The following is a 121,896-nucleotide window of genomic DNA, read 5'->3' on the forward strand; positions in this document are numbered from 1 at the left end:
TGATCCCATTCCTCCATGTCAGGCTTTAAGACCCCTTAGAGAAAGAACTGCTAAAGGGTAATCCTTACATCTGTGCTCAGTAGAAGTTGGAACTGTGATTTCCTGAAGGGCAGAGGGTTGTGTCTGCTCTACTTTGCATTCTTTCCCAGTACCTAGATTGATTGGGCTGGCTACACACACTAAGTGCTCGATGGTAGTGTCATTTCATTTAGTGGGACAAGAAGTTATCTAAGTGCTTCTTGAAATCAGTCATGTTTCCAGTCTTTTCTCTCATCTCTTTTCCTCTGCAGAGATCTCATGGGTTCTGAACCAGCTTTGGTGATCAGCCCATGACTCCCACATCCCACCTTTTGCCTGGCTTGCTTCAATTCTGTTTCCAACAACCTCACCCTCAAAAAGCTTAAAACCACATTCATCGGTGCTATCCTAATCAAAACTTTGTTGGTCACAGAAGCAGAAACTCACTCAAGTTAGTTCAGGTAGAAAGCACTATTTATTGAAAGGCTGCATGGGGACAACCATACAAGTGAAGGGATGGGGGGAAGCAGGAGGGCTTGAAGGACAGCTTGCTTGACTTGTGTGACCAAGGAGAGCCCCATAGAATAAAAGCATTTGAAATGAGGTCTGGCTGTGTTTGAAAGGTGAACATAGTGTGAGAGGTATTTTCCAGTAGATGAAACACCTTAGATATAAAGGCAGGAAGTTAGGAATGTGCTAGTTATTCTCAAATATTACTTGGCATTTTGGTTATTTGTGAATCCAACTCTTCTTCCCAACTGCATTCTGAATATGAATGTAGTATTATATTTCTTGAGAACAAAATAATAATAAAAAGATCACCACCACCATCATCATCATCACCACCATGAGAACTATTTATTTAACATTTATGTACTAGGTACAGTGCTAAGTGGTTTTCCATATATTTTTTTTTCCTAATCCTCAAAATGTCTTTGAAATGATATAGCTGAGGAATTTGAGGCTCAGGGAAGGTATGTTCTTTAACTTAACCAAAGTGATTACTTAAAAGACACAGGGGAAAGACTGGAATCCAATCCCGGTCTGCCTGTTCCCAAAGTTCCTTACTCCTGAAGCTGAAGGCTTCTTTTTTTTTTTTTTAATTATTTTTTAATGTTTATTTATTTTTTGAGAGACAGAGCATGAGTGGGGGAGGGGCAGAAAGACAGGGAGACACAGAATCTGAAGCAGATTCCAGGCTCTGATGTCAGCAGAGATGGCCGATGTGGGGCCTGAACTCATGAACCGCAAGATCATGACCTGAGCCGAAGTTGGATGCTCAACCGACTGAGCCACCCAGGCACCCCAAAAACTGAAGGCCTCTTAAGAACACGGTTTTGGGGTGCCTGGGTGACTCAGTCGGTTAAGCATCTGACTTCAGCTCAGGTCATGATCTCAGGATTCGTGAGTTTGAGCCCCTGTGTCGGGCTCTGTGCTCACAGCTCAGAGCCTGGAGCCTTCTTCAGATTCTGTGTCTCCCTCTCTCTGCCCCTCCCCCATTCATGCTCTGTCTCTCTGTCTCTGTCTCTCTCTCTCAAAATTAAACTTAAAAAAAAAAAAAAAGAACATTGTTTCAACTCCTGACTTGTTTGTTGAATGAAAAAGGCTCCATGTGATTGATATTGGAAATTTACCCCCCACCCCTTCCAAATCATCTATAACTATTAAACTGTTTGTGCAGGCCTAACCTAAAGATCTTTGGTGATGACTTTGTCCATCACGAAGTTTTATGGCTCTTTGAAAAAGATGGAAAATCATTATTTCTTCTGACAAGTCCTTCTTCAAATGGGATCTTAATCCTCAAACCTTGTAGGAATATTGACACTGGAACAAAGTCATTGCTCAGTCCCAGTTAGCACTGTGAATCTTTGGGCAAACTGCTTTCTTTAAACTTGTTTCCTTGGTTAGCTTTCTCCATAGAGAACTTGGTTACAGAGAACTTATGGGAAGGGCTTTCTAACTGATACTGATCAGTAAGCTTCAAGAGGCCAGGAGGAAATGACGGGCTTAAGTGGCTCCTGGCGACCCTCCCTGAGCCAAATGCACTTTCTTTCTTTTCTTTTTCTTTTTTTCCCTAATGTTTATTTATTTATTTTTGAGAGAGAGAGAGAGCACAAGGTAGGGAGAGAGAGGGAGACACAGAATCCGAAGCAGGCTCCAGGCTCTTGAGCTGTCAGCACAGAGCCTGCCATGGGGCTCGAACTCACAAACTGTGAGATCATGACCTGAGCCAAAGTTGGCTGCTTAACCAACTAAGCCACCCGGGTGCCCCAACTGCACTTTCAAGATATCTTTAACAGTGGCTTTTCAATCCCAGGTCCCTTTCCAGAGAAAAAGATTACCTTGTGCATTTGTTATGCTCTCTTTGAGATGGAATCTTTGGACCAGCAAGGGAAACCCTCTCATCTCTAATCTGTGAATCATGATCCCCTTATACTATTGAAATCACTCACAGTCTGTAAAAGAGGAAGTGTGCCTGTGGAGAAGGATCCTGGCCCAGGAAGTAGTATGAATCATTCCAATGTGGTATACGAGGCACCACCCACTGTTGGCATCAAATCCCAACCCTGCTCTGCCCTTGGCATCCCCTCCCACTGCCTACTCTGGTGATTTGTCTAACACACACTCTCATAAACATAGCTCCAAGTTGGTTGCTAAGAGTAACTGTTTGCATCTTGATTACTCTTTGTAGTTAACGCGTCATTTTGAATCATTTATCGATCCACCCATCTTTTCATTCATTCAGTAAAAACGTACTTGGCAATAATAATAATATTATAGGCCCACCATGGAACAAGCATTGTGCCAGACATAGAGATTATAGTGATAATCAAAAGAATCATATGGTCATGGTCACTGCCATCATGGTGTTGGTAGTCCAGGACAGTGTTTTTTGTTTGTTTAAACACAATTCAGTGAAATTCAATTGAATTGTTACGTAAAAGGTATTTCTTACTGAGGATTATGGCCAAAAACATGGAAACACATTGGTTTAGTGGAGGTTATTCCTCTAACTATCCTTCTCACAGCCACTGGAGAATTCATGGAGTCTCATGCAGAAGAGAGAAAATATTATTACTATTCTTGCTTGTAATAATATTCATCAGGCATTATACCTTGCAAGGGAAGCAAAAGTTATCAAACACTTCTGTCCTTGCCTTCAATCCTTTTGGGGCTCTCCATCACCCACAGGATGAAGGCTCAACACCTTAGCCTAATACAGCAGCCACTTCTGGATGATCCGGTTTCTATCTCTCTGGCTCCCTTTTCCATTGTTCATACCACTTCCCTTCATCCTCTTCAAATGCCCTCCTTAACCCAGCTGCCTGGAAACACCTCCTCACCTTTGAACACTCAGGTTAGGTGTAACTTCCTCTGTGCCTTTGCCCTGTTCCTTCAGGCAAAACCGACAGCTTCTTGTTTGGTCTTTCACTGTCACTTTCTTATTCCCCTTTTTCTTCTGATTATGGCACCCCCTTTTCTTTGAAGCCCCCCTCCCCCATGTGGTGCTGATGACAGGCAGGACTCATAGGATGGGCTCATGACGCTGGCCTAGAACCTCATATTCTGAATATTGCAATTGGTTCAAGGATGGTATATAACCCAAGCAAGGCCAGTTACAGTCTGTGAGCCCTTTGTGTTGAGATAGTTCAAGTTGGGTCTCTAAATAGTCATGAATATACAACGTCTAACTTTATAGCACCCTTACTTGTCTAAAGCCTATCTCCTTCTACCATACCATAAATTCCTTCAAGGCAAAGACTGTTCTTTGACTTAAAAAAATTTGTATGTGTATGAATTTGTGTGTTCATAAAAGTAGGAAAAGTAGGAAATCAGTGGGTGATTTGCTGTAGAAAAATTTAAAAACACACAAAAACGTTGCTAAGCCCTTGTAATCCTTCCTCTTCTATTTTAACAATTTTTATAGCGCAGATACACACAAAACTCACATTTTACACAAATAGAATATAAATGAACATATGACTTTATAACTCATTTTTTTTCACTTAAGTGATATATTGTGAAAACTTTTCCATGTAAATTAGCTATTTTTCCTCGTGATTTTTCTTGGCCATTTATTATTCCTAGTCAGATGGAAAATGTGTCATGGCCTATTCATCAAAACTTAGGTGCTTTCTATTTCTCACTATTATAAAAAAAAAATGCAGTGTCTGTTTTATGCCAAAGATGACACTGCAAAGAACAGTCTTTTCAAGAAATGTTGCTGGTCAATGAGATAACCATACAGCAGGTGTATTAGTTATCTATTGCTGTTTAACAGCAATAACAGTTTAACCACTAACTTGCATTTTAATGCAATGTACACATGTTATCTCAAAGTGTCTGTAGACAAGAGTTTAGACAAGGCTTAACCAGGCCCTCTGCTTAAGGGTCTCACAAAAAGTTGCAATCAAGGTGTTGGCTAAGGCTGCAGTATTATCAGAAGTTCAACTGGGGAAGGATCTGCAAATCAAATTCATGTGGTTATTGGCAGAATTCAATTCCTTCCAGGCTACCAAACTGAGGACCTCAATTTTCTGCTGTTAGCTTGAGGCCACCCACACTTCCTTACTGCATGCCTCTCTTCATGGAGTAGCTCAGAGAGTAGTTGGGTGTTACAATTTTAAGTAACATAATCATGTACACAAAATCACATATATCCTGTCACCTTTGCTATATTTTATCAGTTAGAAGCAATTCACAGGTCTCACCCAGACTCATGAGGAAGAGGTTACGCAAGAACATAAGCACCAGTATGGGAATCATGGGGACTGCCCTAGACTCAACCTCAGTGAGTTTCCCAAACTTTCTTGATACATGGCACCTTTAATGTCCCAGAAATTTTCTTTTCGTGGCACCTTTAGGCCAAAAGAAATACCTAACAATTTTTTTTGTTAAGTAGTTAGATCCAAACAAGTTAGTAAGTACTTATATCCTAGCAATTTAGTAATCATTTGAAAGATAGTACATATAATTTGAAAGAAAAAATAATATTTTATTTTATTTTTAAGCAACCACAATATTTACTAATGTATTTATGCTCCTGTGGGCCCTACAGGTCTTAATGGGCCTTGGAATCAGACTGAACACCATTATTCACATCTCCTGATTTCAAGAGGTATTTACTTTTATCACGGCAACTTCAAAACACCCAGCTTTGCAAAAATATGTCATGGAAGGGAATGTAGTACGATTTAATGTTGAAACCGAACTACTTCAAGTTAATAGTTTGGTATCCAACAGATGTCACTGTGCTTCTCTCAAAAAATGCAAAATATCTCATGGCACCCCTGTGAATTCACTATAGCTCCCAAAGGTGACTTGGTATGGCCATATGGAAAAATTTCCTTGACCTTTACGTTATAAACAAAATCAATTTCTAATAGATTACAGATCTAAAGGTAAAACGAAAACGTAAAGCTTTCAGGGGAAGAACATTTTTCTGATCCTGGGGTACTGCACAATTTCTTGAATAGTATTTAAAAAGTACTAAACATAAAAAATTGACAAATTCAACAATATTAATATATGAATTTCTTTTTTTAAAAATATTTTTAATGTTTACTTACGTTTGAAAGAGGGGCAGAGCATGAGCAAGGGAAGGGCAGAGAGAAAGGGAGACACAGAATCTGAAGCAGGCTCCAGGCTCTGAACTGTCAGCCCAGAGCCCGACGAGGGGCTCAAACCCACGAACTGTGAGACCATGACCCGAGCCAAAGTCAGACACTTAACCAACTGAGCCACCCAGGCTTCCTAATACAAGAATTTCTTTTCATCAAGTGAGTGAAAAGGCACTTTATAAGGTGGAATAAGGTATCTGTATACATATATCTGGCTAATAGCTTGTAACCAGGATGTTTAAAGAATGCCTACAAACCAATAAAAAAAAAAGACTACTCAGTAGAAAAACAGGAAATAGACTTGAACACACTCTTCAGAAAAGAGGATATCCAATGACCAATAATCGTATGAAGAAGTTTTCAACCTCATTAATCATCAGGGAAATGAAAATTGAAATCACAGCTCGATACTGACACACCCACCAGATGGCTAAAATTTTTAAAAGTGTTATCAAGGATGTGAACAAACCAGAACTCTCTTATAAAGCTGGTGGGGTGTAAACAGGTACAATCGTATTGTTAAACTGTTTAGCACTATCTACTAAGGTGGATCATTCTTGGGTATATACCCCAAGGAAATGCAGATATTTATTAACCAAAATATGTTCACAACAGCACTGTTTATAATAGTCTGAGACTGGAAACTACCCAAATGTCTATAAATAGCAGAATAGATAAATAACTAGTGGCACCTTCCCATAATGGAGTACTATATAGAATAAGCAACTTATAACTACATAAATAATGTGTAATCTCACAAAAGAAGCCATTCCAATTGTCCCCCACCTTTCCCTACTCCCACAAGGTAAACCACATACTGTGTGATTCCATTTATATAAAATACAAAAAAGGTAAAATTAGTCTATACTGTTAGAAGTCAGACTAAAAGTTCCCCTTGGTGGGAAGGGGATCTGAGAGCAGAAAGGGGCAAAAGAGGGCTTCTGGAGTGCTGGTCATGTCTTTTCTTTCTTTCTTTTTCTTTCTTTCTTTCTTTCTCTCTCTCTCTCTCTCTCTCTCTCTCTCTTCTTTCTTTCTTGTTTTATTTATTTATTTATTTATTTATTTATTTATAAATATAATTTATTGTCAAATTGGCTTCCATAAAAAATACGGAAGCTTCACGAATGTGCGTGTCATCCTTGCGCAGGGGCTGTGCTGACCTTCTCTGTGTTGTTCCAATTTTAGTATATGTGCTGCCCAAGTAAGCACCATATCTTCCTTCTTGATCTGGGTACCAATCATCTGTGTTTCGGTTGTGAAAATAGTTGAGTGGTATCCTTATTATCTGTGCATTCAATACATGCATGTATGTTGTACATCAATCTAAAGTTGAAAAAATGTTTCAGTGAACATCCTTGTAGTGATGTTTTTGCAGATATCTCTGTTTCTTTCTCTTTTGACCGAATTCCTAGATGTGGGATTGCTAAATGAAATGGTATGAACATTTTTACAGCTTACAATACATCTTGTCACCTTGTCAGGGACTGCTTTTATTTATCTTGTCTTCCTGTGCCTAGCACCAAGCCACTGACTAATTGACGTGACCAAATGAATAAATGACGGACTTCTTTCAATTCCTTGAATGAAGCAGACTTTTTCAAGACTAAGAGCAGTTCCTATTTGCTCTTCCCAGAAATCTCTTCTCCCTGTTCGTCATACTGCTGACTGTCAGCTTAAAAGACATTCAAATAAGAGGCTTCCCTAACCATGCTGTCTAAAGTAGTCCTCCATTCTTATTCTGTCTTAGCTCCTCTTGTTTACCAATCTCAATGCATAATTATTATATCTGATTTATTTGTGTATTGCTTGCTTATTGCCATTCTCCCACTGGACTCTAAGTACCACGAAGATAGGAATGACGTATGTCTTGTCCACTATTTTAACCCCAGCACCTACCTAGCATAGTGCCTAGGATGGAGAAGGCCTTTATGTTAGGCATTTTTGGCCACAAGGGACAAACTCCTAACTCAGATGGACTTAACCAAAAAAGAAGAGGAAGAAGAAGAAGAAGAAGAAGAAGAAGAAGAAGAAGAAGAAGAAAATTTTTTGGTTCATGTAATTGAGAAATTCAAGGGGTATAAATAAACAATTTCAGACATGCCTGGATCCACAGGTTCAAATAATATTATTAGGCCAGGTTGTTTCCTTACATAGTAGTAAAAGAACTCCTCACCAGCCCCAAACGTACATTGCCAACCATCCCTGAAGAAAAGGAAGAAACTTTCTGATAGGCCTGTCAAGAGTCTTGGGGAGGATTGTCCAGCTCAGGGACACATACCCACCACTGAGCCAAGCTCAGTGGGTATGGGGGCAGAGTTCTATACCCAGGCCTTGGTTCCTTGACTGTCTCTGAGGGGCTGGATGGGTGGGAGCGGAGTCTCTGTCCCATCCAAACCACAAGTGCTGATGTGGAGAGGTGTAAGACCACCGGGGGCTAACTTAGTTGCCTAACTCCCAGTCCAACTTACCACTTGATTAGCTGCAGGGACTCAGCTCTCTCAGTGGGTGTATGCAGCCATTAACTGAAACCAGGCAGCTGAGACCTAGAAGTAATTGAGCTATTTTCCAGCTAAGTGGGGCCAGCTAAAATTAAGTGCTTCCTTGAACTTTGATTGCCATTTTTAATTAGGCAGTATATTGGCATTCCCTGAATGCCTTCTCCCTTTCCAATTTATTTGGGATTTAGGTGGAGGTCTGCCCTCTGTAACAAAACATAGGGGTAGAATTTGTATATAACATTTTCTTTCTTCCCAGTCCTTATTCTAAACTGAGTCTGTTTATACGGTTTTCTTGATCGGCTTAAATCTCACACCCCCACCCTTAGGGTTTATTCACCTCCTTCACCTGTTTCAGTTGGATCAGCCTAAAGTTGACTGAGCTAAGTGACAAATAGGGATTTTCTCATTGGTATGCAGAGGTACATCAGATACATAAACTCACTGGCAGTCTTTAGTATTCACTGCCTTGCAGACTCATCACTTTAGATTTCCAATTTGGCTCCTTTTTCAGGGTTTGTCCATGACCTTGAAGAAGTCAATTCCCTCTTTCTGGACCTTGGTAGCTCTAGCTATAAAATGAAATAATTACCTCGTCTGCTGAATAAGATGATTTCTGAAGATGATCTCTGATCCCGGAATTACCTTTCCCTGCCTCTCCTTTGTAATCTGGTGATGAGAAGGTTACCGTTAAATGTGAGGTGGCTTCGGGATCAGCCACATGATTTGTGGATTCCCATACAAAATGAAAATGTAGGTCCCCCTTTTCCAAAAAGTATCAAGAATTTCAAGATAGCAACAGCAGAGCATTTAGCCAAGTATGGGGTCCTTCTGAGAGTGGGATCCTGTGCAACTGCCTGGGTAGCACTTCCGTGAAGCCAGCCATGGATGCCGGAATTAATTAGATAGGATTAACCAGCCATGCTGATGCCCCTCCTCAAAATTCTGCATTATATGTCCACTGTCTTTTGCAAGGATAGAAAAATCAAATAAAATAAATGAGTGATGTGGGCTGGGGGTGGTGGTGACTGTGACAAAACGGAGAGAACAAATATTCTCCCTAAAAGGAGCAGCTAATATTGTCCGCCAATTGTCATGATGGGAGAATTTAGGCTTATTACTGTCCAATCTTTTAATGTTTGAAAAGAAGCCGGGGTCAGGATAAAAAACCAAAAAACCAAAACAAACAAACAAACAAACAAATCAAACCTCCTGATTTTTCTTAAATGTTTATTTTTGAGAGAGAGAGAGAGAGAGAGAGAGAGAGAGAAAGCATGAGCAGGGGAGAGACAGAGAGACACACACACACAGAATCCAAAGCAGATACAGCACAGAGCCGAATGTGGGGCTCGAACCCACAAACCGTGAGATCATGACCTGAGCCAAGACCAAGACTGGGATGCTCAAACAACTGAGCCACCCAGCCGCCCCCTGATTTTTTTTTTAATGTTGGTAACTGTTGAGAAAAATTATCTAAAATTTGGAAATGAGGCAAAAGGATAATTGCAATTTCTTTTAATGGCATCTGAGAGCAGTGGTTCTGAAAATGTGCTTTCCAATCAACAGCATTAGTATCACAAGGCATTAGCATACACACGCTTATATATAAGTAGCATGAATAAAAGCAATGATGCAAAGGACAGGAGGGAGAAATTGAGATTATTTTGTTCTTATAAGGTACTCACAGTACCCTTGAAGTGGTATAGTGTTATTTGAAAGTGGACTTGGATTAGCTGTGGTATATTACAAACTTTTTTAAAGTTTAAAAAAGGGAAGTATAATCCATATGCTGAGAGAAAATGGAGTCATAGAAGATGTTCGAATAAAACCACAAAAGGCAGAAAAAGAGTGGAAGACAAAAACAAGAACAAACAAGGACAAGTAGAAAACAATAACAAATATAATAGATATTTATCCAACTATATCAATAATCATGTGGAATGTCAATAGTCTAAATGCACCAATTAAAAAAAGAGAGAGAGAGAGATTGTCAGGGCGGATAAAAAAAAGACCCAATTACATGTTGTGTACAAGAAACTCACTTTAAATATAAAGACAGTTATACATGAAAAGTTAATGGATGAAGAAAAATATACCATACTAACAATGTTCAAATGAAAGCAAGAGCAGCTATATTAAATTCAGAGAGAGAGTAGATATCAAAGCAAGGAAAGTTACTGGGGATAAAGTAGGGCATTACATAATGATAAAGGGGTCAATATTTCAAGAAGACATAACAATCCTTAATATGTCTGTACCTAACAACAGAGCATCAAACTATGTAAGGCAAAAACTAATAGAATTGCAAAGAGAAATAGATGAAACCACCATTATAGTTGGAGACTTCAACACCCCTCTATCACAAAGGGACAGATTCAACAGGCAGAAAATCAGTAAGGATATAGTTGAACTCAACAACACCATCAATCAACTGGATATAATTGACATCTATAGACTAGTTGATCCAACAATAACAGAAAACATATTTTCCTCAAGATCACATAGAACATTCTTCACTATAGGCCATATTCAGAGCCATAAAACAGACCTTAACAAGTTAAAAAGAATAGAAATTATACCATGTCAGCTCTCAGACCATAACAGAATTAAACCAGAAAGCAATAACAAAAGGATAAATGGAAAATTTCAAAATACATGAAGATTAAATAATACACTTGTAAATAAGACATGGGTCAAAGAAGAAATCTCAAGAATAATTTGATACTATTTTGGGTTAAATAAAAATGAAAACCAGCTCATGAAATTTATGAGGTATAGTGAATGTAGTGCATAAATGGAAATTTATTGAATGTGTATATTAGAAGGAAGAAAATTAAAAAATAGTAATTTAAGCATCCACCTTATGAAACTAGAAAAAGATGAGTAAATTAAATACAAAGTAAGCAGAGGAAAATAAATAATAAAAATTAGAGCAGAAATCTATGAAAATGAAAACAAGAAATCAATACACAAAGTCAATTAAGCCAAAACTGGTTGTTTGAAAAGATCAGTAAGTCAGTAAGCCTCTAGCCAGGTTAACTATGAAAAGAATACCGAAGACACAGATTACTAATATCTGAAGCAAACGAAGGGAGGGGCAGCTGGGTGGGTCAGCTGGTTAAGCATCCAACTCTTAATCTCAGCTCAGGTCTTAATCTCAGGATCGTGAGTTCAAGCTCCACATTGGGTTTTCCACTGGGCATGAAGCCTACTGAAAAAGAAAGATTTTAAAATAAGAAAAAGAAAAGAAAAGAAAAGAAATGAAAGAGGGTACATCAGCACAGATGCTATGGACATTAAAAGGCTAATAAAAGAATACTATGAACAACTCTATACCCACACATTTGATAACCTAGATGAAATGGACCAATTCCTTGAAAGACCCAATTTGCCAAAACTGACACAAAAACAAATAGGCAAAGTGAATAGGCCTATATCCATTAAAAAAAATTGAATCAATAATTAATAACCTTCCAAAACAGAAAGCACCAGACACAGATGGATTCACTGGTAAATTCTACCAAACATTTAAGGATGAAATTATACCAATTCTCTACAATCTGTTTCAGAAGATAGAAGCAGAAGAAATACTTCCTAACTCATTATACGAGGCCAGCATTACTCTTATATCAAAACCAGGTAAAGATATTATAAGAAAAGAAAACTACAGATCAAAATCTCTCATGAAAATTGATGCAAAAATTCTCAATAAAATATTAGCAAATTGAATCCAGCAATGCACAAAGAGAATTATATACAATGACCAAGTGGGGTCTCTCTCAAGTATGCAAGACTGGTTTAACACTCAAAAATCGATTAATATAATCTGTCACATCAACAGATTAAAAAAGAAAAATCACATGATCATATCAATAGATACAGAAAAAGCTTTTGACAAAATCCAACACCCATTCATTATAAAAACTCTCAGTAAACTAGGAATTTCCTTAACTTGATAAAGGAAAAAAACTAGAGCTAATATAATATCATAATATAATAATATCATGTCATATCATATCATATCATATCATATCATATCATATCATATCATACTTAATGGTGAGAAACTTAAACCTTTTCCACTAAGATGAGGTACAAAGAAAGGATGCACCTTCTCACCACTCTTTTGCAACATCACACAGGAAATTCTAGCTAATGCAATTAAGGAAAGAAAATAAAATATGTACAGATTTGGAAGGGAGAAATAAAATTGTTTTCCTTTGCAGATGTCATAACCATCTATGTAAAAAAATCTGAAAGGCAGACCAAAAAAGCTCCTGGAACTAGGAATTTTAGCAAGGTTACAAGATATACAATGTTAATATACAAAAGTCAATCACTTTCCTATATACTAGCAATGAACAAATGGAATTTGAAATTAAAAATTCAACATCATTTATATTAGCACCCCCCAAAATGAAATATTTAGGCATACGTTTAACAAAATATGTACAAGATATAGATGAGAAAAACTATAACCTTTGATGAATGAAATAAAAGAAGAACTAAATAAATGGAGAGAGATCCCATGTTCATGGATAGGAAGATTTAAAGAAGATGGGGCGCCTGGGTGGCGCAGTCGGTTAAGCGTCCGACTTCAGCCAGGTCACGATCTCGCGGTCCGTGAGTTCGAGCCCCGCGTCAGGCTCCGGGCTGATGGCTCGGAGCCTGGAGCCTGTTTCCGATTCTGTGTCTCCCTCTCTCTCTGCCCCTCCCCCGTTCATGCTCTGTCTCTCTCTGTCCCAAAAATAAATAAACATTGAAAAAAAATTCTTTTAAAGAAGAACTAAATAAATGGAGAGAGATCCCATGTTCATGGATAGGAAGATTTACTATTGTCAAGATGTGAGTTCTTCCCTTGGAATGCCTGGGTGGCTCAGTTGGTTAAATGTCCAACTCTTGATTTCAGCTCAAGTCATGATCTCACAGTTGGGAGATCGAGCCCCATGTTAAGCCCCACATTGGGTTCTGCACTGGGCAAGGAACCTGCTTAGGATTCTCTCTCTTTTTCTCCCTCTGCCCCTCCTGTAATCACATGGGCTCTCGAAAGAAAGAAAAGAAAGAAAGAAAGAAAGAAAGAAAGAAAGAAAGAAAGAAAGTCTGTTCTTCCCAATTTAATCTATAGATTTAATGCAATCCTTATCAAAATATCAAAATCTCAGCAAATTATATTATGGATATCAACAAAGTCACTCTAAAGTTTACATAAAGATCGCTTCTCGGCCTTTTGGCTAAGATTAAGTGTAAAGTTTACATAAAGAGGCAAAAGACCCAGCATGACCAACACAATATTGAAGGAGAACAAAGTTGGACAACTTTAAGACTTACTATAAAGCTACACTAATCAAGACAGTGTGGTATTGGCAAAAGAATAGACAAATAGATCAATGGAACAGAATTAAGTTCCCAGAAATAGACTCACATAAATATAGTCAATTAATCTTTGACAAAGGAGCAAAATGCTGTACAATTGAGCAAAGATTTTTCCTTTCCACAAGTGGCACTGGAACAACTGGACAACCACATACCAAAAAAAAAAAAAAAGGAATTTAGACAAAGGCCTTACATTCTTCACATAAATTAGCTAAAAATGGGTCACGGACTATGTAAATGTAAAACTAGAAAACTCCTGGAGGGTAATATAGAAGAAAACCTATATGACCTTGGGAATGTGGCAACTTTTTAGATACAACACTAAAGGCACGATCCATGAATAAGATAATTGGTAAGGTCGACTTATCAAAATTAAAAAAAACTTTTGCTCTGTGAAAGACAATGTCATTGGAATGGAAAGATAAGGCCACAGACTGGGAGAAAATGTTTGCAAAAGACACATTTGGTAAAGGACTGTTCTCCAAAGTACACAGAGAACACATAAAATTCAACAAAAAGAAAGCAAACAGCCTGATTAAAAAATGGGCCAAAAATTTTAAGATACCTAACCAAAAAAGATATATAGATGGCTAATAAATATATGAAAATACTTTTGACATCATATTTTATTAGAAAATGGCAAATTAAGGGGCGCCTGGGTGGCGCAGTCGGTTAAGCGTCCGACTTCAGCCAGGTCACGATCTCGCGGTCCGTGAGTTTGAGCCCCGCGTCAGGCTCTGGGCTGATGGCTCGGAGCCTGGAGCCTGTTTCCGATTCTGTGTCTCCCTCTCTCTCTGCCCCTCCCCCGTTCATGCTCTGTCTCTCTCTGTCCCAAAAATAAATAAACATTGAAAAAAAAAATTTAAAAAAAAAAAAAAAGAAAATGGCAAATTAAAATGAGATAGCACTACACACCTATTAGAATGGCTAAGATCCAAAACACTGACAACACCAAATGCTGGCAACAGTGTGGAGCAGCAGGAACTCTCATTCATTGCTGGTGAGAATGCAAAATGGTACAACTACTTTGGAAGACAGTTTGGCAGTTTCTTACAAACTACACATACCTTTTAATTTATTTTTATTTTTATTTTAAAAACTAAACATAATCTTAACATACAGTCTACCACTCATGCTCCTGGATATTAACTCAAATGAATTCAAAACTTATGTCTGTCCACACAAAAACCTGCACATGGTATATATAGCATATTTATTCATAATTGCCCAAACTGGGAAGCAACCAAGATGTCCTTCAGATAAAGAAACTGCCGTAAACCAAAACAACACAATAGTATTCAGTGATAAAAAGAAAGGAGCTATCAAGCTATGTAAAGACATGGAGGAACCTTAACTGGATATATGCCCAGTGAAAGAAGCCAATCTGAAAAGGCTACATATCATATGATTTCAAATATTTGACACTCCAGAAAAGACAAAACTATGGAGACAGTAAAAAGATCAGTGATTGGAAGTTTGGGGTTTGGGGTGAGAGATGAATAGGCAGATCACAGAGGATTTTTAAGGCAGTGAAACTATTCGGTATGGTATTTATAATGGTGGATACATATAGTTACACATTTGCTAAAACCCGTAGAGTGTATAACACTAACAGTGAACCTTAATGTAAACTATGAACTTTGGGTGATAATGATATATCAGGGTAGGCTCATAACATCAACCATAACAAACATATTACTCTGGGGGGGGTTGGGGGGGATGTCAATAGTGGGGCAGGTGGTGCGTGTGTGGGGAAGGGGAGTAGTGAATTCGTTATGCTTTCTGTTCAATTTTATTGCGAACCTAAAGCTTCGCTAAAAAATAAAGTTTGTTAATTTAAAACGATGTACTTCCTTTAGGGTCAATTAGGAGCAAGCAAGTATCAAAGCCTCTTTCCTAGCTGTTCTGCCAGCTGCGGAGGCAACACCTGTGTTTCCGAGGATGGCCTGAATTCAGCCCAATTTCCAGAGTGACAAGGAGGAGATGAGGAAAAAAAGGTGATTTGGCCAGGACTTTGAAGCTGGGATGCCCTGTGAACTTGGGGCATGGTAGATCCCACAGCCACCTCAGGCAACTTCACCTCTTCAAGCCTCAGTTTGCTTATCTGTAATAATATTAGAGTAGCATAGTGGTTACAGACCTTTATGGTTTCAGTGGCTCTGAAGTTCCTCATACTTCAGTTGTGAATTCAAGCTTTGTCTCCAACCTAGCAGCTTCATGAACACGCTTCCATCACCACCTTCAGTCTCAGTTGCCTCCTCTGTAGGAATATCAGTAGTACCTACGGTAGAGAGTCCTAAGGATAAAATGTGATAATGCACTGGTTACACTGTATGCCTTGTGTAACCAATTATGACTATTATTATTAGGTGAACCATATTACATTGCCAAAGTTTGACCCTTTCTGATCTACAAAATCAACAATTCTGTATGCTTTAACCTTATATCTTTTATGGAACTATTATGGGCACTGAATGAGATAATACAGGCACTGTACTTGCTACCATCACATGATAGTGATTATTATTGTTATCCACAATTCTGGGGACAGTACCTGGTGTTGAGAATTCAAAGGCCCAAGACACATCAAGAAACTTGATCATTCTCTGTAACTGTCATTTCATTTACTTGTCAGTTCCTATTCCCATCTCTCTTTTTCCTCACCTCCCCCTACCCTAATTGTTACAGTAGAGACCTTGTCTTAGAAATCTTTGTATTTGTAGGGGCACCTGGGTGGCTCAGTTAGTTGAGCGTCTGACTCTTGGGTTCAGCTCAGGTCATGATACCAGGATCATGGGATCAAGCCCCATGTTGGGCTCTCTCTTTCTAAAATAATAAAAAAAAATTGTTTTAAAAGAGAATCTTTGTGTTTTTAGATTCTAGCAAATGCTAGATACATAATTAACTGCTCAAGAAATGCTGTTGAATGAGTGATTCCAAGAGCTTTATGGGTTTCCCAGGGGTTGGAGGGATTTGCTTCTCCTGTGGATTACTAAGAGAAAAAAAGGAACTAAAGACTAAAATCTTGAACATAACCAAAGAACTTGAGTAAAAGACCCATTTAGGCTTTAATTGCTTCTGTCAAAATGGATCCAATAATCCTAATCTGGTCCCCTCACAGAGTACTTGAAATGCAAAAGTGTTGTTGGGAAACAACACAAATATTAAAATGGCTAAAATCAAAAGAACTGATAATACTAAGTCCTGCCAAGGATGTGGACAAATTGGAACTCTCATGTATTGCTGGGAGGAATGCAACACCGTACAACCACTTTTAAAAGTACTTTTTTGTAGTTTCTTATGAAGTGAAACATATTTAACCACAAGACCTAGAAATTTCACTCCTAATTATTAACCCTAGAGAAATGAAAACATAGGTTCACATAAAACTTGAATATTTATAGTGACTTCATTCATAATTGTCAAAAACTGGAAACACCCAATGTCATTCAACAGGTGAATGGATAAACTAACTGTGGTATATCCACACAATGTAATATTACTGAACAATAAAAAGGTGGGAACTATTGATACATGCAACAACGTGGATGAATCTTAAATACATTATGCTGAATGAAAGAAGCCAGACTCAAAAAGCTAAATTCTGTATGGTTCCATTTATGTGGCATTCTGGAAAAGGTAATGCTAAAAGGACAGAAAGCCAATCAATGATTGCTAGTAGTTGGGAGTGATAGGAAGCAGGAGTGAAGTTTTGGGGGCGATCCTAATTGCAGAAGTGGTTGTTCAAACTGTATGCATTTATCAAAATTCATAGTCATGTACACTAAAAAAAATGGAGACTATTAATTATGTAAATTATACCCAAACTGGACTTTAAAAAAAGAGCTAGTTGCTGGAAAAATGGTTTACAAAGCAAAGTTGTCACTGGGCCAACATTATTCCCATAGTAAGGGCCAGTGAAGAAAATTCTCCTAAGAGCAACTTGGAAGTGTGCTGAGCCAGAATGAAATAATAACAATTAATTATTTAATTTATAATTTATCTAATTAAACATTTATGATACCTTCTAAATGCTGGTGGGACAAAAGAAGAAAAAGGTATACCTCCTATTCACAAAAGGCTCACAATGTAGTGGGAGTGGGGTAAGAAAAAGAAAATTACAGTATAACAGGATCATTATCTTTGATAATTAAAGAATCGGTATATAATTAGACTCTTCACACATCACACAATTAAAAGCACAAGCTAAGCATTATACACTCCTCACCCCTGTACTTAATAGCAGTAGAATGAGGATAATAAAAACTAGCACTTATTGACTGCTTACTACGTGAGAGGTGTTATTCTAAGCAACAATTTAAGCCTCACAAAAGCCCTGTGATCTAGGAACCATCATTATCACTGTCCTTTATAGATAAGGCAACAAAGTCATAGGAAAGTTTATTTTCCCATGGTCACACAGTTGTAAAGGGTAGCACAGGGATTTAAACCCTGGTATGATGGTCACCTCCTAAACATGACAGTATACTGTGGCTACAGAGAAACAGTGACCTGGGTCACTTGGACTCCCAAAATTTGGAACCGGTTGCTCTAACTCTGCCTCAGTTTCCCTAACATTGGAGGGGAGAATCAAGCATGCAAAACTCTCTGTGTAAGACACCAGGGTAAACCACTATTCCTCTTGTGATCCTTTCCTGTGTTTACCATTTAACCCGTCCACCTCCATTACTAAAATAATATGTAATTATAAAAAATGGAAGAAGCAAAAAAAAAAAAAAAAGATAAAATGCAAAAAACAAACAAATAAACCTTCATCCACCCATAGTCTCACCACCTAGAGGCAAATACTCTAGCATTTTGGCACATTTCCTTTTAGTCTTTTTAAGAAATGTCTTTTATTTACATAGCTGAGATAAAACTTAAATGTAATTTTGGACCCTGCTTTTTTTCACTTAAAATCAGAGCATAAACTCTTTGTAAACGCTATTTTAAATGAATGTATAATAATCTATCATATGGATACTCTACAATTTATTAACTATTCCTTCACAGTTGGATATTTAGGTTATTTCCAATATTTTCACTATTATAAATAACACCACTATTAACATTCTAGTCCATAAATCTTGCAGATTATTTTTTTAGGATAGTTTCCCAGAAATGTAATTACTAGGTTAAATGTCAAGAATATTTTACAGATTACATAGAGATGTAGTATTCTTTACAAATACAAATACATTCTTTACAAATAAATGGAAAGGCTTCCATGGGGTCAAAAGTCATTTGTATGTTTGTTTCTGTGTATAAGTATGGAGTTGAGGGGGTGATGAGAGACAGAATTGGGAACTTTCTCAGTACTTGGTCAGTGCAGTAACCACTTGACTTTTTCTTTTGTGAGCTACTTTCCAATTGTCAGGGGCCCATGATGGTTAAATATTGATCACTGAGTGCCAGCAAATGGAAGCAAATTTCATGTACAGAGTTTGTATACCTTCTGCAAGTATATTGTCCATAGAATCAGTGAGACTTGGCACCTCAGTGTTTTTCACTGGGCAGCACCTTCACCACCATTTCGTCAAGCGTTCTCATAGCTCCTGGGTGAAATGGGTTGGAACAGCCATTACCATTCTCAGGTCATTGGTTAAAAACTGAGGCCCAGAAAGAAGTGACTTACCCAAAGTTACAGAGCTGGTTGCAGAGAGCTGGGACTAGAATTCTACTCTCATGCTTCTACGGTAAAAGCCCCTGTTACAAACTAAATTATGTCTCCCCACCCCCCAAACCCACATCACCCATTCATATGTTGGAGCCCTGACCTGCAATGTTACTATATTTGGAGACAGGGCCTATAAGGGGGTAATAAAGGTTAAAAGAAGTCATAAGGGTAGGGCCCTGATCTCCTAGGATTAGTGCCCTTATAAGAAGAGGAAGACCAGAGCTCTCTGCACATGCACAGAGAAGTAGCCATGTCAGGACACAGCAGAAGGGGGTTGTCTACAAGCAAGAAAAAGAGACCTCACCAGAAACCAACCTTGCTGACACACTGATTGTGGACTTCCAGCTTCCAGAACTGTGAGAAAATAAATTTGTGTTGTTTAAGTCACCGCATTTGTGGTATTCTGCTATGGCAGCCCTAGCAGACTAATACAGATTCTGGTATCGAGAAGTGTGGGGGGGTGGGGGGGGGGGGGAAAGAAGTGTGGGGAGGGGGGTGGTTTGCCTAAAAAATGTGGAAATTGTTTCTGGAACTGGGTAATAGGGAGAGAGACTGGATAAGCTGTGAGGTGCATGCTAGAAAAAAAAATCCTAGGTTGCCTTGAAGGGACGGTTGGTAGAAATTGAATGTTAAAGGCAATTCTGGTGAGGGCTGAGGAAGGAACAAGAAGAGCTATTAAAGAAAGCATCTCTTATTTTAGAGAAGACACATATCATCATGGACAGAATGTTGGTAGAACTGTGAACATTAAAGGTGATTCTGGTGAGGATTCAGATGGAAATGCAAAACATGGGAATGGAAACTGGGAGAAAGATGATCCTTATCAGGAAGCAGCAAAGAACTTGGCTAAATCGTGTTCTAGTGTTTCATGGAAAGTAGAAATTGCAAGTGATGAACTTGGAAATTTAGCTAAAGAGATTCCTAAGCAAAGTGTTGAAGGTGTGGCCTGGTTTCTCCTTGCTGTTTATAGTAAAACATGAGGCAAATGAGAGAGGCAAATGGAAGGGATTGGTAAGCAAAAACAAACCAGAGTGTGAAGATTTGCAAAATTCTCAGCCCATCCATGTTGCACAAAACAAGAGTGCATGTTCTAGGGTGTGTCTGGCAAATCACTCTATAAGGAGGTCACCCATGCAGTGTATCAGCCATCTCAGCAGAAACCAAGAATAGAGATGGGATTTATACCAGCACAGACATTGTCAGTTTGGACCAAAGGTAACAGAGATGGGATAAAATAAAGGAAGGCTATTGGATTTCTGGGATTCTACAGGACAGGATAATAAAGCTATTTGGCTGTGAATATGCTTTGTCCTTTAAGAAAAGAGGATTGACCCTGAAGGTGATTCACAGATCATCAGGGCTGCCATCCCACTATATGCCTAAAGCATACAGCCCAGAGAGCAAGACTATTTCTTTCTGGGTTTCAGAGGGTAGGCCTCCTCTTGGTTTCAGGGCTCTGGGCTGTCCCTGCTTAGTGCCTCAGGGGCAGGGCTACAGCAAAAAGCCACAGGGTGGGGCTCTGCCCCCAGTGGAGGAGGCAAGGCTGCTGCCTAGTGAGGATGACACTACTGACCAAGTGGGTCCAGAAGGCAGAGCATTCCTCGAGAGGATTATTCTAGAGCTTTAAGACTTAGTGGAATTTTCCTTGCTAGGTTTTGAATTTGTCTGGGACCTATCACCCCTTCCTTCCTGTTGATTTCTCCCTTTTGGAATGGGAATATCTATCCTATACCTGTATTTTGGAAGCATGGAACTTGTCTGGTATCTAGGTAGAGAAGAATTTTGCCTCAGGATAGGTCATACTTGGAGCCTCACCCATATCTGATTTAGGTGATACTTCGATAAGACTTTGAACTTGGAACTGATGCTTGAATGGGTTAAGACTTTGGGGATTGTTGGGATGGTATGAATGTATTTTGTGTACAATGAGCACATGGATTTTGGAGGGGTCGAAGGAAAGAATATTAAGGACTGAACTGTGTCTCTGTCAAATTCATATGCTGAAGCCCGACTATCAGAGTGACTGTCTTTGGAGACAGGGCCTATAAAGAAGTAATAAAGATTAAGTGAGATCATAAGGATGGGGCTCTGACCTGATGGGATTAGTGTCCTTATAAGAAGGAGAAGAGAGAAGAGCTTGGTCTCTTCACACAAGGAGAGAAGACACCATGTGAGGACTCAGTGAGAAGGTGGCCTTCTACAGGCTGGGAAGAAAGATCTTATGGAAAACAACCAAGCCAGCATCTTTATCTTGAACTTCTAGCCCCCAGAACTGTGAAAAAAGTGTCAATCCACCCAGTCCGAGGTATTTTGTTACGGCAGCTCAAGCAGATGATTATAGCCTCTAAATACATCAATGGCTGGGGTGCCTGGGTGGCTCAGTCAGTTAAGCATCTGACTCTTGATTTGGGCTCGGGTCCTGATCTCGCCTTTCAGTTCATGGGATCAAGTCTGGAGTGGGGCTCCACACTGACAGTGTAAAGCCTGCTTGGGATTCTCTCTCTCTCCCTCTCTCTCTCTGCCCCTACCCTTTTCTCATTCTCTCTCACTCACTAATTAAATAAATAAACTTAAAAAATACATCAATGGCAAGACCATATACTTTATTTATCCCATGGGTATCTAATGGTTTTGATAGACCTACCTACTCATCACCTTCCCAATACAGAGTATTTTGTTGAGTTGTACAAACCTGGGTCTGAAGAAAGAGGTGCCGTCAAGGAACAGATGACAAGAGGTCTGAGTCTTGGTTTCTAGAACCAGGCTTTGCCAAACCTTGCCAAGGGATCTTGGGCAAGCCACTTCCCTCTGGTTATCAGTTACCCATCTATAAAATAAGGTATGCTGCATCAGACTCTGGAGTTATACACATGTGGGCTTGAATCCAGACTCTGACATTAGCTGTGTGACCTTGCACACATTACTTGCCCCCTCAGATTTAGTTTTCCCATCTCTAAAACAGGATAAGTGTTAGCCCAGGGTATTACTGGGCTAACTGAAAGATGATGTGCAGAGTCCCTGGCACATTTTAAAGGGCAATACAAGTAGTTCTCTTCCTAGATTAGTTAATTAATTAATTAAGTTAATGTATGTAAAGTGGTGAGGACAGTGTCTGGCACTTGGTAAGGGCTGTATCCAGTTTCGTTACTTTTTTTTCTTCTTACTTGAACAGAGAGTAGGTCCTCAGTAAGTGAGGTCCTTATTATTATTTTGGAGGCTCATCTCCCTTCATTTCCGTCCAAAGGCCTAACTCCTAACTATAGCTAATTTCGGTTTTTCCCCAAATACAGCCCGTGGGCTTTCCCGCCCTAGTACATTTGTCTATTCCGTTTTCTCTGCGTGGTGCTCCATTTCTCCTCCTCCGGAGCTCAGATGTCTTCTCTTCTGGGAATCCTCTCTCCGACACCCCCCTCCTCCCAGTCAGAGGAATGGCTCCTAGATTTGTGTCCTGCTAAGAAAACAACTCCATATAGCACTTAGTTCTTTGTGCTCGGTGATTCGGTTAACTCTTTCAGAGCCTGCCTCCAAGAGTGGCGGCCTCTAGGGCACGGTGCTGGGTGAGTAGCCTCTGGGTGTCACCCAAGACGTCTTAGCACAGTGTGGGACAGAGGAAACGGACCCTTGTGCAGACAGGGGTCCAGTTTTAACTCCTAGAAGCCCGAGCCCCCACGACCCTCCCTAGGCCTTGCCCACCGTGAAGCCTGCCCCTCCTCGGGCTCCGACCCTCCCTCCCCCGGTCCCCATTACCTGAGCCGACCGGGCTGCCCAGGGGTCCCCCAGGCTCCTCCTCCGCGGTCCCTCCGCCCCCTCCTGGCGGGCGCGTCCCCTCCTCCACCCCGCGGCGGAGCCCTGCGGAGCTGAGGGCGGAGCGTCGTCGCCGATGGCTGGGAGCCGGGCTGGGAGGCGCTGGGAGAGCAGTGGGTTCCAGACGCGCCGCCGCCTGGCCGGGGGGCTGGCATGGCCGCGTGCTTGTGAGCGCGGAGCGCGCGAGGGGCCGCTGCCACCATGCCCGGGGGCGTGGGCGCCGTCCGGCTCTGCCTGCTGGCGCTCGCCCTGCCGGCGTGGACCAGAAGTAAGTGCCGGGGTGCGGGGGAGCTGGGTGAGGATGGAGATGGGTGGGCTGGGTGGCCGGAGGACGTGGGAGTCGCCCCCTGCAACTCCGCGGGGCTGTTCCCCCGCGGTCCCCCAGCCTGGGAGCCCGGGCTTTGTTCCCACGTTGTGCACCCCGGGAGGTGGTGGGGGGTCCGGGAGACCCAGAGCAGGCAGAAAACAGCCGGTCCTCTCCCTGGCTTGCCTCCCTCTCCCTCTTTCTCTTTTCCCACTGTTTTTCTGCTTTTGGCTTCTTTCCGCTGCTTTCCTAGTCTCTCCTCCTTTCTCCAGTCTTTGTGTGTGTGTTCCTATAAATATATATCGATAAAATTGGAACCGTACCATATGCACAGTTTTGTGTCTTGCATTCTTCACTTCACAGTGTGAGCGTTTGCCACATCGTTACATTCTGCAAAAACATGACTTTAATGACTATAGATTATATCAAGAAATCGGAAAAGTGTAATCTTCAAAAAGTTAAAAACATGACTCCTACAAATACAGGATGAATGGGTGGCAAAGATTCCTTCAATTCATTAAGGAGGCGGCGAGTAGGATGGTGTAGCTGGTTGAAAGCATTAGAGGAACAGGGGTGGTGCAGGTATCCAGGAATTGTTGAAATCATGTGCTGGGACAGATGTAAAAGTGGTCAATGCCCCATCCAGGGAAACAACCATAATCCTTAGTTATCTTTCTCCCATACTAAAGTCATTTGCCTCTCTACCAGACAAAAATTTACAGTTAACATGGTAAGTTCACAGAGTATGGTTTTTTAATTCGTTGTAAATTTAAAAAAAAGTCAAACAAATGTGCATTCCCCTAGAAAAATTTGGTGATGTATGAGAGGGCCTGTTAAATAGTGCTCCAGTGTGACATTGAAAGGACATCCTGCTTGCTTTTTGCCTCATTTGCAAGTTTTGAACAATTTTTCTTAAGATATACTGTGCTCCTCTATTATTTAGACTTGCTTTCAGCATTTTTTTTTGCAATCATAAAGATAATTTCATTCCTTTAAATATTGCATTAAATATCGTATAATTCCTTTTTGTTGCAAAGAATCCAGACTTATGAGAGCCACTGGAGCAGGGACTATGCCTCTGGTTTCCCCGTGAATATCAAGCACCTAGCATAGTACTTGGTAAATAGTTAAGCATTCAGAAAACATGAGTAAATGAATGCATTGCTTCTGATTTTTACCAGTATGACGATTCTAATGCTAGTCTAAAGAGATTATTTTTTCAGATATATTTTGATTGAGAATACACTATATCAATAATCTGAAAGGAACATCAATCACTCATAATTTTGCCACTCTAACAGAACAGCTGTGGCTATCTTTCATATCGCTCATTGTATTCTATGTGATTGATGTGGTTGGTTTAGAAAGAATAGATTTTTGGAGTCTTCCAAAATCTAGGTCCCCCACCCCAGGAGTCCTATGGATTTAACCTATTCTTGTGGAGAGTAATTTGTTTAGGTTTTGGGAAACTACCAGTTTATCGAGGTTATCTGCAAAAGTGAGGTCTGCAGTGCCTAGAACAAATCTCTCCTCAAACAAGTTTCAATTCACCTTTTTTTGCAAAATGGGAATCCTGCTGCTTATCTTGTCTTGAGGATGAAGGAGAACCAAGTGGTGATAGTGATTTGGAAAGTAGGAAGTGATCTGCAAATGCAAACTTGCCATTAGGAAGCTCAAGGTAATGCCACGATGCTTTGTGGTTCTGGGAGCAATTTCACGGTGACTCTCCCCAGTAACGCTGTGACATAGGCAGGCGGATATCATGGTCTTCATTTTACAGATGAGCAAGCTGAAGCTCAGTGGGAATCACCTGTGGGCCTGAATCTGACCCATGATTCTGAACATACCCAGAATCCGACCACTTCATTCTTCTCCACTGAGGTCATTTTAGTCTGAGCCACCATCATCACTCACCAGGTCTCCAGCCTGACCATCTTGCTTCTACTCTCACTCCCACACCCTCCCCCACCATACCCCCCATCTCCACCCAGCCGGCAGAATGATCTTTTAAAAACTGAATACAGATCATATTGCTCTGTGTCTAAACACTCCAGTGCCTACTGATCTGTTTATTTTGAGAGAGAGACGGAGAGAGAGAGAGAGAGAGAGAGCGTGAGTGCACGTGTGAGTTGGGGAGGGGCAGAGAGAGAAGGAGAAAGAGAGAAATCCCAAGCAGGCTCTGCACTGTCAGTGCAGAGCCCCATTAGGGACTCCATCTTGTGAACCATGAGATCATGATCTGAGCTGAAATCAAGAGTTGGATGCTTAACCCAGGGCCACCCAGGTGCCCCTCCAAGTCTATTTATAATAAAATCCAGACACTTTCCATGGCTTCTGTGATACAGACCTGTGGCTCCCTTGCTGACCACATCTCCTACCAACTTTGCTGCTCATTGACTAGATTCTACCTAGTGAATCTCCTACCAATCAACCACATCTCCTACCAACTTCCCCACCCATTTACTAGATTCTACCTCTACCTTCTGCTTGCTCCTTAAATGGGCCGAGTCCACTTCTGCTCACGCATGACCATTGATTGCTCTTGCTAGCCCCTCTCCCTGGGGCACTCTTCTCCCAGATCTTTGCATGGCTGCCTTCTGGTCTCTCAGATCTTAAATGCCATCTTTGCTGATCATCCTGTCTAAAATAAGCACTTCCTCTTCAGTGTCTCTTTATTCTATGAACCTGTTGGACCATTTGAGAATATTTGTGGATTGTGCATCTCTCACCTCTAGAAAGTAAACTGTGGGGAGTACAGAGACCTTGGTAAGCCCTGTGTACCACTATATGGCCAACAACTAGCAGAGTGCTTGACTCATAGGAAGTGCCAAGAGCCTGGCATCCAGCAGGTCTCCTAATGACCCAATAAGGTGTTCTTTCCAGTTGGCAATGCATGCCTAGCTTAGCTAGGGTGCAAACTCCTGGGATACCAATGGTTGTGCATCCTGTATTGGCAGGAGAAAACGGGGAAGGCAGCCCCCAGCTGCAGCATGAACTAATAATACCTCAGTGGAAGGTTGCAGAAAACCCCACGAAAGAAAAGGTAAGACCCCAAAATATCTTATTTTCAAAGGCAGGAGCTGACAGCTCCATTCTGTGAAGTGGCGGGCCACCTTCTTAATGTTCCTGGAAGCCCAGTCATCATTATAAGTTCTGTTTGTGACCCACTCTACATCCTCTCTGTGTATTGGTTTTGAAAATCCCAGATGGGACTTTCCTTCATTGTGTGACAAACTTGTAGAACACTTTCAAATGCTATTAGTTGAGGAAATGAAAATTATTAATGCTGACACAAGCTAAGTGCAAATAGTCACAAAAATCACGATCTCTCAAATGGAATTGATTAAATATTGTCATTGCTATATTTTGTCTATATAATACATGCTTTATTTTATTGATGACATAATTTACTTGAAAAGAAAAATAATAATTCAAGCTATTTTTAAGAGTCAGGGAGGGATCTAGTACTGGGAAATACATCTTAAAATGCAGGAGGGCTCCTTGGGCCATAACACCAGAAAAATGCACAGGCTTTCTCAAGGGGATTGGGAGCAAGACAGAAAATATTATCCTGTTATGCAGAGAGGACCTGTACATCTAGGATATTCTTTGTGATTCTGGTCTTTATAGTTCAAGTGAGTCATGAAAGGGCTAGAAAGTAAGACATGATTGCTGCGTGCCAGTAACCAGCTATGGGACTTTCTACTTTCTGAACTTCAGTTTCCTCATTTATAAAATAGGGCTTAGAGGGGATAGGAAGAAAGAGGACTGTGGAGAAGGGAGAGTTAATAAGGTCCTTTGGGCTCATGATTTATTGGGCAGCATATAAAAGCAGGAAAGACTTCAGACTTTGTGGCTTTTGAGTCTGGAAAGGTAAATGGGGGCTGGGGGTGGAGAAATGCTTGGAATCCTTGAAGTTATGGCTAGAGTAATACAGACATGTCCAAAAATGCTTCAGTTTGAATTTGTTAAGGGAACTTCCTGCAAAAATTTTAGGAGAAATGAAAGTAAGTAACATTTTATCCTAAAGACAATAAATGCATGGAATTCATTTCATCAAAAAGTAGGAAAGGCTAAAAATAGCTTCAGGGAAAGTCTAGACAGATTGATGGATGGCTATCCTAGAGCAGGTTATTTTTAAAAAATAGGATCTTGGATAGTCCAATTTATCCATTATTGCTCAAGGAATGGATCCGATACTTTTGTAGAGGTTCCTTCTAGATGTGGGATGCCTAGCATCCTCAGGAAGGGCCTGAGAAACAAAGTGGAGCTCTAGATCTTGTCTTTATTCCTAGCCATTGTCTGCCCTGAATCTGGGTCAAAATATTTTGTAGGATTAGTCGGCACAGTGCCCTGTGCCATAAGTATCCATTGAATGAACAAATGAATGAGTGTCAGAGAGAGAGAGAGTAGAAGGTAGGTTTCATTCAGGCCTCTTATTCTCATTTATGTAATTAATTCATTCATCAAACATTCATTGAACATTCACTGTATACTAAATATCGTACCAGATCTTATGGGGGCTGCACATACACAGGACAGATTTCTGATACCCTATGGCGCTGAAAATATATTTACTTACTTATTTATTTGTTTGTTTATTTATTTATATTTATTTTATTTATTTAATCTACCTCTAAAGAGAAAGGAATTTTAACCCTTTCCTGCAGGAAGTATAAATATCAGTGTCTGAGCATCTTCCACACCAGAGGGAAATATTTTTGGAGTGCCCACTTATAAATACTCGTACTCATGTTGCAGCTTGTGTCTCTTTGGAGGAGACGTGACAGTGCTTAGATGTGTGTCAACTTGCCTTTTTTGTCTGGACTGTCACATGGCCGTCTACTCCTTGAATGAGGGAATTGCCACAGCTCTGTTGGTGTGTACTTTTCCTCAAATGCCCACTTGGGACTGTGTCCTGATGCTTAGTGTCATTGGGCAGGGTTCTTGCTCTGGAACATCCCAGAGTAAAGCGGCAAAGGATCAGCAACCAGAATGGGTGTTAAGAGAGCTGCATCAGGGCATCAGAAATAGAGATGTGGATCCCGTAGTGAAGTTATTGTGCAAACATCCACCTAGCTTCCTCTCCCCATGATTTTGAAATGTCCCTTTTTAAGAGAAGTCAATAGGATGAATTAGTGCAAAAAATAGCAAAGGACAGGGTTGCCCAAGCTTCCTGTATCAGAACGTTCAGATCTCATCAGAGCCCTTGGTGGTGTGACTGTCCCAGGGATGCCCAGGACCCTAACGGCAGATGCAGTTTGGGGCAAATGAGAAGAGGAATGTACTTGGCAGAGGAAGGTCCCCAACCAGAGGTGGCAAAGCAGTTGGCCCACTTTCTCAGATGCTGAAACTAAGCTTTGAGATCATCCTTAAAAGGGACAGAAGCTCCACTCTATCAAGAACTTCTGTGGATTGAAAAAAGACTTCAAGAGTTTCTCAGTTCCTTGGTCCCAACTTAGAGAATGTGCATTTAAAGCACACCAAAGAATTGATCCTGTTTCTTTAAGTTTATTTAATTTTGAGAGAGAGAGAGAGAGAGAGAGTGAGCAAGCATATGCATGAGTGAGGGAAGGGCAGAAAGAGAGAGTGAGGACAGGGAGAGAGAATCCCAAGCAGGTTCCATGTGGTCAGTGTGAAGCTTGACTCAGGGCTTGATCTCACAACCGTGAGATCGTGAGTTGGACGCTTAACTGCTTAACTGACTGAGCTACTCAGGTGCCCTTGGTCCTGTTTTTGATATGTTTAAATATGTAAATATCTCATTTCAAATAAACAATTTTTTCCTTTGAGATAAGTTCAACCACCTTAAGTTGAATTGTTGAAGCATGGAAGTTTATTATGACTTGAATTTTTAATTTCTTTGAAATTTTCCATGATAATAAGGTAAAAAGAGATTAAAAGCCCATCACGTAAAATATAAAAGCAATTCTAAAAACATGGAAAGATGCACAAAGAAAATAAAATTAACCCATGATCCTATTGCTGAGAAGTAACTGTGGTAACCTTTTGATATATTTCTCTCTAGAAAAGCATATTTAAATAAAATAAAATAAACAGTGTTGTTTTGAGCCTTTGTGTACTTAATAATTATCATGTGTACTTTCTTGATAGTTTAAAAATTATTTAAAGTCATTTTTAATGACTGTCTAGTGTTTTGCCATATGATTGATTATAATTTATTTAACCATTCTATTATTGGACATTCAAGTCATATTTCATTAATCATTATTGTAGGTAATGAGCATCCTTGTATATAAAACTTTACTTGTGCTTCCATTTGCTCTTTTAATATAGAATTACTGAGTCAGAGGGTCTAAACATTCAAAAACTCTTGGTCCAACTTTCAAATTATTTCCCAGTGAGTTTGTATCAATTTAAATTCTCACTGGTAGGGTATGAGAGTGCCCATTTTTCATTATGCCCCACTGCCTTGTGATTTATGGGTCCTAAAAAATATTTGTCACTGTGATTTTTTAAAATGTATCTTTAAAAAATTTTATTTTTTGGCGGGAGCAGTTACCAGTGATGTTGAACATGTTTGTGTGTGTGTGTGTGTGTGTGTGTGTGTGTGTGTGTGTGTGTGTGTGCGTGTGTGCTTATTGGCCATGATATCTCAAATAATTTATTCTGAGTGTGTTGCTAATTTGGCTATCTGTAAGTTCTTATGTGCTTAAAATGTATATTATAAAACCTTAGTTAGAGGCTCTTCTAGTTGTCTCCTCTGAAATGGGTGGGTGAGCGGGGCATCCAAACCAAGAGCCAAAATAACATAAAATAAGAACTCACTATGAAGAGAGTTCTCCTGGTATTTTAGATAATAGCCAACATGTATCAGGGGCTTTCAGTGTGCCAGGCCCTGAGACAAAGTTTTTACATTTACTGTGTCACTTTATCCCTACAAGGTTCCCATAAGGATGACTATTATTATCTCTATTTTATAAATGAGGAAACTGAGCTAGTGGGAGGTTCAGGAACACGCCCAGGTTGGCACAACTACAGTGTCAGAGCTCAGAGCTAGCACTTGAATCCAGATGTGACTCTACACAGAATTTACCACTGAAGATTGTGTTGTTGGGTGTTTGCCTTTCCCAGACCTGTACGTGAGCACTTCCATCACATCTCAGCTTGAAGTTTCTTTCCTTTGTGTTTGAAGAGAGGTGGATGGGGGAGGGGAATTGGGTCCTGCGGGGATTGAAGTAATTTCATGTTTGGGCTGGAAGTGCAATTGACCCTTTCTCGTTCACTTCCTGTGGATCAATGTGAGAGCACTGTGCTGGATCCTGTGTCTGTTCCTGGGAGCCTTGTCCCTGCTTTTAGGAACTGACATTCTTTTGTTGTTGCTTCTAGCATCCACTCAAAGCTGAGCTCAGGGTAATGGCTGAGGGGCAAGAATTGATCGTGGACCTAAAGAAGAATGAGTAAGTGGACTCTTCCTTGTCTAAAATGAAACAATTCACTTCCCTGTCAACGCCGGATGCAGGTGCCATTGTTTTGGAAAGAAGCAGTTTGTTAAATGACCCAGGCTCTCAATCTGTGGTTCCTTTGTAGGGAATGTCTTGCAAAGACAGCATATCCACAGTCTCTTGATTTGCTGTGAAATTACTGGACCGTTTAACGTCTTCCTTGAATTTCCTCTGGTTGTATTTCCGGGGCTCTTAGAGTTCACTGCAGGCTCACAGGGGTGTGTGTGTGTGTGTGTGTGTGTGTGTGTGTGTGTGTGAGAGAGAGAGAGAGAGAGAGAGAGAGAGAGAGAGACAAAGGGAGGGATGGACTGGAGGACTTTGGCAGCTGTCTTACTAGCTCCAGCACAGCGCATGGCAGGAAGTGAAGGAGATTAGAGGAAAACAGCAGAGAGCAGAGAGGCAGGGTGGAGTGTTCTGGGATTTTGCACCTCACACGCGGGCTGCTCCATCTGTTCTGGGTCAGCTAAGTCTGAGATTCTGCCAATAAGGGCATGGTCAGCAGTCCCCTGGCTTAATCAGGCTGATTCTTCCATCTTCCTAACCTCATTCATCTTGGGTGGCTGCCTGGCTCAGGAATATTTCCACATTGATTTGCCATCAAGTGCAGTTGTGTCTTGATTCATGTTATTGAGCAGGTGAATAGACATAAAGCATGGCTGCTTTTTCACCATTCCCAATCTGCTTGGCCACTGGAGAGCTCTGCTCACTTGGCTGGGGGATGCTGAGGCCTTTGGTGTTTTCCCACTAACCAGTTCTGCCTCACAGACCTCACAGATAAGGCTGAATGGCTCAGGGAACTGCCTGCCTCCTCTTGGCAGCCTCTTGAGTCCCCTAGAAGCAGATGAGTAATCAAACGCATCACTGCCAAGAAAGGGATGGATAGGGACCTTCCCGTATCCAGAAGGATGGGAATGGCTGCTGAGCTTGGGTGGAAAGCAAGAATATAAATTATTCCAAATTTGGGCTTTGGACACTTGCAAAGGAGGGTGAGTGGTGTTGGAAGTGTGGCAAATGTATGCCTTAAGCAGCATGTACAGTAATGGACTTCATCCACACCTTTCCTCTTTGTCCAGTATATATATGGTGGCCTTCGGGAAGCTAAACAGATGGGCAACTCAAACATTTTTGCTACTTTCCTCCTACAGTGAAACCACCCCAAGAATGGGTTCCTTTTGTCCCATTTTCCTGGAGCAGATTTGGCTGGCTGTGTCCTCAGAAGGCATAGGCTCTGCATGACTGGGATTTCTCCTTGCATTGTCTTCCTTTCGTCCTGCAGGAAATGCCTTCAGAGGGTCTGTTCTTGACTGTCTCTCAGGAGCCTGCTTTAGCTTCCCATGACCCCAGCCTTCCAGCTCTAGTCTGAATACTTTCTATTGCCACCTGAGCCTCATCTGTCCTATTTGGCCCCAAGTGAAGCATTTGGGCCTTCAACTTCCTCTGGGTAGTACAAGTGATGTGGGTGATGTCATGGGTAAATGGGATCCCAGGAGTCATCCTTCCCTCATGTTTTGGAACCTGTGCAAGAGGTCATTGGAAGTTAGAGCAGAAAGACATCTTAGAAAAACACTGAGTGCAACCGTCTTATGTGTGGTTGTAGAAACTTTGAATCAGAGAGGGTTAGGCACTTGTCTAAGGTCACACAGCAAGTAAATGAGAGAGGTGAAAGTAGGATCATTTGTGTTCTTGGCTTGGTTCTAGAGTCACAGAAATCCAGGTTCGGCTTACGAGCTGTGTAACCTGGGGCAAATTGTTGCCACTTTTGGAAACTCAGTGCCCTTATCTATAAAATGCAGAATGTGACGCTGACTAACTTCTTAGGGTGATTGTGAGGACTGAATGAGGTGGTGCTCGTGAAGTGCTTATAAAACGCATGGTGATCAACCACTGTTGTGATTTTTATTGTCCCACACTGAGAGGTTCCAGAGGAGAGCCTGGCACACAGCTCTACTGTCTGCTACTCCAGGCAGCTCTTTGGTTTCCCAGTGAACAGCAGGGGTGGGGGCGGGGGGGGGGTGCTGGATGTGGTTCCTGGCCTCCTTGAGTTGGCAGAAGGCAGGAGGCTTGACAAAAATGGAAGCAGCAGAGCCAAACAATATGACCTCACCAGGTATCCCTAGGGGACAGCTTCCTGCTATTTTCGTCCAAATTGGGTTTTTTGTTTTTGAACATGTGTTAGCAAGCGGAACTCTAACTGCATACGACTTCCTAGTGTGTTTATTTCCCAAAGCCTTCTCATTCATGGTGCTTGTGAATCTGGATTCAAAACAGCTGGGGGGGGGGGAGGGGAGCTGGGGGAAGTGGGGGAATGATGCTTTTCTGATTTTTCAAATTGCTGTGTTAAAGTTTGTGTAATCCCGTGATATTTGAGGGGAAGCTAGGCCCTATGCCTGGTGACTTCTCAGTCTCTGGTTCTTCATTTCCCCCACCGATTCATTCACTGTCATGCATCTATTATGTACCTGCAGCATTGCAGGCACCAGTGTTGGTACTGGGGACATGGCTGGGTGAACAGAACAGTTCTGCCCTATGGAGCTTATATTCTAGTGGTAAGAACAGTACACAAGTAAACAAGTAAACTGTGGTATGTCCGATGACAAGTGCTATGGAGGAAACAAAGTTGGGGGAGGCAGGAGGGGTCAGGACGGAGGTGCTTTTCAGAATGGCGGTCAGAAAAGGCTTTGGTAGTGTTTTGATATTGGGGTGAAGACCTAAAGGAGGTGAGGAAGTGAGCCATGTGGACAGCTAAGAGATGACAATTCCAAGGAGAAGCAGCAGCCAAGTTTAAATCCTGATAGGTTATGAAGGCTTCCTCCATCCCCATACATTTCCCCACATATTGGATTCTGAGGCCTCCCAGGGCAAGGACTGTGGGCAAGGGCTTCTGGGATTCTGAGGGAAGGGAGAGGACATTTCTAATTTATTTTTCATCATCCTGAGGTGTCTGGCCTTCTCCCATCAAGTCAAAGCCCATGTGCTAATGCATGGCCCAAAATAGCAGTGAGCAGGCCTTTAATGGAATTCACACATGGAGAGATTTCCAAGAATGGTGGGGATGGAGGAGCAGGGGGTGGGCCGGGAGAGTCGGGGTGTAGCAAACAGGCTTTCAGCTCAGACACTGAGAGTTGCCTTAGTTCAATAACGTCACAACTGGCAGCCTTTTCCTGCTGTGAAGCAACTCAGGATAAATGGCTGTATGCCCATGGGAGACACACATCTTTTATAGAGTGCAAGTGAAAAGGAGTGACATTGTAGGGCTAACCACAATATGGCTTTCATGTTCGACAGTTCTGGGTTCAGATCCTGGCTCTGCTACTTAACTAACTGTGTATTCTCTTTAAGTCTCAGTTTCCCTATCCAGGGTATAATGATAGTGCTGTGCCATGAGCCATAGGGAGGATGAAATGAGATGGTATGTGTAAAGGGCCCAGCATTGTGCCTGGCTTATATTCCATACTCAGTAAATGGCAGCTACTATTATTTCTTGCTCATGGTTTTTTAATTGCAAAAGCAATACATGCTCATGGTAAAACATTTAGCAATACCAAAATATGGTAAGTTAAGGAACGAGAGCCTCACAGGCTCAAGGTGAATCCACTCTTTGGTGGGCCTACCCAGGACCTTTTCTGTGTGTGTGAGAACACGTGCACAGATATGCATAAACACAGTTGCACAGAAGCACATATACCGGCTGCTATTTTTGTTGGGGAGGGAGGAGCAGAAATGAGATTATACTATATACATTGTTCCATGCTTGTTTATTTAGACTTAACTGTATGTCTGAAGTAGTACTCTACTCCAATAAAGTGTATATTATGTTCTTTTACATTAACTCACACATCTACACATGATTTGCAAATGTTGGTGCATAGTGTTATTAAGAGAATCTTACTTGCGATTGAGGCATAGCGGTCCAGTGGAGAGAGTACTGAGCTCAGAGACACATGATGTAGAGGTGAACAATAAGCCAATTGGCTCTCCTGGGCCTCAATTTTCTCATCTGTAAAATGGGGATTTTGTCCCCATTGGGCTCTAAGAGCTTTTTCCTTCACTACATATTTAAAGGATATGGTGTAAGTAGAAAAATGGAAAATAAGTCCCTTCCTTAGGGAGTTTGCTCTCCAGTTAAAGAAACATCCTTGAAAATAAGGCAGTGGGATAAAAGCAAGTGCCCCAAAACCACAGACCTTGAAGTAGAGTTTGAACTTTCAGCTCAGGACTCACCGTTTAGGCAACATAAACAGGAAAAGGGAAACAACAGGGAAGAAATTATAGGCTGTTATTTTCACAACCCAAAATTTTGAGTCATAAATCCGTAATATTTTTTCTGCATATAATTTCCCCCATACCCTGAGGACTGCCTCATCAACCCAGAAACTGTATTGGACAAAAATCTGTTTGCTGAAATCAAATGGACTCTTCCTTAGCTGTAAGCATCTAGGGAGATGAACACCTCCAGGACATGTAGGCTTTGGTTCACCCCCTTCTCCTTTCTGCACTTTTTTCCCAAGAGGAGAGCCCACTGAACTGTTGAATCAGCTTGCAGGATGCTCGATGCTCATTGGGTTGCACCCAAGGGCAGGATCACTAGGTTACAAGGTCACCTTCAAAAGCACATGAGTAGCTCAACTAGTGGGCACTCTGCCCAGAGGACCTTTGGCCATGTACTTCTCCCTGCTGGTCTCTTGAGCACATTCTGAAACTCTTAATTTCCTCGGTATACTGTCTTTCCTTGAGTCCAAATGATGATAAGATTTAGATTTTGGCTTGGGAAAGAGGTGACAACCTGGAAAATTAACATTCACTGCTAATGGAGTGATCTAGTGCCCTAGTTTTCTCCTTTTTCCCCTCAATTCTATTTGAATTATATAATACTGGAGGGTTGGAGAAGGGGAGAATTAGCAATCAGGAAAGGAGTTTTTCAGTAAGAGACAGGCTGGATTAGTTAAGCACCTCTTAGTGCCACACTTCCCTTCCAAGGAGGCCTGGGAGAAATATATAGCTGATCCAGACCAAAACCCTGAATACACCCAGGCCACTGTGCTCTCTGCTCTCTCCACCTTCCCAGCTTCCTCTTGAGTTGAGAGTAGACTTTAACATCTTATCTAGGATAAAGGACAGCTCTGTCTGGCCCTCTATTGTCAGGAGCTTCATTTGTTGTTGGCAAACTTCAATTTCCCTGGATCAAAGACCAGCTTAAGAAAGGCTTAGATGCTATCCCAGTCCGCTTGGTAAACCATGCTTCACTGAGTTGCATTTAAATGAGTCAACAGACATATGGATTACATTTCACTTAAAATACACATGGCTTAAGAAATTAGAGGATATCGTTCTTTAACCAAGTATTTGGCAGATCTAAAGTATTCAAAATGTTTTTCCAAACTCGGCATGCAGCTGGGCTCCCCATTCCCCACAGCTGAGACTGAATAACTGAAGGAAGCTGGTGCTGAGGAAATGGTTGAGTGGATGGGTGGGGACACCAGAATTTGATGAGAGCTGCCTGTAAGTGTATGCAGTCTTCTTCAAATGTTTTCTGAAGTACCAGGAACTCCATTAACCCTGCTGCGTTGACTCTGAGGCAGCGGAGGCAGAAGCGGATACAAATTCCAAGTACTACACTAGGCACCTTGCCCCAGAGACACCTGTGGTCCTGCTGGAGATGTAGTTTCCAGTTGTAGCTTTGTAGACGGAGATGTATTTCATCTACAATTCCCACGTTGCCCAGAACCCCTAGAGTTGCAGACCGAATGGATCGCCAGCCAATCTGATGTGATCTTTTTGCAAGCCAAATTCTCACATAAGCAGCGTCTTTATTATTTCTAAATGACTGGAGACTTGATACCACTTTCTCAGGGTCCGTTGCATAAATTTAGTTTCAGTAATTAGGAGAGCTGATCTGAAGGGAGGTAGCTATACAGTTGCCAGAAGAGAGTATCGGGGAGCATCTGGAATTGAAATAACCTAGAAGTGTTGATTGAAGGCCGCGAGTGAGCCCATACACCTAGAACATCATAATCCATAGAGTAGAACAGACTCAGGCTTTGGTGCACAGAGACCCACATTCAGTTCCAGGCACCGACACTTCCCGGTTAGGTGGCCTTTGGCAAGTCACCTGCCTTCTGAATATTTTCTTTATCTATATTCATAATAATACTCAGTCCTTGGTTAGCATGTGCTGAGAGCCAGTCACTGTGCAGAGACACTTCACACACTGTTCTATTTAATCCTCATGGCAACCCTTTGAAGGAGGTATTATTGTTATTCATATTTTATGAATAAGGAAACTCAAGTGTAAGGATGTTTAAGTAATTTACCCAATGTCAGGCAGAGCCAGGAGCCAAACTCAGAACCATCTGCCTCTTACTATATTCTACCACATGCATAGAAAATAGACATTAATACCTTCATTGCAGGGTGAGGTAAATTGAAAATTGCTCCCCATCCCAACATATTCACATTCTAATCCTGGGAACATGAGACTATGTTACTTTATATGGCAAAAAAAGAGTCTTTGTAAATGCAAATAAATTAAAGATCTTGAGAAGGGGAGATTATCCTGGATTATCTAGGTGGCCCTCAGTGAAATCACAAATACATTTATAAGAGGGAGGCAGAGGGAGACTTGATCGTAGACAGGAGAAGGCAGTGTATAACCATGGAGGTAGAGACTGGAGTAACGTGGCCACAAGCCATGGAATGCAGGCAGCCACTGGAAGCTTGATGGGGCAAGGAATGGAATCTCCCAGGGGGAGTGCAGGCCTGTTGTCACCTTGATTTTGGCTCAGTGGTCCTGTTGGAGATGTTGTTTCCAACTGTAGCTTTGTAGACTGAGATGGATTTCATCTACAGTTCCCATGTAAGACGGATTTCATTCTTCTGGCCTCCAAAATCGGGAAAGAAAAATTTCCTGTAATGTTTAAAGCCACCAAGTTTATGGTAATATACAGCAACCACAGGAAATGAATACCCAGGGCTCATGAGTTTAGTGGTAATGTATTAGGAGGTGCTCAGTACAGTGCCTAGCACATAACAAGCAGGTTTCAATACACACTAACTTTCATTAATGCAAAATCAAGAACAAATGTTTTCTAAAGTGCCTTGGTAATGCATAGCATTGCACATGGCCCCTGTGACTGTCTTCATGCATGAAGCGACAAGAGAAAAACATATTGAGAAATAGTGTTGTGTGGTTATTACTTATCAGCATTTCCTAAGTTCCAGGTCATGTACTCTGATGCTCAGTCTGCCTTCAGGTAACTTCTGGCTGGGGAATGGTGGTCAGATATTAATAATGGTGTCAACAACCATGGTAATTATAGCTGTTACCATGTAAAAGATGCTTACATAGCAGGCACTGTTCAGAGGTCTCTATGTGGTTCATCTAAGTGAATCCTCACAACAACTCTGAGGTGTAGGTACCTGTATTAGCCTTATTTGGCAGATGGAGACCTTGAGACATGGAACAGTGTGACTTGCTCAAGGTCACCTGGGTTGGAAGGGCAGAGCCAGGATGTGAAGCTAGATCTGTTTGATTTCAAAGCCCAGGCTCTTAGCCATGGCCTTGTATTGCTTCTCAGATGCCTTGCCCTTGCTCGGTATGTTCTATCTCAGTTAGAACTGGCATTACTTCCCCATTCTACCTTCCCTCTTCCCTTTCCTTCTGTCTGTCCTAGGCCTTGATTAGGATCTGGATTTCAGTGTATGGTATGGATTTAGAGCTTGGCTCTTTGCACCCACTGATGACGTAAGCTTGTTGAGTCTCAGTTTTCTCATCCACTTAATGGGGCTAATAATAGTGGCCACCTCGCTGGATGTTGTGTGAGTTCAATAACGTAATGCTCTTAGAGGATGTGCACAAGGCCTGGTGCACCATGAAAGTGTAATAAATAGTCGCTATTATTTGTAATTCTCAGGGTCGGAAAAACAGTTAAGAATGAAGTAAGAGGGAATTCCCCTGGGTTGGTTTCCAAACGTAATTTGGAGGAGTTGACCTTAGAACCCATTGCCCCTGAGAGGAAATTCACTTCTGCTCTCCAGGCATGCCCAGTTTGACCTAACTGTATCTCAAGAATACAGCTTTGTAGGGTTCTCTAGCCAGCCAAACTGTACCTCTTTTCTGTGCCTGCAGAATCAGTGCCCAGCCACTCCCTTGGCAAAACCCTGAACTGTCCGATATGGAGGTCAGGATTTGTTTGCCGGTTCCGGCTCTATCTCCTTCCAGGGATCCACAGCTAGGGCTGCCTGTGTAGCCAGGAAGGATGTCCATGGTTTTCTTTTGTCTCAAGCTTATTTCTCCTGGCGGCCCTTCAGCAGGAGCACGGGGTAAAATGAATGGGAGGAAGCTGTCAGCTGCCCTGTTGGCCTTAGATGGACCCTTGTCAGAGCAAAGGGAAGTACTGCACTTGGAGGAAGTCAGGAGTTGATTCTTGAGTTTAAGGATCCCTTTACCATCAGGCTGTTTACCTTAAGGTCACAACGATAGCCAGCATCCAGCGTGTGCACATTGATGCTGAACTTAGTATCTTACATAGATTTTTTTTAAAGCCCTTTGTAAATCTCCATGTAAATTTACCCAAATAGGGTTATACTACATCCTCAGTTTTATAAATTTTTTTCAGTTGGAAATATAGCATGGACAATCATCAAATCATTAAAAAAATTTACACAAGAAAGTTTTGGAGTGTTTGAAAACTTTGATAATAAAATTCTAGAAAAAAATTACACAAGAAATAGAGTTTCAAAATAAATGAGATCATACTGTATATATTATTCTGTAATTTGCTTTTTTATTATTTATCTTCAGTATCTTTTCATATTAGCATATTTATAGGTCTGTCTCATTCTTTTTAATGGTGACATAGGATTCCACTAAATGGATAGATCAAAATTAATATCCTTATTAATGGACAGTTAGGTTTCCAATTCTTGCTATTTCAAGTAATGCTGCAGTAATTAGCTTACACATTATCTTTAAGAACACTTGCTAGCATTTCTGTAGGATTGATACCTACAGGTAGAGTTGCAAGGTCATTTAGCATATACGTTTAAAATGGTTTGGATTTTGATCAGTTGTACCTTTCACTCCACAGCTTCTACCCCCGAAGGCTGTACCTTTTTATAGTCATGCAGCAGAATATGAGAGCATATTATAGACACATTTCCATGAAATTTATCAGATGATTTTTTATCAGGTAATTTTTAATGGCTATGTGATATTAAATTGTACATATATGGCGTAATTGTAAATTTCTTATAATGAAAAGTTATCAAATGCATACGGAAGTAGAATAATGTAATGAATCCCCATATGCCCATCGTCCAGATTCAATAATGATAAAGATGCCAGAATTAACTTAATTACCCCATATGGGTAGGCATTCATGCTGTTTCTTCTTTTTTTTCATTTTTACAAACAGTGCTGAAGTGAACGCCCCTGTATTCTTTGGAAGGTACTTCTAGAGGATCACCTTCTAGGTTTCAATCACTGGATCAGGGGACTTTATGTGGAACACGTGGATAAACGCACATTGCCTTTGACTTCCCTCTAAGTTACATCCTACAGCCCTTGTGGAGCCAACTTTTCACACACTCTCACCAATGGGTCGAGTTTTGAGCTTGGGCGCACTCTTCAAACCCAACTCTCCTTCCATTTTTTAAAAAAAGCTTTATTGATAAATAACTCATAAACCATATAGTTTATCTATTTAAAATATACAACTGAATGTTTTTTAGAGTTGTATAACCCCACATGTCCTAGCTTTTGAACATTTCATCACTCCAAAAAGAAGCCATTAGCAGTGTTACGGGTTGAATGTGTCCCCGAAATTCACATGTTGAAGTCCTAGCCCCCAGGACCTCAGAACAACCTTATTTGGAAATACAGTCATTGTGGATTTAATCAGTTAAAATGAAATCATACTGGGATAATCCAATATGACTGGTGTCCTTATAAAAAGGGGAAATTTGGCCACAGGCATGCACACAGGGAGAACACTGTGTGAAGACTGAGGTCATGGAATAAACCAAGGAACTACCAGAAGCTGGGAGAGAGGCCTGGAGCAGATCCTTCCCTAAAACTTTCAGAGGAAGCATGGCTCAGCCAACCCCTTGATCTTAGACTTCTAGCCTCCAGAACTGTGAGATAATAAATTTGTTTTTTAAGCCATTCAGTTTGTGGTACTTTGTGAAGGCAGCGCTCGCACACTGATGTGAGCAGGCGCTCCTTTTTACCCATCCCCCTCAATAATAGGCAACCACTACTCTGCTCTCTGTCTCTATAGTTTTCCGCTTTTGAGATATTTCATGTAAAGGAGATTATACAACATGTGTTGTTTTGGTGTTTTTGTTTTTTGCTTTTTTTTTTTTGTGACTGGCCTTTTTCACTTAGCATAATATCTGTGAGTTTTAGCCATGTTGAATAGCATGTATCAATAGTTTATTCCTTTTTATTCCTATATAGTAGTCCATTGTATGGATATACCACATTTTTTTTATTCATTCATCAGCTGATGGATAGCCTGCATTTAAAAAAAGTGTTCTTTTAATGTTTATTTATTTTTGAGAGAGAGACAGAGACAGAATGCAAGCAGGGGGGGAGCAGAGAGAGAGGGAGGCACAGAATCCAAAGCAGGCTCCAGGCTCCAAGCTGTGAACACGGAGCCTGATACGGGGCTTAAACTCATGAACTGTGAGATCATGACTGGAGCAGAAGTCGGACGCTTAACCGACTGAGCCACCCAAGTGCCCCGGATCTCTTGCATTTTAAGCCAGAGCTAACTTGTCTCCATTCCACAAGGTTGATTTCAGCAAATGTTATGGAGCATGTATGTGTAAAATACTATGCAAGTGCTGTAGGGAATAGATGTAAATACAGTGTCCTTGCCCTCTGGCAGTTTACTGTCTGTGGGAGAGAAAACATGCAAACAGCATACATAATTCAAAGCAGATTACAAACTTAATAATAAGGTTGCAAGTACAGTGCTGAGGAAGCAGGTGGGAAAAGAGACTTGCTGACTGGGGCATAGAGAAAACTTCCCTAAGGACGGTTACTTGGAGCTCTGTCTTGCAGGAGCAAGGAGAAAAGGCTGTGGGTTGTTGTTGTTGTTTTATTGAAGTATAATTGACAGACAATATCCTATTAATTTCAGGGGCACATGATTTGATATTTTTATACATTATGAAATGATCCCCATGATAAGTTTAGTTACCATCTGTCACCATGCAAAGTTATGTTGATATTGTTGACTATATTCCCTATGCTGTACCTTACATCCCCATGACTTATTTATTTTGTAACTGGAAGTTTGTACCTTTTAATCCCCTTCACTTATTTCATGCCCCCGCCCCACTCTGTCCCTCTTCCAATAACCAATCATTTGTTTCTTATATCTATGAGTCTTATCCTGTTTATTCGTTTGTTTTGGTTTTTAGATTCCACATTTAAGTGAGATCACACAGTATTTATCTTTCTCTGTCCGATTTATTTCATTTAGCATTATGCTTTCTGGGTCCATCCAAAGGAGGGGAGGCTTTGGATGAGGGAGGGAGGAGAGGTGTGTGGAAAAATGAGAAAGGAATTCAGACTGAAATTAATATATAAATATTTGGTCTGGATCAAGGGGCACCAGGGCTGTAGTGCTAATAATCTCTTAGGAATTCAGTATTCCAACTAGCCAGATCATTTTGACTCAGAAGGGTATTATGTGGGGACTAGGGAAAGGGTTTATTTTCCTTCCACAGCTTGCTACCCCAGGATTTCAGTGCCCTAAAGCTCAATTTTTTATTCTCTCTCTTTTTAATTTTATTGTTATTGTTAATTTTTTTTTTTTTTTTACTTTGAGTTGGGCTTTCTTCCCTCAGTTAAAACCATGTGGTCAGGGAGGTAGATGGGGTACCTCTAGGAAAGATCCTTGAGGTACACTCCAAAGCTAGGCTGCATTTTTTTTAACACATCGGATGAGAAGAAGCTCTTGCCCCACCCCTCCCCATTGAAGGGAACTTTGGTCTGAGTCTAGTGGATCAAAGTGTACCTGGTGGAGGGAGCCATAGACTGATTGCAAGAGGCTGAGCATAAGGCAGAGGGTGGCTTCTTCACAACTTAGGGAGGCAAGGAAAGCCTCCTGAGAAGCAGGGCATGCTGGGTGGGATGCAGAAGGATATGTGGATATACTTTTGGACTTGGGAGATGTGTGGAAGTGCCACCTTCAGGACCTCTGTTTTCTCCCTAGCTTCTAGGATGTGTCGAGGCTCTTCATCTAGACTCCCTAGAAGGTGGAGGATGTTTCCACTCCACAGCCTTTGTGTTTGTGCCCTGTTGCATGACTAGCTCAGGAAAAATCTAAGGGAGGAGGAGGTCAATACTAGAGCCTCTGGACTGGTTCTGTTCTGAGAATGAAACTGCGTTTACATTTCACCCAGGAAATATTTTGATTTTAAGAAAATGAGCTTACTCTTTCTCTATGTAGAATTTAGTGCCATACACAGACCTTTAGCTGACACCTTGAATACTAAATAAATAGGCGCTTGGGCACCCTGGAGCACATCATAGATCTTGTTCAAACTCAGCTGGAGGTGGACATTGGGTCAGAGAATCCCTGGCTTTTTTTTCTTTTTTCTTTTTTTTAAGTAGGCTCTATGCCCAGCTTGGGGCTTGAACGCATGACCCTGAGATCAAGAGTCACATGTTCTACTGACTGAGCCAGCCAGGCACCCTGAATCTCTGGCTTTACTGATGGGAATCTCTATTGTATTGGGCCTGAGGTCTGGTCTACTCATTGGTAATTCTTCACTTCTTGTCTTTCCTTCCTTCTCGTCCTTCATTCAACAGGTATTGTGAGTGCCAACCACGTGGCAGGTACTGGGCTAGGTCCTGGGTGTTCCTTGGAGAGCAGTGGCAGGCAAAGCACAGTCTCTGCCATGGTGGGGCTTAGAGCTTAGTGGAGGAGCCAGGGAATGAAACTTTTCTGGAACAATGTAGGGCTGTAATGGAGGACGTAGAGGCTACTGTGGGAGCATGGGGAGGGGGAGCCTACCCTGGACTGGAGGTAAGGGAAGGCTTCTGGGAGGAAGTGAAGGAAGGAAGGAGTAGGAGGAGGGTGGTAGAGTTGGCCTATTCAAGCTGCAGTGGTAGAAGAAACAAAGGCCTGAAGGTAAGAGTAACATGTGGAGATGAAAATAAGTTCTTTGTGGTTATAGCAGAGGGAGGAGGGCAGGAGGAAATGGTGAGAGAGGAAGTTGGCTAGGTAAGCAGGGGTGAATCTTTGAAGAGCCTTTTAGGCTCCTTAAAGGGGTTGGCCATTTATCTTTAGGGCAATGGGGAGCTGATGAAGAATATTTTAAAAGCCAGATAGTAACAGCTTCCCAAATGCATTTGACAAGGACTACTTCAACTGAAGTGTAGGATGGGTTGGAAGGAGCAAGACCAGAGAGGTACTAAGAACCATTCAAGAGTTTTATTATAACTGAGTGAGAAATTAAGGTGATTGGATTTAGGGAAGAGGTAGCTGATAAGGAGAGAAGGGGATGCGTTACAGGCATATTTATAGGGTGGAATCGTGGAGACTGGGAGGTGAGTTGACTAAGCGCTGAGGAAGGGGATGGAGTCAAAGACCAATGTGAGTTTCCTGCATGTGTAGGTAGTGGGACAGGGCTGCCGGCCCCTGGGTTTGTCCTTAGCTTGCAATAGGACCTCAGACAAGTCACTTCTTTTTTCAATCTTTAGTTTTCTCATTAGATGAAGGTAATAATCCCCATGCACCAACTTGGCAGGATCATGTTGGAGATTCACTGATAAAATCCAAGTGTAAAGTAGTGTCCTGTTCTCTTTCCATGACCCTAAAAGGCTGGGCAGAAGCAAAGTCTGTCCTTACCCTGGTTATCTCTGTAATTTGGGCTTTTACATGGTTTCCCCCCTTATCTGCAATTCTAAGCACTTAATCTCCCAGGAACTGGTGAGCCTTCTGCCTGGTCCAGCAGCTGAGGCCTCACTGGGAGCCTCTCTGGGGGGAGCTGGGCGGGCGGGGGGGGGGGGTCCTCAAACCAGCTTTTGTTGAAAACAATGATATCATTGAATGGGTGGAGCTGGGTTAGGCTTTTCTTAGCCAGTTTCAGGAGAAATGGGGTCTTTATGACTTCTGTACTTATGGCTCTTATCCAGTCCCTTCCGTAGCTCCCATGTACCCCACTGCCCCCTTTTCTTCTCTCTCCCCTGAGGTTACAGATTTGTGGAAAACTGGCAGCCTCCACATTTTCTCCTCTTGCATCAGCCTCCCTGGAGAGAAGTCCAGATGGGCCAAAGGGCTATAATGGCTGCATTATATCAGGCATGGTTTCTTTTTCCAAGCCCCCTCCTCCACTGAAAGGAAAGGCAAGTCACACAGAAAGGAAGGGATTCTTTTGAAGGGAGACTGGAATGCTAGGGAAAAAAGGTGATCTAAGTGTTGGGAAAGATATCAGGCTCCTGGTATGCTAGAAGCACTTTATCTCCTGACTTCTTGATGCTAAATATGGGGCTTGGGTAAGAGTGCAAAGATTAAGCAAGCCTTTCAGTTATGCGGTGATAGGAATATGGCTGGGGAAAAGGAGATCAGCAATGTTGAGTAAGGACCCTTAGTTCCTGTTCTCTATGCCATTCTTCCTGTTTGTCCTCAACACACACACACACACACACACACACACACACACACACTCTCACACTCACACATATGCACACACACACCTAAATACTGATGCACCCTTCCTCCATAGCTATGTAAGCAGCTTGTTACGGGTACTTGCTAGTTGTTGCCTGACTGGTTTGCAAAAGTTCTAGGAAGGAAGGAAGATGGGCTGTTTAACAGTGATTTGGCCTCCTGGGACCAGATGGTCATACCCGCCTTCTGTGTGGCCTGGTTTGCAAAGTGCTTTCACAGCTGACCTTGTAGGGGAGGAAAAATAATTTACCCTCTACCTTTCTAAGTTCTCAGCTGGGAACCCTGTAAACAAAGGCAGATTAACAAGAGAAAAACAGACAGAAGTTTATTAACATGTATACATAAGAGATAGCCAGGGAAAAATGAGGAGTAACTCAAAGCGTTAGAATTCAGGCTTATGTAGCATCTTTCCCAAAGAACAGTAAATTTGTAGAGAAATGACAGGACAGAGGAAAACAGTTACACTTCCAAAGATGGTAAGCTGTGGGAAGGTAATATATGGCAAACTAATGGGAGACAAAAGCTAGTCAGTAAAAGTTGTTGTGTAGATTCCTCTGGTGCCTTCACCAGGCGGATAGGGTCTGAAGTTGTCTCTGGTGATTAACTTTTGTCCTTCCTGGTAGAGAGGGGAGGAGGGACGCTTTTGAAAATTTTTGTCCTGATTTTAGGCAAATAGGTAGAGGGCAGAGAGCATGTTTTTTGTATCTGTTTCTTTTCAATTGCCTTTGGTGCAAAATTATCTGTATGCTTACTTGGCACATTCCGCCACCCTTCAGCCTACTCTGATCTTCATAATAGAGATGCAGGTGCTGGGGAGGGCAGGAAAACTGTGCTTGTGCCACTCACTCAACTCCCTTAGCATCCTAGCACAGTGCTTGGCACACCACGGTCTCAGTCAGTATTTGTGGAATGAGTAAACAGGTTTGCAGAGGCAGAGCCTGAGCCTCAGAAGAGGTACTGCAGCTTGGCTGAGGACCCAGAACAAATACATGATGGATTCAAGCCAGGAGGAACTTGGTCTCCCTGATGCCATGTGCCCCACAGTTTGTACTATATGATGCTGCTTAATAAGCAGTTATTGATAAGATTACACGAACATCCTTCCTCTCTGCCTTCTGAGAGTATCTGGATGGCCTAACTCTTGGATTATCTACCACTGACATTTAGCTTATTTTTGTTTATTTAGACTGATGAGTTTAGAAGCAAAATATAACTATGTGATGTTGGGTAAGTTGCTTTTGCTCTTTTTCAAATTATTCGTCTATAAAAGTGGACTGAGGGGCTCCTGGGTGGCTCAGTCAGTTAAGTGTCTGACTCTTGATTTTGGCTCAGGTCATGATCTCATGGTTTGTGAGATCGAGACCCATGTCGGGCTCTGCACTGACAGTATGGAGCCTGCTTGGGATACTCTCTTTCTCTCTCTGCCCCTCCTCCACCTTCCCCTCAAAATAAATACATAAACATTAAAAAAATGTAAAAGTGGATCGAGGGTTGGGGTGCCTGGGTGGCTCAGTCGGTTAAGCGTCTGACTTTGACTGAGGCTATGATCTCACAGTTTGTGGGTTTGAGCCCTACATCGGGCTCTGTGCTGACAGCTCAGAGCTTGGAGCCTGCTTCACATTCTGTGTCTCCCTCTCTCTCTGCCCCTCCCCACTCACGCTCTACCTGTCTCTCTCTCTCTCAAAAATAAATAAACTTAAAAAAAGTGGATTGAGGAGAAGCATTCGACAGATAGGGTGGCATAAAAAGATTCTTTTGTTGCAGTCAACTCTGCAGTTTGTATACTGATCTCCCCCCCCCGTCCCCCCCCAAAAAAACTTTACGGAAAGGATATGGGACAACAGATAGAATGTGTTGGGGGAAAAAAAAAACAGCTGAAGAACTAGGGCTTGAACAGGAAGGATTTAGGAATTCATAGTTAGTCTTTTCAGGTGCCACCACTGGGGTGACTCTGCTCCAGCCATTTTCACCAGATGTCACCCATCATGGAATTTGGCGAAATGAGATTTGATTGTCTTGGCTTGTCACTACTGACTCCAGGTGCCCACAGTCAGTATGCAGGGACAGGGGAGCATTTGTCTGAATGCAAATCGGGGCAATCTTACTCCAAGAAGGTGGCAAATATGCTAGAGGCTGGGACAGTTGTCCATTACGATCTAGAAGGGCTCGCCAACATCCGACCTTCTTGACTGCATCATAGCTGTGATTTGTGCTTTAGGATGTTAAAAAACCTGGGGCAGAGTTATTGGGATATTTAATCAGAGTCTAAAAGGGACGAAGCACCCACATTTAAGGTGGGTTGGTTTCTTGTCTTCACCCACCTGCTTTTTGTATGCTTTTTTTCATAGGAAAAATGAAATGGTCCTCTTTCCTAACATATTTTCGTAGGCCCAGTGATCTTAGAGGTTCCTTTTCTTCCCTTTCCCTTTGTCTTATTCACCAAGTAAATCTCTGAAATATGCCTGGTACCTCTTGTTTTGTCCCTTCCCTTCAGGTTGATCTGTTAAACAAGCACTGTGGTTGTTTATCAAAATCTGGTTGCCAGAGAGACTGCTATCAGGTAATGTTTTCATTTTTAAAAATTTTCTGAGAAGTGGTAGAGATAGTACCCCATTTCTTTTAACTATTCTTATCCGGCTCCAATAAATACTCATAACAGGCTCTTCAGGACACTGCAGAACAAATCTCTAGACTCGGGTGACACATTTTGAGGTCCCTTATCTCAGGTCTCTAACACTTAAGCTCCCTGATCCCAAGAAATCAGCCGTGTTTGCACAGAGAAGTTACTCGTTTTTGTGGAGTTAGCCAAGAGGGAGGCATGGAGAGGACTAAAGAAATGCCCTGCTGGTCAAAGGAGTAAACAGTGCTCATCCAAACATCCTTTGGTATATAAAAGCAAAACATAGAACCAGGAGCTGGTGGGAAGGATGCCAGGTCTTATAGGGACTGGGAGAAGATGTAATGGGAAGTGGTTGGTGAAAAAGAGTGTTGGTTTAATGCATTGTTGGGAAACTTCCTTAATAAAAGGTTAAAGAAAACATGCCATGTAGCTTTGGCTTTTTGCCAGGATTATGGGTAGCGCCATCTTGCTTCAAAGTGTTGCTTCTGGAGCTGGTCCTCTGGCAGTAATGATACTTGTTCAAGAAAGTCCTTGGGGTAGGAGGGGATCCCCACTCTTTAGATTAGGAATGATGTTTAAAGTCCCTCCTTCCTTGGCCTTTCTGTTCCCTCAAAAAGGAATGCCTCTGCCTGTGGGCCCCTGGACTTGTCAATCCTTATTTGGCTTTAGGGCCGTGCCTTTGGCATGTTGGTTTGTTTCCATTCCTTTGGAGTCAGAGGTGGAATGAGCACTGGTTTAGAAATCTTGGTTCTGAGACAGCTGTCTCTTCTCCCCTTTACTTTCTCCTTCTTCGAAAACAAAAGAAAACAAAACAATACTTACTGAGTTTGTTTTTTTGTCCCAAATATGGGTAAACGTAGGCTATTACATTAGAATAGCACTCTCTGCTTTTCAGAAACCCTTCCAGTGTCTGCCTGTCCTGGGCATCACTATTTCCATTTGGTAAAAGGGAGACTAAGGCCAAGTAGCTTGTAACTGGCATAGTGTCCCCTCGCTAGTTAAAAAATATTAATACCCGAAAAGAGTATTATGAACCCTCAGATACTCATTATCTGGATTTACCAATTATCAAGATTTTGCCACATGGGCACATAGCTGTTCCCAGAGAAAATGATAACAGTGAATTGTAGAACACAAAACTGTATACTTTAAGAAGAGTTCTTTCACATTTGTTGATTTTACTTAACAAAATTTCATAGGCATTTGACAACAGCCCTGTGAAGTAGATTCTAAAATTCTTCCCATTTTATAGATAAGAAAACAGGCACAGAGAGTTTAACTGACTTGCCCAAGCTCACCAGAACTTGAAGTATCAGTGTTTGAATGTATGTTTCTCATTTGGTCCTTTCAGTGATGCTGTGAGGTAGCAATTATTACTCTGTTATTTTGTGGTCTAGGAAACGGAGGGTAAAGGTTTCGGTGGCTCAAGTGAAGTAGTTCTCATACAAATACTGGTGAGCACATGTCAAAGTTCAATTTATCTCATTAATGCATTAATGGGGGAACCAGCAAGATGATAACTGGCTTAAAAGTTGGATAAGGGAAATATGTATGTATGTATTTTTTTAATAGTGAAAAAAATGAATGTTGAGATAAGATTGCTAAGTTAGACATAAAACTGGTTAATATCATCCTAGAGATGATGAAACCATAACGTTTGTAGTTATCTTTTCTACTGGGTGGAAATCATTTGCATTTCCTCTATTGTATCTTATTAGCATTTTACAAGTTAACGGCTCATTTTACAGACTTGTACAAGAGCTGCCTTAATTAATTGTAAATAGTCTTTCAAAGCTACACTTCCCCCCTACAGAGTCGGAAGACCCTTAGCCTGGCCTCCCCGAGCCTGCCACGCCATGGTGCTCTTGTACGAAATTGAAAAAAAAACATAGTCATCTTTTGCCTCATTTCTGGGGTTTGAAAGAACAGTTACCTAGAGAGTAGTGCAGCTGGTAGTGAAGCTTTCTGAGCCCTGGACTTTTCTTCTGTGCTGTGCATTGATCCAGTGGGATACGAGAATTCCCAGAACCTGAAAATCCCAGTATCACCTGGAAAAACTATTTAAAATACAGATTTCTTAGTCCTTCTCTAGAGAATATTATTCTCATTGGGGCTGGGCTGGGGCTTGAGATTTTATATTTTTTCAGTGTTTCCGGGTGTTGTGCAGTTACTGGGCTAAGTCCCATGGCTACGGCATTGGGAGTATGAGCGAGAAATGACAGAGGCTTGCATGATCATCAGCACGGGTGGGCATGGTGAAGGTCTTCCAGGGGAAATAAGAGGGCTCAGCAAGGCTATACCTCCCCAAGCATCACTGGTGTTTAAGAGCTAGGATACTCTTTCTTGAAGGACCTAGAGGGAGCAAGATCTGGGGGAGGAGGTGTCAGTAAAAATAGCCACTGTGGCATGAGCTAAGTAACGTTTACTTATACTGAGCATGGCTGCATTGGTTGTTTTTCAAGGTAGTTTGGAAATTGTTATCACTTTATCTTCACCACGTGCTTATCTGAAGCAGAGGAAGGAGGACTGAACTCAGAGACGTTTTGCAAATTTGTTTTAGCCCTGCTGCTTCTCTTTCCAGAGGGAGTTGTAGAGATTGAAGTTTAGAGAGGCATTTGAAATTTGTCTGATAGTAAATAGTCCTTAAAGGGATTGTTCTGGTTTTGAAGGCACTGGGCTCTAGCAGAGGTGGGTCAGGGCTGTTTCAGACTACAGTGTGCTTTTGGGGTCTGGCTGCGCGTACAAACAGGGCCCTGGCCACCACAGGCAGCTCTATTGTCCTTCCCTGGAGAGCGACCTTATATCCAGTATTTGAGAAAAAGCTTATTTTCCCAGGTGGGATTCAGTAGATGCAGGTTTTGGTAGAGGACATGGGGGTCTGAGTGACCTGGGTTTTGCCCACAGTGAGCATTTCTGTGCTAGCTGCTGTTAGTATAGGAATACTGTCTACCTGCTTTGTGGGCTTGTGAGCCTGGACGGTGTGTGTATGGGGTGGGGGGACACTTTGTAGAAACTGCTTTTCTATCAAAGCCAGTAAAAGGAGGGGGTGGGGTGGGAAATCTTGGACAGTCCTTCTCTCTTCCTGGACTCACATCACTCACAACTTGTTTCCTGAAAATCCTAATACACTCCAGTGGTGAGAGATGGCTTCCTGCTGATATGCTGAGCCAGCCCCTTGTCAGGGAGGAGATGAGAACAAGATGTGGCTGAAGAAGGGGCGGGTGGGCCAAGCCGTGCTGCTCAGTGGCCCTGTGGCCCTCTCTCTGAGTCCCGAGAACACTGCCAGGGCACCCCATGGGCACGCAGGCATAGATAGGCCTGGCTCGGGGCAGTGGAGAGGATTTGGAAGTTGTGTTTTGTCTATCGGTAGAATTGCACAGATGGTGGTGATGAAACATGACCCTTCCTTTTGCTTCTAGAAAGAAAGACCTTCCTGGCCAACATCTGTAACCCTATTTGGAGAAAAGGTTGTTGTTTCAAAAAACTAGCCCTGAAGTTCTTAACATATCCATCCATCCCCTTTCTCCTGCCATGTGCTTTGCTTACTATATTTTTCTTGCATATATTCGCATCTAACAGGTCATGACATTTTTGTGACATCCTGTGTGTCTGCAAGGCAACTATCATTACCATCAAATTGTGGTTTGGACTGCTGGTTCTTGGAAGCGCTTTATTTTTATGCTTCTGCCTTCTAAGGGAGACAGAGCAGAAAAGTGCTTAAGAAGCATAGTCAGGGCCAACAGACCTGGGTCTGAAACCTGGCCCTGACATCATGCCATGAGAACTTGGACAAGTTAAATGTCTGAATTCCCAGTGTCCTCAATTACAAAACGGGGAAACAATTAGGACCTACCTCATAGACGTGTTGTACATAGGTGTGTTAAATGGTTTAACACTTCAATATGTGTGAACTGTTGTGATGCAACTTATCTGGTTTTTTCAAACTCAGAATGATCCAGGATGTGGTAGAGGCAGGAAGGTGATAGGGGCTTGGAGAATGAGACACTTTGATATTTCTGAAGTTCGCCTACCTTAAAAATATTTTGAGGACTTGTGGTCTAGGGTGGTGGTTCTGCATCAAAATCACTGAGAGAGTTATTACAATGGATAGTTGGGCCCTAACCCCAGAGTTTCTGTCCGCCCCAGTACATTTGGGCTGGGGTCCAACAGTCTGCATTTTTAACGAATTCCTAGGTGATGCTGATGCTGCTGGTCTTGAAATGGCAGTTAGGTAGAAGAGGAAGCAGATTGTTCCCTGTAGATTCAGAAGACAGAATGAGGCCAGTGGGTGCCAGTGACAGAGATAGATTTTGGTTCATTGTAAGAACGTTAACTGTTGTATGTGGTCTAAAATGGAGTGGGTGGTCTCATGAGTTCCCTGTCACTGGAGATGTCCAATCCTGAAGGGCCATCTGGCAGATTCCTATGCTAGGTAGAAGGTTCATTTGTTCATTCGTTCCTTCGCTTATTCCTTCTCCCACTTACTCACAGAATAAACATGTACTGCCTGCCTGGTACGTGCTGGGAGCTGGGGAGAAGCCCTGAATGAAGCACCTCTACCCTTGCTCTTAGGGAGCCCACAGTTTAGTGAGTTTGGCTAAATGATTACGAAAGTCCCTTTCAACCCTGAGGCTCTGGGAGTCCTATGATAATGGTGTCAGATCCTCAGAATAAGAAGCTGCAGAAAGATGCTTACCCTTCTGAAGGTATGGCTGGGGACTGACCATAATGTGGACATCTCTGAGGTTCAATCTGGAATGTTCTCTTTGGAGCATCTTAATGTCACTGAATGAATGATTTTTTTTTTTCCCCCTGAGACCCAGACTAGGCTGAGAATGTATTTACCAGGGGTGCATTTCCTCTGGGAAAATTCCCATCTCCCCACTGGCACTGGGAACGGACCATTAAACTCTGAACCCTTTTCTAGCTGTCCATGATGCCATCTGTGAAGGCAGATCTAGGGAGTGGGCCTGCGAGAATAAGCTAATTGCCTTTTCATCTCTCTCAAGTGATAAACTGGAACATTAATGGCTGGGGAGAGTTAGGGGAAAATGGGTAAATTATATCAGTTTTTCTGGGTTCTTCCATCTTAATCCCTGGTGAAAGCAATAATGATAATTGCTGACCTTTACAGAGCTTACTCTATGCCAGGCCTGGTGTTAAGCCCTTTTTGTGCATTTTGTTATGATACTCTTAATATAGCCCTATCAAGTAGGCATATTATCCTCATATTTGCAAGGAGAGGAAACAAAGGTTCAGAGAGGTAAAGTAACTCACTCATGGCTATGGAGACAGTAGATGTCAGAGCTGGAATGTAAACTTCATTCTCTCAGACTCCAGACCATGCTCCAAGCTCCTAATGCTGAAAACAACTCATTCATTCAATTACTAGTTAAGTCATTCTTTCATTAAATAAATGTTAAGCACTGGTATGTACTGGTGCACTAAACAGCTTGGCCTCAGTCCTCCTGGGGCCTATGGTTTATCTCCCGCAGACAAATGGGTGACTCCTTCCTTGGATCCTTGGCTATTAGGTGCTAAGGAGAAAGACATAGGGCTGGGAGACAGACCCTGCCAAGTGAGCTACAGACCCAGAGTTTTCATGTGAATGAGAGTTTCTCTACACAAGCTGGGTTTTGTACTTCGCTTTATTTTTACATTTTTCTGTTGGGTTTCTTTTCTTCTTGTCCAAGCCTTGATGTTGAAGGGCTTGATGTAGTAGAAGAGACAGTTCTTGTGACATTTGCCTTCTGGCTGCACTCCGGAGTGGAGAGGAATCTCAGTCAGGAGTCCCAGAACTTACAGCCAGAAGTGACTCTGGAGACCCTCTTCAACGGACCTCGTCTTGCTGGGAAATGTCCTCTCTTCCAAAACCAGGGTTGTCTCTGCACATTCCTTTGGCTCTCTGTGCTGGCCTCAGTCTATACTTTCTTCTTCCTAAAAGCAGTTTCAAATTAGGTTTTCAGGTTTCAAAATAAATAATTATTTTTTTTAAAAAAATCAACCAGTTTTTACAAATATGCAACTTAGATTGTGAACATCTGCAATGCCCTGAGATAACCACCATTAACAATGGGCGTTTGCTTCTCCACGTGTTCTCAATGCCTACACTTGTGTGTATTGTTATCAGTTTTTCATTAGGAGGGATTTTTAAAATGTGTATTTTCCTGAAATGTATTGTTTTGATCTAACTCCATTTTTAAACATTTTTTTCCATGTTAGTACATCTAGATCCTCTTAATTCTTGTTTTGTTAGACTTCAATTTCTCTTCCATGAGACATCTTTTTGCCCTTAGACTTCAACTTTCTATAGATGCATTTTGCTTTTAATGTGGCTGAGCTAGTTGAAACTTCCATTTGGCTCTTTTATTTTTCTTTTAACTTTTAGAGAAATGCTAAGAACCTTGTTTGGTGTTGCCTTGCCTTTGATGAGGGATTCTTAACTTCAGCTTCAAGGGGTCTGTAGCAAGAGAGAAACCAATGTGAAGTTTTAGAAAAGAAAAGAAAATAAGAATTTGTTGTAAGGGTAACACAGAACTACCAGGTCTCAGGACATCTGGACCACTAGGTCTCAGCAAAGGCAGACAAAGGCAACTCTGGGAATCGAGGCAGCAGGAACAAAGGAACAGATGAATTGCTTCCATCTGTTTGGTTTTTGCAACATCACTCCATTGGCTTAGCTTGGAACATGGGCCACTCTTGGCCAGGGCCAGGTAGGACACCTTGATTGGCAGTCTCACCAGAACATGCAACAGGATGGAAGGATTCCCATGAAGAAAAATTGGCTAGCCAATACTGCAAGTTGGTGGATGCAGTGCTAGCATAATTATAGGTACAAAAGAGCGTCCAAAGACCTTGGGAAATTTTGAATATGGGTTCGCTTGTGTGTATTCCCAGGACCCAGAAAAAGTTGCGACCACTTCTGTCGTTTTGTCTCCTTCATCTGGGTGTCTCCATACTAAGTGATGATCCCATTAAGAACAAAATTAATAAACTTCCTCCTGGTTTTCTTTTTGTTCCGTAGGCCCTTAGGGCTGCTCATTTTCTTCTGCACAGAGATGCTTGGGTGGTTCTTCCTGGGTCATTTAGAATGACTGCCCACTGTTTCCAGGAGGGTGGAGGCCAGCACCTAAAGAGACAAATGTCTATGTTTATTCTTTGCAGGTACCTTTTTGCTCCAGCCTACACAGAAACCCATTATACTCCAAGTGGCAACGCTCAAACCACCATGCTGAAATCTGAGGTGAGTTCAGGTCAGCAGGGATCTGTCAAGCAGCTGGCCTGTCCTGGTGCCACCCCCGGGAAGTGAGGAGATATGTGGTGGGCACAGTCCCTCCTCTGGAGGGATTGTTTGCCCTGACCCCAGACCCAGGGCATGAGCAGGAAAAGCAAAATGTGAATTTGTTGTTTCATAAGGGCTCCCTCTCCTCTGCTGACTAAAATGATCAGGCAAACAGAATATTTTAGGGTAAGTGCCTCTGACTACAATTGGCATAAATCATTACAAAGCAGACATTTTCTCTGTTGTATGTTAATCACCCACATATTAACAAAAGTTTAAGTAAAAGGAATGATTTACTGGTAATCCTGCCATTGCACTTAATTAGATGTTTAATTGAGACTTTTCCATATGGATGCATAAGGTTTTGTAGTCTGCCTTTTATAATAGGATTTTAGGTTTCATAGATTTTCTTGTTTTGCTGCCATCTTCATATTGGGTATTTTCCCCCTCAAAAGTGTTTTTGAGTTTGGCTATTTGCAAAAAGATTTGTCATTTAAAAAATGGTCTTTCAAATGGTTTCTCAGAAGGATGAATTTTAGTCTGCTTCACCACACCCCACTGTTGGGCACTTAAGGTAGTGAATTGTACACGTTTCATGGTCTGCTAGCTTTTCCTACTGAAGTACCTGCTAGTGTTCATGGGGTCAGATCAGTGGTTCTCAGCTGGGAGTGATTTTGTTTAAAGTGTTTCTTTTATTTAAACTTTTGTTAACATGTGGGTAACTCACATAATGCAAAGAAAATAGGATTCAGGATGATTTATATCAATTTTAATCAGATGTAGTTACCCTAAAATATTCTAATTGTTTCTTTGACCATTTTGGCCAGCAAAGGCTTGGGGGACACTTGGCAATGTCTGGAGCCAGTTGTTGACTGTCATGACTGGGAGGTGGACGCTACCAGCATCTGGTGGGTAGAAGCCAGGGATCCTGCTAAGTGTCCTACAGTGCATAAGGCAGCCTCTCCACAACAGAGGATTATCTGGCCCCAAATGTCAGCAGTGCCCAAGGTGAGACACTCTGGATTAGAGTGACTCTTCTCGGACCATGCAGATGAGATGGGGTGAAGAAGGGAAGATGGAACACCAGTGGTCTTCTGCCTTTGGGTCAGGACATCACGCACTTTTGTGGCATATAGATGTGGAGGTGTGGTGTATAGGGCCACAGGGTAGGTCCCTCTGCCTCAGTGCTCCTCTGGCAGCTTCCCGTGGAATCTTAGATTCCTGCATGGCCCATGTTTAAAATATCCCTGTTAGAGGGTAGATGTCCAAAAGGCCATGGCAGCCACCATCAGTCAGTAAAAGCTCAGATTAGTTTATCAGCTTAGCCTTGGATGGGGAAGGGGACTCAGGACAGCTAAGTTTTAATAGATCTAAGAGGTCTGGAGGATAGTAATCAGGTGGCTGAGGTGCTGTGTTGGATTGCTGCATGTGAAGATTAATGTAATCTTACTCACCAACACCTTCCTGGATAGGGAAGGAATTGGCAGTGTGGCCACTACCCACAACAGGCAAGTTGGCTGTGTCTTCTCATCTCTGGGGAGGCTATCCAGCTGTGGCTCCCCACCTTCTTCAGTACCCCTGGTCAAAACCTCTTCCATCATTGAGACTAAAGTTCTGTGCCTCCGGGGAGGGAGGGAGAGGGCAGGCACGCCTCGAAAGCCCCTACACATAAGGACCTCACAAAGCACGGTCCTCTCAGTTTGGCTCCTGCACTTCTCTACCCACAGCTCAAGAATGGGTCTCAGTGCACAAGTTTGCCATGAGCTCATACTTCCTGCTATGAAAGCCCCCTTGGGTGGCCCCCTCAGGCCGAGAAGCTGAGAAGGAATGCGATGACTTCATGACTGTTCATTTACTTGTTCTTTGTGCTCTCAGAGTCAGGCAGAGATGCTGTGAGGGCCTTTCAGATGGAAGAGAACTTCCCCTCATTCCCAGAACTCTCCTTCTTCCAGAAGGTCTTGTTGACCAAAGCACATCCTAGCTGAAGTATGGGATAACCCATTGTTTTCTTATATCCCCTCCTGCAGGACTCTTGCAAAGCCCCCACCCGGCCTCAGGGAGCTCCTAGTCAGCTTTCTTATCTGGGAGCTGGGGACTTCAAAGAGAAATGAGAATAGAATAAACCGTTTGGCTGTGCTTGACCCCAATGTTGAGAACCATGCCCTGCTACCAGCCTGGGCCTGGGATAGTGGGAGCTCTGGAGCTCTGGGAACTTCCTCAAACTCATCAGCCAGGCCTGTAGGAGTTACAGAGTTTGGGGTCTAAAGCCAGGGTTGTAGCCTTGGCTTTAACTAGCTATGTGACCTTCAACAACCCTTTTGACCACACTAGTATTGAGTTTCTTCGTCAGAAAACTGGATACGCTAAGATCTGACTCTCAGAGCTGTAGAAGGGTACAATGAATCACTGGTTTTATGAGAATTTATAAACATCTCTCCCAACACCACATTTTATTCATGAGGAAATGGAGAGAAGAGAAAAAGTAACATGCTTATCTTCAGATAACCAGTAAATGGCAAGGCTTAGACTAGAGCTCAGTCCTCCTTGGTGCTAGAAGAGAGAAGAGCTGTAACAAATGAAGCCCTGTGCACTTTCCTGGGGCTGCTTTTGCCAGGGGTGGCTATGGAGTCTGGAGTCAGGCTGCTGTCATTCCAGTCTCCACCTGGGTGTGTGACCTTGGGAAAGACTTGAAACCTCTCCAACCTTTAGTTTCCCCCCACCTCCTTTTTTTTTTTTAATTAATTTATTTATTTTGAGAGAGACAGAGCATGAGTGGGAGAAGGGCAGAGAGGGAGAGAGAGAGAATACCAAGCAAGCTCCACACTGTCAGCACAGAGCCTGATGTGGGACTTGAACCCACAAAACCGTGAAATCATGACCCGAGCTGAAATCAGGACTCAGATGCTTAACTGACTGAGCTACCCAGGTGCCCCTAGTTTCCCTTTTTAAAAAATGGGAATAATAATATCTACCTCCTAAGGCTGTGAGATTGTCAGAATTAAAAGGAAAAAATCGACATCAGTTTTTTTATCCAGTAGTAAGGGCTGGATAGATGTTAGCCCTTATTGTTTGTAACAGGAAATGGTGGGATCATTATCACACACGATGATGTGTGTGAAAGCCCCTGGTAAATTTAAAGCATGTTACAAAAGTCAGTTGTTAATGCTATTTCAGAGAGCACTCAGTGAACACATCAGTCCAAAGATGTACAAAGAGGTATAGGGATCCTTCACTCCCATCCCTGGATCTGAATTCTCTTTATCTGTAGAGGTACTTAGATTTTTGAAACTAGCTGACCCCCATTCTGAACTTCTTGACTCCCCATCATTCCAACATCTGCTAACCCCTTTTACTCCATAAAAGCCAGGCCCCCTCTTCCACTTGTGAATGATCCTGGGCCGTGGAGTTCATGGCCCTGTAGCTGAGTTCTAAGGATCAGGTTCAGAATCTGAGCATTTGATGATGCGTCTCCAGGTCTTGGAATCTGGGGATGGAGGGAGAAACCATGTGATAGTCTGGCATTTGCAAGCAGATGCAATCGTGGCTGGAAAAAAGGTTGTCCCTGCCTCACCTTGTCTCATAGGTGCAACACAGTGGCTTTCCTTTGTGCACCTCTGGTCAGGATCTGACTTGTTTGATGTCCAGGAGAGTTTGATGCAGAGAGGGGCTGCTGCCTGTCCCTCGTCTGGAGGGCCTGAGCCCAAATGGGTGGAGGAGCCGCACTGCTGGCCAGTGGGTTGTCGCCAGGTGGAAGGGCACCCACCAGTGGTCTGGGGACTGACCCTGAACTGAGTGCCAGCCTGGCCCATGTCCTGCGATCTGACTGCGTGGCTCAGCTGCATGGGACATAGAATTGGTGTGGCGATGACTGAGGATTCAGGTTCTTGGTTGGCTTCCAGCTCTCTCGAGGCCACATTTTACCTTTGACAAGGAGAATTTAACGCCTATAACATGACCACTAAGGTTTGTTGCCGGCCACTCTGGGCCAGGTGCCCTGCACTAGGTCCTTGATGTACTGTATTCTCACAGCCACCTCGTGAGATAGAGACTGAAGACACTGGAGGTCTGAGAGACATTGTAAACTGTTTGCATCGCTGGCAGGTGTGGGAGCTTGTGTTTAAATCTGGCCTGGCTGTGCCAGAATGCTTGAATTTAATTATTGGGCTGTCCTGCCTCGAGGTGGGTGGAAGGTGGAACCAGAGAATATGCAGGAATGGGTTAGCTGTGTCCTGGGTCACATCCTTGCCGGCTGGGGATCAAAGAACAACTACAAGCAAGTGTGGTCCTGGTGATGGATCACTTGGATTGTTCTGTAGGCTGATGCCTGAGATTTCTTTTTTTTTAAAGATTCCATCTACGCCCAACGTGACGCTCAAACCCACAACCCCAAGATCAAATGTCACGCGCTTCACTGACTGAGTCAGCATGGCATCCCGTGATGCCCGAGATTTCTGATTGGCCCCGCTCTGCATTGGGGGGGAAAAGAGAGAGCTCCTGGGTCTGCAGCTACATAGCTTGTACCCTTCCTAAGACCTTTGCAGAACCTGGCTCTGCCCTGGGGATTTTCCCTTCTCTCTGTTCTGACCAGCTTCTCTCTCTTGAACTATCTGGGAAGAGGCTTGGAGGAGCGCGTCCCTCGTTATCACCCTGTAGGGGAAAGTCGTGGTTTGTGCTTCAGTGCTCCCACAGCTGTGTTGGCCTCATAGCTGCTCTGGTGCGCCTACTTATGAAACACTCTGCTGGCACCTCCCAACTTTTACTTCAAGCCTCTCTTCACAGTTTGTAATTAAATCTTTGTATGGCTTTTTAATTAAGATTGGCTCTCACAAGCCTGTAAGCCCCAGGAAGGCTGGAGCTGTGTCTGTTCGCTCCTTGCTGTGTCTCCCGGGCCTGGCTGGGGGGCCTGGCGCATGGCGCGGTGCTCAGCAGCTGTCTGTAGTCACGAGGAGTCCAGCCAGGTCGGGAAGACCAGATGGCTGTGAGACACAGCAGTGAGAGAAGAGCATCAGAGCTCCATGCATCCATGGATGCAGGTGCCAAGTCAAGTCTGATCCAGACACGCAGGGACTCAGGGGAGGTGGGGAAGAAGGGGGGCTGTTGGATTCCCAGGGCTGCCATAGCAAAGCAGTGTGAACTCGGGAGTGTAAAACGCAGTTCCGGAGGCTGCAAGTCCAAAATCACAGTGTCAGCAGGGGCCAGGCTTCCGCTGTAGTCCCTTGGGAGGAATGCTTCCTTGCCTTTTCTAGCTTCTGGTGGCTCCTGGCAGAGTCTGTGGTGCTGTTTGGCTTGTAGCTGCATCTCTCTAATCTCTGCCACTGTCTTCCAATGGCCTCTTCTCTGTCTGTCTGTCTGTCTGTCTCTCTGTGTCCTCTCCTCTTTTTCTAATAAAGAAAAATGATAAAGTCCAGTGTGACTTCATCTTAATTTAATGACATCTATAAAGACCCCATTCCAAATAAGATCACACTCAGGTTCTGGGTGGACACACATTTCAACTCTGCGGGGCAGCCACAGAGGTGACCCCAGCCAGTGTTTCCTGTGGTCACATGTCCTGGAAAGAGCTCTGAACTAGACCTGAAGTCCTGGCTTCTCTGACTAGCAGGGAAACCTTTGGAAAATCTTTTTGCTTCTCTGAATCTCAGCTGCTTCATCTGTTCAGTCGGGATGATCACATCTGCCCTGTCCCACCTCCCAGGACTATTATGAGGATCAAATAAAATGGTGGCTTGGAAAGCTCTTTGCAGAGCGTAAGTTAAGATCTATATAATCATCCCTGACCTTCACGAGACATTAACATCGCCATGCTTATCAGTGTCCTTTGGCCTGACCACCCCCCTTTTCTCCTTGCTAGGACCACTGCTTTTACCACGGGACGGTGAGGAAGGCAGAACAGTCCAGTGTCACACTCAGCACCTGCCGGGGAATAAGGTAAGAGGCCCTGACAGTGCTGGCGGAGCACCTGGCCCTCTCTCTAGACAAGTGGTACGGCTGGCCCTGGGCAGGGTCCTTGAGAAGCTGTCCGTTGAGAGTGTATGCCAGCCAGTTCTAAGAAGGGCTGAGCTTGGGAGAGAAGAGGGGAATCCTTGATGATCCACATTTTCACTTGGATTGAGCTCTCTCTTTCCTGAGGAACTTGAATTTATTATTATTTAGGGATGGTGAAGCCAACAGGCCAGGGGATGACTGCCATTGAAAAAATAGTTTATTGTACTCAAGATCCCAAGAGGAGGGGCCCACCACATAGGGAAGCATACGGGTCAGTCATGGGGCAGGGTGTGGGAGATGGGAGGATGTGGGCAAGAGTCTTTACTGTGGTTTCTACAGGAAGAAACAGGCGAAGCAGGGTAAGTATGTTTAGTATTGGCTACTTGGAATAATTCAGTGGGATCTGAGGCACAGGGGCTCTTCCCAGTTGTCTGGAACCTGGCCCTGGGGTGACCAGGGTAGGGGGACAGGGGCCCAGAGGGTGAGAGCCTGAATTTGAAAGTTGTTTACCATCCTGGGAATGGGCCGATCCTGAGAAGGGCAAGGCCTTAGCTGTCAAAGAATCAGAATATCGAAAATAAAAGACAGGGTTCATACAGTTGAAATGAGTGTGAGCACTTATTCCCACTTCTCCTTTGCTCTTCTCTGGTAGAAGTACTTGTAGGCGGTAAGAAAGGAAATGGAAGAGGAGAGGAGAAGAGAAAGGCAAAGCAAGGTCATTTTCAAGAAGATCCAGCTAGGTCCTTGGAAAGGTCCACTGGAAAGAGAATGGCTCTTCATTCTCTGAGCCAGACTCCCTGGGTTTGAGCCAGGAGCAGTTGACCAGCTGGGTGACCCTGGACCTCAGTGGTCTCCTGTGTAACATGTGGATAAGGGGGAAATGTCCCTAGTGTCACAAGGATTGAATGTGTTAATAGATCTCTAACGTTCAGAACTGGCTGGCATAAAGTAGCACTCAACAGCCTCCTGGCCCCTTGCTTCCTAGGTGTGCCCCGTTAGAGGGGCGATATTGACACCACCTGGGAGCCTCTTCAAAATGCAGTATCTCAGGTCCCACCCAGAACAAGTGGATCACAATCTACATTTTACCAAGATCCCCAGGGGATTCATGTGCACATTACAGTTTGTACCTGAGAATACATGTTTCTCAAATACTTGTTTCTCTCCTCCAGCCTATGCTAGTGCTTGGCATATAGTAGGATCTACACATGTATGTTGAAGTAATAAATATCATTCATTTAGACTGTTCCCACTCTCTCTTTCTTTTGGAAAAGAGATGAGGATCTGAAAAACCTGTATTCGAATTGCCAATACTACGGGTTTTACAATTGGGTTTTAATTGCCTATACTACGTGGCACCTATACCCAGTGTGTTGATGAATTGGCACTATGGGGGAAAAAAGGGGCAAAAAAGCCCTGAGTTGTAGTATCTGCCAATATGCTGGTAGAACTACTCCCACCATAACCAATTTAAAGCTATGAACGTGACGTTACTGAAGGCAGCTTTGGGAGGTATGCACACGATGGGCTCCCATGAATTAGTAGGAGGTGTTTCCACTGTGTACCCTTCCTCTCTGTTGGTCAGTTCATTCAGTGACTGTTTCTTTCATTCAAATTAATATCGGGTGCCTACTCTAAGCCCATGTCCTACACAGGTAGAGGAAAGACAGACATTGAAAAGTAATTTTCTGGGCCCTCAGTTTCCTAATCTGTAAAATGGGCGTTGATGATAGGCATGGTAGACCATGTTAAGTGCTGTGTTAGCTCTATAGCACTCTACAGACATATGGGATTATTATCATTTTACAACAGGGAAGCCATGCTAACTAAGACTTACCCCAGGCTCACATGCAAGTGCAAGGCCCCTCATGCTGCAGATCCCATGTGTTTGTTTATAAATTGGACCATGTCTCCTCTGTAAGGCCTCGTGTTGAGTCTGCCGGAGGGAATTAGGCAGGAAACAAGCTTTGGCTGGGAGACCATAACTGTGGCTCCAGATCCCCTGCTCAGATGACCTGGTTGAGCCAAACCAACTGGTCTCCCAGTGGTGTTTACAGGCCCAGCCACCACCACCTGCAGTCTGCAAGTAAACAATGTGTCTCCCAAGAAGGAAGAAAGGGAACATGCAGGTGTGACTTGCTTCTCTCTTCCTCTGTCTCCATGGTCTGGAGCAGTGGGAACTTGGCTTGGACTCTTGCAAATCATTCCTACAGCCGTGCTGACAGGGGGAAACCGGGTGAGCCGTCCATGTGTTTCTATTTTGCATGCTTCCCTCTGGTGCAGTCCACCCATCTGACTTTTCCAGCCTTCTCACTACACACCTTAAGAACTTACGGGTGTCTGTGGGCCCAGCTGACCTCAGAGCCAGAGACACATGCCAGATGTCTCGATTCAGACTCTAGAGAAGGAGAGGCTGCAGCAGCCTTCTAACCCACGTAACCCCCAAGTCACTCCTCAGGCTCATAAAACGATGCTGCAATGGAAAAAATCTCCATCGTGATTGTGCTTCCCTCCCGGGAACATGCCCCTCGTGATTGGAGAAAATAGGTAGGACTTCTACCAAATGGAATCTTCAGGCTGATAATACAAATACAGAGGAGTTCACCTGAGTTTCCAGATTGTTGCTGGGCCCCCTCGTCTCTCCAAAACAGTACTTTGGGTGACTTTAATTGAAGCAGTAATACATGATCATAGTAAAAGCAAATTCGAATAGTACAAAAGAGCGTATAATGAAGGACAGGTTTCTTTTTCACCCAGGATTTTCAGATTCCTCCCTCCCCAGAGGCAGCCATTCTTACCAGTTATCTTATTTATCCTTTTAGAAATACTTTTTTCAAAAAAAGAACATTGATATGTAATATAGTGTTTTGTAATCCCATTTGGGCCACTGACACCTTTGAGAATCACGTGACAGCTGTGGATACTCATAAAATACACAAGTGAAATACCATTTCACTAGGGATGCTGGGTGTCCATGCCCCTGAAGCCTGTCTCTGATCAACGACTCATCCTCTAGATGTCTACCTGACTTTTCACATGTACAAATTCTTTGCAAAGTAACACACAGTATAAATGTGAGGAGGGATGATTATTTGTGAAGAAATCTAGAGAGTACTGAGATGAAGTGATCGTGAGTGAGTCTGTGGGTTCTGGGAGATACACTGTGTGTGTGTGTGTGTGTGTGTGTGTGTGTCCCTAGCTCACTGTCATCAAGAGAGGTATTGATTGCAAAAAAACATTTTTTTAAGTTTATTTATTTATTTTGAGAGTGAAAGCGAGGGGTGCAGAGAGCGAGGGAGAGTCTTAAGCAGGCTCCATGTGGGGCTCGATCACACCAATTGTGAGATCACGACCAGAGCCAAGATCAGGAGTTGGACACTCAATCAGCTGAGTCACCCAGGCACCCCAAAACATTTTTTTACCTCAGTGGTAAGTTGTTTATTTTTAAGGAAAATGCTTATTAAAGATTATTCTTGTACAACTAGTGTGTTAAACATTCAAATAATCCAGAAGTATCCAGTTAAAAGAAGTGCAAGTTGTGTATCCTGTTCCACGGTTCCATCCAATTGCATCTCCATGTATAATCACTGTTGGGGGTGTACATAAATGCAAGGCACACCCGTATGCATACCTGGTGTTTCTTAATCCAAACGAGGTTACCCGGTACATAACATTCTGTAATTGTTTTCCAACTTAACATTATGTCTTAGACACATGTAGATCTACCTCATTCTTTGCATGGCTGCATATGTACATGTGTCTGGCAAGTTCATATACAGAGAAGGATATACAATAAATCATCTGTGGTTTTTATTTGATGCTTCACTCCTACAGTGGCTCTGTCCTCAAAACTCTGGGGCCCCCACTGACTGTGGTTATACCTTACTCCTGCCCAGGACTCAAGTCTGTGAGAGAGGCCAGGGAGAAAGAATATGAGATTAAAAGTGAATGCAAGATTATGTGTGCATGATGGCCTGGAAGGAGCTCAGAACTTAGAGTCAAGGAACCTGTGTTTGAGACCTAGCTCCACGCCTCCTGGCTGTGTGATCTCAAGCTTTCCCCTCCCCAAATCATTTTCTCCTTGGCTTTACCTTGGCTGGGCTGGCACCTCCCATAGGCCTTACTCAGTTTTACAGACGTTGCTCATGGTGCAAGGGCTGCGGGTGGGCGTTGGGGGTGGGGGCTGGTGTCAGGATCCCACTGGGGAGTGAGGAGCCTGTTGATCACAAGACTGGGCTCTTCCCCCTGGCTCTAGCTACTGACCTTGACAAGTTCCTTCTTCTCTGGGCTTTGGTTCCTCTCATCTGAAAAAGGAAGGTAGATCAGGTCACGCAAAGGGCTCTTCCGTGTTGGAAGTTCTGTGTTGCAGAGACAGTGGACAGTCTCAGGGAGCTGGGCACCTGGGGCAGGAGGAGGTGGCTCATAAGTACATGGCAGTCCATCCTTGTCTTCGCTTTGCCAAGGAGTGGCATGGCCTTTCCCTTTTGAATATCTGGCCTTCCTTCTGAAGAACAGACAATAAATGCTACCTGTGTATCAGGCACAGAGTAAGTCTTCACAGGGCAGTACCGTTCAGTCATGACAGGTGTAGATTCCGGACTCAAGCCATTCCTGTTTTAAAACCTGACAACTCGGGACACCTGGGTGACTCAGTCAGTTAAGTGTCCAACTTCGGCTCAGGTCATGATCTCACGGTTTGTGAGTTCAAGCTCTGCATTGGGCTCTCTGCTGTCAGCACGGAGTCTGCTTCAGATCCTCTGTCTCCCTCTCTGTCTGCCCTTCCCCCACTATCTTTCTCTCTTGATCTCTCTCTCTCAAAAATAAATAAACATTAAAAAAAATTTTAAAAACCTGACAACTCACTTTAATTCTCTAGTGTCAGTTTTCTCGCTTATAAAATGGGAATAATCATGACATCATTGGTGGATTTACATTAGGTGATGAGAGCAAGCTCCTTGAGAGCAGGGACTCTCTGATCATGTTGCATCCCCAGCACCTACAACAGCTCCTGGCACATAGTAGGTTCAATATACCTGTGTTGAAGGGCTACCAAATGGCTGCCTATTCGTTCAGTCAGTTATCCCAGCCACAGTGTGAGCCAGCCAGCATTATTGACTTAGCATAATGCTAGTAGACAGCAGAGCCAGAATTCAAATCCAGATGTGTCTCCCTCCTGAGCCCACACTCTCCGCTTGTACCTTGCCACCCTATCCCGGAGGGCGCACGTCACCTATATGCCTTCTGCCTACTGTGCTGCCTTTGATGTTCCCAGTAACTTTTTCTCCTTGGATGGAGACTGGGGAGGGAAGAGGGAAAGCAGGGTAACAGGGTGGTTACCTTTTAGAGCAGCTCTGGATGTAAGGACATGGGATGTGTCCCCTTGGGTTTAGCTCTGAATGGACACGTTCCCAGGAAGCAGTTTGTGCCTGGTTCCTTCAAGGGTGCATTTGGGTAAGTCCTGTGGTTGTTCAGGAGTTAAACATGAATCATTCGCTGCTGCCTGCCTGTCCTGCCCTGCCTGGGTTCCTCTGTATAATTTCATTTATATCAAGCTCCTAACAATGAGAAATAGGCTGGAGAATGGAATGGAGGATAGCGTGTGAGGTCCCAGCCACCCGGCCTCCTGGGCCCCCCTCCCGTGCCCTCTGGCTAAGCTCTGCCAGTGCTTACATTTAGCAAATTAGATCAACTGAGGCTCCTGGAAAGATAAATGACCCGTAGGTGCTCAGGGGAGAGCAGCTAGCAGGATTTGAGGGTGGTGATAGGGGAGGCCCCAGAAACTAGAGTCTCAGAACCCCCCTCCCCCACCATCTTCAAAGCTGGTGCTCACTATAAAGTGCTCAGGCTTGTGCCAGCTTCTCCTCCAAACCAGGCAGTCTGGGAGGGTTGCAACCGTGCCACGGGGTGAGTTACCAAGGAACACAGTAGGGAGGAGGGGAGGGAAGTGGCCAGGAGTCTTACTGCTGGAAGGACCTTTGGTGTCCTTCTGAGCCTGTGTTTCTCAAAGTGTAATCTGCTCACTCCCTGAAGCAGAATCGCCTGGGGCTTTGTGAAAAGACAGGCTCCTGCCCCCAAGCCTGGGCTGCGGGCCAAACTTCCTGAGTGTAACTGCACAGGGAATTACCGGGGGACTTGTTTACAGTGCAGAAGCTCTGGCCTACAGAATCTGAGTCTCCTCCATCTGTATTTTTAATACACTCTGTAGAATATTCTAATAGATAGCTCTGAGAGCTCTGATCCTTGAGGTCTCTGACCCATAGGTTTGGAACTTGCTAATGGAGGCAGACGATGGAGGCAGATGGCATAGAGGTTAAGGGCATGGGGTCCAGAGTCTGCCAGACCTGGCTTTCTAACTTCCCTGGGACTCAGTTTCCTCATCTATAAAATGGGACTCATGATGGTACCTTATAACACTGATGAAATGAAAATGATGATTGTATGCACAATGCCTGGCATATGGTTAACTCTCAAAAAATGGCATCTAAAAATGAAAACTAGGCTAAATGCCTCCTTTGTCTTCTTATCTCCCAGCAGACTGATATCTTACTTCAGACAGGCCAAGCACACCTCAGGGAGAGTTTCTGGTGCCTGTTACTTAACTGGGAATATCTTTCTGATCCACTCTACAGGGCTGTTGTGACAGAGGCAGTGTGAGATTATAGTTAAGGTTGTGGGAACCAGACTGCTTAGGTTCTTACTACCTGTGTGACTTTGGGTCGGTTTATTATCCTCACCTAGCCTTAGTTTCTTATTTGTACAACAGGGATAACATTTGTAAAGATCAGAAATGTTGGTGTGAATAATAAAATACTCAGCACAGTGCCTGGACTATAGCAAAGCCTCTATATAGCCACCATGATTATTATTATTCACCATGCACCAGTCTTTGACTTGATCTCTGTTCTATTTGGCCCAGAGGCTTGTTCAAATGATGCCTGGTCAACTACACTGGAACTTTCACTGGTTCTGTGTGGAACTTTCCACTCACTGGGTATTATCTTCATAGCCACAAACTGATGCACACAAAACCATCATCTGATTTGCGGTCAAGCCCTCTGTTTCCAATGTTTGGAGCCATTGGGAGAAACTGAGGTGACAGGAGGGGCCTTGGTCAGTTGAGATGAGAAGAAAGCTTGGGAACAGGATGCCCGCAGTGGCTCTGCCCTCTGCCCTTTCCTGTCTGGACTCAAGAGCGGATGTGACCCTTGCTCTTCACCCCACTCCCACCCCCAGCTGTTCAGGGGGCACCTTGGGTGTCCTGCTGTGGGGCTGGTCCAGGATTGCTGCGTCAGCCTGGGTGAGGCCGACGGGAAGTCATCAGGCTCCCTGGCACCGGAGTGAGGTCAGCCAGGGATGGATTCCAGGAAGGCTGCTGCTGATCAGAGGCTGGCTCTATCTCTCCCACAAGCATCGCGGGCTCTTCCCAAAGGGCAAAGCCTGGGCAGGGCTTTGGTGGGGTGGAGGCGGAGGTGGAAGCCAGGACAGCCAGAGAGAGGTCCTGCCAGTTTGGAGTGGCAAAGACTGACTTGGAGATACTTAAGCTTTTGAACATTCTGGAGAGAGGAGGGCCTGAGGTTTTGGAGCTCATGAAATGCTGCTGATGCCTCAGGACCTCTTGCTGAGCTCCTTCCTCCCCCAGAGTCCTGACGGAGTGCATTCTCTTGCTATAGTATTCATCTCACTGCATCAAGGATGGCAAATACCTGCTATGTGGGCCTCTACTCACCCTTCCATTGATTATTTGTGATAGTGATTGATAATGAGTCATGGCACTCTTTCTCCCCTTGTGGAGATAAAGCTCTCAGAAGCCTCATTGACGTAGCACTCCCAGGCAGCTGTGTCTAATCCATCAGTGTTAGGAGCGATGAAATCTTTTTGCGCTCTCTGTTATATACTCTAGTGATTTATTCCCATGTTCAGAATCTAAGCTCCGTGGGGGCAAGCACTTTGTCTGTCTTGTTCACTTTTCCATCCTCATCAACTAGTCTGATGCCTGGCACATAGCAGGAGCACAGGAAATACTTGTGGAATGAATGACTGCCCTCCAGTGAGCTGTGAATTACTCAAGGACAGGGATTATATCCAAATCACATCTAGTACAGATTAAGGATTTATTGAGTGAAAGAATATAATGAATGAACACATGTCCTTATTCTGAGTTCAATCGTTGTTTCTCTAACCAAGAAAAAAGAGTAATCACATGTCCTTGGTTGTGGACATCACTTCACTAAAGAGTGGCCTTGTTGTGGCTAGTAGGAATGCCATCGGTAATGCCTCTAGCTTTGGTTTCTGCACACAAAAATTTAATCCATTTAATCATCTGGAGTCCTGTTAAATTAGTAAATTATTTGCATTTACACATGGGGAAACTGAGGCTTGGAGTGATTTTATTTTTTTAAGAGGTTTGTTGAAGTCCATCTGACAGCTTAATGTTGGTGCTGAGACCAGAACTTGGGCCTCCTCACCCCTAGACCAGTGTTTCCTTTCCGGTCACCATACCATTTTTTCCTGAGTCTATAAAGTTTTGACTTTTGATTTGTCATATGCCATGTTTGAGTTTGGGAGGCTTTTGGGAATCCTGGTCTCACCATCCTTTCTATTATTAACTGTCCCAGGTGAGCCTTTTTGGAATCTTTGAGCTTTTTCATAATAAGCTTTTAAAACCTGAAATTGTGTGCCACCTTTCATATGCATGTGCATTTCTCTGGAGAGGAAGTCTAAGTTTGCATCAGATTCTCACCAGAAGTCATTATGCATGACCCATAATAAGGTTAAAAACCAACGATCAAAACCAACATGTCATTTCGCATATGGGGAAACTGAGGCCTGAGCAAGAGACTTTTCCAGGACCATAATCTTTGACCAGAGATTCTGTTTCTCCCATTGACAGAGGACTGATTATGGTGAGAAGTAACCTCAGCTACATCATCGAGCCCCTTCCTGGCAGTGAGGGCCACCACCTCATTTACAGATCTGAACATCTCAAGCTGCCCCTGGGGAACTGTGGGTTTGAGCACTACAAGTCCACCACCAGGGACTGGGTCCTTGAGTTTACGAACCAGACCAAGAAAAGACCTCGCAGGGTGAGTCTCAGTGCAAGAGTCAACCTGGGGGTAGGCTTGTCCCCTCTGAGAATCCTTACTTTGGATCCAGGGGTATTTCTAAATTAAAAGAGATGGCCAAGAAGGAGGAAATTACCTTTTTTTTATAGTCTAAGTTATTATCTTGTTCACTGCTGTGAGATACTCTTGTATGGGATGGGATAAATTGGATGGGAAAAACACTATGACATTTAAAATACCCTGAGATGCCGACTTCAGAAACTTTAAAATGTGAGAAAAGAATTTATGCCTCCCTTTTTGGAATAGCCACTTAACCATATGCACAAAATGCTTGTATTTATGTATACTGAAAATAGAGCTATGTGGTTTAAATGCTTTTTGGGAACTTGACTTTCAGCATGTTCCCTCACAGTATGTTGGCCTATGTACTAGCAAGCCCAGCTCATTACTTTTTGAATATAAAGGACTGGACTGATAGTCTCAGAGCAGCCCCAGTGATAACCAAGATGGCAGGCAGAAGGTGTAGTGAGAGTAATGGCAGCCAGAATGGCTCTAGTGCTGGGTGTAAAGTTAGTAACCAGCACTGCTTATCAACTAGCACTATTTCTTAGTAGTTTTTTTTTTTTCAATATATGAAATTTATTGTCAAATTGGTTTCCATACAACACCCAGTGCTCATCCCAAAAGATGCCCTCCTCAATATCTTAGTAGTTTTTCAAAATGAGGAAACGCTCATCATTTCTACAGCTCTGATCTGCATATATCTCTTTCTTAGATGAAAAGGGAAGATTTACACTCCATGAAGTACGTGGAACTTTACCTTGTGGCTGATTATGCAGAGGTAAGGGGGAGACAAGGGTTTTTGTTTTTTTACAGAAAAGCACTCTTTTGATAGCTTCCATTCCAGGCTTCAAACCACTTTGGGGGAAATGCTGAAACATTGATCTTTCCCCAGTTTGTCATGTGATTTTGGCCTTAAATCTGACCAAGGGCTGTTTTTGCTATTTTGAACAGTTGGGGGGCTGGGGGGAAAAAGGAAAAATCTCTTCTGTCTCCATACATTAATCAGATAGAAAATCAGGCAACTAGTGTTATTTAGATGAACATTTCTTAAACTGAGTCTGAAGATCTTTAGGTTTTGGTGCTTAATCTTAGGGAGTTCATAAATTCTCTATAGAAATTTAAAAAAAAATTTTTTTTTGCAAAGACAAAAAGTGTATTTGCAATCATCTGATTGAATATAATTTTCCAGCCCATGTGTGGGTCCATTTTTGTAATCGTGTTCGTGCCAAATGAGAACCATGGTTCCCAAAGCATCAGCGGCACCTGGGAACTTGTGAGGTGCTAATTCTTGGGCCCCACCCCAGACCTGCTGAGTCCTAATCTATGGGACTGGGGTCCAGGAATCCAATGTTTTAACAAGCCCTCTGGGTGACTCTGTACACAGGCAAGTTTGAGAACTGCTGACCTAAGGAAAAGCTGTCTGCCTAATTCTATATTTCTCAAATCACGCCAGGTTTTCATGGGCCTTGGCTTCTAAGATTTGGTGAACACTTGTCTCTCTCACTCTTTCATTTCATTTGTTCATCAGCGATATCATGATTTTCTCTTATATGTCAAGCACAGTACTTGGCCCCAGGAGATTAAGACAGACCTGCCCCTGACATCAGAGTTTATGGTAGGAGCACAAGAACTCTATAGTTTCAAGTGTGGTAACTGCCAGGATCGGTCTTTATAGAGGATCAGAGCCAAGATAATGAGAAGTGCCCCATGGTTTGGGAATTGGGGTAAGCTCCCACGTGGTGATGTTGAAGCTGACACCTGAAGAATGGGTTCAGGTTTTAGAACCCATATTTGCCTAAATTAGTCATATTTCACCCCCAGTTCTCAGTTCATGTAGTGACTCACCCACAACTAAGCACATCTGGGTATGGAAAGGCACGACGAGCTGAGTACTCCCCATGTTCTAACACTGCCGCCTTGCCTGGGGATCCCCCAGAGCTCTGTCTCATTCCCCATCCAGATGGTGCAGTTACCAGCTCCCCGGAAAGAACTCATCCCAAGGTGGCTTTACCTAGTCCATAATCCCAGAGCACAGATTGTGGAGCAGTGCAAGTTATGGGAAGAACACTAGGCTTCAGGCCTGAAGAGCCGCCTTCAAGAGCATTAGTGGCAGGAGCAGGTGGCCTTGCACTGCCTTAAAGGACAAGGAGTTGTTAACGGGGCAGACAAGTGGAGCTGAAGGGCATTCCAGGCCAAGGGGACATCATGTTCTGCTTTGAGAAGAATTTAGCTTTGTAACTGATGTCAGTATTGGTTTCTCCAGCAGCCTTTCCTTTTTTTTTTTTCTTTTTTCTTTTCTTTTTGTTTTCCTTTCCAAAGACTGGTGTATGTGTAGGGTAGGAGAGCAGTGTGGGGAGAAAAATCTAAAGCTGATTTAAAAACTGAGGCTCCGCCGTCATGGGGAGAGGTAACAGATGCTGGCACCTGCCCAGCAGGACTGCCTTACAGTGAGAGGGCTGCTGGAAAAGAGCTGAGTTCCTGACTCCAGGACATTTTTCCATTTAAGCTTTTATTAGATGATCTGAGATCATCTAATACAGTGGTCTTGAAACTTTTTTTTTTTTTTAGCCACAGAATCTTTTGTTCAGATGAAAGCTCCTGGTACCCTGCTGCTCTAATGTAAAGGTGGGGTGATCCTCCCCTCTGGCCCCGCACTCGCCACAGTGGAATCTTGCTTCAGGGTTCTAAAACCTACTAGGTGCGAAACTCTGGAAGCTGAAGAAGTGGGGGTGGGGTAGGTATTGGGTGGGCACCTTTAGTCTCTTGACCTTCAGGGTCACAGCAAACCCCCAAGAGGAAAAGTGGCTCCCAAGGTGCATCTAGGACTGGGGTGTGGTCTAGAGCCATCTTCCTGTTCCAGAGTAGAGAGCCTCCAGCACCAGCCTCATAGGCATTGATGATAGGCGGTGATTCGTGCAGCCTGTGGATCGGGAATATGCTCATTTCTCAGCGTTCTGGGCTTTGAATGATTCACTGGAGTGGGACGTAATCAGCCAGGCTGGGTTCACAGGCTCACAAACCCCCCGCCTCCCCACACCACTCCTTCCTGACTCCCTTTTCAAGTGATCTCTTACCTTCTGCAGGCAGAAATGTATCCCTGACAATTAATTAATCTGAGAGGTTGGGAAGACAAGGCAGGGCAGGGCTGCCTTATCTGTGATTTACAACCTGATGCTGAGACAGGCCAGGCTCCTTCTCTGGGCTCTGAACTCAGTGCAGGGAGCAGAGCCGCAGAGAGAGAGAGTTGTTGCAGTAAAAATGACCAGGCAGCTGCTCACTCCCTGGGCCTAGGTGGGAGGGCCTGGGGTGGTTCTCTGTTTATTCAGTCCTCAAGTGAAATGGGAAATCTAGGCGGGGAAAGTGCAAGATAGGATGTTGCAAGATGATGCAGGATAGTTGTAAAAACAGGCATGCAAAGTGCTTTCATATTCTGGTCAGAATGTGGGGTAGTTGGGAAAGGCCAGGTGGTGACCCTGTTTTACTTCCTGTGTCACCCTAGAAAGTATTGAGATATTTCTTTCTTTAGATCAGGGGTCTGCAAATTATAGCCTATTGCCAAAACCAGCCCACCACATATTTTTGTAAATAGAGTTCTACTGGAGCAAATGCTCCCTGCTGTGTGTATTGTCCATGGCTGCTTTTGAACTGCAGTGGCACAGTGGAGTAGTTGAGATGACACAATGTGTCTTGCAAAGCCTCAAATATTTACAATCTGGCCATTTGCAAAAAGTTTGCTACTCCTGCTTGAGACTCTTAGACAACAAGGTACATTACTTAAACTACCGTGGTAACATCAGGCAGCTGTTTGAAGATAGGATTAATATATTTGAATATTAATATATGTGAAAAACAATGAAATCTGATGTTCTAATAAATATTCGGTAAATGCTACAACACTTTCTCTGCAGGGAGACCAATTTAGAAATGGGAAGACTCCATAAAGAGAAACTTCAGGATTCACAAGTCATAGGTCCAAGTCATGGGGCTTTGCATTAAATTTATCTCTGTAAAAGGCAATGGTGAGGTGAGATGATTGACTGTTCTGATGAGTAACAGTCCTAAGGAAGCCCAGGAAAGTCCAAAAGCAGTGGGAGAATAAGAAATGGTGGGTTTCTCCCCTGTATCATGGCTGGGACACACACCCGTGCCAACAAATACCCCAGAGTGTTTTATTTGGCTGTTCTTTGTGTTTTTTGCTTGGATATTTTTGCAGGATGGGGTGGAGGAAGGATGTGAAGGGTTGGAATTGAAGTAATGTATATAAGTGTGTATATAAGATAAATCACATAAGTTTTTATACAACAATAGCAGTGTACAGGACATGCCCATAATTTGCAAATTTAGGTTGCAATTGTAGCAAATTTTATCTTTACATTGTGAAGCTTTCCTTCATCATTGCAGCTGAAAGAGATCTATCCCATTCAGGCAGGAATGATAAATGTGAGGCTATACACTGAAATGTCTCCCTCCTGGTACCCATGGCAGACATTTATAATCGAGCACAGCACTCTTTCCTACTGAACCCCATGCAGTCTCAGAATTTTTGTAGAAAGGCACTGCCATCAGTCTGAGCGGCATGCCAGATGAAGCCTGTTTTCCAAGGGCTTATAGTCCTGGTTGCCAGCACCCATGTGTGTCATTCATGTGGCCTCGTGCAGTATTTATGTGCCCATTTTAATTGTGTACTCCTTGGGGCGCCTGGGTGGCGCAGTCGGTTAAGCGTCCGACTTCAGCCAGGTCACGATCTCGCGGTCCGTGAGTTCGAGCCCCGCGTCAGGCTCTGGGCTGATGGCTCGGAGCCTGGAGCCTGTTTCCGATTCTGTGTCTCCCTCTCTCTCTGCCCCTCCCCTGTTCATGCTCTGTCTCTCTCTGTCCCAAAAATAAATAAACGTTGAAAAAAAAAATTAAAAAAAAAAAAATTGTGTACTCCTTAAATACAGAATCTGCCATTGTTGTTATTTCTGGCTCTCTTTCTGTTTTAATTTAAGGTCCTCTAGACCAGTACCAGGATCTCACACACTGTGTCCTACCTCGTCCCAAACACAAGGCCTTGTCATCAAAGACATTCAGCAGCTATTTGATCAATGTTGATTGATCACATGTAGGGAGTCCTCATGAGATCCCTGTGATGATGGCCTCATGTTGGGGTGATGACCAAAGCAAGGATCAGATTGGTCCCACTTCTAAGCCCCAGTGAGAGTTTGCAGGAGACCTGGTAATTTGGAGGACAGAAGAACAGATTTGATTTCAAGGGCTGGAGGAAGATAATTCAGTTCACTACACAACTATTACATGCCTACTGTGTGCCTGGCACTGAACTGATAGTTGGGGATACCAAGATGAATGTGACCCAGGTTCTACCATCCCTGAGCTGAAACTGTATGTAGGGGCAGGGAGGAGGAAGTCATATAAAAATAACTGCTCATAGAAGACTGGAGAAAATGAAAACTAATTGAAAGACAAGAAATGGGGCACAGGGAGGGGTCCTGGGGTCTCACCTAGCTCTGCTTATTCCATTTAGTTTCAGAAGAATCGCCGAGACCAGGATGCCACCAAACACAAGCTCATGGAGATCGCCAATTACGTTGATAAGGTGAGACCAGGTGTGTACTTTGTGGGAAAGGTGCCAGCACCTTAGAGGTGCTGCAGGGTAGGAGATCACTCGGCCCCTGAGCTGCCTCGTGGATTGGTTACCCAGCCAGTTTCTAAGAGGCAATAGCAATGGTATAGAGGCTCAGGGTGGTCATGACAAAGCCCTCAACTATGTGACCTTAGCCAGGTAACTTACCTTCTTTGGTTTGCAGTTTTGTTTTGTTCTGTTTTTAATTTACAAAGTAGAGGGCGTGGCTTAAACCAATGGCCTGCAATTATTTTTGTTTTTCTGGTGGAATCCTTCTTTTAAATGAAATCTTAGGACGATGTCTAATATAAAAGTCAGACGAAAACAGACTGCTCTAAACCAAAGCAAGGGTGAGGATCTGAAGTGATGTCCTCTCGCTTCTTCCCCTCACCCCTGCAATGGTTGCTGGGTAACCTAGTTTAAGAATACTTTAAGGTTAAAAAAAAAAAAAAAAAAAAAAGACTGCTTTAAGGTTCTCTGAGGTTCCTTCCAGGTATAAAGCCCAGAAATTTTCTGACTTAGGGGAGAATTGAGGTAGGTCAGCATGGGAAAAGTACAGGGCCTTAAAAGTTGAGTGGGTTGTTTTGGGCAATCTGTATAGTCTCCATCTGTAAAATGATTCTAAAATTATTTGTCTCTTAGAAAGTCTTTGTGAATGGTTAGCTTTCCTTGATCAGGCCCTTTTAAACATGTCCTTAGGAAATACCCAAATTCTTGAATTTTCCTAGAGCAGGCTGGTCGGGGACTTGGAAATACTTTATGTGAAACTGCAAACTGCAGTGGAAAAGATAAACCTCTTGATAGGCTAGTAGTAAATAGTTTTTAAAAGTAGATTTTAATATGTTTGGGGTCACAGGTCTCTCGAGAATCTGAAAACATTTATTGTATGGTTTCAGGGCACTCATAGCACTTCTGAAGCTTAATTCTGGGCCTGTTAGGGATTCATGGATCCCAAGTCTACAGGGGAAATTATTATTATTATTTTTTTGGCCACTAATAGATAAAAAAGATAACTTAAATTTTTTTTTATGGATTTTCAAGCAAATTTGCTAGTGTTCTGAAGTCATCAGGTGAGAGGGTCTGGGGTCTGTGTTTTTGTTTTGGCCTAGATGGCTCTGAAAACACTGGTCAGTGACAGGTGAAAGTCAAACATCAGCATTTCCTGGAAGGAAGGACTCCAGGGACACAGTTCAGTCCTCTTTCTAGCTCTTAATTCACTCAACAATAACATTCAAATGATTCTACATCCCAAACATTCAACATCTGGGAAAACAAGAAAAGCTTGTTTCCTGGGGGGGATACCAAGGAGGCAGATCCTGCCATCACTCGAGTGACATCTATTGTTCTGGAGACTCAGCAGGTGGGAGGCCTGGCTGGGTCTCCCCTTCCTGGACTCTCCAGCTGGTCTGGGTGGTAGAACCAGGAGTGCAGATGAAAAGTGGAAAAGAGGGGACACCAAGCCCCAGCCCTTACTCAAAGCCCCTAGCTTGCTAGCTGGTCCCTTCTGTCGAGCACTCTTGGTTTTCTCCTCAGCAGCTGACTGTAGTCACTCTAACTGGGGTGAGGGAAGGCAAACCCACTTCTCTGAGGCTTGCTGACCCAGCTACTTGAACTGAACTGTTGTTGAACTAAAACTGGAATGAATCACACTAATTTGCTGAATCATGAACGCAGTCCAAAATGTTTTTTCCTTAACTGTGAAAAAGCCAAGTTTAAGTCCTTAAAAGCTCCCTCACGAAGCAAGTTCAAATTGGAATCCAAACCCTTTGTTTTCTGTAATGATCGACCTGGCACAAAACTGGAAAATCAAAATTTCCTTTGAAGTCTACTGATATTTCACTGAACCTGGAGCCCATCTTACAGCACAACTTCCAGCCGGGGGCAAGATGATTCTCTGGATGTGTTAATATGCCAGCACTTAACCAGTGAGGGTCTTGAGTGACTCTGAGACCTGATCTGATAACCTGGGCCTTAATCCTGGCTCCACCGTCCTCCCTCTGAGACTTTGGGCAAGTTACTGACTTTTTCTAAGCTTCTGTGCTTGGTACATAGAATGTGCTTGATAAACATTGGTGTTAGGATTGTTTTTAGTTGCTGCAGCCCCCGCGGGTTTTGGATTAAGATAGTATCTTCTGTTCATGTGATCCGGGTTTACATGCGTTGTTGTTTTTTTTTCAAAGTTACTGCCTCAAGTGATCTCTAGGGTAGGCCAAAGAATCCCTTGAACATACGCCTTCCAGTAGTGCTTAGCTTTAAAGAAAACCCTCTTCCTGTTTACGTACGTGAGATGAAAGACACTGTGTCACAAAGGTAAGGTGTAGCTCTAATCTGAAGGATCCTGAGAGTCAGGTGTCATTTATAGACTCTTAGGCTCTCTGGGTTGGTCAGAACTCTGAAGGTTATCTGGACCTTTGCGGACCAATGCTGGCAACCTGTTTGTGGTATTGTTGACAAAGCCTGAACACCTCCAGTGATGGGAAAGGAAACTTTTGAGAATAAGCGTTCTCTCTCTACTTGTATATCATTTACAGCCATTCACTTCCAAAAGGAGTGGGAGACATCACACAATAATCCATATACAATTTGGCATATCCATACAGCGAAATACTATTTAGCAATTTAAAATAATGATAAACTGATACAGGCCATGAGATGGATGAATCTCAAAAACATGCTAAGCGAAAGAAGCCGCAGACACAAAAGACCACATATTCTGTAATTCTGTTTATAGGAAATGTCTAGAAAAGGTAGATCTATAGAGACAGAAAATAGATTTGTGATTGTTTGGTTCTGAGGGTGAAAATGGGAAATTACTATAAATAGACATGAGGGGCCTTATTGGTATGATGAAAATACTCTCAAATTGGATTATGGTGATCACTTTACTTCTTGGTAAATAAACTAAAAATATTGAGCTGTATACCCCCAAATGGGTGGATTTGATGGTATTTAAATTATACCTCAGCATACAAGAGGAATTTGGTATGAGAGAACTTTCTAGACACGTATAAAACAGGTAAGTACCATGTAAGGAATTGGGGGAGATGACTCCCAGGCAGCTGGACCATAGGTGCTTATTTACAGACAATGGCAGAGCTTAGCTCTGAGCTTACTCATGACTAACTTTATTTAAAAGCTTTTTTCCTAGTTTAAAATGAAAGGGGTCTTACGTGTTTTACCTACTGGATGAGCCCCACTGTAGGATTGAGTGAAACAGCGCTGATCCTATCTGTGCGTGAAAGCCCTGTACATGTTTGAAAGCAAGTCTGTGTCCTGTCCTGTCTCTAAGCTAAGTCACCCCAGCTCTGCCACCAGAATGTTGCACATTGTGCTCAGAATCTCACCGATCCCTCCTGAAAAAATGTGAATAGCCACACCTGTTGCCTCCCTGTCCTTAGAGGAATGTGCAGAAGAGGAATCTGGTATCTGAGTGCTTAGGCTAGGAAGGGGCTTATAAATCTCAGGTGGTGCTGACGGAGGAGGCTGTGGCTTTTCTGTGTGTGCTTTCAGTTTTACCGATCCTTGAACATCCGGATTGCCCTTGTGGGCTTGGAAGTATGGACTCATGGGAATATGTGTGAAGTTTCGGAGAACCCCTACTCTACTCTCTGGTCATTTCTCAGTTGGAGGCGCAAGCTGCTCACCCAGAAGAACCACGACAATGCACAGTTAATCACGTGAGTAGCCCTTTTCCATATAGGTTGCCTCAGCCCCGGCTGCACCCCCCTGCCTTCGGTGTGTGTGTGTGTGTGTGTGTGTGTGTGTATGCTGTCTGCCCTCCCCCTCCCCCCAGTGCTGAGTACTGGGAGTACTGGCCATTTTGCATCTCTGGTCCAAATAATTACTTATTTCTCAGACCTGTGCTCTGCCCCCAGCACACCCAGCAAAATATTAAAACCCTGAGAGGCATAACAACCCCAAGAAGTGTTTACAATCTAGATGAAAAAAATTAGATTTACACATATTCAGTTGAACATCAGAACCGATTGGGTGTGTATTTGGGAGGTGACTGACTCTCATTGGCTGCTCTCAAACAGACTTTCTAAGGGGCTCACTGTGGTCTTCTTGGTGCTTTGTTTCCGTACGCATACCAATCTCCCAAAGCAGTAGCAGGAGGGAGCCTTCCTTAGGTCGTCCTACACTTTGTTCCCAGGGGCCCAGGGCTGACAGCCTGAACTCATGCAAGTGGCAGACAGTGCAGGAGCTGTGCGATTGGTGGGAGGGAGACATTGGGGTGGGGTGGGGGAGTTGTGTCGGAATATCTTCAATCCCCGAAAGAATAGACCCTGTACAGGGGTCGTGGTGATACCCGATGTCCCCCAGGGAGTGATTATCCGGTATTTTTAGTGTTGGCATCCAAAGGTATTCTGACACCATTATAACAAAAGGCACATACATAATAAAACTATTTTCCTTTTGTTCCCTAAAAAATCTCTCTGAATCAACAATCATTTAAACATTTGTTCACTCTTTAAAAGAAATGGAGAAATAACTACCAAAAATCTGGACTCTGGTTATTCACAATGATACATTCATCTAGGAAGTTTTTGGGTTTTGCCTGAATTTTGGAAGCCTGATGTCCTGCTTTGGGAAAGATCTTGAATCCAGTAGGACTTCCTTAGAGCTATGTCTAAGTTTATAAAATAACCTGTGGGGCTTCATATCAATTTGCATGTATTTTATGTATTCTTTTCTTATAATCTTTTTAATTTTTAATTTTTTTAAGTTTATTTATTTATTATAAGAGAGAGACAGAAAGAAGGAGAGAGAGAGGGAGACAGAGGATTCAAAGCAGGCTTTGCTCTGACAGCAGAGAGCCCAATGTGGGGCTTGAACTCACAAACAGTGAGGTCATGACCTGAGCTGAAATAGGATGCTCAACTGACTGAGCCACCGAGGCACCCCTCTTTAATTTTGCTTAATGTGTATTTATTTTGAGAGAGAGAGTGGCGGGAGGGATAGAGAGAGGGAGAGAGAGAATCCCAAGCAGGCTTCATGCTGTCAGCTCAAAGCCCAAGTTGGGGCTCGATCCCACAAACCATGGGATCATGACCTGAGCCAAGACCAAGAGTGGGATGCTCAACCAACTGAGCCACCCAGGCGCCCCTATTTTATGTATTCTTTTGCAGATTGTTTCTCTGAAGAAGAATTTGACTTCAATACAGCAGACATTTATTAAGTACACCCTATGTGTCAGATTCTATGCTAAGTTCTGGTGACCCCAAAATAAATAAGGCCATCTTGGCTCTCAAAGATATCATGGTCTAGATGAGAAGACAAACATGACAATATGAAAGCACCACATAATGAATTTCTCTGTAGACCTTTAAATAAATTACATATTTATAGCATGCATGAGAATACCAGTGTTTTATTCATCCCTTCTCCCCTGCCCTGGATGGATACAGCCAAGAGAGGGATGTATTGAACTGGGGGAGTGTAGCTGGCTGTTGGAAGATTAGGATCACAAATTGCAAAACAAAGGCAGAAACAGCTCATCTTTGCACCCAGCTGCACTTTGTGAGGCTCCTGATGGGACACATCTGTTTCCTTGGCTCGAAGTGATGTGGAAATGAAGCATCAGCCCCCACAGCTGCTGCCCAATCCCCCCACCCTACCCCCATATGCATACCACAGAGCCGGGGATATGGCACAGGACCCTGGCAGCTGGCGGAAGTGGTCATGAGTCACTTCAGCATCAGAACCTGTGCCACTCTTCCCTCAACCCCTCCCTCTGACCTTTTCCTCTGCAGCAGGAATGGGATGCAGCTTTACAAGACCTGCCCATTTCCTTCCAGGGAATGGGGCTCTGGGCATATTTGTGGGAAAAGGGGACCTTTTGCTCTTTCCACTTCTCTGGAGCAGTAAGAGAATAGGTGAGAGGAAGTGAGAGGTGTGGTGACCTGGAAGTTGTCCAGTTGGCTTAGAATACCAGGATCTCTCTCCTTGGGAGTGATCTGGAGATGTCAGCAGGGCCAAGGAACAACCGTGATGGCCACCTGCTCCTGGGCACAGTGGAACAGCCCTCTCAACTCCCATCTGAATGGCCTTCTCTTATTCCCTCGTCCAGGGGTATGTCCTTCCACGGCACCACCATTGGGCTGGCCCCCCTCATGGCCATGTGCTCCGTGTACCAGTCTGGAGGAGTCAACATGGTGAGTTGATCAGCCAGTATATTGATGCTGCAGAAGGCAGAAAACTGCCTCATAGGATAGGAGGTCATCTTGTGAAAAAAAATTTATATTTATTATTTCAGGAAAAACAGTTGATCAAGTAGAGCAGTTACTTAAAAATTTTTTTAAATGTTTTATTTATTTTTGAGAGAAAGAGAGAGACAAACTATGAGCAGGGGAGGGGGAGAGAGAGACACACAGAATCCGAAGCAGGCTCCAGGCTCTGAGCTGTCAGCATAGAGCCTGACACGGGACTCAAACTCATGAACTGTGAGATCATGACCTGAGCCAAAGTCGGATGCTTAACTGACTGAGCCACCTAGGTGCCCCTAGTAAGGCAATTGTTTAAAATGAAGTCATTAAGTTCTAAGAGATGGAGGTACCCAAGGATGAATTTTCATTTACTTATTTTTTTTAGTCAATTTTTTATTAGAGTGAGAGTGGGGTGTGAGTGGTGGAAGGGAACAGAGGGAGAGAGAGAACCCCAAGCAGGCTCCACACTGTCAGCAGAGCCTGCATGAGGCTTGATCTCACAACCCTGAGATCATAACCTCAGGTGAAATCAAGGGTCAGATGTTTAACCAACTGAACCACCCTTGTGCCCCTGAATTTTCATTTATTATACTTTATCCCCAATATTCAAACTCAAGAAAACCCTGTAAGTGATTATGTTACATCTAGTGATGTCACTAGATCCCTCATGTGTTCCAAACCAGGGGCTGGAGAATAGTAAGATAATAGAGATAAATATTATTTATCCTAGGTCTTGTGTTTTTATGCATATCATTATGAAACAAGAGCTTGTCTCAAAGTCCTGGTTAGGAAATTACTGCCTTCTTTTGAAATTCCCTCTGGCTTTGTGGGACTGTTTTGAATATTCATTTCTAACCTGTGGGGAGTTTGTCCACCCATCTGTTTGTCCACCCCTTTATCCATCCCGTATTTATACACAGATGTAGCATGACAGTTAAAAGCACAGGCTTTCATAACCAAGCTTGTATGTGCTGATCGTGGCATCAGTGGAGAGCTTTGAGGCCCGGCTAAGAAAAGACAGGAATAGGGAGTAAGGAGAGCTGTCTTCTTGACCTGAACTCTCCCCTTGGGCAGGACCACTCTGAGAATGCCATTGGCGTGGCTGCCACCATGGCCCACGAGATGGGCCACAACTTCGGCATGAGCCATGATTCTGCGGATTGCTGCTCGGCCAGCGCAGCTGATGGCGGGTGCATCATGGCAGCTGCCACTGGGTGAGTCAAGCAGCAAGGTGAGGAGAGCAAGAGCGTGTGAGGATGGTACAACCCAAGTGTTCCTCCCAGTTGGCCCTAAGAGCCTCTGTTATACCTCTTGTGGGGGCCTTGGAGAGAAGTGCGGTTGACAACAAAGAACTTGGAAGAGAACCAGGAAAGTAAATGTGTGCAAGGAGCACTAGGTCTGTAGCAGGCGATTTGGTGCCGGTGAAACCCTAGACAGACTTCATTTCTGTCTTAGGGTCTTTAGCTGTAAAATTGGCTCGACCACATGTGTCTTTTTCACTTCATGAATTTTTGAAGAGGACCCATTTTGAACAGCCCCAAAACTTAAGTCCCTCTGTCCCAAGGGAATTTGGGCAGTGGTGACTGAAAGTTCTGAGGTAACCTCCACAACAAGAGAAAGGAAGGGGAGCATCCATGCCCACATAATGACTCCTCAGGGAATTTACAGACTGCATGTACCGTGAGGAAGAAGAACAAGCCAGCTCTGTCTCCCTGTATTTTACAGTGAAGGATTTTTTTAACCCAAGCCTTTGAGAGAGAATTCTGGTAGCAGCCACAACTCTTAGTCACAACTCTTAATATTTAGTATCTGGGCTCATACAGTGGAGAGCACTGGGTTCTTCTAAGACCTGAGTCACTCTTTGGAAGGCATCATGATGGGAGTTTGTGTTCCCTGTACCCCAAACCATTAGAGCCTGCTTGTGCTTCTTAGAGAACGGTGTTCCAGTGTCTCCAAGAGGAAATGCAGTTTTCTTGGAGTTTCATTGCCAGTGTTTGTCCGTCACTTCTTAGCTGTGACATACAAAGGATGATGTTGACATGCAGGATACAACTCCATGGGTCATGCTCAAATCCCTAAGAGCTCATGGTTAAGTTTATCCCTTTCTCAATCTAAAAAGCATATTTGTAGTCATATGGTTGAGAGTTATATTAATTATGACTCTAATTCATTTTTAAACTATATGCAAATATACTACTAAAGTAGTTTAAAAACTACTAAAGTAGTTTAAAAACTGTTGGCAACAAATTCCTTGTGACACAGCTGACAACTGAAGGGGACCCTCCACTGTTTAACTTTTAATTGGTTTGGAGAATTAGATAAATCTTCCTTTAGACTCACATTGCGGTACTGACCTGCCACTAGAGAATATATGACTTCTGATTCTTTTTTTCCAATAGCAGGACTCAGAACCTTTCATGATCTTGTGATAAAAACTATCCATTTGTGAACTGGCTGGTTGAGTTTGGAGTGTTGCCCTGCATCCTTAGAATAGAGGTCATCAGATCACTGACCTGATGAAGAAATCTAACCCATGATCTTGGCCTTTTTTGTTTGGTCTTCTGTCCCAAGAAAATCTCCGTTTAATATCAGCTTTAGGAAAAATTTGAGTTGGCTAGTATTTTATTCAGCTCTAAGGCTCAGACCTATTGTAACATATTCATAACGCTTTATTTATTTCAACCCCTTCCTACAAAGGGCAGAAATCGCTGCTTCTGATTCTCAAATACCTCCTCCATGCACAGTGAGGGGGAAAAAAAAGAACATTATGGGGTGGTTAATATTTCTTAATGCTTAGAAAAAATTGTAAGATAATGTATCAGTGATGTTCTGAGGGAACAGAATGCATGTAGGGGACTACAGGGGTCTGAGTCTAGGTGGAATCAGCCTTATGGGCAGCAGGATTAACACTGTTCTGGCTGCTTGATGCCCAGATTCCCAACTAACTCCACCCTTATTCTCTGCCAGGCACCCCTTTCCAAGAGTGTTCAATAGATGCAACAGGAAGGAGCTGGACAGGTATCTACAGTCAGGCGGTGGCATGTGTCTCTCCAATATGCCAGACACCAGGACACTGTATGGAGGCCGGAGGTGTGGGAATGGGTACCTGGAAGATGGGGAAGAATGTGACTGTGGGGAGGAAGAGGTAAGGTGTCTTTGTAGTGCTAGTGGGAAGGGAAGAATGTGCATTGGTTTTAAATCTTAAAGTCAAAGAGAATGCAACTGAACACTTCTTAGTCATAGGCATCTCCCACATACACATGGCTATCAAAGACCCCATCACAAATAAGATGTGGAGAGTAAGCTTTCAATAGGGACCATTTATGTAGACTCTCTCAGTTTGAGGTTGGCACTGTTTGTGTCCAAGTCAGGGTGGAGTTCTTCCTGTGAGAGTGTGGTCTAACCAAAACCCATAATCTCCCCAGTAGAGTTACAGATGGCCTCCTTGGTCCTCCAGCTGCACTGAATTTCTTCTGGAGACCACATAGCTGGATGTATGAACTTGAACCTGGGCCTTGAGGTTGCTTAAAATAACAAGCTTGCACTTGCTAAATGCTCATTATGTACTGCATATCCTGAAGAAGAGGTAATTGAAAGGAGATGTAGGAAGTCCCGTTAGGTCTGGAAAGGGCTGCTAGGAGGAAGAAGGAACAGAACTGTTTGTGTATGGGCTCTTTCCTTCCTTCTGATCTTCCAGATGAGTCGGGGGCATGCAGCATAGCTCTATCATTTTTGGCAGATGTGTGTTCTGCAAAAAGAAGAACTGGATAGTTTCATGTCTATTTTCTGAAGGATGAAATATGTACGTTAACATATGCAAAACAGTAAAGTGTGGAGGGGAGACTGAGGGTGTGTGTAAGACTATTTGATTTTATAGCCTTCTCTGTGGTTTGATTTTTGTTCTTAACGTCAGCACGTAACTTTCATAATAAATCAAGAATTAGTTAAAGGCTCTGCCACTCTCACCACCATAGTTCAAAGAGATCAGTCCAGACCCATCAGAAAGGAGGGAGTTGCCCCTCTCCATCATCCTGGAGGGTCTAGTGGGGTTGAGGAACAGTCCATGAGTGTGCTCAGCCACTTGGCTTATGTTCAGAGCAGCTGCTTATTCAGCAAATATTTACTGAGTGTGGGATCCTATGTTGGGTGCTAGGGATAGGATGGATAGCAAAAATAGATGTGGTTCCTGTCCTTGTGGAACACATCGTCTATTGGAGGAAACACACACTGACCAAATAATTGCGAAAGCGTATGAGTACAATCCGTGCTAAAGGCTTAGGAGGGCCAATGCCATTGCGCTGTGAGCACTTGCAGTATGAGAGGAGCTGCCCTACTCAGGTAGGAGTGTGACTTCTGACTCCATATCTGAAGGCCCAGTTAGGAGTTACTAAGGAGCACAAGGAGAGAAGGCACATTTCAGCTAGAGGAGGAAGCATGCCCTGAAGCGGGAGAAGCACAGTCTGCCTGAGGCCCAGGATGGTAGGAGATTAATGGAAGGAAAGTGTCCTTATTCCTTCTCCTAGGGAAACAAGCAGATGGGCATCGTAGTCAGGCATGGGATGCATGTCTCCGACATGCTACACCTGGACCATTATGGTTATGATATGGTTCATAAGCATGGGACAAGCCCCAGGCAGACATGGCTTGAATTCAGCTTCAGCACTTGCCGGGTGTGTGCCCTGACCAGCCATAGGACCTGTCTGGGCTGCATTTCCCCGTCTATGAATTGGGAGCAATCCTACCTCACAAGGCTGTGATGGACCTGTGCATATGGAGCCTGGCACATTGTCAAGAAATGGTTTAGAATAGGCCTGTGAACATAGTAGGAGTGGGATAAGGACACTTAGAGTCATTGGGGTGTCTCATCATCTTTTTAAGTCTCATGCTATACATCAGCAAATCAGGACCCATAAGGCAAGAAGGAAGAGAGGAGAACATGGAACCCCTGGAGACCTTCTTTCCCAGAAAGGTCTGGGCCAGTGCGGGTTGAGGAAGAGCTGCAGATAGTGAGAGAAGTCTGAGGAAGCAGGCCCCAGGACTGACATAAACTGTGTTAGGAAGTTGTTCCCGCATGCCCTTGCTTTTGATGGCCATTTTTTAAATGAGATTAAAGCCCCTGGGAATGTGTGGGGACCCAGAGGGCAGCAATAGAAGACAGGGTCTCTGACTGTTCTATTGGGGATGAGAAAAATCTCAGTATTCCTATGTAGTATAAGTTTATGCTACAAATCATGTTTTTGAAGATTATAGAATTTCAGGAAGAAATGTACATATTGTATTACATTAAAAAGCAGTATGGATACTAGGATTTTGCAAAATAAGTACATATCTATATATGTGAAAGGGAAAAGGCCTGGGTAGATATTCACACTCAAAATGTAGTTGTGTCTGAGTTGTGATGTTATTGATAATTATGCATTTGCGTATTTTCTGTGATCAGTATACATTGCCTTCATGATAAACTTATAAAGTGAAATTATTGGTAAAGACTTTCTGGGGAGCTTGGGTCCCAGGGGCATATGGGGGAGGGGTGAGGAAATGTGGGAGGTGGGTGAGAGGCCTCACCCCACCCTGACCCCTGTCTCCCTGCCCTGCTGCCCCCGAGGCTCACGGCCACTCCCCCTTGCCTCCTTAGGAATGTAACAACCCTTGCTGCAATGCCTCTAATTGCACCCTGAGAGAAGGCGCGGAGTGTGCCCACGGTGCCTGCTGTCACCAGTGTAAGGTAGGAGGCCCTCCCCACTGCCCCCTGTCCAGGGTTCTGACCGGACAGCCCAGTGCTCTGCTGGGAGCTGGTGGCCAGAATTCAGCCTCCATGGCAGGGAAGTGATGGCATCAAAGTTTCAGAAACATGGAGCTGGGATGCCACTTGGTCCAAGTTTACCATTTCCTGTGCCATGCCTCACTGGGTTCAAATCAGCTCAGAGGGCTGTACCACCTGGAAGATGGGAGATTTTTCTTCAAAAAATAAGTGTCCAGGGGTGCCTGGGTGGCTCAGTTGGTTAAGTGTCTGACCCTTGATTTCAGCTCAGGTCATGATCTCTCAGTTGGTGAGATCGAGCCCTGGCTCAAGCTCTGCACTGGCAGTGTGGAGCCTGCTTGGGATTGTCTATCTCCCTCTCTCTCTCAAAATAAGTAAACTTAAGAAAAAAGACACACTTAAAGTGAATATTTATAATGTCGCAGAAATATTAATGTGTTTGGTTATCAAGTATAACCCCAGGCCCTGCTGGGGGTTATATAATATACATATGTAATGAAAGCATGTATATACATATACATACATGTGTATGTACATATGTGTTATGTCTGCTTTCTGAAATCTGAGGAGTCTGAGCCCATCTGGCCCCAAAGTTTTGGCTAGGAATTGTGGACTTAATGTTTCCACTTACCACTTGCTAAGTGCTCATTATGTGCTAGATGCTGTTCAAGTGCTCTATTTGAATGCATTCATTCTAACAATCCCATGAGAAAGTTATTATCCCCATTTACTCTGTCCTAGCCCAGAGAGGTTAAGTAGCTGCCCCAGGTCCCACTGCTGATTAAGGAGCTGGGATTTGAATCTAGGCAGGCTGGCTCCAGGTGGGTCCTCTCCATCTCCATCCTACTCCTTGGTGGTAGAGATTTGTCCTGCGTCTTCCTCCTCCACACACGGCCAGTGCCCACCCTTGCAGCTGAGGCTCCATGCTTTTGCCAAGCTGCTCAGCTGGGCCCATTCTCTGCCTTCTCTCTCCCCTGCGTGGGGTCGCCTGGAAGTAGGGAGGGCACTATTCTCAGATGCACCTTTCCTTGCAGGCCTGGGGAAACTCACCATTAGGTTTGACTCTAGAGTAGACCTGGTGTCTCCCCATGGAGGTTGTGCTGGGCGGGGCCCTTTGAGTCTTGGACGTTGGCCTGAAGAATAAGTATGTATGGACAGTGCCCATTCAGTTTGAGTCTCAGAAAGGATTCTCTGGAGAGAAGCGTGTGCAGAAAGATGAGGCTTAGAGTCTGAGACCTTCAGTCCAAGCATTGGTAATGCAATTTGGTGGCAGCCTACTAACCATCTGAGTCTAGGCACATTATCTGACCACCCAGTGGAAGGGAAGCTGAAAAATTCAAAGGGAAGCTGGAAACTTAGTCTTTACCATTTGCCCAAGGTGTGCTATTGATCGGGTTATTTTATCTTCAGAAAGAGGCAAATAGCAGCTTCTGCCTCATGGATATTGTGAGGATCACATAGGATAAGTATGTATAACTTAGCCCAGTGCTTGGCTCCATAATGGGGATATATTATTGCTAAAGTGCTTTGTAAATTCAGAGATGTTGTGAATACTAGCTTAGTGCGTGTATGTGCATGTGTGGACACACATTTGTGTGTATATATTAGTGGGCCTGGCTCTTCAGCCACTTACTATCCATGAGACTTTTGATACATTGCTTAACCTCGTCTGCCTCAGGTTTCATCATCTGTAAAATAGGGATAATTATATCATATTACCTAGGACTCTCATGAAAAGTAAATGAGGGAATATTTGTACTGGGCACTTACATGGGAGCTCCATAAAAGTAGCTGTTATTAGTAAAGCAGTTTACTTAGTAAACTGTAAATTGTCGCATATATATTATTCTTATCTACTTTTTTTTTTCTTATCTACTTCTTAAAACTTAGAAGAGAAAATGAGCTAGCATTTGTGAAAACACCATGAAAACTCTGAGTCATTATTCATATTGTAAGGTTGATGATGATGATTTGAGCTAACGAGGTCATGCAAAATAACGGTCTCTGGAATAATGGAAATGGAAAATTGTGTTCCACAAAAGTGATGCTCACGAATCCTTTGCTGTAGGGTTGAGGGCCTGTGGGAAATTGACTGTTTTTCCCCTCTCTTTCCTCGGTCCAGCTGCTGGCCCCTGGGACCCTGTGCCGTGAACAGGCACGGCAGTGTGATCTCCCAGAATTCTGCACGGGCAAGTCTCCCCAATGCCCCACCAACTTCTACCAGATGGACGGCACTCCCTGCGAGGGCGGCCAGGCCTACTGCTACAATGGCATGTGCCTCACCTACCAGGAGCAGTGCCAGCAGTTGTGGGGGCCTGGTAAGGACTCTCCTACAGAGAATGTCCCTCCTCCTGCCTCACCACTTCCAAGTCAGCCTCCCCCTTCATGCCCTCAGCATAGCTTAGATCCTTGGTTTCAAAATCGCATCTCTAGATACTCCCTTTTTATTTCCCCTTGACTCAGGGTAGGCTTTCAGAGAGAGACAGTGGACAGTGTTCTTCCTAGTTCCTTGATGCTTTAAATTCTCATAGTGGGTGAATGTGTAAGAATAACCCAACAGAAGAATGCGCAGATCATGGAGACAGAAAAGGAAATGCAAATGACCCTTAGCTATGAAAAGATATTTAACCTCACTCATATTAAACAGATTATAACTACTATGAAATGAGATTTTTCATATATCAGATCGACAAAGACTGAAAAATTAACATAATTATTTAATTAATCAAATTAGTTTAATAATAATTATAGGTACCATACAACTGGACCAATCTATTCTGCTACTTAAGAGTATACCCTACACTTCTATTTGCACATGTATATGAAGATAGGTTTATAAGGATATTCACTGCAACATTGTTAGTAATAGCAATAGCAACCTATATATCCTCCGGTAGGGACCAATTAAGTCTGGTACATCCCTGTAGTGGAACCCTGTGCAGCTGAATGAAAGAAAGAGGCAACTCTGTATGTACTGAAGAAACCCATTTCGTACAATAGATTAAGTGAAAAAAACATTGCTGCCATTTTTAATTAGATAGATATCTCTGGAAGATACACAAGATAGATACAAGATAGAAGATACATTGTTAATTGTGATGGCTTCTCCAGGTTGTGGGGAAGTAGGAGCTGGAATGGCTAGTTAGAAATATCAAGACATGCTTTATTTCTTTATAATTTTGTGCGTATATTACCTATTTTAAAATCTAAAATGGAACAGGGCTTTTTAATTAGACAGTAGGTTTAGCACACAAACCGCCCACAGGTATACAATCTCAGTAAGGTATAAAGAATTGATATAACATCCTTTTCTATGAGTAGGTCTTGATGAGAAGTTGGGGGTGGAATAATCTGATGGGGATACAGGAAGAAAAAGCTCAACATTCCCTCCCCACCCAAAAAATGTTCTTAACTTCATGATTTTACCAAGGGCTAGCTTTGTACTTTAAGGGGCTTCTGACTTCTCCTAAAGTTGGCTAGTGTGCTGATAAATGTTTCTTGCCCACCCAGGAGCCCGGCCCGCTCCCGATCTCTGCTTTGAGAAGGTGAATGTGGCAGGGGACACCTTTGGAAACTGCGGGAAGGACATGAATGGGGAACACAAGAAGTGCAACATGAGGTGATGACCATAGGGCTGACCCCATAAGATGAGGAGTGACAGAGCAGTTTCTGTTCTGTCCTCACTCCTGTCCCCTCAGCCACTTGGGTCTTTAAGTAAATTGTCAGAGTCAGACAGCTGTTCCAGGCCTGTTCTTGGATGATATACCATTCAGCCTAAGGAAGTCAAAGGGAGGGTATCAATGGCAGTGCTTCCTAGAAAGCTGATCAGACTTCCTTTTGGGTCCTTCTTACAGTTGAGCAGGGAATCAGCTCTCTTGGGTCATTTCTGTGGAATGCTAATTATACCCTCATCTGAATACCCTGTCATTCATTTCCTTCCTTCCTTCCTTCCTTCCTTCCTTCCTTCCTTCCTTCCACCAACTATCCACCCAATCCTCTATCCATCCATCCATCCATCCATCCATCTGTTGAAGGTTTGCTGTGTGCCAGATACTATGCTGAGTACATGGAACTTTTAATAAATGATACTGTATGATAATGGAAATGTGGAGAGAGCCACCCAATCTGGTCTTAGTAGGTCAAGGTGGTGTCCCAAGGGAAACTGTGCTTAAGCTGAGATCTAGAGAAATTATCCAGTTGACCAAGATAAGGATTTGTGCTGGTACGAGGGAGAGTAGATAGATGAGTAGAGGAAAACTGGTGGGAAAAGCAGCTGATAACTTTGTTATAGTTCAAGTACAATGTTGGGGTACAGTGGAGAGGGAGCTACTGAGAAACAAACCTGACAGTTGAGCAGGGGGACCAGATCATGAAAAGCCTTGAATGCATGACTAGGGGAATTTGGACTTTAGCTTGAGAGGAGTTTGGAAATTAGACACCAGTGGAGGCAAGGCTGAAAGCAGGGAGATCAGTTTCTTGCTGTCCAGGTGACAAAAGGATGGAGGTGTGATTTGGGGTAAATATATATGAGGGAGGATTGACAGGGCTTGGGAATTACTTGAATGCAGGAGTGAGGGAGAATGGGGAGTGGGGATGACACCAGGCTTCTGGCTGTAGCTCCTGGGTGCAGGGGGGTGGGTGGAGCATAAGGGGCAGGTTGCTCAGGTAAGGCTGTTGTCCTTGCAGTAAAGAGGACTTCCCAAGGCCTGCTCTCTGGCACAGATCTGCTTGGGGACAAGGATCTAATTTTCTATCCTTAGTCTAAGTTCACATGAGATCTCTCCTGCTGGGTCCCTAGGGCACACTCGTTGCTCCTCGGCCCCTCCCCTATCCACGCCTGCTCTCCTGAGCAATGAAAGATTGAAGCTCTTCTGTCCCCCAGTTCTTCCCCTCCTCTGATTCTACCTCCTTCCCTCCCCCTCTCTCTTGGGCTCAGAGATGCCAAGTGTGGGAAGATCCAGTGTCAGAGCTCTGAGGCCCGGCCTCTGGAGTCCAATGCAGTGCCCATCGACACCACCATCATCTTGAACGGGAGGCAGATCCGATGCCGGGGCACCCATGTCTACCGTGGTCCTGAGGAGGAGGGGGACATGCTGGACCCGGGCCTGGTGATGACCGGGACCAAGTGTGGCTACAACCATGTGAGTCCCAGTCTCACTCAAGGGAGAGGGGAGTGACTGAGAGATGTGAGCTCTGGAGGAAAGGTGCCTGGGCTCAAATCCCAGCTTCCCAGCCTCTCTGTGTCTCCATGGCTTCCATTATAAGACATGTCAGTAATAGCATGACCCACTCCAGAGAACTGTTGTAAGGATTAAATGAGATAATCCCTGTAAACCACTTAGAAGGGCTAGCTGTTATCACTTTTGTCCTCATCATGAATTATTATATGACTTAAGAAATGGACTAGACTCTAGTCCAGGAGCCTTGGGAAGATAAAGGCACCTATCTCAGTTAACTGAGAAGGAAATTAGAAAAAACACGTGAAGCATTTATTTGGTATAGCACAGAGTAGACTGCTGTCACCATCATTATTTTTAAGGACAATATTAAAATTAATGCATATTAATATACACTTAAGTAATTAACATATAACCAACATATTAATATAGAATGTAATAACATCTATTTGTTATATTAAATATAATGTCTTAATAATATAATGTTTATTATTCTCTCCCTCATCACAAAATTAATAGCAGAATTTAGTTAACTATCATCCTGTCCTTGGTTTTTAGGTCATTTTCAATTTTTCAGTGTAATAAATAACCTGACGTGAGTTGCATTTTCGAGTCCCATATGTCCTAAGTGTAAAACCCCCATCTCCTGATTGCTAACCAGTGTCCCTTCTATGGCACTGACAGTTTGGTTTCCTCCTCAATACAGATTTGCTTCGAGGGGCAGTGCAGGAACACCTCCTTCTTTGAAACGGAAGGCTGTGGGAAGAAGTGCAATGGCCATGGGGTGCGTGTGCCCCGGGGGGATTCCGGGGTTCCCCTGCACTGATGTCCACTGGGGCGGGGCGGGGGGGGGGGGCAGGCCCTAGGGGAGGCCGGACCTCTCCAGGGTGCTGACACCTGTGCCCTTCCCTCGCTTCAGGTTTGCAACAACAACCAGAACTGCCACTGCTTCCGAGGCTGGGCCCCACCCTTCTGCAACACCCCCGGCCAAGGGGGCAGCATCGACAGTGGGCCCATGCCCCCTGAGAGTGAGTGCCTGGCCTGCTCAGAGCCTCTGCCCATTTTTGTGAGGTTGGGTGGGTGGCCTGTTGTAGAGAAAGAATGAGTCAGCTCCATTATCCTGATTTTGTAGATGAAGGAACACAAAAGAAGGGCCAAGTGGGAGAGTGGCTGAGGCTGGCAGCCTGCTGTGGGGCTCATGTCAGTTGCTCTTTCTCTATCATTTCTACTGAGGAGGGCAACACTGCTTGGTTGAAAGAGAGATTGAGACAGATCAGAGGTTATTGAATGATCTCATCTAGTTTTGGATAGTGGAGTGACAACCTGTCCTTCTCAGCCACATAAAAACAATCATGAACCTGGGGCACATTATAATGGTTCAGATTCCCTGGATGAACAAGCTTCAAATGGAGAAACAGACAACCAGAAAAATGTACTACAGTTTTTAGTGTAAACCACAGAGATTCTAGCCCTTTGGTTTCCAAGCTTTTTTTTTTTTTTTTAATACCAAAGTACTTTTGTGTGAACAAAATCTCTTAGAGAAGAAACTCTAGTTTATAAAACAGACAAAAGTAGTGTGTCTGTACATTTAAATTTTACATTTAAATGCACATTGTACATTTAAATTTGTAATTTGTGACAATTGAGGCAGCTTTGATGAAACCAAATATAAAATTGTGGATTATCCATGAGACTTTTAGTCCTAGGTTGGTCTCAGCCTCTCAGCATTTGGGGTTGGTTGCTTTGTGTCCAGAAAAACCATGATTCAGGCTAAAAGCTAGTGGTAAATAATAATAGAACTTGAACTCCTTGCCTCAAAAGGAACTTTTAAATTAAACAGAAGTGTCTGAAGAAGCTTCACTATGAGGTCTGCACAAAGCAAGTTGACCTGGCTGTTTAAGCTAATATTAGCAGTTTCCTAGGGGTACATAATGTGTGTGTGTTTATTATATTTCTTAAGTTAAAATAAATAATACAAATTAAGTGCAAATAAAATATCTGAAGAAGAATCAGGAATACAGTGTTTGAATTCCACTGCTGCAGCCCAAATAGCTTCTAAATTTCTAATTCGGGTTCTCTTTCTGGAAGGTGCTGGTCCTGTGATAGCTGGAGTGTTCACGGCCATATTTGTGCTGGCATTCCTTATGCTGATGTACCACTACTGTAAACAGAACAACAAACTGGGCCAGCTCAAGCCTCTAGCCCTCCCTTCCAAGTTCAGGCAACAGTTCAGGTATGATGGGGTGCCATGAAGGACTTGGGTCCATTGATGGACCATAAAGCTTTCTGTAAGCAGAACCGGGTAAAAACAACTGGTGATAGTGGGTCTAAGTCAGGGAAGGCAAATGAGCAGTACATGCCGCCATCTTCCCTTCTGCCTTGCTTCACCAATGTGGCAAACATTACTAATTGATCTTACTCTAAGTATTCTCTACTGGTTGTCACTTCAGAATCCTTTTCACCAGACTGCCCCTAACCAATTCAAGTTGAAATGTAAAATGAAATCTGTTTGCCATCTTTTTTGTAATTGATTTGATTTCCATTTTAAAGAGCAGGAAACTGAGGCAATACAGGTGGACTAACCTAAGTCAGTCCCTGTGGGGGGGGGGGGCTGGATATCGACTCAAGACAAAGGCTTTCTTTTCCTCCCAGTGATTCATTCCTTTGGATCCTGGGGATGTGTACTTTTTGAGTCCCCTATTAAATTATACTTTTCATGGAAGGATTTAAAATCCCAAGTCTTTCTGGATCTATGCCTGAAGGGAATTGGTTGATGGCTGGTGACATCCTTGTGTCTCCTTGAGGGAGCAAGTTCTTAAAAGGGTAAAGAGAAGGTGATGAGGAAAACTCTGTTTTGTAAGGGGCAACTCTTTACGTGAGAGTTCTCCACTGGCCACACAGTGTCTCCATATGTAGGGAGTCTTCACTTCTCCAGAGAAGACTTGGGGAGATTTAGCTGCTTGCTGGACCATTCTGAGCCAGAGGGAACTCAGGCAGTGACCCTTGACGAACATTTCCCCTTTTCCTTCTCCCCCATTCCTTGTTACCAGTTGTCCCTTCAGGGTGTCTCAGAACAGTGGAACTGGCCATGCTAACCCAACGTTTAAGTTGCAGACTCCCCAGGGCAAGCGAAAGGTAAGGACTCTGTACCATTGAATTTTGCCGCTTTTCCTTTATCCCTCAGTACCCTGCTGGATTTTCCTAAGGCTCTGTGGGCCTGTGGGATTGGTAAAAAAGCCAAACTTGGCTTGAGAGAGATTCAGTTGGTTCCGACATCCCCTAATGACTTTAAAGATTGTACCTGACCTCTGGGAACCTGGAGATTTGGCAGGTCAGCATGTCCTTCCTTTGGTCTCTGGTCTTCTCAGTGAGACACACAGGGACACCCTTCCTTGAGTTTTTTCAGTATCTTGAGGGCTCCTGTTTCTCAGACATTCCTTGTCTTATGCATACAGGTGACCAACACCCCTGAAACCCCACGGAAGCCCTCCCAACCTCCTCCTCGGCCCCCTCCAGACTATCTTCATGGTGGATCCCCACCTGCACCATTGCCAACGCACCTCAGCAGGGCTGCTAGGAGCTCCCCAGGGGCCGGGTCCCAAGTAGAGAGGAAAGAGTCATCCAGGAGGCCTCCTCCCAGCCGGCCAGTTCCCCCGGCACCAAATTGCATCCTCTCCCAGGTAAGCAGATTCTCAGCAATGCTGTTTTCAAGGCCACCGGCAGCAAGGAATGACAGAGGCTGTGAAGATGGAGCTCACTGACTCGTGAGCGGCCACTTCCCCTGCATCCTGGTGAATGCAGGGGCACACAGAGGGTGAGAGAGGTGACCTTGGGGAAGTTTACTCCCCAGGAAGCCCCTGAACTGCAGAGGATTTCCTTCCTGGTTGGCTTGTTTTCTGACACGCCACTACCTACCCAGTGCCCTCAATGAACTTCTTTCAGTTTGCTGTGCTTTTTCTCTCCTCTAGGCCTTTGAGAATGCTTTGTCTTCTGACTGGCACACTCTTTCCTCCTTTTGCATGGCCAGCCCTGTTCATCCTCAGATCTCCTCCTACTTGTCACTCCCCCCTCCCCAGAAGCCCTCTCTGACCCCCAAGCCTGAGTTTCGTGCCCCTGTACCTCTCTCATCACAGTACTTATTCCACCAAATTGAGCTTTCCACTAGTCGGGAAGTCTTACTGAGGGATGCTAATTCGAGGGCACTCAGGGACAGAGGCCCCTGGAAGGTGTGAGTCATCCTGCCAGCAGCCTGTTCACCTGGCCTGTCTGTGCCTGTCTTGCAGGAGTTCCCACGGCATAGGCACAAATCTTTCCCAGGCAGTGTCCCAGCACGGTACCTTCCAGAGCTGTCCTATGTGTTCTGGTGTGACCCTTCAAGTGGGGCAGAGGACCTGTTTATTTTCCTTCTGGGACTGCTTTCCTTGGGCTTCACTGGGACCCCGGGTGACCCCATCCGTGGGTTTGGCACCAGCTCTGGGAGGTTCCCTGGGACACAGGGCAGGATCACGGTTCGGCAGAGTTGAGAGCATCAGGTTTGGGTTGCCAATGATGTGAATCTGCCTGTCTCCCATTTTTCTCATCTGAGTCAAGGGTGGGATGGAAAATATCCATGCAGAAAGGGAGGGGAAGGACAGGCAGCAAGAGGAGAGGGAAGAAGGGAGAAGAGCAAGAGGTCAGAAATGATGAGCAGAGGCGGCAAGTGCATTCATCAGCTGGAGAGACCCTGAGTCCCACTGACCCCCTGAGCAAGGGCTTAAACAGCAGAAAGTTATTTTCCCACAGTTCTGGAGGCTAGAAATCCCAAGATCGGGGGTCTGTAGGGTTGGTTGTTTCTGGTCTGCAGATGACCCCCTTCTCCCATGCCCTCTATTGGTCCTTCCTTTGGGCCCCAATGTCTCTGTGTCCAAATTTCCTCTTCTCACAAGGACACCAGTCAGATTGGATTAGGTCCCATACTAACAGCTTCATTTTAACTTAATTGCCTCTTTAAAGTTCCTGTTTCCAAATATAGTCACATTCTGAGGTCCTGGGGCTTACGGCTGCAACATATGAATTTGTAAGTGGAAGAGCCAGGCTTCAAACCAGGGTCTGACTCCAAACCCTTCACCACCCTGTGTGCCAGGTCCTGGCTTAGGCCCTGGGATCCCCCGAGCTGAAGGGAACATCATCTTGTCTTGGGGGCATTCGCAGTCCAGATCTCAGCTGCACCATTCCTAGCTAGGTAATCACTCTGGAGGTCTCTAGGGACCACCCTTCGAGAGGTAGTGGTGAAACTTTGTAGCCTCCTCTATGCCCTACAAATATTTAGGAGCTTCTAATCTATACCAGGCCCTGGTGGGCAAAACAGATGCCATCCGTGCCTCCCAGGGCCCATATTCTGCTAGGGAAGAGACTCAGACATGTGTAGTTACAGTGGTGATCAATGCTATAAAGGAGAGGTCCAGGGTGCTCAGAAGGAATTACAGCAAGAGTTGATCTACTCTAAGAAATCTAGGAAAGTTTCCCTGAGGAGGTGACATTTGAAGTGAGAGCTGAAGGATGAGCAGGAGTTGGCAGACCGTGAGGGTTGAGAGAGGAGAGAGTTTTCCTGGTCCAAGGACCTGCTGATAGGAGGTTTTATGATGGCAGAGAGTCCCGCAGAAGGAAGGAGCATCAAGGTCATGGCTCTGGGGCCTGAGGAGTTAGATGAGGCTAGAGAATCAGGAGGGGCCAGACTGTGCCACAGGCTTTGGTCAAGGCTTTGCTCTGCATTCCATGGGAAGGGGGCAGTGGTGGGGGCATGGTGACATGATCCACTTTGCCTTTATAAGGATTCCCTTTGGGCTACCTTTAGGCAGGAGGGGAGTGCAGTGCCTGGGAGGGGCCTGTAGATGCTTCTGGGGCTGTTAATCTTCTATTTCATGCCCCGGGTAGGGATTATAAAAGTGTGCTCACTTTGTGATTATTCATCCAGTTGTATATTTATGATTCACATTTTTGTATGTATATTACACTTCCACTTTACAAAACTGGTTTAAGAAAATGAAAGGTTTAGTATTTAAAAAAATTAAAAAAAAATAAGACCATAAAGTATATCCTTTTTTTCTCAACTGATTTTGATCTGTAATATATCGGGAGCATTTTCTTTCAAACAGGCCCCTCCGGCCTTTGAGTAAGACTTGTGACTTTCTCCCCAGGATGTTTCTAGGCCGCGGCCGCCGCAGAAGGCACTGCCGGCTAACCCTGTGCCAGGCCGTAAGAGCCTCCCCAGGCCAGGTGGCGCCTCCATGCTGCGGCCCACTGCCACTACCCCTCTTCAGTCCCGGCCTCTGGCAGCACCTGTCCCAAAGGTGAGTCTGTGGAAACCCTCAAGGTATAAGCTGGAGTCAGAGGGCTCCAAGAGGCAAGAATGTGGTTGAGAAAACAGACCAATTCATGCTCCTTTTTGCAGGGATGAATTTCCAGAGCAAAAGCCAAGGACCAAACCTTAGTGTTTCCTGGTGCCTGCCTGACTATCCGTTAAATTAGGGTTAGAGTTTTTTTTCTTTCATATGAAAGGTGATGCTTAGGAGTCTGAACTGTGGTGCCTTCAAACCTGGATCTGCAACTGGCCAGCCGAATAGCCCTGAGCAAATCATTCTTGAGTCTCAGCTTCCTTCTCTGGAAAGAGGCAATAAGAAGCAGCAGTAGTCTGCCCCATCAGGCTGCTGCGAAGGTCAAGGCAGTTAGTTTATATACACTGCTGGCTAGTGAAAGGCTATTTACAAATGGCCCATCTTCTTCCCTCTCCCCTGGGGCTGACATGTTCTCAGGCTGCCAGTCCTGGAAGTTGGGGCAGAGGGGAGGAGGCGAGGAAGCTGGCCGACTGCCCTCTGTTCCCACCAGGCCTGGGAAATGTGTAAACTGAACTGCAGCTCAGGTTGGGGGCACCACCTCACCTCTCACTGGAGGGTTGATAGTCTGGACGCACAGGCACGGTGACACATTTCTACGGGAAACCATTCCAGCTGACGGTCTATCCTCCTGACCTGTCAAAAGCAAGAGGACAGATCCCGTTGACCCCATTGGTCAACATTTAGCTGATCTCTCTCTCCCTCCCCTTTCTTTGTTTCCACAGTTTCCTGAATACAGATCACAGAGGGCTGGGGGGATGATTGGCCCGAAGATCTAACCCCTCTAAAGGGGTTTCTGCCTTTCCTTGAGGACTCTGAACCCCACCTCATCCCAAAGGATCCGTGGCCATGGAACCTGGAAAAAGCATGTCTGGCCACCTCCAAGCTCCTCCTCCCCTCTTTCCTTCCTCCCAGAACCACCGCATCTCCAAAAATCTCCTTCTTGACTCAGTGCCTCCTTGGCTTCCTGGGAGGCCCAGAGAGACTACTGTCCAGTGGCATCAAAATGTTGTTTTGTGCAATATACTGCCCCAGGGAAGGGAGGAGAGAACACAGATGAAGACAAATGGAAGCTTCTCCTCCAACCTCCCTTGGGTTGGCCTGTCACCTCAGAGGTGCCAGTGGGGATGGTCTGGGCTGTATGACCATACAGGCCCAGCTGGGAAAAGTCCTGTTCAGCCCTTCAGCCCACGACTTGGCTTGGAGAAGCCATTCATCCACATCCTGTGGTGGAGGGAATACATGAGAGCTTTCCATTTCTTCTATCTGTCTTGAAGGTCCCAGGCTTGGCAGAGGCTGGGCAGTTACTCATCCCTTTTAGCTCTGAGATTGAGAGGGGTCAGGCCAGCCTCTACCGTGGCCCTGTCCAGGGCCTGGTCGAGGCCACCACTCCTGGCTCTGTGGCCACATGTGAGCAAGTGAAGTCTGCTCCCCTCCCACCCCTCTAAACCCCCACCTCCCCTTATTCACACGGGTCGCCCTGACTCCAACAGGTACTATTTGTGGGCAGTATAGACAGCAGAGGGAGCACCAGGCTTGGGCCTCCTCTGAGCCAATGCCAAAGGTTGTGGCTCTCACCTCGGGATCATTCTTGGTTGCCTTTTGTTTCCTTGTCTTAATAAGTGCCCGGCGCTTTTGATTTCTCCCTTCAGAAATTTCTCCTTCCCCACTCAGATCTACCTAAGGTGTGGTGCTGCGGTGAGTGGGTCTTCAGCAGTCCCAGCCTCCCAGACACCTGGTGCTTGTGAGTTACAAGTGAGGGTCCTGCTGCAAGGGTTGGCCACTGGATTTCCTATGTGGTTCTCACGGCTCTTGACCAGAAGACACTCAGGCCATGGCTGTGGGGGTCGAAGCTTTTTTTTCCCATTGGGTTTTGTGACCTCAGCAGAGTGAGGGTGTCTTACCCTCTACTCCCTGGTGGAAATCTAAGTAAGGTCCTCAGGGAGGGCAGCAAAGGGGGCAGAACCCCAGCCTATCCCTAGGTCTGGTTACAGATTAGAGTCACGGTTGTTGCCCTCTGAGCAAAGAGCTGACCTGTCCCTAGAGATCTGTAGAGAAGTAGCAGTCAGCAGTCTTGATGGAACAGAGTCAGAGCTGGAGCCACCAGGCTTTTTATCATCCACTTCCTCATGTTCTTTCTTCTGGTTACTGCCTTTATCTGACTTTTATAGAAAGAACTCGGAGCAGCTGGGAAAATGCCACTGCATTGGTTACTGCCCTCCCCAGAGCAGGAAAGGAAGGCTTTGTGGTGCTCTGCTAAATTGGACTTGTCACTGGAGATGTTCTCTGGTGGCGGTCTCCACCCCCAGAAGGGTGCTGTGTTGTCCCCACCTCCTGCAGTGAGCCGTTGTTCACGCTTGAAAACCTCAATACAAGGAAGAAGCTTGAGCTTTTACTCCCCAGCCACCAACCCAGGGCCCCCTTACAGTTCTCTGCACACAACAGGTGCTCGATATGTGTTCTCGGGTTTTAGACAAGTGGGAGATTTGGAATGTACCCCTGGGGACACACATGAGGTAGATTTAGAAAGATCTCAGGAAAATGAGTTTCCTTTCCCTCAGGTAGTCTGATATTCATGCGTCTGTCTCCCAGACAAGGGCCCTGGTTGATCCCCATAGCCAGTTTCCACCTTCCTTGCTGCCTGATTAGGTCAGGGGACAGCCTTCCATGTAATTGTGCTACTCCAAATGCCCCAGGCCTCAAGGTTGGGTCCCAGAAAAGTAAAGGTGAAAACACCCTGGCAAAAAAAAAAAAAAAGTCACCCTTATGCCCACCTGCATGCTTCACAGACGTTCCTGTGGTATGTCTAGCTTTTTTCCCACATACCAGGAGGTCAAAGGCTCTGAAGTGAAAATGCCACAGCCATTGTGGCTGCATGAGCCTTTTGAACCTGAAATCCACTCTCTCTGGAGCCATACCAGAAAGAGTCCTGGGTTGTGTTTTCTTTTTTTTCTGTTTTTGTTTTCCGTTATTTTAATACCACCTCTATCCCATAAAATTGTACTGTGAACTGGAAGAAGGTTGAATTTTTTATATTTGATGGAGACTTTTGGTGGCCGGTTCTATTTACTGTTTCACTTCTGGCTGTGTCCAGGGACTGGGAGTCACCGTATTGGCAGGCTGAGCAGGCTGCCCAAGAGTGAGACTGACCACTGCGTGCTCCCTTTTCCTTCCTGTGCCCCTGTGCTGCTTTGAGGTGACAAATAAAAACAAATATGGCCTTAGGTTAAAAGGGATTTTATTTGAAAGGATTACTGCAAGACAAGGAAAGGGAACTTGCTTTCGGGGCAGGGTGCTGGCAGTGGGGGGAATGCTCAAGTGAGCTCTTGTAAGATCTGCAAGTATCTCAAAGCTCATAAAGGGGCCTTTTATTTGATAGGATGGAGTGGATGTGACTAGAAAGAACTGCAGTTGGAGCATCCTTGCACTCAGCCTCCTTGTGGGGGGCCGCTACAGAAGGGCCGCAGGTTGGCTCAGGCTAAGGGTGGGCCCAAGTTCAGAGTCTGGTGGGGAGACAAGCCTAGCTAAAGCCGGTGGAGTTAACCAGTCCTTTGTTCAGATGGAGCTGTATGGAAATCTTTTTAAAAGCTAACTTAACCTGCCAGTTTTACAGCCCTGTAAATGTTTTTCTTAAGAACCTGGGAGCCATCTCTGAAAAGTAAACCTCAAGGGATCGCAAGGGAGCTAGCATCTCCATCCGCCTGTCTCAGTGGGAGTTTTACCCAGGAACCGACATGCTGTCGGTTGTTTTTAGCGTTGTTTACTTCTCCCTGTAAAAGCCCTTTTCTGCCCCAGCTCTGAGATGCCTGCAGATCCTATAGTATTGTGAGAGCCCCTTCTCCATACTGCAGTAGCTCCTTGCTGTCTCTTGCCATAATCCTTTTGAATAAAACCTCCCCTTACCTATGTCCAAATTTGTTCTTTTTTGGCAAAGGGTATGGAAGACTTGTGTATTTTAAATGGGGGACCAGCTCTAAAGTCAGGATTGTGTTAAATGTGTATATGACAGCTCTGCTGGCCACCCAAGAAAGCCAAGGGAACGCCAACTGGAAAGGTGCCCCATCCCTAGGGAAGCTTGCTAAGAGGGGTTCTGCAGAATCCAAGCCAGTGTCCCCAGAGCCACCCTTCTGCTCATCCTCTCACACCATCCGCTGTGTGTACGTCTGTGTCTGGGATCTAGGGCATGTGAATTTTCTTTTTATTTGGAGATTGTTCACGGAAAACAGATCCTCTTCTCTCTTGTCCACCTATTAATTGTTTACAATATTTGTACATCTATGCAAAATACTTGAATGGGCCATGGTGCCTTTTCCCCCCCTTGTTTGTATTTAATTAAAATAAATTGTCATTCGAAATGTCTGCTTTGGCAGTTCTTTTTTGTTGGTGTTAATCTCCCACTGCTCAGCCTGGATAGGGTCCATCTCATGAGGACTCCTCAGAAGAGTTCCCACAGAGACCACCAGTCCATCTGTGAGGCCACAATGAAAGACCCAAAGCCACAGCAAAGGGTTTTCCCATGACCAGTTGAGAAGGGCTGCTTACCTTTGTACCTGGACACAGGCTAGTCTAGTTTAATTAGGTTTGGGGTCACTAGAGGCACGAAAGAATGATCCTGGGATTGTCTGCTGTGTTTCTCCTCAGGCTACACTATTGTGCTTGGAGACAGCGAGGACCCTTGGTCAGCCTCCTCATCTTATTGCCAGGTAACACGCACTTCCAAATGGGGAGAGTCTTGCTCAAGGTCTGTTGGGCTGGGTGGGCAAGTGCAGAGCCAAGGCTAGGGTTGAGTATGCTTTCTGATTCCAGAGCCCTATGTGATAACAACTGCCATCCATTAGTGCCCCTGAGTCTGCAGAAAGATCCCACCCTTATTCTCTCATTTGATCCCTGCCTTGGTTTTGAGGTTCTCTAAGAGAGAATCATAATAACCATGCTAGGAGGTAACATTTACCAAGTACTTAAATTATGCTAGGCATTGTATGTTACTGTCTTTCTGTAAGTTACCTCATTTAATCTTCACAAAAGCCCTGGGAGGTCTTTGGTATCTGATATTTTTCTAACTTCTCAGGATTTTGAGACTGCCTGAGGATATCAAATGCTTTGACTACTAAAATGCTTCCTCATGAAATCAGCCCCCACCCAAACACCCCTGCCTGTTTAACATCTATCATCTAAACTACCCACTATGTCTACTCTGCCAGCCGATCTCTGGGTTGATAGTCATAGATTGATCAGCAATGCAATACGCAAAGCCTGGTTGGACAGACCTGGTTCAAATCCCAGCTCTGCTGCTTACTAGATGTGTGGAAATGGATAAATTCCAGAACCCGGGGCCTTTTTTTGCTACATGACGGGAGTAATACATACCTCAAAAGTGTGATCATACGCGAAGTGCTCCGTGTGAAAGCACCCACCTGTGCCTAGCCTGGGCTAAGTGCTCAGAGACTGCTGACTACATCAGTTTTTGAGTTGCCCTGCTGAACATGCCAGGGTTTTATTTATATCTGCTCTGGATTGAGAGTTGGCTCCCAAGACAGTTTGGGCAAAGGAACAGTATTGTTCCTTTATTCAACAGATGGTTTTTATGAGTGCCAACTATGTGTTCGGCATTGAAAACAAGCAGCAAATAAAGACCAGCTCCCATGAGGCTTATACCCAGACAGGGGAAACAGCATGGATCACAGGAAAAGGAATGAGCAAAGTAGTGCCAGACTTAGTTTAGTGCTTCGGAGAGACGCATTGCCTGGTGGGTAAGACTATAGACCCAGAGCCAGATATCAACTTGGACTCTTCCTGGCTGTGTGGCCTTGGGCGATTACATAACCTCCCTGAGACACTTTCCTCAAAAATGGGGCTTAAAAATATATCTACCTTGGGGCGCCTGGGTGGCTCAGTCAGCAAAGCGTCTGACTTCGGCTCAGGTCATGATCTCACGGTTTGTGGGTTCGAGCCCCACATAGGGCTCCATGCTAACAGCGCAGGGCCTGGAGTGTGCTTCAGATTCTGGGTCTCCTCCTCTCTCTCTGCCCCTCTTTGTTCATGCTCTCTCTCTCTCTCTCTCTCTCTCAAAAATAAATAAACATTAAAAGTTAAAAAAAAAAAAATCTACCTGGGGGATTTGTGAGGACTTAAAGAATCCACATAAAGCTGTTCATACTATGCCTGGCTCCCAGTATGGGCTCAGGTATTAACAAGGGATGAATATTTTCAACCGACTATTCCCCAAACAGCCTTTCCCACTGTAGTGAGAGTGTGCCTGTGAAAGTTACTGTAGGGACTTACTTGGCAGTCACAACCCTCCAGAGATCAGAGACCAGCCCCCCAGCATTAGACAAACCAATTTAATTGTTCTGTGTCCGATGAAGGCCAAGACACAAGTATCAAGTAAACATACCCAGAGGTCTTTTTTCTTGACCCTGTAAACCACGCTCTTAGGGTCCTTAGATTACTGCCTCTCTCAAGATCCAACATGCACTGATTTTAGTTACAGACAGAAATCCACATTCATTGAAAACTGGAGATTTGAGGCTGGAGGTGCAGGAAGCTAGTGTATTGGTCAGCCGAGCCTTTAGATCTTCAAGGCCAGCAAGAGTCTGGGCCGGGCTTGGCTGTGCTTAGGGCATGGGACATCAACGCAGGACACAGGTACGGGGTTATACAGGGGAGGCTCTGCACCCACTTGGGTGCTGAGGATCAAGCCTTCCCTCTTTATAGATATACTGGCTCTCTTACTTCCCCTTCAATGGCCCTTCTACCAACTCCCACACTCTTGCAGCTAGAAAGAAGACAGGAAGGGAATTATCTCTCTCCCTCTCTCCAGCTGCTCTTGTTTTTTAAATGCGTCTGGCCAAATGTGAGGGGACCAAAGGCAGTCCCCAAAGTAGATGGTGTTGGAGCAGCCACGACCTGCTGCTTCCCAAGGTGGGTAGCTCATCAATGGCATTGAGGACTTGGTGGCCATCTGATCAACAGCCAGAAAACACCCATGCCAAGCCTACACCCCACTTGGTCACGGAAGTTCAAAGCTGATCCCACTGCTCAAGCCTCTAAGGCTACAGCCCAGAAAGTACCAAGAGCCCTTTCCACCTGGGTTCTTGGGCACCAGAGTAAACACAAAAGTCATCCCTGGTTTCTAGAGGGCCTGTGGCCGCTTTCTGCCAAATTCTGACATTGCTCCTAATTCTCCCCATCTCCCCAAATCATATTTTGGTTTACTCCTTGAGGAAAAGGAAAGTGCATTCTGCCAAATGCTATTTTGACAGCCAGACTACTTTTAAGAGCAGTGCAAATGCTGTTCTCTTTCCAGAGGGAGGCAAAATGAAACACTGGGTTGGGCCAGCAGAGCTTGGCTGTAGAGGATCATTGTCCTTGTCATTTTGTTTTTTGAGTTCTAAGGTAATTGCCTGAATGTCTCAGTGACAACTCCTTAGGACAGACAGAGAGAGACGGAAGGGGCAGGGATGGGGGTAGAGTGGACAGAAGCGAAGATGCTGACCTCCCGGCTGGAGTGCTCCGGGAATGGGGCTGGTGGAAATGTTCCCTGAGACATCAGGTGGTTTTCACAGTAAGAAGATCAGCTGAGGTCATGCTGTTGTCTCCGAAGAGGAAGTAGCAAAAGCAGCAAGACGTCTCACATTAGTTGTCAGCTCTGGATGGGAAGCGTGACGAATTGCTCTCGGGGCCTCCAGGAGCCAGCTGCACTTTGTCGTTGGGCTGAGGAATGGGATTCAGTCTCAGGAGAACCAGTGCTAAGTATTTCCTGACGACCAGCATCTCCGGGAAGTTCTTGGCCTGTGCTACATTCAACGGGTCAAATTCTATCTTCTTCCCAACAACACAGAGATGGCACTGAGGAAACAAGTGGGAAGGGAGGTCCAGGGGACCTGCTGGCACCAACATCAAGTAGGGTATTTGGTCACTGAGGCTGTTTCCACGAAGTTCTGCAACCACCGCTCACTGGGTAGGGATTTTCCTTCTGGAAACAATGATGAGGTATAAATGAACATCTCAAGAAAAGAGAGCCCATCGGTAACAGTTGTTCTGAAAATAACCAGGTGGCTCTGGAATTGAGAAGTCAGGCTGTACTGTAGTGCTCATCTTCTCACTCTCGTATTCCACACTTTAAGAATGGATTATAAATACTTTGGGCTTCTCTTCTGGTGATGGGGTGCTGGAGAGTTCTATATTGTCCACAAGGACATTCTTGTCTTCTAGTCTAATGACAGTGGGCTCAGGGGTGGGAGATGGGGTTGGGTTTTTGTGCATGTGGGGCAAGCTGGTCTGGCTGATGTCCAGGTCTTTGAAAGCATGAAGCATGAACACACCCAGAATGATGGTGACAAAGCCAGAGAGGGTGCCCACAATGTCCACTACAGACATGCTGTACCATTCCTTGAAGAGGATGACGGAGGAGGTAACCACCACCGTCGTGAAGAACACATAGTAGATGGGGAACACCAGGGAAGTATTAAAAATGTCCAGTGCCCTGTTCAGGAAGTTGACCTGAGTGCTGAGAGAAAGTGCCAGGATGAGGGACAGGATGTAGGGGAGGGGATGCCTCACAACTGGCATCCCCTGGAAGAAGTTCTTAATGGTGATGCCCAGACCCTTGACGGCAGACACGGAGAAGGACCCAATCACAGAGCAGATGATGATGTAAACGAGGATGTTCCTTTGTCCATAGCGTGGGGCGATGATGAAGATGAGGATGAGGCAGAACACCAGCAGAAGCACAGCAAACACGATGTACCCTTCAGGAGGGGAAGAGATAGATAATCTGAGCTACGGAGGATGCAGTTAGTATCTAGAGCCCCTATCCATGGTGATGGGATGTAACACAGTAGGGTTCCAGTCCCATGACACAACTTTTGAATAATTTGGACAAGTTACTAACTAAACCACAAGACCTCCATTTCCTCATTTGTAAAACAGGGCTAAGAATAGGACCTTTCTCGGGGTACCTGCGTGGCTCAGTCAGTTGAGTATCGACTCTTGATTTTGGCTCAGGTCATGATCCCAGGTTCGTGGGATCAAGCACCATGATGGGCTCCATTCTAAGCATGAAGCCTGCTTGGGATTTGCTCTCTCTCTCTCTCTCTCTCTCTGCCTCCCTCTGCCCCTTTCCCCTGCTCTTGCTCTCTCTCTCTCTAAAATAAAATAAAATAAAATAAAATAAAATAATAAGTTAAAAGAATGGGACCTTTCTCATAGAGCTTTTTTGGTGGGATTTAATAAGATAATACATGCTACAAGACTATGTCCCCCCAAGTTCCTATGTTGAAACCTAATTCCCAGTGTGATGGTATTTGGACATGGGGCCTTTGGGAGGTGATTAGGTCATGAGGGTGGCACTTTCATAAATGGGATTAGTGTCCCTATAAAAAAGACCCCAGAGAGATCCTTCACCCCTTCCACCATGTAAGGGCACAGAGAGAAGATGGCCATTTATGAATCAAAATCTACCAGGGCTTTGATCTTGGATTTTCCAGCCTCCAGAACTGTGAGAAATAGATCTCCATTGTTTATAAGCCACCCAGTCCATGACATTCTGTTACAGCAGCCTGAACATACTAAGACAATGCATGGAAAATATTTAGAACCATGCCCGGCACATAATAAACACATGATAAATGGCATCAATACACATCAGGCTGGGAAGCCTGTGAGCTAACCCTAGGACCAGCCCCCCAACTTTCTTTCTTTAGCTTCCCTCTCCTCCAGGTGGCAGCACCTGGCATGGTCAGCACGCAGCCAGACCTTCCCACTCACGGGGGCTCGGAGCCTACCTGTGTCTTTCATCTTGGCAGCCATCTCAACGACGGTGGAGACCTTCTCTTCCTCGGGGGCGTGTATCACCATCACTGTGCTGCCGGCTACACAGATCACACAGCCCAGCTTCCCCAGCAGATTCAGACTCTCTCCCAGGAAGTATGAGGACAGGACAGCACTGCACATGGAAATGGGAGACAGAGATTAGAAGCCATACTTGTCCCAGTGTCCTGAAGGAAAATGGGGCCCGAGCAAGCGCTCATGGAGAACAGATCAGGGCTCACTGATCTCCTCCAAAAACATTTGAAATAGAAACTTATTTAGGGGAGGCTTATGGCGTGTGCTGGAGGAATCGACGTATGTGTGGAGTTCTTTCATTTTAGAGACTAAAAGATCCCCAAACACAAGAGTCGGAAAAGTCCTTCAAAGCACTCTTGTCTAACTTCCTACCAATGAGCACATCTTCTCTTAACATTACAGATTGCTTTCAGACATGGCTTGTAAACCACTGGTGGCAAGCATCTCGCCCCTGCACAAGGCAAATGGATCTACTGTAGGTTCATTCTAATTGTCAAAAATATGGTAATTTCTACTCATTTCCTATTTCTATTCCATGAGCTATACGGAACAAATCTATTCCTTCTTCCATTTGTATATGCCAACATAAACAACCACAATGACAATTAGAGGCACTGTGTCTTGGGCATATATAATATGTACTAAGTATTAGGCTAGGAATTTTCTACTTATTATATCTCACTCACATCTCACAACTCTTTGAGAAGTGAAATATATTATCCCCATTTTATAGACAAGAAACTGAGTCTTACAGAAATTAAAATAACTTGGCAAGGTCATGCAACTGGTAAGTAGCAAGGCCAGGATTTTAGCTGAATTTCTGTCTAATTATAAAGCCTATGGTCTTTCCTCTATACTTCATTGAAGAGAATTCTTGTGACTTCCCTGAAGTGGGTAAAACACCTCCAGTTCCTTGCTATTCCTTGGTGATGTGATTTTCATCCCCCTCACATCCTCAGATGGCAGAGGTGAGGGAAGAAGGGAGGGAAATGGGGCAAGACAGGTATGATCTCATGGTAGGTTTCTATTTCCTTACAAAGGTAACATTACCTTAGGGTAAAAATCAGTGGCTGATCTAGGAATGAATTCCTCCCCCCAAATCCTAGTTAAAGATATGAAGAGAGGGGAGATTAATGTCCAAGCTCCTTTGAATGTCTTCTGTCTCTCCTTTAAAACTACCCATAACATTTTACCCGGAATGTGTGTTCAAGAGAGTCTGGTGGCATTAGCACAGGCAGACGTCACGCGATGGAGTATTCCCCTCCTCCCCCAACTTCCTGGCAGTGGGAATTTGTAAGTTAATCAGATACGCAATAGAAGTATCACAACTACATCAGCCAACTGTACAATGTGAGTCACGGTTCTGTTTGTTTTTGATTGTGTAAACGTTACAAAATTGTCATCAAGATGGTAAAACAAAACAGGAAACTATGGGTGCTGGGTGTGGTCAGCTGGCATTTACCAGGGCTCCCAGGTTAAGCCAATAATCACAGCCAGCTTCAAATGGGGCTCCAAGACCCCCACAGAGGAACTATGCTTATAGTTCAGGAGGAATGAGGCAATGCGAAGCACACATACTTAGTATCAGTTATTTTAAAAACTATTGGATGTCTGTCAGGCAACATGGCTTAGTGGCTTGAGCACGTGGTCTTTGAAATCAGACTGCTTGGGTGGGAATCCTGGCCTAGCCCCTTAGGACCTGGCTGATCTTGACCAAGTTGCTTAACCTGTCTTGGCTTCAGGTGTCTTCTACTTTCTAGTTAGTAGGGAGGCTGTGAAGATTAAATGAGTTAATACATGGGAAACATTTAGAACATTTAGCACATAGTAAGCCCTCATATGTGTTGGCTATGGTGATTCTTCACTGCCAGTTCTGTACTATGTTCTTTCTTTCTTTCACATTTATTTTTGAGAGACAGAGCATGAGCTGGGGAGGGGCAGAGAGAGATGGAGACACAGAATCCGATTCAGGCTCCAGGCTCTGAGCTGTCACCACACAGCCTGACTCGACGTGGGGCTCGAACCCACACACCGTGAGATTGTGACCTGAGCCGCAGTTGGACGCTGAGCCAGTCAGGTGCCCCTGCACTAGGTGCTTTCTGTGCATCATCTCATTTAGTCCTTGAAGCAATGCCTTCAGGTAGGTAGTATTAGCATCCCCACTGAGCAGACAGGGAAATTGAGGCTTAGAGAAGTTAAATGACTTGCCCATGGTAATATAGTTGCTACATTAGGCAGAGCTAAGGTCAGAACTCAGGGACAGCTAATACAGAGCTCATGCTTTTTAACTTGTATGCTGCTCCTACTGGGGCACGAAAGCATTGACATGAGACAGTCAGCTTGGTGGCAGTGGGAGCCCTTCCAGCTGATCTGGGTTTGGCCTGCCCTTCTATTGCCCCATCGTTCGAGGAGAGGCTAGAGCAACCAGCAGCAAACAATCTACGGATCAGGAGCTCTGAACAGCACAGTGCCTCTTTCTGGGAGCTAATATCGACCCATGTCCCTGACTGCAAGTGGCAGTTGACCCCACTAGACAGTTCCAGACCTCAACAAACTGAAAATAGGAAGGAGGCAGAGACAGCAAGAGAGGTGACAATAACCTTATGAGGACGCTCAGCGCTCCCAGAGGCGTGACAACTGTCGCAGGAGCAAATGCGTAGGCCCCGAAGTTGGCAACCTCTCCAGCAGCCACTAGGAAATGAAGGGAGAAAACAGGGTAGTGTGGCTTCGATGCCTCATCTCCAGCCCAACTTAACCTGGGCAGAGACAGCTTCATTCAGTGGTCAACCATTCACAGGATCCCAGACCATCATTCCTTAATGTCTTGATCCTTATGCTCTCCCCATGGCCAATCTGATCAGAAGGTCAGGCCCAGACTATCCTGACCAAATCCTTCCATTTTAGATGGGCAAGCTAGGCCCAGAGTCCAAGGTCACAGGACATGTTTGTGGAAGGATGCTTTCTTGTTCTTGAGGTCTCTTGGCTTCTAGTCCAGGCACGGCTAAATGTATCTCAGGGACTGTTGATGTTTCATCTGTATATATGAGGTGAGTTCTAGAAAATGTTAATTTATCAAATAAAGAAACATTTAATTATTGGTTCTCCAGGTACCAGTTGGTCATGAGGCCATCTCTCCCAGATTGACAGGCAGGTGGTTAGAAAGTGTGACATTCCCAAAGGGCCTAGTTCTCTGCATTTGAGTTTCTAGTTTGCAGACTCCTGAAAGTGCCCTTTCTGTCTCTGCTGGTAGAGAATGACCTGGGTCTGCCCTTTGAAAGTAGATGATGAATGTTATAGCCCTGGCTATGACTAGGGTCAAAACCTGACTTATAAATGGAAAGCTGGATAATTTTCCATTCAAAAGAATTAGGGTTTGATAGCCAGAGAGGGTGGGTGGAAAGCAGGGGAAATGTGTGAATGTGCAAATCTGGGCAAACTGCAAGTGGCAGACCAGCCATGTTCTAAAGTGAGCCAACACACGGCCTGTGGAATGAGAAAATTGGCTGAGGAACCCCAGACTCCCATGTAGAGATCCAAGAGACTCCAACCAGGAGTGATAACTCTCTATGTTTCAAGGGAAGTTGAGAAAAGACATCTTTATCATTACCAGTTCTCTACAAACCTCTCTGGGCTTAAATGTTTCATGGATGAAGGACTGACTTTGGGTTGAGAAAGAGATCTGAAATACAGGTAAAATGTTCAACCTGCAAAGATGGTCAAGATGTTCCCCTTGGGAATCTGGGTCTCAGATTCACACTTGGCACAATGGAGACAGAAAGGCCCCCCTCCGCCCTTCCTTTCATCTCCGCCTCTGCCATCAAAGGGTCACTGTTGTTAGTAAGAAAGAACCCACTTACTGGTGAGAAATCCAGCCCACCACATGGCATCCTTCAGGTAGCCATACCCTCCGTCCACTGTAGAAAGGAATGGACACAAAGTTAGCTTGGCCATGCTCTTTCAGGCACCTTTCCTATCTCTACCTTCACTCCCCAGTCTTGAAGGGTTCAATATATGTTAGCTGGTTAGTTCTCTGGGCTTGCTTCTGGGTGAACTTATCCATTCCCCAAGTTTTAAATACCATCTTTATGCAGGCATCCTTATTTCATACGTGTATACTGATCCTTTCTTTGGAGCCCAGATGTATGTTCAATTGCTTAGTTGACATCTCTTGGATCTCCTATAGGCATCCCAAACTCTGTCTTAAATAGAACTCTTAATTTTAAATGCTCCCCACCCACCCACCTACCAAATGAAAGTCAGTAAATGGCACCTCTATGCACCCAGTTGCTTAAGCCACAAACCAGAGAATCACCCTTGACCCTCCCATTCCTCCACCTTCTGCATTCCATCCATTCTGCTAATTCCCTCTCCAAAGAGCATCGCACATATGTCCACTCCACTGCCACCACTCAACTCCAAGGCACTACCACCTCTGGCCTGGGCTGAGGCAATAGCCCTCTATGTTCATCTGATTCCACTCTCATCATCCCTTTATAACCCACTGCCTTCATAGCAGCCAATGAATTTTAAGAATGTAAATCATACAGTCACCCCTCAAGCTTGCAGCAGGCCAATAGCTTCCAAATACTCAGAGGATAAAGCCCCAAATCTTAAATAAGCCAGTTTGTGGTTTTGTCCCTGTTCACCTCTCCAAAGGCATCTCCTACCATTCTTCTTACTAGTATTTACTCATTCAGGCTTTCTTTTAGTTCGTCCAAAATGACGAGCTCTTTTTGGCTTTAAAACCTTTGCATGTGCTTCTCCATGTTGGAAACAGTCTTCTTAACGATATTTGCTTACATATGTTTGCTCACTCTACAGGACGTTGCTTGAATGTTTCTTCCCCTAAGATGTCCTCTGTGACCCCCTTATCTCTATTATTTCTCCTTGGGATTCTCTTTCATCACACCCAGCTTTTCTCCTTCATGACATTTATTTATAAATTGAATTAATGTATTTATTTTCTGGCATATCTCTGACTAAAATGGAAACACCAGGAAGTCAGGAATTGTGTCTGCCTTGTTCACATGGTGGACTCAGAGCCTGGCACATAGTCAATACTCAATAACAATAGTTATGATGATGATGGTTATGATGGTAATAGATGGGTTTTAGACAGTTATGTGAAAATCCAGAGATTGTGTATCACTTTTTGTAAAAGTCTATTTTTCTAAGAAGGTCTTTAGATCTCATCAGATTCCTAAAAGACTCAGGATCTTCCATAAAAGGAGCGCTGAGAGCATTTTATGCTAAGGGTTGAAATCTCATTAGATAAGGAAAGAGCAGATTGGAGGGAAAAAAGGATTCCAGAGAAGCTACCTTTCTGAATGGTATCAGTGATATTTATTCTGCTTTCTCCTGGCACAAGCAAATCTTTTCCTGGCACTTTGGGAGGTCTCTGGCCTTCGGAACACTTGTCAGGAAGTGAAGGAGAGAGCAACAAAGACCATTGCTCCTGACTTCCTCCCCACATCTCACAGCTTTCCATTTCAGAGGGCACCTGGCTCTAGCCCTGGATATCCAACTGCCTGCCAGGCCGTCCCACTTAGAGAAGAGTAATACCAACACTTGTGCCAAGCATTTTTGTAAACACACTACTTATCTTCACAACAATACTAGAGGTTGGAACTGCTCTTATCCCCGTTTTACAGATGAGGAAACTGAGGCACAGAGAAAGCACTTTCCTTGCCCAGGATCACATCACCAGGAACTGAAGAGCTGGAATTAGAGCCCCAGGAGTCTGCTTCCAAAGCACAGTGTCCCACAGAACACTAAACTGAACATGCCCAGACTTGAACCATCGTCTTCCCATAAACCCGCTCTTCCTGCCTTCTTTATCACAGAAAACAGCACCCTCATCTCCTCAGTTGCTCAAGTCAGTTGCTGAGTCAGCCTCGACTCTGTTTTCACCATCCCCTGGGAGCCAGTCGACACCAAACCCAGAAAGCTCTCTTGGGACTCTACCACTGTCTTCATTCCCAGGCCCAAGTTATGCTGTCCCTCTCCCCTAACTGGTCTCCTGGGCACCAGTCTTGTCCCTAATCCACTGTCCACCAAGCAACCAGGAATTTTTTCAAATCATAAATTGAACTATGTCACTCCCCTGCCCAAAACCTTTGTCACTTACAATTGCACCCAAACTCCGTAGCCCGGTTTGCAAGACCCTTCACGATCTGGCCTTTCCCCCGTCTCTTACCCCTCGGTGCTCCAGCCATCCTGAACTACTTTCGGCTTCTAATGTCACTCATCCTCTCTCGCCTCTGAGCCTTTGCACTTGCTGTCCTTTCTGCCTGCATCACGTCTTCTTCTCTTCTCCTCCACCTTGCCATCTCATCGTTTAGGCCCCAGCTTCCAGATCACCTCTTGTAGAAAACCTCCCCTAACCTTCCAAGCCTGGGCTTTACATGCTCCTCCAAAATAGTCCCAAAGGATTCTGTATTTTCGCCATGACAGATAGCAAGTAACCTACTATGGAACGATTGCCTATTGACTTGCCTGTGTCTCCCACTCAACTCAATGTCCCACAGGGCACTGTGTCCCCGTGTCCAGCATGGTATCTGGCACCCAGCAGGTTTGCGGTGAATCATGAGCAAATAAATGAATTCCTTTACACATGATTCCTTTTCTCCAGAATGTTTTCACAGTAAGTCCCTTGTGGACAGAGATCCAGTAATGTTTCTGTAGCCTGTAGCGGCTTCAGTGTGAAGTTAATGGGGCACACCAGTGTGCGGCAATGCTCTGGGCAGAGGTATTTGTATGCCCATTTTGCAGGGAAGTTGAGACTTGCCTATGATGACCTAGCTGGTAAGAAATAAAACTGGACTAGATCTGGGGTTTCTGATTCTCGGCTGTGAGACTTTTCCTTATCTGTACCCCCAATTAACTTATCTTGAAATTCTCCAGAAATGTTGGATTTTAAAGGAATGTCTCCTGCCGGTGGACTGGATTCCCGGTGGAGTTGACAATGAGTCTTTTGTGACCATTTAGGCCAGGATCTGAAACTGCTACAGTGGCCCCCCATGAAGGGAGGTGCACAGGCCTGGCCCACGGCCCAGTTGCCTGGCACCCCATGCCCACCCTCCCCCTCAGGACCCTACCAGCCCGTGTGGCCCCCGAGGCCACCAGTCGTTGAAGGCCTTTCTTCTTGAGGATGACACTGCTGCCGATGAGGAAGCTGGACAAGAAGGCCAGGCCCAGACCAATGTAGAAGCCGTAGCTCTGCCTGAACCTCTCCTTCCAGCTGGTAGAGGTGACATTGCTGGGCACCTGGGGGCTGAGGTCACTGACGATCTGGCACAGGACTTGTTGGGAGGAGCAGTAAAGGCTGATCAGGGAACCTGGACAGGAAGACCATGGTAAGTGAGTCACGCCAGGTACATTTGGGTGCTTTCAAGATACTGGAATTGGCGGCCCTTTCAGACCCCATACTTCAGCTTCCAAGGCCCACACAATGGGCCTGAACCTAACAATAATAATTAACATTCACCAAGTGCTTACTCCAAGCTAGGGGCTTTATTTGCATGAACTCATTCAATTTTCATAACCATCTGTCAGGTAAGTGCTGCTTTGAATTCCCATTTCATAGATGTAGAAATGGAGGCCATGAGAGGTCAGGCACCTTGCCTAAGAACACAGACTGACTCCAGAACTCCAGCACATAACCCCTAAGGTGTACTGATGCTCCCCACACCCAGCAGGGTTCTCAGGCCCTCAAAGTCTTAGGCGTCATTGACTCCAACTTCCCACCCTCCACAGGAATCTCCTCCCAGCCTCTGGACTTCCAATAGCTCAGGATCACACAGGGATTTTCTCTTCCAAGAGGCCTCTTCACTTCCATATCCCTACCTCCAGCTGCAGCAGAGACTTCTGACAGGTAACATGAGGGAGTGAGGCCTGCGGGTCCATAGCCCCTTCTAGGCCTGAAGATGACTAAATATAAGCATCCCGTTTGTTAGAACGGCCCATTCCCAAGCCAGATTTTAAGACCTCTGGTGCTGACAGTCAGTGGCTTGGGCCTCCTTCAGGCCTCAGAGACATTGGTGTCCCTGTCACTCCATGTGGAATCTCTTCAGTTTGCTTTCCAAGTCCTTGAGATCCTGAGAGTCTGAATCAGCCCTCATGCCCCAGAACCGGCCAACCCTTGCTCGCCTTTCTGGCACAAACACCAAGGACAATAGGACAAACTTGGGTGAGGGGCAGACCCTCAGTCAGAAGAGCTAAGCTGCCTAAGTTCAGTGAAACAATATAAAGCACAGCCAATAATCCTCCAGTTCCAGTGCCCACATGGTCCTCTACTCTGAGGCTTTTCAGGAACATTCCTACCACAGAAATGGCACAGTGATCATGTGCAGGGGTTTGGCTGGAGAAACTGGGACCCTGATAAGTTTGGTAACCTGAGTAAGACTACACTCGTGGTAAGAAGAGAAGCCAAATTGTTCCCCAAGTCCGTGTAATGCCAAAACCATGCTCTTAACTGCCACATGTACCCCACAGAGCAGGCAGCAAGGGTGGGGTGGGGTTTCCTTTGGCCTCTTGAGGGTTATTTTAAAATATGAACTTATTACTAACATTTAAAAATCCGATTTCCCCGGGTGCCTGGGTGGCTCAGTCAGTTAAGCGTCTGACTTCCACTCAGGTCATGATCTCGCGGTCCATGGGTTCGAGCCCCGCGTCAGGCTCTGTGCTGACAGCTCAGAACCTGGAGTCTCCTTTGGACTCTGCGTCTCCCTCTCTCTCTCTCTCTCTCTCTGCCCCTCTCCTGCCTGCTTTCTCTCTCTCTCTCTGTTTCTCAAAAGTAAATAAACATTAAAAAATTTTAATAAAAATCTGATTTCCCAAGAAAATTCAGCTTTTGAGCTGCCTGTGTTCACCTTGTTGAGTACACCATCCCAACCGACAACTGGCTGCAGTTGAGAGTGGTTCCCCCTTAGGAAATGCACCTTGCAATTCCTCAGAGTCCATACCTGGCTCCCTTCAGTCATTCTGGTTATGTGCTCAGCCCCTGTAGGCATCTGAGTTTGTGACCTCTGGTGGTCAAAGGCCTTTTTCAAACCGTGGGTCACAAAGCTCCAGGCTGCTGTGCCGAGGATGTAAGTCTGGACCGGTTTCTCCTCATGCCAATTAGAACTACAGGCGAGCCACTAGATGGGCCCCAAAGCCCAAGGTCATGCAGCTCTGGCTTTGGTGTATCTGGAGGATAGAGCAGCATCTTGGTGGAATAAAATAAGGGCAATGCTGATCTTTCTTCCATGGCACAGAATGGCCTGTCTAACCCTCTTACTTGCAGCTGGGAAAACTGGGGCCTAGAGAAGGGGAAGGACTTGCTTGAGTCTCACAAAAACCTAGTGGCAGAGCTGGGCCTGGAACCCACCAGGGGACATCCATGTGTCTTTCACAGTGGGAGATCTCTCTTCCTGACACCTGTGTCACAATCAAGAGAAGATGAGACATGAAGCCATTTCCATCCTTCATGAAATTTGGTCTGACGTCTTGCTCCTGTTCCTCAGCTCAGTCTAGTCTGGAGAGTTCCCTGAACTCAGGAAATGAGCCAGAGCCTGGGAGGACATGGGCCAAGGAAGGTGACTCCCAAGAGGAAGGCCAAGCCCATCCCCACGCCCTTCACCTGCCCTCCTGAAGGTGCATCTCCAGGAGGTGGAGCCACGGGGTGAGCTTGCCTGTTCTGGGACGCACCCTCCGCTGAATGAAGTTTTCCCAGGGGGACAAAAAGAAAATGAGAGAGGCTGAAGGCCAAAGGACATCCAGTTCTGAGAAGGATGCTCATTAGACAAGCGGGTGCTGGGCCCAGTGATTCCGGCTTCTTTTCCAGAATATGCTAGGGCTGGGGAACATATTCTTCCCCAGGGGAAGGTGAGGCTGAAAATGGACTGCATTGTTGGTCAGGAGACCAAAGCCAGCCAACACCCAAAGAGCTGGCTTTGAACACTCGCTGGAGAAGAGAAATTAGAGAAACAGGGCTATCGGACAAGTTACAATTGCAAGAGGCTGTAGGAAAATGGAGACATAGCGGGAAGAGAGCACAGTAGTCTGAGTACAGGTTGTAGGATCCAAGGGCTCTAGCTTTATATTCCACTTCCCCCAGCGGATTAGTTTGAGCAAATCATCAGGCTTTTCAGAACTTCAGTTTCTTTCTCTCCAGAAAGGAGACAGAGAGGTGATATCTACCTGCCCTCTAGAGTTAAGGATAAATGAAGTAATGCAGGTAAAGGGCCTAGTCTACCACCCGGTTCCCAACAAGAACTTAACATAAAGCTAAAGGTCTTTCTTATCCCTTCCTGGGTTGCTCTTTCCCTCCTTTCCCTAAAAGGTGTGTGTGGGTTTGGAGGTGAAGCGTCTCTGCGCCCCTCTCCCTTGCCCCAGGGAGACAGGCAGACCCGGGCAGGTAGTAGAATCTGAAGCAACTGTATATGAGAAACAACCACGAGCCCCCCCTCCCCCTCTGGTTGACCAGTTGCAATCAGTGCTGCCGCCTCCGCCGCCTCCGTCCCCACGCGTCCCCTTTCCTCCCAACCCCCCTCTCAGCTACCAGCTCCGAAGACGGGGGAAGTCGGCCGGAACCCCGCTTCTCCCCAAGACTGGCCAGAGCGCGATCCACCCCTCCTCGGTTTGGGCCCCGGCCAGAGAGGACGCGAAGGAAAGGAGCGGCGGCGAAGGGAAGGCGCGAAGCGCGGCCCGCACGCACCGTTCTGGCAGCTGGTGTTGCTGGCCCGCAGCTCCATGGGCCCTGCGCGCACGGACCGACGCGCGGGCTGCTGGCGCCCCGGGTTCCCCGGTGCCGGAGCAGGTGGCCGAGACTCGTCTCCCGCGTGGCCGGCGTGCCAGAGGCTGCCGGGGTCGGCCCCAGGGGTGGAGAGAATGACGCGCCCCAGAGGGGGACGGTCCTCGGGGAGGAGTCACCCAGAGTCTTGGGCAACTCGCTGGGCCGGGGGCCCAGCGCTCGAGCAGCCGGCAGAGGGGCTCACGCCCTCCCGGGGTGCGGAGGCTGCAGCGCTCCCGGAGAGGGAGTCACACCGCGTCGCGCCCCCGGCGGGAGGCAAGGGGGGCGGGTCCCCGGGCGCCGCCCCTCCGCGACGCCGGGACTGCACCCGGTTGTGTCCCCAGTGTCAGAGAGATGATGGATCCTCAGACGGTGGGAGAGGGGGAGTTTTTTCGGGCGGAGGAAGAAGTGGGAAAAGTGGGGGTTGGAAGAGGCACGGCTGCCAGATGGAGTCCTCCCGGGTCGGGAGGGGGTCCAAGACCCTGGGTTTCTCCCTTCCTGTCTGCCTTCTTGGCTTCCTCCTTCCCTGCCTCCCTGCCTGGTTCATTCATTCAACATAGGTCTGATCTGTGCTGGGCACTCGCACACAACAGGCACACAGTAAGTAGGTGCCCGATAAATGGTCCATACTTGTCTGTGGAATGAATGGATGATAGAAGCTTGGTAAATTCAATGAAAGAAGTATATTTCTTCTTCTAAGTGACTGGAGACCAAAAGGAGGCACACATATTCTCTGTCCCTGGAGAATCTTATGTATTAATGAGAGAAACAAAATGGGATCTACTACTACCTAGAACTGGTGTCTTCCAAATCAGCATTAAAAAAAAAAAGCTGGATGGGGTGCCTGGGGTAGCTTATTCGGTTGAGTGTCTGGCTCTCGATTTTGCTCAGGTCGTGATCTCCCTGCTCCTGAGTTGGGGCTCCAAGCTGGGCTCTGTGCTGGCAGTGCAGAGTCTGCCTGGAATTCTCTCTCCCTCAGAATAAACAAATAAGCTTAAAAAAAAATCTCAAAAAACTGTGGTTATGGGAAGTATGTTTGTCATCCATGGGTAATAGTAAACGTAAATTAGAGAAACACTGATTTGAACCATAAGAACGCCTGTGCAGTGTTTGCCGCAGGGCAGGCAATGTTAATGTTGAAAAACTCCCGTTCAGTCAGTCCTCATGACAGCCACATACAGGATATACTTTTATCATTTTCAGAAAGGAAACTGAAGCACAGAGTGATCAAGGAACTTGCTGGGGTTCCCAGCTAGAAAGTGGAAGAGCCCAGATCAAATACATGCTCCCAGTGGCCGCACAGACATGCTTGGCATTTTAGACTCAAATACGCTCTGGCTCCTGAGAACTGAAGACGTGGGACCTCCAAGAAAGCAGGTGGTCAGTTCTGGCAATGTTGGTCACTGGCCTCCTGGAGGAGGTAGCTTTTAAAAATAGTTATGGAGTCTTCGCTATGGGACAGACCCCGGGCTAATCCCTATCCAGATATTATCTTATTTGAGCCTCCTGTAAGGTAGGTATCATTACTATCTCCATGGTACAGATGAGAGAAAACTGTACTTAAAAAAAATTTTTTTTGGTTATAAGATAATTTTAGATTTACAGAAGAATTACAAAAATAGCCCAGAAAGTTCCCATATACCTGTCACCAGCTTCCCTTAATGTTAATATTTTGTATAGGAAT

General features: G+C 44.5%; 2 protein-coding genes, 1 long non-coding RNA gene and 1 other non-coding gene across 5 annotated transcripts; 2 read left to right on the top strand and 2 right to left on the bottom strand.

The window, feature by feature from the left end:
• Positions 1-6,741: 6,741 nt before the first annotated feature.
• LOC124523042 (U6 spliceosomal RNA) lies at positions 6,742-6,848 on the bottom strand. The gene has a single exon (XR_006964901.1). It is a non-coding gene; the product is annotated as a U6 spliceosomal RNA (small nuclear RNA).
• Positions 6,849-23,083: 16,235 nt separating this feature from the next.
• On the top strand, positions 23,084-103,951 carry ADAM19 (ADAM metallopeptidase domain 19). The gene is made up of 23 exons (XM_047091888.1): positions 23,084-23,256; positions 26,250-26,335; positions 30,643-30,713; positions 55,230-55,308; positions 61,199-61,275; positions 70,223-70,415; positions 71,170-71,235; positions 75,979-76,050; positions 79,588-79,754; positions 82,148-82,232; positions 83,358-83,497; positions 85,251-85,428; positions 87,919-88,008; positions 90,167-90,362; positions 91,555-91,663; positions 92,981-93,185; positions 93,928-94,005; positions 94,141-94,249; positions 95,310-95,454; positions 96,272-96,356; positions 96,677-96,901; positions 99,398-99,550; positions 100,318-103,951. The coding sequence occupies exons 1-23, from the start codon at positions 23,190-23,192 to the stop codon at positions 100,369-100,371; spliced, it is 2,730 nt and encodes a 909-aa protein (XP_046947844.1). The 5' UTR covers positions 23,084-23,189; the 3' UTR covers positions 100,372-103,951.
• LOC124520811 (uncharacterized) lies at positions 39,569-40,920 on the top strand. Its single transcript, XR_006964401.1, has 2 exons — positions 39,569-39,946; positions 40,172-40,920. It is a non-coding gene; the product is annotated as an uncharacterized LOC124520811 (long non-coding RNA).
• A 3,639-nt stretch (positions 103,952-107,590) lies between the features above and the next one.
• Positions 107,591-120,233, bottom strand: NIPAL4 (NIPA like domain containing 4). Of its 2 annotated transcripts, XM_047091906.1 has the most exons (6): positions 120,138-120,233; positions 116,536-116,775; positions 113,296-113,352; positions 112,039-112,129; positions 109,378-109,538; positions 107,591-108,342 (listed from the first exon to the last, which is right to left on the bottom strand). In XM_047091906.1, the coding sequence occupies exons 1-6, from the start codon at positions 120,172-120,174 to the stop codon at positions 107,714-107,716; spliced, it is 1,215 nt and encodes a 404-aa protein (XP_046947862.1). In that variant the 5' UTR covers positions 120,175-120,233; the 3' UTR covers positions 107,591-107,713. The 2 variants fall into 2 exon arrangements, with proteins under 2 accessions (XP_046947862.1, XP_046947869.1); XM_047091913.1 differs by lacking the exon at positions 113,296-113,352.
• Positions 120,234-121,896: the final 1,663 nt, after the last annotated feature.

This window comes from Lynx rufus, unplaced genomic scaffold (assembly GCF_022079265.1).
Source record: "Lynx rufus isolate CCGP_SWC_20201006 ecotype Redwood Valley unplaced genomic scaffold, mLynRuf1.p SCAF_1, whole genome shotgun sequence".
NCBI classification, from domain to species: domain Eukaryota; kingdom Metazoa; phylum Chordata; class Mammalia; order Carnivora; family Felidae; genus Lynx; species Lynx rufus.

Coding starts and splice junctions, on each gene's coding strand:
- ADAM19 (XM_047091888.1), top strand. CDS start 23,190: ATGCCCGGGGGCGTGGGCGCCGTCCGGCTCTGCCTGCTGGCGCTCGCC. Junction 82,233..83,357: donor AGTCTGGAGGAGTCAACATG/GTGAGTTGATCA, acceptor CCCCTTGGGCAG/GACCACTCTGAGAATGCCAT. Junction 90,363..91,554: donor CCAGCAGTTGTGGGGGCCTG/GTAAGGACTCTC, acceptor TTGCCCACCCAG/GAGCCCGGCCCGCTCCCGAT.
- NIPAL4 (XM_047091906.1), bottom strand. CDS start 120,174: ATGGAGCTGCGGGCCAGCAACACCAGCTGCCAGAACG. Junction 109,539..112,038: donor GCGCTGAGCGTCCTCATAAG/GTTATTGTCACC, acceptor TTCCATGTGCAG/TGCTGTCCTGTCCTCATACT. Junction 108,343..109,377: donor TGCCAAGATGAAAGACACAG/GTAGGCTCCGAG, acceptor CCCCTCCTGAAG/GGTACATCGTGTTTGCTGTG.